Raw genomic sequence first — 144,179 nt, 5'->3', positions numbered from 1 at the left:
GTAACATTTATCTTCATTTTTTTCCCCAAAAATATTAGTCTAGAGAAATGGTAGTGATGAAGGCTTGATAATAATCCTACATCAGCTAGGGATGCTTTTTGCAAAAACAAATGTTTTCAAAATCTTAAAGAGGATTAACCTCGTTAAACTATTAGAAAAACTCCTTAAACAATGTTGAGTCAATGACACATTAATCTTAGAGAAGTTGATGATGTCTCATATGAATATAAATTAGATATATCTTGAGTGAGGCTGAGCCAAAAAAGTGAAATGAAGAGAAGAAATAGAATTTCAATTTGTTTAAAAAAAAATTATTCAAACAAGATATTTTTATTTCACAAAACATTTAAAGTGTTTATAAAACGAGTTACCTTATAAAAGTTTATTAACAAGAATAATATAATCGATTATCTCAGTTCATAATTAATGGTCACAAGTTAGATGACTGGTTATCTTAAAATTTAATATTTTATTATTTGGTTGATCTTCAAAACACTACATACACAAATAATAATTATCGATTACAGTAAATGACTATGTAACTCCGAAGTGTTTTTAGATCCACTCTGAGACAAAATAATCTATTTTTTCTTATAATAATTGATTAACTTTGTTTTTCAAAACTTACAACTGTATTTTCTTTCGATTTTCAAACAACACATTTATAATACAGTCTTCATTATCTTTTTAGCTTCAAAACATACTTTTAAGAGAACATCTTATTAATTAAAGATTACACAACTTCTTAAAATATTTTTCTTTGATATTACTTTTTTATTTTATTTCAATTGCATAAAAGGTTGCATGATTCCATTTCTTTTTCTTATAGAATTTGATGTAACACCTAACTTTTGTGTATATATCTATATTAGAATTTTACATTTGTTATGATATTCTTTTTGTTAAATTTTCAGTTTTTGAGCTAGTTGGATATACATGCGGAATGTATATAAAACTTTGTTTTTCAGTGATAATGTAACAATGTTCTAGTTAAGATTACTTGGATTGAAACTCAATATGGATGGAAGTAAAGTCAATCTAGTGTAAAAACTTTTCATATTCTTTCTGCTTCTTTTACTTCTTATCGCTTCATTGTTTATATATTTTTTACTTATTAAAAGTATTGGAATTGTTTCTTAAAAACGGTTATCTATAAATGAATGAAACAAATAAATTTAACAAAACAGGTAAAATTGATAAAATAATTATTTTAATTTAAAAAAAAATTATTTATTAAAAAATAAAATTAATAAAATAATTATTTTAATTTAAAAAATTTATTTATTAAAAAATAAAATTAAAAATAGAAATGTCAACTCTAAAATAAAGTATCTTTTTATACGTAGTTATAGATAAGGAAACATTCTATTCTCAAGCAAAAATATTAGTTTCGACATGGAAAATAACAAAGTAGTACGTCAAATAAATATAACTTATGTTTAGTTGGTTGGTCCTTGTAAATAAAATGCAAAATTACATTGAAAGAAAACAAAAATTCTTTTTTTTAACACACAGATAAAAACATCTTTAGGGGATGTTTTTAACACTAGTATCAGACAATTGAATTCATTAATTTTTCTTTTAAATTAATATTTTTAAACTAGAATAAATAAATAAATATGTATAATAAAATTTTAAAAAATATTTATATTTATTTTAAAATTAAAAAAAAGGCGCGTATCACTGATAATACTAAAGATGATCATATCGTAAAAAATATTATTTTTAATTAAATTAGCCTATTAAAGGAGCAAGATGTTGGAGGAATATAAAATGTCAATGTCTTTATTTCAGAAAAAAACTAATATTAGTAATCAAATTTTGCTCGAAAACAAAATTAAATTTGAAAAGAGACTATGATTGAAATTATAGATCATGCATGTCCATTTCCATGTCTTGTAGTAACTCATTGAATCTCATTTATCTTTTTATTTTTTCAAGTCACATCTCAAAACAAAGTTAATAATTAACGGACAAAAATTTTAGCAAGCTGTTGAAGTGATTAAACGTTGATTAAGGTAAGCTTTTTTACAACAAACACAACACCTTTACTCGTGTCTTCTATTTCACCGCAAAATCACCATTATTATTAGCTTCACTCATCTTCATCACTGAAAACACCCTTTGTCGCCTTCCATTTTCTCTATAGGTTTTCATTTCAATGCATGCCAAGGGTACCCAGTGTCTCATATTTTTTTGAAAAAAGATTTGTAATTAGTCAAATAAATATTTATTTGTTTGTCATTAATAATGGTTAAAGAGGATGGAAATAAAAAATAAATAAATAAATAAATAATTTTTAGTATAGGTGTTCTTTTTTATTGGTAGAACACAATATGAAATATATAAATGACACGTGATTTGGATCCAAAATCTAAACCCACTTCATTTCCTACGGTGGATTTTGTCTCTCTTAACTTTTTTTTTTTGTTTATCTTATAGTTCTTTGAACCTTTTTATTCTAGCTAATGTGTATTTTTCAATAGACTAGTACCGGAACTAATCATAGTCATTGTCACTAACAATTACCACAGATTTTAATTATGCACCTACACGTTGCTATAGAAATAAAGATGGTACGTGTCTTCAATATAATTAAAGTTCAAGTTTTACATTAATAAAGTTAGAAAAAGTTAGAATATATAAGAAAAAATAGCGCATATTTTATTGATTTATATTTGGGTTAAATATGTTTTTAGTTCTTGAATTTTGATACGAAATTTGAATTTGTATTTGTCTAAAACTTTATATGTTTTGATCCTCAAATTTTAAAAATAAATAGGTATAGTCCTTTTAACTAAATTACATTAATTTTTTTCATGTGTCAAACACGTGTTCCATCTGACATTGAAGCGGAAATACGTCCGTCAAATGGTGTAAACAACTCAAATAATAGCATGAAACACATTGACACATAAAAACAATTAATGTAATTGTGTTAAAAAAATTATATGTTTATTTTTAAAGTTTGGAGACCAAAATGTACCAATGTTTTGGACAAAAACAAATTACAATTTCGCATCAAAGTTCAGTAACTAAAAACATATTTAACTTTTTATATTTTAAATGTAATGTGATTAGACTAATCTTTTATATGAATTTGTTTATAAATAGTTGCACTCAATCTCTTTTATTTATCTTCCAAAACTTTTAGTAAGAGTACCTGGAACAATATTCAATGAAAAAAGAGAAAATAAGTTAAACATTAATGAATTGGGAAAGTTGAAATTAAATATCTCAACTTACTGGTGCAAATTTGGGTTTCTAAATCGTCCTTTAAGCCTCGGTTAAAGAGGAACAAAAGCATATTCAAACGCGGTGAAATTTTGGCAATTTCAGAGAATTTTTATGCCTCGGTTCTAATATAATTAGAGTCTAATGTGTCCCAAAATTTTTAAATTCTTGCTCTTTTGAATTTTTTTTTATTTGAATTCAGAGGATTGGACCTTGATTCCCTCCAAACCGAGGCATAAAAGTTTTTTTGCCTCAGTTATGTAGTACCTGAGGCTGATAAGTTGTTTTAGTTTACAAAATTGACATTTTTTTAATTATTTTATTCAAGATATGGCCTCAGGTGGTTTGGGAACCGAGGCAAAATTGAACTTTATACTTCAGTCTTTCTCATAATCGAGACAAAATTGGATTTTATGCCCCAATTTCACAAATAATCGAGGAAAAAAGCTAGGTTAAAAATCCCCAATTCAATTCACATTGCATTGTTCTTCATCTAGCAGTAACATTCTTTGTTCTTCTTCCTCGCGAGCATTCGTCTAGCAGCAATGTTCACCACCACCTCCGCACTAATTTCGTCGTGGTTGTGCCACCAACGGACTGCCACTTCGTTGCCCTTGTTGTCCATCGTTGAACCCCGCGATGCAATATTCTCTTACCTTTTTCTTCAATTTTGGTTGAATATGCTTGCGCCATCAATTTTTGCTTCATTTTTACGCCATTAGCTCATGCTTAAACATACCCAATTTTGTTTTTGGTGGTAAAATTTTGCTTTGGTTCGATATGTTTTGCTTAGGTGTGTAATTGGTTGAATATGTTATGCTTAGGATTGGGAGATGGAAATTATATTTTGATACAAATTGGGTATGTAATTTTTTTTTTTGCTTTTAAAAATGGGATTGATGATGATGGAACCACTCAATGAGTAGGTACGAATTTTATCTGAGTTTACTTTTAAAATTTGTTCGTGTTTTGATGGTTGCATTTTTTATACCTCTGTGTTCAGGTATTCATTCTCCTCCATTTCTTTCACGATTCATGCTCCTATGTTCTTAATTTTACTATGAGCCTATAATTCTTTTGTATATTGTCTATTTTTTGTATGTTAGATAAATTGTTTTAATTACATGTTAAAATAAATGTATGTTGTTGTATGTTTATTTAATTATATATGCTTGAATAAATTGATTTATTTTTTTTATCTGAGATTGTTGTGTTAAAATCAGATCTGTCTAATTATCTTAACCACAAAGGGATCTGAATTGATTAATAGGCTTTTATCTTGTTTAAGATGAATCTTGAATGAATCTTTAGGTTTTAAAGCTCAATTAATCAATTTCACAGTTCTGAGTTAATGGACTGTTTAAATCAATCAAGAAAGATTATGAGAGAGAAGAAAGAAGCAAGACACACAATTTATACTGGTTCGATTCAGGGCGAATCTACATCCAGTCTTCTCCTAAGTAACACACTTAGGAGGATTCCACTAAACAGATAGGATTCAAGAATTACAAGCACACCTATATAATTCTAACCCCCAAAACCCAAGAACTTGATTCAACAATCAAGAACTCCCCCTGGGAGCAATGCATCCACACAATTGCACCTAGGTCCACACTTCAAACACTGAAGCAACTGTAATCAAAAATACAGAAAACAAAACAAGAAACGAATACACCTAAGTTGTGCAGATTTGACTTGATGCTCCTTGAATCAAGCAAGATCCATCATTGTAGAATCAACCATCAATTCTTCTTGGATCTGTACTTGAGTTATCTTGCAGAATCTTCTGAAACTTTGTGTCTCTCAGATGGCTCTATCTCAGATGAAAACTGCGTGATCTTTCTGATTTTTCCAGACCCAAAACAGATTCCAAAACAGCTTTTATACAAAGGTTTTTGCTGTCACTAATTCGATTAGCAATTTACCTAATCGATTATCGTAAGTATATTTTCACTTACTTTGTACAATACTCACAGCTAATCCATTAGTTAAAGAACTAATCATATGCAGAATTACACAGCAGGCCCGAAATACATTTGATAAAGAGAAGCTAATTGCCTAATGCATATCCTAACTGGACCAAGCTATGTTTTATCCTAGATCAGTAGACATCATCAAAATCACTCTTTATTCATAGGTGAAGTAGCTCCCCCTACCAACATGTTGTAGCATGGAGTTAGCCTTAGTTTCTCGTTTAAGATTAAATATGAAAATTATTTACTGTCTCCAAGGTTTTTTTTTTTAAAGAAGTTATCTTTTTTTAAGGAGACAATATTAATAATTTAAATTTATTCAATCTGAATTATCTAGTTGGACAGTTTAAGAAGATTAATCACTTTTTAGTATTTATTAGTGCATATCTATTTTAATTTACATATCTCAATATTTATGAATATTTGTTAACTGTGTTTTGTATTGATCTTTGGGTTCATATTTGATTGTGGTTGATAATCACTTTCATTTCATGTAACCTGAAAACTAATGTGAAATGCTGACAAAATTTCATGAAATTTTAGATATGTATTTTAAAATTAATATGTACCAATAAACTAAAAAAAGTGAATCTTCTTAAATAGGATAGGATCACACCTTGAATACAAAAGCGAGGTGATAATTCATTTAAAGATTACTGAAATTGTTCACACAATTTCAATATATATATATATATATATATATATATATATATATATGTATGGATCGAGACTGGATGAATTCACCATACATCAGTGTTAAGTATGAGAAAGGAGTAGAATAAATTATACAATTTGCGCAACGTAACGAGGGTAAAAGTGATGATGAAGTGAAGTTTAGATATCTTTGTGTCAACTGTTTGAACGCGAGAAAATTGAATGCAACCGAAATTAGGAAACACCTTATCTATGATGGTTTCCTTCAAAGTTATACAACATGAACATGACATGGTGAATTAATAGACTTCTCAACTGTCTCTCGATTTTTAATATTTTTTTGTTTTAATTTAGTCCCGATTTTTAAAATTTGATGAAATTTGGTTTTTTTCGTTAAATTTTTTGAAACAGATCAAGGATTTTTTATCAAAATTGACAATAGGATTATGTTAATTAAACTAACAAAACAAATTATCCTTATTAACAACTTCAATTTTGATGAAAAATAATTGACGTATTTCAAAAAATTTAAGAAAAAGACCAAATTGCATAATTTTTTAAAAATCGAGACCAAATTGAGAGTAAAGCAATTTGGAGGACCAAATTGATATTTTTGGATGAAAATATGGATAAAAAAGTAATAAACTAAAAATAACTCATTAACATCTTGTCATTATATATTTAAAAAGAACAAGACATCACCTTATCTAAGTTAAAAATGATTAAATTACATTATCGTATTATAGTGATATTCTTTAGTTTTTATAGATAAAAAGTCTATTTACAAATAAAATAAAAACATAATGGATTAGATAGAATGAGTTACGTACGAATTTAACTATAATTATTTCTGATACTAAATTGATATAAAATTTATGACATTTGTATTTTATTCTCATTTATATTTAGTGTTCCGATCCCAAGTTTGTTGATTGTTTTTGTTAGAGTCAATCACCTTATATCTGAGATATTGTCCGCTTTAAAACATGAAGTTTCGTTACAGTTTTATTTTTAAAATGCACCTTGGAAGAAGAAAAAACTATGGTGTCATATATTTCACACCCTTAATAACATGTTAGTTAACACCAAACTAACCCGTGTTAGTCAATTCCTTACCCTTCCCAATTAAGCCACAACCTTTAGGGTGTTTGCTTTGCATAGAGAATTCGAGGAAGACTGAGTGAATGAATATGACGAAATAGAGAATAAAAAGTTGTGTTGTTTATTTTAATGGATAGATGAAGAGATTTGAAGAAAAAGTTTGTAGAAATAGATAAAATTTTGGTTTAATTACTCGGATGATACCCGGTTTGAGTATAGTGTATCAAATTGGTACCCATCTTCGAAAATTGTCAATTTGGTCCCCAAATTAATTTATATGCATCAATTATACAAATACATGACATATATTTTTATAATCTCCGAAATGATGCAATGTCGATAGTTGTTACACATATTTTATATGTCCAACATCACAACTTAACTGCCGAAGAAATGCAAGCTCTCTAGTCAGTGGTCAACCAGCTGACCAATCATACGATACATTTTCTTTCAAGTAAAAACATTTCCAACCATATGGAAATACCCCATGAGTGATCTTAAGTATGCTCAATTAAATTTTCAAACAAAAATATGTTATTATCATCCATAAGTGTTATCGGTTACAAATAGATTAAATTTTGATTAGGCTGATTTATTTTAAAGACCTATTCTAACATTTAGGTATTTCTTAAAAACCTATTTTATCGCACAAAATATAAAAGAAATGATAGAAATTCATAAAATAAATCTATAATTAAAAGAAATCTACTAATGATTGATATTCTTGATATTATTATGGGTAACATATAATACACTGCGAGAAGAAATTACGATATTTTACATCTTTTTATCGTTCATTTTCATACATTTAATAGTGTTTTCTTTTACATTTGGATGAGATGAAATTGATCATTAGCCTTTGTGTCAATTTGGATGAGAGTGATTGATGACTTGTACATTTGCTTAGGAAAAAAAGACAAAATACATGTGAGATTATAAAAGTCTAAACCTTTTTTCTCTTTCCTATAGCTGCACAGTGGAATAATGATGCGACTCCAATTCATAACCAAGCAAATATCTGAAGCTTTTTCACGTGGCCGCTTCATGAATGGCTCTGCTGGAGGTTCCCTACTCCGACATTTTCCACTTGTTCTAATTAACATCCCATATTACACACACATCTTGATAAAAAAATTTAGAACATTAAAGTAATATAGTTTTGTAATCGTTAGAAAATATTACTCAAATAATATTAATAATAATAAAAACATTACAATAATAATTAGAACAATAATAATACTATCATGTATATGAATCAATGAATATTAAACAGGAATATAATATTATTAATAATAATAATAATAATAATAAATAATAGATAAAAATAAATGAGGTAAGGAGTAGAAATATCTTGAGTTGAGACACGCATAGCGCTATCCTTAGAGAGAAAACACTCCTACTGTACAAGGCTAAACAAATACACAATCATATGTGTTTCCAATCATATGTGTTTCTCTCCCAAGATACACCAACTCGTCAGATCGATCGAGTGCAGCGAAGGATCTCCGAACCTTATGAACACCACTGTCTTAAAGATAATATAGGAAAGAAGAACACTTTTGAGAGAACTCTAGTATTTGTTGTCTTTGTGGTTGCTGTTGTTTTCTTCCCCATGCACCTAGGTGATATTTATAGGTAGTAAAAGGAGACAAAGGAGTAAATAATAATAAGAATATAGCCGTTAGCCATAAAAAACAAAAAATATATTATCTTTTTAAACAAAATATTGTAGTTCAGTGTAAGGAACCTTTCGGGTCTAATCCTTACACCTAGTGCTTATAAACTTCCACCCGAGAAAATGCAGAGACTTGATTGTCTTGAATTACATCCCATGTGACCAGGTTTTAGTAAATAACACATACAATATCGGTGTTCATTATAGGTTCTAATCAGTGGGTGCACGTTACGGCCTTGTGCATGTATCTTGTTTCATGAGTGTCACTTAGAGACTTGCCCATGTCTCACAATAGCGGCCCCACCATCACACTCACTAGGTAAACCCTCAAAGGGTGGTTTGTGACTCACACCCTTACAATTAATTGTCATTGGGTTTATTAAGAGGTATTTTATAAAATAATGCACATACCTCAACCATTAGGTTTATTAAGAGGTATTTTATAAAATAAGCATAACAATGTACATACCTCAACCTTATTATTGTCACAATTTATAGTACACCTCGCCATAGGAATGAGACATAAAATTTAATCAAACTATTTGGTGTACTTTAGTCAACAACAACTTCGTTGTTACCCATTGAACTCCATTCAATGGGATCGCCATTCATGTGGAGATGGGTGTCCATTGTTGCAACTAATTTATGGGCTATAATCTCATTCCCCTCGACGACTCAAATATTTGTTGTTGATGCATCAACCCATTGATAAGCAGATCTGCAACATTTCTTTCTAACCTGACAAAGTCAAGAGAGATAATATCATGAGTAATTAAGTTTCTAATATATTTGTCTCTCATTCTCATATGTCAATTTTTCAATTTCATTGATATTTTTACTAAAAACTTTAAATATAATAATTTGATTGTCAGGATGCATCGGAAGAAAGAATAATTTATGCTTGCATAATAGATCATGATAGAACAACAACTTTTTAACATGTTTCCATGATAGGGCATTTTCATCCAAGGTTAAAACATAACCATAACCAATAGGTGATTTTGTGCCACCAAAATCAATATCCAATTTACATTAACCTTCGATCATCTCAAGAAATTGGGCATATTGCCATAACTAGAAGAAATACAAATAATATTACACTTGTAACGTCCCATTTAATTATTAAGCGAAAATAAAGGAAACGTCACACAATAATAGTATTGTAGCGCAGTCCTGGGGTCCTTAACACAACCCCTACAACCTGGGCACACCACGATACCAACAAGAAACCAGATACAAGTCTAACAAAAGGGAATAGAGTAGCAAAGCGTAAAACAATACATGGGCCATAGCCCTAATGAAAACCATGAAAAGAATAAAAAAATCCAACCCCGATGGCTAAGCAGCGGAATCTCCATTTCCTTGCTGACCACGAAAACCTCGCCCATCTGCTCCCATCAATTACATTGATGATCATCGCAAGAAAGAAGAGCCACATACAAGACAACCATACAATAAACAGGGTAAGCTTGAGCCAACAACATTTTCATCATACAGTCAAACATAATTTCACCATCCAATATCCATACAACAACCAAGCATGTTATGACTTTTCAATCAATACACTACGACTCGACTCGACTCATCCGGATACGTATAACTTGGTCGGATTCAGCGGATGCTTGCACTTGTGGTAGATACCTCTGCTCACCCCCGAGCTGCTCAACCCCGAGCTATGTGTTACAAGTAATACAATGAATCAATTTCCCTCACCACAAGGTTAGCCCTTAATGAATTTCAGGCCTCCTGCTACTCTCACCACAGGAGTCAATCCGCTCTAGGTGAGACTAACTGACCCCTTAGAGCGTCAGGATGCAACCTTACCTTGAATCCTTACCTAGTTATACAGATGGGGCACCACCATGGACACCCACTAACAGGGGTCATGGAATTACGTCCCGACCACTGAAGCGCGACCCTGAAAGTCTCACCTAGAGACTCCAAAGAATTATGCACTGACACAGATCAACCATATTCACACAGCCAAAGAATATTCACCATGCATAGATATACATTAATCGTACCAACCTTTAAAGCCAAAGCCTTTCATGTTTCAGGCCCAACCCATTTCAACTCATCATAAACCATCCATGCATAAAGGATTTTCATCTCATCTCATTATCATGTCACTTTAATAATACCCATTTCATTTAGTTCACATGCCAATACTCATACCAAATCCATCATTTATAATTCATGAATCATGCTACGTATGCATCATACTCCATTATATACATGTCCCTCATCATAACATTCATACCCAAACCAAAACCAATAATCCAGGAATGAACAAACATCCAAACACAGCACTGTCTCGCTCAGCACCTCGCTCAGGCTGAAGGGTCTTGCTCAGGCGAGTCCCCCTCCGCCTAGGCGAGGGCTCAAAACAAGAACAGGAAAACAATGCGGGATCTCGCTTAGGCGAGACCCCTCTCGCCTGGGCGAGTTGTTCGCTTGCTCAAAATTAAAGAGTTGGCCGCCTGGGCGACCCTTGGCGAAAAAGGCTTGGGCGAGTCCGACTCGCCTGGGCGAGTTTATCAGTTCTCGTCATAGCCTCACCTGCAACAGATGCATCATTCAATCCAGCCAATCACACAAAGCATCTCACAATCCGAGGACAACGATTATTCCATACAAACGATTCACAAGCTCAAGAACAGGCATAAAACACAACTTAGACTCGAACCCTAACTTCTCATACCTGGAAAAAGGGTTAACAGAACCTTGACAGCACAACCGCGAGCATTGCCGCCCTAGGAACGCACAAATGAGCTGAAAACAGAAGGTACACGGGACAAAGGGACGGATTAACACGAAACCCTAACTGTGAAATACAAAGGAACAACAATGGAACTCATACGATCAAGAAAGGAGCACTTACGTGGAGTAGGAACTGGTTCCGAGCTAGTTCGAGAAGGCTTGGGGAGAAACCCTAGCAGAGCATCCTGTGAGAGCAAGGGGATGACAGCTGGTTTCTAAAAGAGTGAAAGCGTACGCATTAGGGCAGACTAGGATCAGATTTATCCTTTGGGCCAACTCTTAGGCCCATTAGATTTGGGGCAGCCCTATAAGTTAAAGGCAAAAAAGAATAGGGCCTTACAACACTAGATGGCAAAAATAGTTTCCAAGGTATCACAAACAAATTTAGATAATTTATCACTTGAAGGAAACATCTCTAGATATTTATAAATATAAATAACCAAAGATTTTTTTTTATTAAAAGGTATATTAACCTTTACAAGACACCCCCACACTTTGAAATATTTTAAATGTGGTTCTCTTTTCTTTCATAACTCATAACAAGTTTTATTACAATCTTTTGTGTTCAAAATATGGTAAGCAAGATATAAAATTTCACTAATATAATGTTAGGCAAGCTAGAACTTGTAGAATAACATTTACCATATCAAAGCATAAATTAATATAACAACATAAGCATGAGCTATAGACATCAAAAAAAATTATTCAATGAGCATAAATTTTATTTATCCATAATTTCATTTATTGTTACCAATAGGAGTAGAACAATTATACACATAAACTTTTAGGCTTAGTTGAGGATGATTTAATTATAACCATAATAAACACATTAGTTCATAAAACGTGTTTTCAGTCTTGAGCTCTATATTATTTTTAACTATAGAAACGAAAGTAGATGAGTAATAAAAAATATAAATAACAATAGATTTTCTCTCTAAGAATGTTAGAAAATGATTACTCAAATAATATTAATAATAATAAAAACATTATAATAATAATTAGAGCAATAATAATACTGACATGTACATGAATCAATGAATATTAAACAGGAATATAATACTATTAATAATAAAATTATTATAATAATAATAAATAATACATAAAAATAAATGAGGTAAGGAGTAAAAATATCTTGGGTTGAGGCACGCATAGCGCTATCCTTAGAGAGAAAACGTCCCTACTGCACAAGGCTAAATACACAATCATATGTGTTTCCAATCATATGTGTTTCTCTCCCAAGATACACCAACCCGTCAGATCGATCGAGTGCAGCGAAGGATCTCCGCACCTTATGAACACCACTGTCTTAAAGATAATATAGGAAAGAAGAAAACTTTTGAGAGAACTCTAGTATTTGTTGTCTTTGTTGTTGCTGTTGTTTTCTTCCCCATGCACCTAGGTGGTATTTACAGGTAGTAAATGGAGACAAAGGAGTAAATAGTAATAAGAATATAACCGTTAGCCATAAAAACCATTAACCCATAAATTAAAGGTCTATAAAAACTTAAGTAACAGTAAGAATTTCTATTTTAATTATTTTATTTTTTAAATTATATTAAAATATTTCTAACAGTAATCATTACACTATATCATTAATCTATCTTGCTTTTATTTTTACAAATAGTTTCCGTGTTATCATTTTTAACATAATTAATTTATTAATTTATTTTTTATCAATATATTTTTTTAAAATAATATTAAAAAATAATTTATCATAATCTAAATAATAAAGAATTGAAAGATATAATTATTAAAAAAAAATATTATAGTCAAGTCACAATTAAAAATCGTTAAAAATCGGTTATGAAAAAATACATAATATATTATTTTTTCTTATATATTCATACAAATGAATCTTAATACATAATACATTGTTTTTTCTTATATATTCATAAAAAATCAATCTACAAAAGACTCCTTAAGATAAAAAATTATGTTAATAACTATTAAAATAATATTTTATTATCAAGTCAGACAATAGAAAGTTACTTCCCTTTTATCTTGAAGAAAGAAAGAGAACACACGTGAAATGAAAGAAAAATGATGAGTTGGTGTTTAATTTTATTTTTTCTTCAAAAAAAAAAATATATGAGGGTGAGAGACAAGTACAATTTGTGAAAAACTAAAAAGGCAATGAGAAATAAATAAAAAATGTCCTTTTTTAGTATATGTTTTTGTCCAAAAATGTTAAGTTGGTTGTCTAGCTCTTTTTTTTGTCTCAATTTTGGTCATTTTTGTTAAATTTCTTGAAAAATGATCAAAGATTTTTCATTAAAATTGAAATAGTTAGTAAGGATAATTTACTTTATTGGTACAATTAACATAATCCTGATGTCAATTTTGATGATTTTTTTTACCGTTTTAAGAAATTTAACAAAAAGGAACAAATTATATTATTTCTTTCAAAAATCGGAACCAAATTAAGACTAAAAAAACTACCAACTTTATTAACATTTAAGGTTGTATTTTATAAAAGAAATAAAAAGCCACACAATTTAATTTTCATTAATTTCTAAAATATAGTACCCATAATTTAAAAACAATTTAAAATTTTAAAAATATATATAATTTAAAAAAAAATCAAAAATATATACATATAATTTAAAAAAAGTTCAAAAAAAATGGGGGCCATGACCCTCAACATTAACAAAGAGTTCCTCTAATGATTGAAAAATTAGATTATTCTTATTATCATATTTCTTAATATGTAAAGGAGTTGAATATATTCTTTTAAAACATAAATTTATTTTTTTATTTTTCATCAGTATATCTATATTTTTAAGTTTAAGATTAAAAAATAATTTATCATAGTCAAATCAAAAATTAAAAGAAGCAATTACTAAAAAAAAATTTGTAATAATTAAGTCACAACTAAAAACCAGTTATGAAAAAACACAATACATTTTTTATATTCATAAAAAAATGAATATATAAAGATTCATGAGATTAAAAAGATAAATTTAACTAGAGATGACAAATAAAATAAATCCGTCCACGTGGGTATTGTTCGAACTCATCCCCGTTTTGATGGAGAATCTCCACATGAGTATATCTTATAAAAAAAAATTTAAAACAAAATTAATAAAAAATATGAATTTTTTTAGTAGTGTGTATCTCGTAGCTTAATTTTATTAACTCGTAAATAATAATTATCTCTTAATATATAAATGTAGTTTTGGATAATATAATTTTTTTAAATTGAAATAATTAGTTGATATGAAGGTAATCATGACAAGAAGCTCACTTAGTTATATAGATTGGATACCGCCTAATGTAATAAAAATATAAATATAAATGATTTATTGAACGTGATTATTTAATATCTTATTGTTTTTATCTCACTATTTAATATTTTATTGTTTTTACATCATTTAATGCAACTCTAAATCAAAATGAGTACAATGTGTCGTCCTCTAATAGTTGAAAGAATTAATATAATTATTTGGAATTTTCACATATACTCCTGTTTAGTGAACTGGTCTTACTACCCGTGTCAATGCAAGGATAATTAAATATGAACTTCTTTTATTATTGGTTTTAAATATAAAATGAATATATATGATATGATATGAAAAAAACAAAAATAACACAGGTAAATTATAGAGGAATAAAACAGATTTTTGGATGAAGTTGTGAATTAAACAAAGTTTATAATAGTAGTAAGATTCTAAAGTGAGATAAAGAACATGGAGGAAAAAATAATGCAGGTTTATTCATAAACAAAAGCTTTAATTTGCACTTCTCTTCTTTGACTCTCAATTTAGAATAAAAGATTATCTCCTCCTTTGAAGCCATTATCAAAGCAAAACTTTTTCGATCCTTGACCAACCTTTGTGGATTTTTCTGAAGAATTTCTGATTAATACTTTACATTTTTCATTGGTAATCCTTTTTCGATGGTAATCCTTGATCGAATACCAGAATTAAAGATGACAATAAGGCGGATCAGGAACGAGTTTCAGTATCTTATATTTATCTTTATAGAAAAAATTCATTTTTATCCTCATATCCATAGGTAACAAGTATATTCTCATGCATACCCATACCCCGTCGTTTTCTTACTGTTTTAGTATTAATTAATTTTTATAAAATAATAGAAAAATTATGATAAAGGAAACATAATATTATCAAATATTCAATATTAAAACGATGGTTGTTTCTTTAATATCAAATATTTAAAAAGAAATTATAATCGTATAAATTTCAAATTAGAATACCAAATAAAATTTCATGAGAACTAAAATATTTATTAAATTTACAAACATTAATGGAACGTAGTAGATAAAATTTAAAAATATTTTTAAAAAAATAAAAAAAGAAAACAAATATTCAAATTAAAATATATTTTAAATGTCTATTTACTTTAATTTTTTAAATTATAATGAATCTTTTTTTTAATACACTAATAAAAGTTATAATGCATCACTTGATCAAAATAACGCAAAGAACAAATATTAAACAACTAATAATAACATTTTAATGTAGTTCTTGTATCTTGAACTTCAATATATGTTGGATGATAATAAAAAAACATTGATGGCAATTACATTAAATTTTTATATTATAGTAAATAAAAATTATTTATATAATTATAGTCACAAAATTATAGTATGATTTGATTGATAATGAGTTAGAAATAAAAAATAATTATATAAGATATATTAAAATAGTATTATACATGATAAAAATAAAAAACAAATAAAAAAATTAAAAAATTATCAAATGTGTGTCTTAGAAACAATTTGAGAGACTATCAAACGAAATTGCACAAAGGAAAATAAATGTATAAATAAATGTACGATAAGATGAAAAATATCTTAGAAACCTAAGAAAACTTTTTAAATATCAATATTGAGAATTAACGAAAATTGTTTTAGTGAAACAAAAGAGTTCTATAAATGAAACAAAAATTAATAATAATAGAATAAAAAACATAAATTGTTTATATTACCCAGTAAATGAAAGGTTTATGATATTAAACACATATACAATAAATAAAAATATTAAAAAAGAATAGAAATATTCAAAATGTTAGTCAAAAAATATAGGGTTAAATATGTTTTTGGTCCCTCAAGTTTAAGTGAAGTTTGAAATTAGTCCATCTTCAAAACTTTATACCAATTTAGTCCTTCATCTTTAGAAATGCGTGGATTTAGTCCTTCTTACCAAATTTTGTTAACTTTATTTGACATTTTAAACGCATTTTATGATAATATTGAGTTAACATTGAAGTAAAAATGTGTCAAACGGTGTAAAGAATTCAAATACTATCATGAAATGCACTTGAAACGTCAGATAAACTTAACAAAAATTGGTTAAAATGACTAAATTCACTTATTTTTAAAGATGAAGAACTAAATTGGTCAAAAGTTTTGAAAAGAGACTAATTCCAAATTTCAGTGAAACTTAAGGGACCAACAACATATCTAACCCAAAAATATATAATTGACATACATCATCTGAACATAGATGCATAAAAGTTATAATAAGATGAAAAATATATTGCAGATGCTAATGAATTTCATGACAAACCAAACAATTATTAAAAATAAAAAATATAAAGTGTGTAGTAATGTGTGTGTGTGTGTATATATATATATATATATATATATATATATATATATATATAAGTTTACTTAATTGACTAATCATTTAAACAGGGATGGGATATGGTGGGGACGAGTATTTTGGCGGGTTATGGAAACGAGGACGGGGACGAGACTAATATGTACATCCCCATATACCCAGTTGAAAAAGTTAAAAATTTCTTATACCCATACTCATACCCAGTCAATGTGGGGATTCTCTGTTAAAACGGGGACAAACAATACCCATGAAAACGGGTTTATTTGTCATCCCTATATTCTCATACTCATCCCTATACTCAATTATAAAAGTCTGGGATTCTTCATACCTGTATCCATACCCATTCAATATGAAAAATTTTCGTCTAAACGGAGACAGATTCAGACAATATTCACAAAAACAAATTTATTTGTGATCCTTAATCGCAAGGAAGGACTACATTTCTGAAATAATGCCTATGAATATAACTCGCAAAAATCTGATGGCAAGTCCTACATTGCGTTATACATGACAATATAAGCAGAGTATATATGGTAATGAATCAAGAGAGTAGACATAAGTCGCCATATGGCTTCCTCTTGCTTGGTAAGGTGCCAATTTCACTTGAAAAGCTGTAATGGTGGATTAACAAGTAATACGATGATAAAAGAATTTCAAACTTAAGTCTGTGTACCTTCTGAAAATTCTAATATGAAAAAAACAGTCTCCAACATATAGGAAGTTAATATGTTGGTCAACTTGAAGGTTATAGATAGATCTCAGTTTTGACCAATCATTTATCATCTTTGGTTGTCACGTCCATGTTGTATGTAAATCTTGTTAGTGTTACCTTTTAGATTCATCAGATACCATATTGGAGAGAGGTTTTGAAACAAAGAGAGTGACAAAACAACAATCAACATAACCAAAATCCTAGCCAGAATTGAAATTTAAGCATTTGTTGAAATAAATTATTGAAGAACTTGATTATTTAATTTCACAAGTGAAACTTTTGTTTAGAACAAAATAAGTAGTGGTTGAACATAAAATAAAATATATCAAAATAGGAAAGAAATTGATGCATTGAAATGAGAATATAACAGAATTTGAATAAGTATTCGTTCACTTATCATTGAGTCAATGGTTAAAATGCAATTTTTTTTAAAAAATATAATAAAATAGTTATTCATATTACGAAGTAAAATAGAAATAATACAAATTCTTTGTTAAGGGATGCTTAGTTTCATATAACATCAATGTATACTAATCTTGTTGATAAATTGTTTATATATGTTTCTTTGGACGGTAAGATGTTTTTTAAGTTTTTGTTGATTTTTGTGTAAAATAGTTTCGATACCTCTTATATAAGAAGTTCTTTTTTAAATTTCAAAAACAACTTCTTTATGGAAGAAAAATATTATCCTGTTAAATGTGTGACAAATAAAAAAAAAAGTCAACTAAATTTGCTGTAAAGGAATGCTTCTCACTTTTGAAAAATGTTATCTTCTTATTTTCTTTTATACAATTTAAAATTTTATGATTCTAAATAATTAAATCATTACAATAAATTTTATAATTTTATTTTTCTTAAAAAAAAGTTATCCAAGTTAATATTTTGCATAAAATATTTGATTTTTTCTATGAAAATAATTGATTTGATTTTCTTATCCAAATACATTAATATTTATGGGTTAAATATATTTTTGGTCCCTTAAGTTTCAGTTAAATTTGGAATTAGTCATTCTTCAAAACTTATGACCAATTTAGCCATTCATCTTAAAAAAATACGTGGATTTAGTCCTTTTAACCAAAATTTTGTTAAGTTTATCTGACGTTTCAAGCGCATTTCATTATAGTATTTGAATTGTTTACACCGTTTCACACATTTTCACTTCAATGTTAACTCAAATATTATAAAAAAAACACTCTTGAAATGTCAAATAAACTTAATAAAATTGGGTTAGAAGGACTAAATTCACGCATTTGTAAAGATGAAGGACTAAATTGGTCAAAAATTTCGAAGAGGGACTAATTCCAAATTTCACTGAAACTTAAGGGACCAAAAAACATATTTAACCCAATATTTATTAATATTTTAGTCATAAGAGTATAACGTTAACACGGATTAAATGAGAGTGGAACAAAGTCACATTTTAACAATTTCACCAAATATTAAATCTGAAATTAGAATAAAGACCAAAATTACATTACCAAAATGTATACTAGATTCTAATAGTGAATAAGTAGAGGTAACATATTTACTAAATAAGGATATTATGCTATGAAAAAATGTAACTTAAAATTAAGACGTTATTTTTTATTATGAAACAATTAGAAATAAATTACATGACTTTCAAGTAACAGTTATAAGATTTTTTTTTTAATAAATTTTGTTGATTTTTCATTTTACAGTATCAACTTGTTAAAATTAAATATCAAAATATAACTTTCAAAATCATAGTCAACTATCAATATATTTTAACTAAAAAATTTCATTATAAAAATAAACCACCTTATTATACATAATAACTATATATGGTTAGATAAATATAAGCTTTTATGTTGTTAGTAAAATTCTTGAAGTACATGGTCCAGTCAAAATTTAATATTTGAATAAACTTTCATGTGAGAGTTATTTTAAGAATTTTGAACACACAAGGTTAATTTTTCCTTTTAATATTCTTTATTATAATTTTTGTATTTTTAATCTTATTATTTAATTATAAAAATAATCATATAGTATACCTTTATTGATTTTTATGAAAACTATTTTAAAGTTATTAATAGTGTGTATATTTCTTAACAATATAAAAAAAAAATAGATCATTTATGGATGTGTTATATGTTATTTCACCCCAAAAAAAATATATAAAATGTAAATATGGTAAATGTTATATTATATAATATAGTGGTAGAAAAAGAAAGACCCAAAAAAATGTAGTGTAAGAAAGACCCAAAATGAAAGTGTTCATATAAAAGTAGTTGATGCTGTACAGAGGTTGTGATGTTATTGTTTGTATCGCCTGTAGAATCCTAGTGAAGTCGGCGACAGCTGAACCCTACTTCGGATTGCTCCAATTGAATCATGCCATGATTGACGCTTGTTGTAATTGTTTCCTCTTCATATACCAAACACCAACTGGGCATCGCAAAGTTTCTAAATTGAACGCGTAATCAGAATTTGCTTCCACAAATGTCATCTGGGTGACTCTTATTTTGATTCAGGCTACGGAGATTTTGGTTGCCACTGAGGTCAATCTTTCATAAAAGAGGCTAATTTTTGTTTTCTGGGTAAGTCAATGTCACTTGTTTCAACTGTTGACCTTCAAACTACATTCATTAACAGTGGTTTCCATCACATGCCTTGTTTCTTTTTATCCGTGAATGTCATGTTTCTTTAACTTTTAGGACAAATGAAATTAATAATTGTCAATTGCATTGGTGAAACATGTGAGAGTTGATTAAACATTGATATGGAAAGGACTTTGGAATGTTTATGCTTCTTATTAATCACCATATCAAGAATAACAATTTCAGCTATCTATTTAGAATCTAATTATGGTGTGGTGTCAGTGCAGATGGTTTTTGTAGTGCTATTCATTTGCAAGTTATTCACAAATAGTTCAACATGTATGGTCAATTCGTTAACTTTTGTGCTTACCATTTTAAAAAGTGATAACTAGGAGGGATTATGATTAGGGTAAAAATCCTTACATGGATAGAGCATGAAAATTGAACTTGTTTATCTGTTGTTCTCTTTTCAGATGAATATAGTATATTACATGTATAAACATTTGGTCTTGTTTCTAATTATGCAAGGTGTGTGTGATTGAAGTGCTGTTTCAGCATTTCTCCTGATAAGGAGTGCGACTTTCATACTGATGTTAGTGAAAAACCAGAATAGAGGGGATGGATCCAAGTCTCTGGCCGATACACTGGCGAGATGGAAAGAGTACAATGCTTGGGTTGAATCTAGCAATGAGGCTGAGAAACCAGTTAGGAAAGTTCCTGCCAAAGGATCAAAGAAAGGGTGTATGAAAGGTAAAGGAGGGCCTGAGAACACACTCTGTAACTACAGAGGAGTTAGGCAAAGAACTTGGGGAAAATGGGTTGCTGAAATCCGGGAGCCAAACAGAGGGAATAGGCTCTGGTTGGGTACTTTTCCCACTGCCATTAGTGCTGCTCTGGCTTATGATGAAGCAGCTAAGGCAATGTATGGTTCTGTTGCACGTCTTAACTTTCCCAACCTTGAAGTTTCAGCTTTATCTCAGGAATCAAAAAGAAATTCCCAAGCTGATAGTCAATGTGGTTCTGCATTGATGATATCAGAGAGTTCTGAATGTATGATATTTCCAAACAGCTCTGAGGGAGACACAGCTAAGGATGATGACATGGAAGGCCTCTCCTTATCCTTAAGTGTTAAACATGAGGTAGTGTAGGGTGAATCTGGTTCCAGTTCACCCCATCTTTCATTGGTGTTAGTTTTGTACACTCTTACTTGGCCCTTCATAGTAGTGGAGATTAGCTTAGATGAATGAATCTTCACACTATAGTACCTGGAGATTAGCTGTTGTGAAATTAACATGGTGGAAAATTGTTCATTCTGTTAAATGTAAGATGTCATGAATCATTCTTGATGACATTACTTGTTTCTTGGGTGTCCATTTTGCGTTAGATGTTGTCTTGTTTCTTTTCCTGCTAAAATATCAGTCTGCTAAGTGTTCTTTTTTCCCAACGTAAATTTTCTGTTTCCCGTACCTTGAATTTCCCTTGGATGGTTGGGTTATGCCAAGATTGTGCCACAACATCAAGATTTTTGTAGTCTTTGTAACATTTGTGGTAGCATTAGTTGTATTGTTATAAGCAATGCTGCAACAGCAAATAGTGTGCACGACACTGGAAGTAGGCACAAAGTATGATATGAAATATTTGTGATTTTGATCTGTTAGGACTTTTAAGTATGATTCTAAGTTCAATATTTATTAATTCTTTAATTAGTGCCCTTAAAATATTCATTAAGACGCATTTTTTCAATATTTTTTACATTATTGAGTGAAACTTGTGCTAGTTCTATTAAACAGAGAATGAGATTCTAAAAAGAGACTAGGCTGGTTTGAATTGGCAAGATCATTAGCCCAAAATTGCTGTGACTTCCTAATCTAACAAGCGCAACATATGCCAATTATATATGCTATAATTTATAGAGTCCAGTCTAATTTTTTTCTTTCAAATAATTTAATAATCCTTGCGAAAGTCATTATTATTTAGCTAGAGGGAGAGAGAGAGAATGAAACTTCCATAAATAAAGCTATTTTCTCTATTTCCGTTATGTGTAACTAATCTTTGTAATTAGAAAATGAGAAATCTTCATCCTAAAATAAATGTGATTTGATTTGAATTCTATTTCTATCCAAATTCATTTATTATAAGATAATTGTTGTCTCTTATTTTAATGTCCTTTAACGTTGGTCATTTATGATTGATGAAAGGTCTTTTTTAAGGAAGACTTCCTCCCACTTAGGGATGGCAACGGGGCGGGTACGGGTATCATGATCCCATCTCCATCCCCATAATAAAAATTCATCCCCATCCCCAAACCCAACGGGTATACAACTTTTGACCCATCCCCACCGGGTAACGGGTATTTTCTTATACCCATACCCATACCCATTTTTTTATTGTTCCATATATCAATTAAATATTTTTTATAAAAAAAATTTAAAAATCACACCAACGGAATCATGATACTATCAAAATATTCAATATTAAAATAACATACTCTTTTTGATTTTCATGATGTCAAATATTAAGAAAAATATTATAATAGTATAAATCTCAAATTAAAGTATCAAATAACAACTAAATAAAATTCAAATAATTATATAAAAGCTAAAAAATTACACATTACTAAAATTTTATAATAACCAAAATATTTATTAATTTTACAAATGATCAGTGGTTTCATTTGCATTCGATCCACCTACACATAGAAAAAAATGAAAAATTAGATATGATATAATAATTGAAATTGAAAATTTTAATTACTAGAATATAATGTACCTTCTTCATCAGATTCATTTTCAGAACATCTTTTCCTTTTAATTTTTTAACACCTACAAACACCAAATGTAGAATATTATATGAGAATTCACAAAAAATACTAACAAAAAATATTAATAAATTTGAGTAACTTACCTAGATGGTTTGAGTTCCATATCCAACTTCTTGTACACATCAAAGCCTCTATAGTAAATAATTAAACATTATCATGAAACAAAAAATAAATAATAAATAAAATTATCATAAAGGAGTAAAGATAATTAAATGTGTGACCCAAATTTGAGAATATCCATTTGAACATAACATAACGAAAAAAAAAATGTATAATTAAGATTATGATAAAAGGAAAAGTACCTTGAAGATCTGCTTAAACCTTAAAGAACAAGCCAAACAATTAAAAGAGAGTAAAAAAGTGTATAACCAAAGTAACAAAAAGAAGAGCTACAAAATAAGAGTCAAACATTTTCATGAAAATAAATAAATAAATAAAGATAATCAAATGTGTAACCTAAAAATTATTTCATAGAATGAAATTGAGGAACACCTATTTGAACATAACCATGTACAGAGAGTAAAAATTATGTAATAAGAAGAAGAAAAATTACCTTCAAAATTAAATCTTGAAAAACAAACCAGACAATTGAGAGAGTAAACAAAGTGTATAACAAAAAACAAAGAGAATGAGAAATATGTTATATATATATATATATTATATTATATTATATTATATTATATTATATTATATATTATATTACTATGTATATATATATATTATATGTGTGGATATCTTATGTTTATATATATATATATATATAATTATTTATATATATTATATTATTATTACTATGTATATATATTATATGTGTGGATATCTTATGTTTATATATATATATATATATATATATATATATATATATTTTTATAGATATATATTTATTTTAAGTATATATTATATTATATTATATAATAATATAAATATAATAATATATATTATATTATTATGTATATATATTATATGTATATGCGTAGATATTTTATGCTTATTTATATATATATATATATATATATATATATATATATATATATATATATTTCTTTTAAATTTTTATAAATTTGTCATGTTATAAATTTGTTTATAAAAGATCTCACTAGTTAAATGATTAATTTGTTTTATACGTATATATTATATATATTATATTATATTATTATGTATATATATTATATGTATATTATATTATATTATATTATATTATATTACATGTATATGTGTAAATATATATATATATATATATATATATATATATATATATAAAAGTATATTTTATTTATATGTATATATACTATATTATATTATATTATATTATATTATATTTTATGTGTAAATATATTATTTATTTATATATATTTTTTAGATTATTTAATAAATTATAAATAGTTTAGTAATTTAAGCGGGGACGGGTATTTGGGCGGGTATATATATATCCCCATCCCCATCCCCAGTTGAAAATTTCGGGTATTACCCATACCCATACCCATACTCAGTCAAAGCGGGGATTCCCCGTCAAAACGGGGACGGGTTCGGGTGATACCCACGGGCACAAGTTTATTTGCCATCTCTACTCCCACTATAATAAAAATAAAAATATTATCTCCTTTATTAAATGGAAAATATTCACATATAGTCCAAATTCATTCAGTTTAAATCATCATTTATGCCTCAAGTGAAGTTATAAAATGATTTAGTGGTAAAGTTTGAAAAGATATAGGAGAGATTGTGAGTTCAAATGTCTTTAATGATACTTAGGAATTACAAGATTAGTTTGGTGTCTTTGAAAAGAAAAGTAAAAAAAATTGAGTTCAACTTTTTTTCACCAATAAAATACTAATAACTAATATTTACCGATAAAAAAAAAAAATCTATGTCTCAGGTCATAACATTTTTCCTTCTCCATCAAACAACTCCTTAAAGTCTAAATTAGGACAGTGATTAAAATCCATAAACTCATCTCAAAACTGAAACCAGAAGCAACAGAAAAGTTGATTCCATCAACACTATCACTTGCAAGTGTTATCTCTTCAACCACCCATGGGAAAGAAACGAACTTCAAAGTCACACAACATAAAGAGGACACAGTGACAATGCAACAAGACTCCACAACAACCACCCCAAAACCATGCTTTTAAGAACAGCCCAATCTGAAACAGTGAAAGGATACTATGCAGTTGCTTGCTTGGGCTGCTACTGACAGCCAAACATAAGTGGGCCAAGTGTTACGGCCCACATGAACCCAATGGGGCACTAAATGTGGAGCTGGAGTTACAACACCAAAACATGTGGAGCAACCACCATAACACTTGTCAAGGATTCAACCCAATCTAATCCTCATTCACTGAATCTAAGAAACCATCTTTTAGGGTCTTTTCATGATTCCAGGAGTTAAACCATGCCTTCTTGGATGGATGAGAATGCGGGGTGAATTATGCAAATTAGCCTGCATGTTTGCATAAAAAAGTTCGGAACGGACTAAATAATAGGTTTATTTCACATAACCTAACCTGCATCCCATGCTAGTCACCATGCTAGTCAACGACGTACTGATCCACATTGCTTAAATTCTTAGATTTCAGGGACACCAGCACAACTGCGTGTTATTTTTAAGCGATTTGGATTTGTTTATTGGTGTTTTTTCTCTCATCCATTCAAGAGTAATTCGTTCATTTGTATCTAATTTATCCAAAATTAGCTTTTTCATTTATGTTTCTTCTCTTATTTTCAATTCACTAAGTTATATTCATTATTATTTTATACTTAAAAATTATAAAATTATAAATAATACTTATTTTAGAAAATGAACTTATAAACATTATTATTTATATTCATTTACTTAAATAAAAATAAAGTTATTAAAATTCTTGTGCGGGTCATGAGCCAACCCTCAAACCTGTGAGTCAAAAGTTATGCGGAATGAGCCAAAATAATTTGTCAGCATTTCTTATGTGGGGCAGGGCAAGCCGGCTTGCTTTTTACGACCAAATGCAGGGCGGGACAAAACCGAACGAGTAGACTTGCATTGTCATCCTTAATGCCTACAATAGAGGTGTCAATTTGACTCATGGTTTATGAACTAGTCCTAACTCACTTTTAATAAGATTATATTTCATTGGTCGATCAAATGAAAAGCTTCAAACAGTTCCACCTTTAAAAGCCTCTTCTTAAAGTGAGTTAGGATCAACGTCAAAGTGGGTTTGATTATACTATAAGATCTTCAATTAACTTCTAAATATAAGATCTTCAGCCTAGGTCAAAGACCGAGTTGAATCAATCCTTGGTGACAGTTGAATTTAGTCGGCTCGGACTGAAGGTCAAAATGAGTCAGTATGGGCTAAAAGTTGAACTGAGTCATCCTGCATCAAAGGGTCAAGCCTTTGGCCCAAGATGACATAGCTATAGGGATGACAATGAGTCGAGTTGGACACAGATGATGCCTACCCACTAACCGACTTGCAACAAGAAAATTTACTTGTTACCTATCGAACATCTATTTAAAAAATACCCGCGAGTTTTTTAAAACCACGGGTATCCGTTAAAACCCGCAAATATTTTAAAATAGGTTCAAATATCTTTTTGGTCCCAATTTTCGTCAAGTTTTTTTAAACAAGTCCTAATTTTGCTTTTGTGTTCAAATAGGTCCCAATTTTCGTCAATTTTGTTCAATTGGGTCCTTTTTTGCTAACACCGTTTAAATCATTAACGGCCATGAACAGTGATTGCCACGTGTCATTTCGTGGTTTTTTTGAATTTTTTTTATTTTTATTTTTAATTTTTAATTTTTTTTAAAATGTACACGTGTCAACCCAGGAGTGTGCCACGTGTCACTTTGTGGTTTTTTTGAATTTTTTATTTTATTTTTTTTGAATTATTTTTTAAATGTCCACGTGTCAATCTAGTAGTGTGCCACGTGTCAAAGTTAATATTTTATATTCAATTTGGTTCCCATATTTGTTATTTTTGTTCAATTAGGTCCTAATTTTTGTTTAGATTAACCAATTTGGTTCCTATAGAAGATGTGACCAAATTTAATTTTTATATCAAAGTTATAATGATGTGAATTTTAATATATTAAATAAAGATATTTAATAAAAAATATGAATTTTAATATAAAAATTAAATTTGGTTTTAATTTGGAGAGGACCAAATTGGTTAATGTTAACAAAAATTGGGACCTAATTGAACAAAAATAACAAATATAGGGACCAAATTGAATTTAGAACATTGATTTCAACACGTGGCACACTACTGGGTTGACACGTGGACATTTAAAAAAAATTTAAATTTTTTTTTTTAAAATTCAAAAAAACCACGAAGTGACACGTGGCACACTCCTAGGTTGACACGTGTACATTTTTAAAAAAATTAACAAAATTTTAAAAAAAAATTTTAAAAGATAAAAATAAAAATAAAAAAAATTCAAAAAAATCACGAAGTGACACGTGGCAGTCACTGTTCATGACCGTTAATGATTTAAACAGTGTTAGCAAAAAAGGACCCAATTGAACAAAATTGACGAAAATTGGGACCTATTTGAACACAAAAGCAAAATTAGGACTTGTTTGAAAAAATTTGACGAAAATTGGGACCAAAAAGGTATTTTAACCTTTAAAATATATATATTTTATATATTTATAAATTTTTAAAATAAAATCTTAATAAAATTACAAAAAAGATATAAACTAAATATAAATTATTTTTTAATTTTAATTAAATTCAACTTAATAAAATATATATTTTATTTTATTTTTAATTAAATTTAACATAATAAAATATAATTTTAATTAAATTTAACTTAATAAAATATAAATTAAATTTTATTTTTATTTTTTTGCGGGTAACAAATACTTGCAAATATAGGTAGTATTATACCTGCACCTAACCCGTTTATAAACGAGTATTGAAATACCCACTACCCGTGGGTCCCAATTGTTTGCTACGAATTTTATTTGTACATATCCGCGGGCACATGTATTTTTTCCATCCCTATTTGGATCTACTCTTCGATCCAGACCAACTTGGGTTAGCCTTCAAGCCGAGCCAACTTGTCTTAATCTTCAGTCATAATTAGTTTGACACGACCTTTGACACAGGTCAAGTCGCCTAAATCTTTGGTTGTAATCGACTCAACTTGATCTTCAACTTGACCACCTGACCTAGATCGACTCAATTAGATCTTTGACCCAATTAACTTGAGTCAACTTTCGTTTTACCTGACTCACCTCGACTTTCAATCAAGGTCTACCTCACTCGACTTTCAGTCCAGACTGATTTTGCTTGACTTACAATCCATGCTAACTCTACTTGACTCTTGGTTGGTCCTAATTTTGTTCAACCTTTAACCCATATTGATTCTTCTTTACTTTCAACCCATACTAACTTTGTTTGAACTTTAGATAATTTTTCTGAACAATTTAAAAGTAAAATAAAATATACAGAATTAAACCTATTATAATAAATAAGAATAACCTCAACATTTTCTACAATATCGAACGATTTTACATTTTCACATTTTAATACTCTTAAAATTAATAATTTCTTAATAATTATAAAAAATAATACTTTTATTAAAAATTTAAATATAAATCTAATTTAAAATTTAATAATTAAATATCAAATATAGAAATTTAGTATCTTAAAATTTCAAATTAAAAATAATATCACATCTAATGTAAATTTGACTCATTAATAATAACTCTCTAATAACTTTTCTAGAAAGAACCAACATTTTCATCCCTGAATAAATCTACATACTGATTCCTCAATAAATCTCAATAAATATATATATATATATATATATATATATATATATATATATATATATATATATATATATATATATATATTAACTTGGACCAGGATATATGTAAAATTAAAATAAAATACAAAAAGTGAGACATGATCCTGATTCATTGGCCTCTCATGGAAGTCCACATAAAATTTGAATCTTGGGACCATTCCTCACTCATATCAAACAAAGTTCTCTCCTGCCGCCACAATATCCTTCTCCTTCCATTTCGTAACACACATTTCTGGGACAACACAACAACATACATTAATTAATGTACCTAAGACATTACTATTGACGCGTGTCTCCTATTTATCTTATTAATATTTTGTACTTCCTTCAAAATCATTTTTTATATTCACACAAAACCTCAACCATATATAAATTAACATAAGATATTAATATATCATAGCCCATTATTCACTTTACATCATTTCTGCATATCCCAACAACCGGCATCAATTAACCATAGATTGTGTGAGGCATCAATGGTTTTGGTTTTTCGGTTTCTTATCCACCGTCATGGCTTTATCTGTTTTTCATTTCATTTTCTTTATAAAATTAAATTAATTAATCCATGATGATTTTTGGTGAACAAATTATGGTGTTAATAAATTTATTCTTATAAGAAGAAAAAAAATAATTAAATAAATTTTCGTGAAATTTTAAAGTCATATTAGAGTTTCTATAAATTAATTCATAAAATAAGCTAAACTTATTTTATAATGAACTTTTAATTATTTTCAAATATTTATAAATATTTTGTCTATTAATTATTTATATATAATTTATAACTTTCCCGCAATCTCTGAACAAAATAATATTTAAATTTCTGGAAGTGGATTGCACCAGATATTGAGCTGTAAAGCTCAAAACCATGCAAGTCTAAACCCTAGATTCAATTACTGTGTCTCTTCTTTGACTTGTGCTGTTGGGTAGATTTTAGAAATGGGTTATGTAGTTGAGGAGTACAGAGTTCTTGTTTAAATATATAGAAATAACTTATATTTTAATATATTATCTATATTATAACCTTACTATATCGTTTAATATTGATCGTTTTTTAACACTGCCATGTAGCAAATAACCTTACTATATAATATTAAACATTTTTTCAGCGGAAAATAAGTGCTCTATGGTATACTCACTAATTTTTTTCATAAACATAATCCACATTTTAAACTTTGTCAAATGTCATAAATAAATAAAATTTGATTAAAGATTGAACTAAAACCGGTATACGAACCATTCAATCTATTAATCACTTTTGTCCAAATGTTAAGTTTGGAATATTAATCACTAATTAAAAGTACAGTCAAGACATAATATCACTTTCCCTTACCACGGGGATCAAATTAGTGTTTGGCAAAAAAAATTTCCCCAAAAACAGTTAAATGAAGAGTTTCAAAACAACTTAATAGAGTGCCAATGATATCTTAGGTACATTCACAATTATTGTACAACCTAATTCATAAGTCATTTCACTCAATTAGTCATAATAATAATTATATAAAAAAAACTCAAGAAAATTTTGTACCAAACAATATTTTAAAACAATATTTTAATAGCTATAGAACAAACATTTCTATGTAGAAGAAAACTTGAACACCCAACTATTTTGAACATTTCGATTGTTGAATCGAAACATGCAAGATAAATAAAGGTGACTTTTTATCCAGTTATTAACTGAAGTATATGATTTCTTGTTATGCTTTGATTTTAGAATCGAGACATGAAACTATAAATAAATAAAAAATGACGAGAAAAAAGTATTAGGTCTTGATTCTAATAGTAACCGAAGTTTAATACTTTTTTTAATTTAAATTTTTATTTAATTTTAAGGGTATTAGCTTCAGTTTTGATAATAATCGAATTTCAATACTCTTTCTAATTTAAAATTTTATTTAACTTTTAGGTATTAAGTTTCAATTATTTTCAGAAGCAAAGACTCTGTTAGTTAACTGAACTTGCATATATATAAAAAAAAAGGAATTTAAGTTATTTAAATATATGATAATTTTTTGTTAATTTACATATATATTGTATGAAATATTAAAGACATTTTTTTGTCTAATTTAGTTATATTAACCTAGTCTAATTAACATTATTGTTTGTAGTGAAGAAATTTTGCATGGGTAAGGTATGCGAAAAGAACAAGACTAAGGGTGACTGAATTATAATTAATAAGTTGTGGACAGAGCTTAAGAGGCATTGTAATGTAATGTAATGCAGTAATGGGAAATGGATAGAATATTGATTAGAAGGTTTGATGAAAGTGATAGAAAATCAAAGCATGCATGAATGGATACACCTGTCTCGTACCTGCTAATTTCCAGCCATATATGCTACTTGTATATATAGTGTCATGCCAACTACTCCTTTCGTTTTCTTCCCAACTGCACAAAGCCAAATTAGGAACAAACAACTTCCTCTCTGCATAACTATTCATTCTATTTCTCCATCTCCTCATACTTCCATCACTAAATTCTCCACTTAATTAACCTAAACTGCTGTTACTTCTCATTTTTCATAGGGTACCAGTGCTTATGATGTCACAAGGTTTGTAACATTGAATATTTGTTAATGATGAAATCAAAGTTTTATATACAGATTTTAATATCGATTTAGGGTTTGTAACTAATTTTTTTGTAACATTTTAATGAAATTTAGATTTTAGTCTGATTCAACTTCAAAAAACATCTTTAATGAAGCCACTTAGGTCTTTGTCTAAAGTCCTAAAAAGTACTTTTATGTATATCATGATTCATTATCAGTGTTCAAGTCAAAACTCAAATTAATTAAAGTCCAGAAAAGTAATAGTTTATAAATTAATATTGTGATATCTGTATATTAAGTTCTGAAATAGATTCCCAATGTTTTAAAGGATAGTTAAATAAAAATTACTTAATGATATATTATTTAAAGGTTATTTTGTAGAAAATATAGATTCGAACCTTATTTTTAATGATTTTTAATAATAATAATAATAATAATTGATAATATAGGTAAATGATTTTCATTTGGGTAGAGTATGTGAGCTTGATATATGTATATTCTATTGTTGGTTTTCAAGTTACTATTCACGTCTGACGTCAAGTAATACGAAGAAAAAAATTAAAATTATAACAAAAATGAAGAATTAATTTGAGAATTATCACTAAAATTTACTAAGTTTATTTAGCATAAGAGGATTTAGGTAATTGTCTTATTGAAAGATATGCAATTTTTGTCTAAAATATTGCATGAAAAAGTTTATAGAAATTGAATATGTAATTTAGTATATATAATTATAAAAGAAATCGCACACTATAAGAAAAGTCCTAAATAATTATCAATTTTAGTGACTAAAAAATAATTACTTACCATAGTGATTAATTTAGAAACAAAAAATTATTAATAACTAAAATAATTTTTATTATGAATAAAAAGTTATAATTGGTCTTTAAATTGGTAACTAAAATAATTATACGGTTAAATATATTTTTAGTCTCTTAACTTTTAGTGAAAATTAGAATTAGTCTCTCTTCAAAACTTTGACTTAATTTAGTCCTCAAACTTTATAAATGCATAGATTTAGTCCTTTAAACCAAATTTTGTTAAGTTTATTTGACATTTCAAACACATTTTATGATAGTATATGAGATAACATTGAAGCAAAAATGTGTTAAATAGTGTAAACAATTCAAATACTATCATGAAATACGCTTGAAACATCATATAAATTTAACAACATTTAGTTAAAAGAACTAAATCCACACATTTCTAAAGATGAAGGACTAAATTGGTCAAAAGTTTCAAAGATGGACTAATTTCAAATTTCACTTAAACTTAAGAGATCAAAAACATATTTAACCCATAATTACATTATGAATTAATTTCTAAATTGGTCACAATAATTAATGATGGAGAAACTATTAATAAAATTGATTAGATTACAATATCTTTAATATGCTTAATTAAGAAAATCACATTATCAATCAAGAAATTGACAAAGGGATAGAAGAAGTATTTAAGAGGTATCAAATGTCAAAGTATTTTATGACACATCATATCATTTATGTATATGTTGTTGTAGTGGAATTGTCAAGTAGAAATGACACATTAAGATTAGTAATCATTGAGAAGGACTTGCAAATAAAAACATTCAAGGTTATATTCAAGTGAAAAGTATATTAGACAAGACACTAAACTTCTTGATTTCCATTGCCTACTCGCTAATAGTGTTCTTCATCTTTTAAATTCATTTATTTTACTTTCTATATATTTATTTTCACTCACTTTTAATTTATTTACTATTTTTTATCATATATTTTCTATAATTTATATTGGTACTTTGCCTTTATTATTATTATTATGCATAATTAAGGTTTACCTAAAATATTTATACTTATAAAAAAAACCATTTAAGCCAAAATATTTGTAACTAATTATTTAACTCGATTTAAAAAACATTATTTGGAAAGTAGTATACTCCTATATCTCTATCAATGAGTAGTCTAAATTGAATTAGAAGAAGCCAGCTATGAATCTTTAATGCTAAAGCCAAACAAACTGTTACCATCGATCTTTTGAGAGATAACAACATATACAGTGCAATTGCAAAGACCCATTCTCTCTACCCAACCACACGTTCATCCCTACAACAAGATCACATCACAACCATCCATTCCATTTTTCTGATCACAATCATCCATTCCATTTTCCTGAATGATACTGATATTTTGACAGTATTCTATTTTTAATTATTACTTGATACTATCCTTCGTAATTGTTTATTTATTTTTACTTTTTAAACATAAAAATTAATTTTTGTTAAAGCTATTTTATCCTTATATAAATTATCAAATAATCGTCTAACGGTGTCAAACAATTTTTTTTTCTTTTCTCAAACTCCACACCCTCTCTATTTAACCACCATCACCCCATGTCTCATCCGATATCCTATCAGCACTCACCTTTCACTCCATAACCCAAAATCCTACTTTCTCACACCTTCCAATACTAAAAACTTCTTGCACCAACTAACACACAATCTCCATAACCATGAACAACCTTCGTGTGGTTCTTCTGCTACTTTCTCAGATCTTGGCACTTCATGTCATTGCTCATGATGAGTCTCATCAGGGACGCCCACCACTCCCAGTGTTGAACCCTTTTGAGCATAAAACTCAAACACAAGTTCAGCTTCACCATCAGAAAATTGAAAACAAAGTTGAAGTTTCTGGTGTGACACAACATGAACCATCACCAGAAGAGAATAAATCAGCTGAGGCTCCACAGATTCGAAGGCTCGGAAAGCACCATTCCACTGACAAGTCAGTGGCCGGTGGAGGTGTCATCATTGGAGGGCTTGTTACTGCCATTTTTGCTGCTGTTTTCTGCTATATTCGGGTTACTAGGAGAAGGGACACTCGTTACTGATCAAATTCTAATCACTCATATCTTCTTTACTTGTTTCAATCTTTTTGTTCTTTGGATTTTTTTTCTCTTCCTTACGATTAGAGTGGGAAGTGAATTATACTGGAACATAGATATTGCCTAAAATGGTGCTGCTACTGCTGCAACTGATATTCGTGTGATATTGTTCATATGTTTAGAATAAATAACATATATAAAGTTTTAACATTGTCTTGTAATCATAAACCGTTTGATATAGTAAAACTGTTACTTTAAATGTGACACTAAGATTGTTTCTGATTGATTTTCTTCTCTGTGTACTCTTTCTGTTTCCTGTTCTGTTTTTCTTCTGTTTTTTCCCACTTCTCATTTTTCTGAGAGAGCAAAATGGAAGCATTCCCTAGAAAAGGGGCTAACATACTTTTTGACCAAAGTATCTGTTCAACAACCCTGGCTCTTTCTTAATGAAGAATCCATCAAAAACTAACATTGTTTACAGTAACCAATTCAATGTGTTATTGAATTATAAACTATTTTCATTGAAAGTAGCTTTATAATGTTGGGTAAAGGGGGTTTTAATTTTATAATGAACATTTTTGTGTGTATATGTAGTGGTGTTCATATGGTGATGACCTTGTAGAGGAGTCTTATCCAATAGGATTTCATGCTTTAGATAAAGAATGAAGAGAATAGTATCTGATATCAGAAAAAGAAGATCGGTTTGTGTGTTTGATATGTAGAAGCTACTGTGAGATGAAACCTCGTAGAAGGAACTGATGCTATTCCTTATTTGACAATATTTTGAACAAGACTAGAAAAAAGGATAAAAAATGGCACTGTCCTCTACAAAAGGTTATGTGATTCCTTGATTTTGGTGAATTGTTTTAGTTGTCCAAGATGCAGGGTGAAGTATCCATTTATACTTTTTCGCTAAGGTCGGTGCTTCAAAGACTTTGCAATTGCAAATGGAACACTTGTCTAGTTTGGTTTTTCATTTTGGAAAGAAATAGGAAAAAGCTAGCTCGGTTAAGTATATTAAAATAATTCGTAAAAGAAATACGAAAATTAAATTTTAACAACTTTACTATGTAATTTAAAATAATATTTTTTAAATAACTTTTCAAAATACAAATAAATAAAAAATAAAAAATCACTTAAAAAATATCATCTCATATTATAAAAAAATTATCAAAATTTCATTTAAAGTTACAATAAAGATTTCATAGCTTGGTTAATAATTTGGACAAAATTTTATTTTAATCAGGCACAGTCTTCTATGAATATTCTGATTATAAATTACTTTTAGACACTAAATTTCACACTCACTTCGCATTATTTTTTCTTATCTTTTATGTCCTGATACTAAACTTGAATGACTATCTTACCTTTCAAAGTGTTCAAAGTGAGTATCAAGTAGTTGTAATGAATGTCAAAAAAACCATTTCTCAAAATAACAATAATCACTTGTGCAATTTACCAAGAAATAAATTCAAAATAATTATTAAAAAATAACAAATTTATCATATACAATTCAAATTATTTCATATTAAAGAAAACACATTGCATTACACACCTGTTATTTTTTTAAGTAGTAAAATTATTATTATTATAATTATGAAATTAAATATAAATAGTTTTTTTAATTTTATTATATTAATTGGTTAAATTTAAAAAAATAGTCAAACGTTAACGGTTAAATTTAAAAAAATGATAAAATTGATAAAATAATAATTTTAGTTTAGAAAAAAACTTTCATTTAAAAAAAATTAAAAACAAATGTGAACAGAGAAATCTTCATTATTACCGTGTAGCTTGTTTATTTGATCATAACTACAACTTTACTTTTATTACTTTGTTCTACTAAAAAAACCTTACTTCTAAATAACAATCAAAATTTAAATCTGAGTATGACTTAGATGGCAAATACTAACCTAATTTGATTGTAATCTTGGAATTAGCCTCTTCCTATATGGACTCCAGCCCACTGAAATTGCCCCAGGCAAAATAGGCCATTTGAGAGAAAATGATCTTTTAATGGATCTAAACATAAAATGAATGTTAAATAATTTATAAATACATTTTGTTTCTTTATAAATAGATTTTAATTTATCTTAACATGTCCTCTTGATAAAAAAAAATTAATTAGTTTTACAGCACCACCTCTTTAATGTCTCGTTAAAAATGCTTAAATAAATCGACAATTATAAGAGTAATTTTGTTACAAATAGTTTATGTAATTAATAAATTATTTTAAGAATGATGCATTATCATAAAAAGAATATAACTATGATATTTTCGTTTTCTTATATCTCATACCTAAAATCAGTTATATCTTTTAATTATATTTTGTTAAAAATATTTTGTATCAAAAGATGTTTTAACATTAATATGAATTATGAAACTCACGTAAATACTATAAGCTTCAATTTTCAGCTTTATAAGTGTTTTGGGTATGGCTTTTTCGTGGTGTCAATGCCAGTTTACTGGAGGACCCCAAGACCCCTTTCTAATCCCTAATCCCTCTCATTCTGTCTCACTTTGCCGAAAACAGTTTCCTTTGCCCTCTCTTTACTCCAGCAAAGAGCTCTGCTAGGACACAAAGATCCTTCCAACTTCGAGCTAGCTAAGAGCATTCAACCTCTAAGTAAGTCGAACTTTGAAGCTCCTTAGTCCTTTCTCCCCATTTTTACCGTTTGGGTACGTTGGTCTGGTTAGGTTTTAACCTTTTACGTTCGTTTTGTCCTGGTGTTCCTATTTTCAGCTCATTGTTTGATTCTTAAAGTTGTGGTACTCCTTGGTTTTGTACCTGGTTGCGTTTGCTAGCATCTAGCCGATAAGGGAAGCTAGGGTTTCACTTTTTTAAGTTGTTTTGCTGGTTCCTGTTTCGTTTGACTAAGTTTGATTAGTGTTTTGTGAAATATGAGACAAGATTGGGTAAAACGTTAATTTTTTTAGTGTATTTCCAAGTTAGGAGTTCAAATATTCATGAAACTGTGATATTTGACGTTATTTTTCGTATTCTGGAAACGTCGGGTGGTCGCTGGGCGACTATGCCTTTTTTCTAATATGCACAATTTTAGTAAAATTGAATTTTCCGACTCGTTAACCGTTGGATCGAGCTGAAATTTTAACAACTGATCCTTAACACCTAGTTCTTAACTTTGATTGGTCGGATCTTGAACCGAAGCTCTGTAGTGAGAGCAGTTTTTATCGCAAGGTCCCTGTAGTTTGGTTGTTGACAGCATTGACCTTTGTTGCTTGTTTGGTGCATAACTTTCTCTATAGTCATTCAATTAAGTTGGTTCTTGTTGCATTTGGTTCTTGATTCAATCATCTTTAATTTGAATATAAATACAAAATTTTTGGAGCTTTACACAAGCTGCAGTTTTATTTATAAAATCCCAAATTGTTGTTATAATGTGTTGTTATGTAATGAGTCATGCCTTGGTTGGGTTGGACATTGGTATGCATTTATAAAGCATGAGATTGAATGGGATCTTGTTGTGTTGTGTATGAAATGGAAAACATGATTATATGGTTGGTGGTGGTTTGGCATGAGAATTGAATGCTTGATATGGCATGTGGATTTTGTTGGTAAAAGAGTTTCAAGGGAAACTCTTGGTGATGGTGGTTAGTGTATACCTTGATATAGGAGATGTCTAGATAAAGGAAGGTATCATGAACTCTAAAAGTTAATCACGCTCACATAGAGTAGAATAATTTATGTGGTGAGAATGACAGGAGGTCCTAATCTTGGACATATTGGGCCCAAGACATTAGAGGATTAACCATGTGTGTGGTTGGGTGTTAACCCCTTGCGTCTAGACTCTGCAGAGTTTAGAAGCCAGAACAGGCGTATACTTCCTTTAGAATTCTATATCAAGAGTATGATCCGGATATTGAGTCATAGAGTCTTGAAATTGTTTGCTTTCACACAGTGGCGGATCTTGACTACAAAATTTGGAGGGGTCAAAACAATATAATTATTTGACTATTAGATTGGATCATTAGTATAATGCTTTAAAAAATAACTCATCTAACTGAACAATTTGATCATTGGTACAATACTTTAAAATATGTGAAGAAGTAAAATCTATCTTGTTTTCATCTTCACCAACAACTTCTCTTCTATCACTTTTAAAGAATGAATCTATGGTTTTATTCTTCATCAATATACTTTAAAAAAAATTAATATTAAAAAATATTTTATCATAATCTAATGAGAAATTGAGAGTCGTAATTATTAAAAGAAAAACATATTATAATCAAGTCACAAAATCGGTTTGAAAAAACACATAATACATTATTTTTTCTTCTATATTCATAAAAAAATGAATATACAAAGTTCATGAAATAAAAAATAATATTAATAACTATTAAACTAATAGTTCATTATCAAGTGAGACAAGACAATTACTTTTTTTTTTCAAGGAAGGAAGATAACAAATGATAAATGAGAGCAAAAGTAATGAGTTTGTGTCTAACTTCTTTTTTTCTTCAAAAACAAAAAGAAAACATATGAGATTGAAAGATGAGTACAAGTTTGTGAAAACCTAAAAAGACAATGAGAAATAAAATAAAAAATATTTTAATAGATATTTGTTTTAATTACTATTTTGGTTTTTGTTTCCAAAAATGTAAGTTGGTCCTCAAGTTAATTTAGTCTCAATTTGGTTATGATTTTTTAGTCGAAATTTGATATTTTTTTGACAAAAACAAAGACAAAAAAATAATTAAACCTAAATATGTTTACTCTTTATTATATTAAATTTTATATTTTATTATTTATTATACTTTATAAAAAAATAAAAAGACACAATTTAAATTTCTATCAATTTTTAAAATACATTACTTATAATTTAAAAGAAAAAATTTAAAAATATATATATAATTAAAAAAAATCAAAAATATATACATAATTAAAAAAAAATCAAAAATATATTGGGGGGCCAAGGCCCCTCCCTGCTCCATATATAATCTGCCACTGCTTTCACATGATTTGGGTGCCTATTGCTTTGTCGCTGCATAATATGATCTGACTATTGATTTGCTCTATAACATGATTAAAACAATTTTTGCTCTAGCTTACCCTTTCTCTTGGTGTGTGTTTCTTTGCTTGGTTTTCCTTTTTGCAATGATCACCAATACTATTGGTGTGAGCAGATGTGGAAACCCCTGGAGGTTCGTAGGGTGGTGACGACATTGCGGTGTAGGATGGTTCCCATGGTCTAGGTTGTGACTCACTGTCGAGTCCTCTTTGAAGAACTCTGTGTTTAGTTTTAAATTCCTTACTCTATGAGCAATCTTTTGCAAGACAATAATACTTTTTTGTTCTTTATGGCATCGTGGTGTGCCTAAACTTTCTTTCCGAGTATATGATGAATAACTGTGATAGTTTATATGCTTGTTGTGCTCTTTTATATTATAATTATGTGATGTGAAATTTGAGTAGATTACTCTATTAGAAATGAGACGTCACAAATACAAAATATTTCAATAAGTATAACTCAATAAAATATTTTTTTTAAATATGTAAATAAAACTTTAGATAGAGTTCCAACTTAAAATTACAATTATTTTTAAAAACTTTATATAAACACTCGTTGATTAAATAAGAGATATTATAATTATATATACCTATAATCATCATGTAAGTTAGTTTTAACATACATTATATATCATTTATGGTTCAAATATTGAATTTAATCTTCTATGTCAACCACTAGTTTTATGTGTCAAATTAAAATATTTAATTATTTGTTATTTCATTTAATTTTAAGCTTAAATGAAATATTATTTTATTTAAATTTAAATTCTTTATTTTAATTAACTCAATCATAACCTATTATTTAAAATAATTATATAGGTATATAGAATACATTATATTAAAGAAAATATATAAATAATTCAAATATAATCTCATTATAAATCATCAAATATTATTATTTAGATTCATAAAATAAAATACTTATTTATACCATTATATAAGGAGATTTATCTGGTTAGTGTACAAATTTTTTCTTCTAATTTTAACTTTTAATAAGTAATTATTTTTCTAATTAAAATAATTACATTACCAATTTTACTTTTTAAATAACTTTTTTTATTTATTATTTATTTTTAAATTGATCATTAACATCTCTTATGATTCACATATACGATACATGTATCAAATATAATGTCAATACATTTATTTTAAATATAATAAGATACATTACATATATTACATAATATATGAAGATTAAAAGTGTACAATAATCCTTAAAAACATAAAAAATATATGATTATTATTGTGTGCATCCAAATTAAAAGAACATGTATTAAAGTTGTCTACATAAAAATATAAATTATTATTATCACAAAAATATTATTACTTTGTAGATTGGATACTTCATTGATAAATATTGATAAAATATCTTAAAGTATCAGATACTAATACGTATCAGACACAAATATGCAATCCATTTCAATATATCATAGACAATAAAATTATATAAATTATTTATATTTAATTTATAGTTATAATTTTATTATCATAAATTATTAAATAATAATTAGATTTTTATAAACTTAAATTAAAAGAATAAATATATTATAATTTTTAAAAATATGCACAGATTGACCTAATAAATATGGCTATAATGCACAGCAGATGTCTAACAGCCTCCTTATCTACTATAAAATTATTAAATTATAGTATATTTCATTATACATAATAATATAACTATACAGAATATATATATATATATATATATATATATATATATATATATATATATGTATTGTAGATTGAATTATAATAATAGCTATATTGCAGGTGAAACAAATTGTAATAAGATACTAATGACACTCTATGTCTAATATGTTTTCTTAAGTTTTACATAAGAATGTGTTGAAATTTATATGACACAAGAAACATATTAAAATATTACAATTTAAAAAAATATATAAAATTGAGAGAGGATCAACCATAAATATTAATTTAATATTATAAAGATTATAATTATGTCTTAAGTTTACTATATCATATCAATATTAAGAATTGAACTCGGATAGTCTCAGCAGAAACTGAATACATATAGTAGAGACGAACTTCATACCAGCAGTAACGAAACGCATACCAGCAGAAAATAAATAAGTGTTTCAGAATTAAAAGTTTATAAGTTCTTCAAAATCTAATTCTTGATTTTTTTTTTGATTTCTTTGTATTGCAACTAAAAGTAACTTTAAAATTACATTTAGATAAAAAAGAGTCATCTTATATAAAAATGTAAATTTATATCATAATGTTAAATAGTTTATTCATTGAAATTTATAATAATATGTAATAATTCGTTGTTCTAAAGATTTTTTTCATATTTTTATTGGATACATTTTTTTTTGTTGGCAAGTTTTATATCGATGTTAGGTTATTGAGTCAAGTTTTTATTTTTCAGTATTTTATATTCTTTCAAAAATACATTGATTTTGATACGGTTTAATATATTTAAAATTATCAAAATTAATGTGTATTTTAAAAACACAATGTCAAAACAACACGAAAAATCGAACAATCCAATAATTCTGTTATTCGGTTAGAGGGTATATCAAGCTATAAAGTTAACCAAAAAATTTAAGGAATAAAAGACAATGATCATGAACTCCAAACTGACTTCAATTTCAATCTTAATTATATGACTTCATTTTAAATTTCAAAAAAATTATGTTAATCAAAGTTGTGTTCCTATCACAGGATTTTATTACTAACATGAAAACCGTTGTTGATAAACACTACTTCAATTATATAAAGTTGAAGTTGTATCATACAAGAACAACTTATCCATAATAGACATAATTTTTTTTAAAATCATCACATTTTCATAATATCTAGCCAAAATTACATTAATTTCAAGTTATCCATTTAAGCTTTAGATATGGATCTACAAGATATATTTATGAGAAGAATATTTCTAAATTGTGTAAAGAGCTATGTTACCTGATTTTAATCTTTTAAATGAGGCAATGTCTTGGTTACTAAAAGAATGGTGTATTATTAATTAATCTAGTTATCTTTTCTAGGTTCATAAAGAAATGTATTTATTATGGTAAAATGATATTGGAAGATTTGGATTGGTATCCTTTCAAAATAATCTCTGCTGATGGAAAATGAAAGGTGAAACTTTGTTAAACTCAATCTTCTAAACCTGTTTTTACTTCATAACCACCTTCACTAAATAGAAAGTATTGTTTTGTTAATATTTATATGCTGCATATTTTTTACGAGATAATAAATATTCTGACGAGGTAGAAAATTAATATAAAGTTAGAATTAAACAGATATCAGTTATCTGAATTAAACAGGAAAAACTAAATTGTTTCTATCAGAATTTAATTAAACTACTTTTAATTTAAATAAGGGTTAAATATGTTTTTGGTCCCTTAAATTTTAATGAATTTTGGAATTAGTACATTTCAAAATTTTGTGTTAGGAATCAAGTGTGAGTCTAAGTCTCACATTGGGTAGAAATAAGAAAGTAGAACATTATATAAGAATAAAGACCCATAAACCCTTGCCTTAAGATTTTGGGTTGAGAGTGATGTCAATTCCTTATATGGTTGGGCTCAAGTCTCACTGGTGTTTGTTGTCCCCAGTGAAACCCCCTCTATAAACCTAACAAGTGGTATCAGAGTTAGGTTTGTGTGATTATATTATGCTGCTATTGTCATTAGAATAATGTTGTGATAGTGGATAAAGTGTGGTGATGTGAAAGTGCACGTTTAGGAAAGTTCTGGCTAAAAAAGACTTAGTACTTAAGCGTGTCCATTAGTGACCCACCTCTCTTTTTTGGGAATTACCTAGTGCACTGATTCACGATCTGCTTCCATTGTTCCATTAGACAATATTATTCATAGTGAGAAGTGCATAAGTCAGTTTTAAAGCCATGACAACAAGATACGAGATAGAGAAGTTCAATGAGAAAAATTTCTCATTGTGGAAACTGAAGATGAAGACAATTTTGAGAAAGGACAATTGTCTAGCGGCAATTGAAGAAAGACCTACGAACATTACAAATCAAAAGTGGAAGGAAATAGATAACAATGTTATAGCAAATTTGCACTTAGCATTTGCAGATGTGGTTTTATCCAACATTTCGAAGAAGACTACAACAAAGGAGATTTGGGATACTCTCACAAGCCTGTACGAGATTAAGTCACTTCACACAAGAATATTCTTGAAGAGAAAACTCTATACTCTTCGAATGAGTGAGTCTACATCGGTGACAGACCACATCAACAATCTAAATACATTGTTTGCCCAACTTTTAACAACAGATTTTAACATAATTGAAAATGAATGTGTGGAGCTTCTACTACAGAGTTTACCTAATTCGTATGATCAGCTCGTCATCAATATTACAAATTACAACGTTGTTGACCTCCTACACTTTGAGGATGTTGTCGAACCTATTCTTGAAGAAGAATCCAGGCGAAAGAGCAAAGAGGATATGATGAAAAGTGCAAAGCAAGCAAAGGCTTTGACGATGATGAGAGGCATATTAACAGAACGTGGATCTAGTGGAAATCAAATTTGTAGAGATCAAAGTCTCGAAGGAAAAGGCATTTCAAGTGCTACCATTGTGGCAAGAAAAAGCATGTGAAGAAAGATTGTTGGCATTGGAAGAATGGAGGAAAGTTTATTGAAAATTTTTAAATTGTTTAGGACTCGGTAAATCACAAAAATATAATAAGAATATATGGTAAGTTGATTACAAAATATTATATCAGTGCAATTTTGTCCACCTCGTATGCTTATTGAGCTAAGTGTAAGGAACTATTTTTGAGATTAAATAAGGATGAAATAAGTGTGTGATACATAAAAAATGTGGAAATGATAATTAAACTGAATCATATTGTAAGTTTTGTGTGTGAGTGATGTTTAGAGGTTAGTTTTAGATTTAAGGGAAGTGAGATTAGTAAGACCAAGGACTATAAGTGCTAATCTAAAATTTTCCTTCTTATTTCTACAAAATAAAACTTAAATTTAATCTTCTTCAATTGTATTCCCTAGTTCTTCCTCCCCACATATTCAAAATTCCTCTTCCCTTCCTTTGAAAATATTCCATCTAGGCTAGCTATGGGATATAAGAAAACATTTAAAGAGAGATTGTCAAGAAATTATTAGTGTCCAACTTCATCATCCTTATGGAGTCAGGTTTTCTTAGAATACAAATAAAGCTAATCTCGATTTAACTTTCAATGTCGGTATCATATGATTTGTGAAACTTTTAATAGCTATGCATGCATAGAATTTTGAAGCTAATTGAGAAAAAAAGAGTACATGATGCACCAACCAGCCATATGATGTAATTAGTGAGGATGAAATATAAAATAAACAGAAAGCATTAACATTATCTCAATTTTCGATCTAAGTCCAGTTCCCTAATGCCCACAATGCAAGGCTCCAACTAAACAAAAATCAAACAATAGAAACAAGAGCTAAAGAACATCATTCTCGTAACTGTAAAAAAAAAAAATCAATCATAGCTAATACTCATACTCAGTGATCATGAGCAGATATTCATCTACCCTACCTACACCATTAAGAATAACTATTCTTCTTCTTCTAGCAGATACAAAAAATCAGATATTACCAGTCACCCTCGATTCCATTAACGATAAGAACAACAAAAATTTCACCGCCAGTTCAATGATCGTTAATTCACCAATGTTATCAATGGCAGAGGAGGCCAAAATTTTGCCATTTAAACACCCCATTACAGTCCATGAATCTGCCATTTCAGGCCTCTTATCACAAATTGCAGTAAAATATCATCAGATTATAGCACCAAGAAGTCACTATAACGGTTAGTTATCAACATTTTGAACACAGCACTTCCAAGTGAAACAGAAATTGGATTCAGATGATTCAAAAGTGAACATAACCATCACATAAGACAAACATGCTCAATGAAACACTTTAACCAGTGAACAGCAATATATTACTAATAAAAATCATCCCTAACCAAATAAGAAAAGGATAAATTAGGAACGAGTTTAATTTTCATGCTCTGTCAACTATAAGTAAAAGTTAACACATTTAGCATTCATCACAATTTGTTAATAGATGACTCTACTTATTCATGATGAATTGCAATAGATGATAAGGTTTACGACTTTGGTTTCTAATTGTTTAAGGTATAAGAAATTGCACAGAAGAATTACACTAACCAATATACATAAATACATAAACAAATAAAAAATACAAGATTTAGGGGCAATGAATCAAGAAGTATTATCACTAGTTCTCATAAGAATGCTGGTCATTCTCGTTCCAGACAAAGAAACATTACTGGATCTAACAAGCTTCGAATTCCTAAACAAACCTACCACCTCTCTCACCTCATCGTCCCCACATTCCGCCACGAGGACACAGCACGCGCCGCCAGACCTGACCACGCGCTCCATCTCTGCGGCGAAGCGCGCTGGGAAGAGTGCATCGTCGAAGCGCGCGGTGAAGGCGAGGTCGAAGGCGCCGTCGAAGAACGGGAGGTTGTGCGGATCGGCGCGGCCGACGAGCGGCGGCGATTCGAGGATCTCGACGCCGGTGACTTCCTCGACGCCGAGGCGATGAAGCGCCTCGACCTCGTGACCGGCGCCGGCGGAGATGCAGAGGACGTGGGAGTGGTTATGGAGGATTTGGAGGTCGCGGAATAGGACGGAGAAGGAGTGGACCTTGACCTTCCAGAGGCGCGTGGAATGGAGGCGGAGGTTGCGCTTCTCAGTGGGGACGTGGAGGCGCGTGGTGAAGTCGCAGGTGGACTTGGGGAAGTGGAGGTGCGGCTTGGCCAGCGCGCGGCCGGGGACGCAGGTGTTGGGCGTGCGGAGGAATAGGAAGAGGAGCGTGAGGGAGGCTATTGTGATCGCGGCGCACGATAGCCTGTTGAGAAATTTGTCAATTTTATTGTCAATGAGTTTCTCTTCTCCCACGCCTTCATGTTTTCCAGATCTCCTCATCTCCTTCTCTTCCCTTCACTCTCCTAACTCAACTGCATTCTTAATCTAATTATTTCATCCATTCTGTTATCTTTCTACCTTTTATTTTTATATTAAATTATAATCATTTTTTATTTTTTATCAATAAACTATTTCCAAAGATTCACTACATTAATTGTCGATGTTTTATTTGGTAAAAATTTAAAATAAAAAATATTTACATATGAAAAATAGTAAAAATAATAGTCGCGTTTCGATTCAGAAATAAAAAAATAAAATAAAAAAGTGTAAAACGGAAACTTCATATAAATATTCAAGAATAAAATTGAAATAAATATGTAAAAGGCTAGAAGGTATGAGTTAACGTTTAGAACACTGTTTCTTTTAATAACATTTTAAATAATTAACATTTATATGCGAAAAAAAGTACATTTATAAAATCTTATTTTTATGTATAAGGTTAGATTCTATTTGGTTGGTCGTTTAACTTTACTCTACGTTGAGTTTGTTCTGTTCATAAAATAGTTTATTTTGGTCTTTTTCGTATAAAAGTTAATGAAAGGTCTTAGAAGAGTTTGACGGCTTTTAAATACACTTATACTTAGTTTTTCTTTTTAAATATTTAAAAAATCGAATATGATATTTTGACATATTCTGTTGACATTCATTCATTTGATATACTAAATAATTTTTTATGTCTTTGTGTTCCATATGAATTATGAATTGGAACAGTAATAACACGAAAAAATGTAGTGTTTTTGAAATTGAATTCATATTTTGGATCTTCTTTTTGACTCTCTTCTATTTAAACATCAACAAGTTTAAATTTGGATTCTTGTTCTTCATTCCCACTATTTGGATTTGTTGTTTTCGTGACCATTTCGATGATTTTTGTACTCCAATTTTATCATTTATGTGACAATCGCGTTAGGTCCAATCATTTTGAATGTTAAGATAGTATATTGTTGGTATCGGTCTTAATATTGAGATATATAGAGAAAATTATTTATATATTTTAGTTCACATGAAAGTTTGTTAAATATAAGTAAATATGGACAACAATTACATTGTTTAGGATTAAGACATACGTTCGAACTAGTTTCAATATCCTTCCGATGAATACTTGCTTTTGTAATTCGTGTTGTTGAATCTAGTACAATAGTATTTCATCAACAAGCCAACATAATTTTTTTAGTCATGTAAACTTTTCATTTTTTTTCCATTTTAAACCAAAGCTAATCCAAATAATTTTTTATGTCATCAAGTCCATTAGCTTCACACACTTTGACAATGAATAGAAATAACCTCATTACATTTGTTGTTTTCACGGAAGCAAACATTGAGATTTGGTCAAGTTCATATTCCTCCACAAGCATTAAGCATCACTTTCCCTTAATATTCCTTCATAAGCATCTGGACTAGGTGTGCCTTTTACAGCATCATCGACATTGCATTTCACCATACTTGCAATGGGAGGTTTCTAACAAATCCTTATAATTTGTTGTGACTTTTTAGGATGAGCAGTTACATTGAACCTTTTTATGACAATAAAATCTTCGATATGATTGTGAATAGTTCCTCTATAGATGTTGCCTACGATTTACAATTACTACTTAAAATAGAAAAAGCATAAGATAATGCAAATGAGATGTCATAATTGTTCTTCATCTTCCATATTATCCAAAAGATGTAAATGTAGGCCACAATTCTTAGATCATTGAGCTGAGAGCTACTTTGCTTCTCCATTAAATGTAAGACATCATTTGTATTATTGCAAACTGTGTTTGTGTTGAACATTTCAACTAACCACCTCCAAAAGACTTATGTGACATTGTAGTGGAATAATGTATGTTGAAGTCTTTCCTGATCAATTTTGTATAAACCACATCTAAAGCATAAAAAGATGCCATATTATTGCAAATTGGTGTCTAATGGGAGTTTTTTTTTTTACAAGATTCTCCACGCCACCAAGTTCCTTTCTAGTGGAACAGTTGCAACCCACCTAGGACCCTACACAGGTTGTTGCAGAAAAAGTTTTACAACCTTGGTGGACAAAATTCCAGCTGGTTCCATCCCCCGAATAGGTTCGTCTGGGAAGTCCCCAACATAAAGACTTTTCAGCCAACCATGCAAGAGAGGTAACCACTGCGAAATTGTAATAGGCAAACACCATCCGCAATTCCAAGCATCATAAGCCCTTGCTTTTAGATTGAGCATAGGAGGAACCTGTAAACATTCTATTAAAGGTTCATAACAACACCAAGAGTCTTTCTAGAAGTGTATAGTTTTTCCATCCCATAGGATCCATCTTGTATGTTTTGAGATATTAATCAAATGAGGTTTCAAACCTGGCCAAATATAAGATGCTATGTATCATGCAAGTAGAGAACCTGTACTTTTGAAAAATATTTTCCTCATAATATTGGCCCAAATAGATTTTTCAAACTTGAATTCCCATGCAAGTTTTAGCATGACCGCTTGATTGCTCAAATTTAAATTAATGATTCTTAGGCCCCCTTCTTGCTTAGGTCTACACATTTTGTTCCATTTCATTGTCACTAAGCCTTTGTCATTAATGCTTGCAGATCAAATGAAATTTCTAATCAACATCTCCATGTCCTTAATGAAATAATTAGTCCTTTTATAAATTCTGGATGAATAGTTTAACAACCCTCCTACAACAAAGTTTACAAGTTGTATTCTCCTCATCATGCTCAACATTTTTACTTTCCAATTATGTAGTTGTGTCTTCACTTTAGTTGTAAGGTGATTGAAGAAGGGTGGTCGAGGAACCCCCAAATAAAGAAGAGGTAGAGATCCTTTATAAAACCCTGTAAGATGTCTCACAGAATTAGACAAATATGTTGTAGCTTTTCCCCCATATAGAAATTGCTTTTTTCCTTGTTGACACGCTGTCCTAAGGCCAAAGCATACTTATCTAGAATATCGTTTAAGGAAATTAAAGATTCCTTTTATCCATTGCAAAAAATAAAAATGTCATTAGAATATAGGATGTGAGAATGAACGATCTTACTATATGAGCTTGTCATATGTTTTACTTGGTTGCTTTGGAAAGCCTTTTGCAGAGTTGTGCTAAGACCTTCTTCAACTAAACAAAAGAACAAGGGTGACACTTGTAAGACCCGTAGAATTTAATTAATTAAATAATTAATTAATTAATATATATGGGTGGAGAAATAATTATGACATTTAATTATGGTTGGTATGATGTGGAAAAGTGCTAGCTCATGTGGTTGAGAGCACTTTGATTGTGTGTGAGGACTTGCGTTCGAGTCCTATGTATGCCTTTTGTGTTATTTTTCGTTGTTATTTTTAATATGTGATAATCATGTGGTGAAATAGTATGACAATTGAATTATGATTGTTTGCATGAACTATAAATTAGCATGATGGCTTGATATTGATTTGGGAATTGCATGGTTTTGAGTTCAAGTCTTGGAGAACTTACATTAAGCTTTATTTTTTTGGTGTTTTGGATTTGGGTTGAATATGAAAGGGTTGGGAAGGAACCCTAGTAGCTGAGAGGTGGCTGGAAAGGAGCCATAATGGTTGGTAAATGATAATAAACTCCATTCAATAGGTAATTTTCGTTTTAAAGCATTGACATAGTTTTTAGGGCACCTTTAAAAGGCTATAGTGAGGTAGAGAGAAGGGTTTGGCAATCTGAAATTTGACTTACAGAGAGAGCACGAAAATCCTGGAATTTGGTGAAGTTTGGGAGAGATTGAGAGGCTGAAAAGAGGGGAACCAAGGAAGGCTAGTGTGCCAAGGAGAACTATCCAAAGTTTCAAGGATTAAAGCTTAGAAGGAGAACCAGGTTAGGGGAGCTTTCTACGTTAATTTTGTTGTTTGGCCTGAATTGTGTGAAAATACTATGTAATTTAAGCATGTTCTGCGTTTGTATCATGGTTTTGCTGAATTCTGGAATTTTTCCAGAAACCGCCTGGCGGGCTATACTTAGCCGCCAGGCGGCTCATCCATTTGAATGTGTATTGAGGGGTTTCTGGGAGCAGCGCCTGGTGGTGAATCTCTGTACCGCCAGGTGGCTCAAGGTTCGTGAGCATTCTGGATTTGTACTGATAAACTGCCTGGCGGTGATGAATTTCCGCCAGGCGACGCGGGTCTGAGTTTTGGTTTTTATCGTTCTGGGTGTTATAACGTGATTCTGATCGGAGGGAAATCATGGGGTGGTGAGTTAGGGATGATGTAACGTCGTATTTTATTGAGATTTAGTATAATTAGTAGATGATATTTGATGAAACAGTGTGAATATGATTTTAGGGTTATGGTTGATAACTTTTAGATGAATCAGTGTTGATAGCGAATTGGTGTAACCACATTGTGAATTATTAGAGTTAAAGTTAGAGGGCGGTGTTACGATTAAGTATTCGAGGGTGGAGGTAATTCTGGAATACAAAGAGCGGTGCTTGAGAATGAAAGATGGATCGCATAGCTGTTGTGAAATTCTGGGAATTTGCTACATTTTCTTGGACCGCCTGGCGGCACGGGCTTTGCCGCCAGGCGCCATCTCAGAAGTTGGTGTTTTTACATGTCGCGGGTGTTGCTGACTATAATGGGTGGAGGGAGCCATTTTCATACTACTGAAGCAATGGAAAGGGGTAATAGGATGTAAGAAAGAATGATAACAAATCAGAGTTAGTGTTGATAATTAAGTGTGAAGAGAGAAAGAGAATTTTGGTAGTTGAGGGAGGATTCTAACGTGAGTGTGGAACCTGTGTTCTAGACCAGTACAGAGTTAGTGGATGTATACGATGACGAGAGACAAGTTATATTTTATGAATTTCAGGAATTGCCAAATAGTAGAAAGTGTGTGAATCCTAAATAAGGAGGTTGTAAAGTAATGTTGTAAGTAGGGGGAAATCAGGACTTGAAGGGAAGTAAATGATAGAGTTCCTAGAGGTAGTAGTTGCAGGGGCACATTAAGTAATGGGTTAGTTGAACTTGCGTATGCCTAATTCGATAAACCAGTTAATACTTGTACACACGATGTGAGGGGGCTTCATCTGTCTGAGAACGTAATTGCACAATACCTTTATGGTGAACTTGAACTAAAATCACGGAAAAAAACCAGTAAAGGTATATTACTGGTACGGCGCCTGGCGGTGGGGTTGCACCCGCCAGGCGATAGTGAGGAAACAGTGGGATAATGGTGCAGGAGGCGCCTGGCCACACGAAGTCTCTACCAGGCGACAGCGAGAAAATACGTGACATATGAATCAGCGTCCGCCTGGCGGCGAAGGGAGTCCTGCCGGGCGGTGGTGGCAAAATTTGATGGTTCTTGAGGCACTTAGCGCCTGGCGGCACGTGTCCCCCGCCAGGCGATTTATACTACTGCAGCTTTGGGTTTTGATTATGAATTTGTGATCTACAGTGCGTCTAGTGATGCTTTAAGGGTGAGATTGCTGGTGTTCCTTGAGTTGTGGCTCGGAACGTATCCCATGAGTTGTGGCTCGGGATAGGGGTTAAGCACGTGGTATTCCTTGAGTTGTGACTCGGAATAGCATCTCTTGAGTTGTGGCTCGGGATGGCGGATGAACACGAGGAACCCTTGAGTTGTGGCTCGGGTTGGCGAGTGTTGTCGGTGTGAGTGTGCTGGTTGTGGCCAGTACGGATGGGTCCAGAGAGATTGCCCTCCTTAGTTGTTGGCTGACGAGTTTGGTAGTCTTGGGACGATACGAACTATGTTCGTATACGGGAACTCTACTTGGCGTTGCGGTGTATGATTCGTAGCATGTTTTCCCGCACGTGCTCTATCGGTTGTGGCCGATAGGTATGGCAGCAAGTCACCTTGAAGTAATCCTTAGACGTTGTAGAACACGAATAATCTGATTGGGGGTCAGATGGTAGAAATTAAAGAATAGGGCAATGTGAGATGTTTATGTTATGTACGATCTCTTGTGTTTATATGCTTATGTTTATGTAACTTTATATATGTGATTTAATTGTTAAGCTCACCCTATCTGCGTGTGTGTGGCGATGATCATGTACGCGGTACACGGGAGCAGATATTGGTGATGCAGGTGGCTCTGGTGCAGCCTAGTCGCGGAGAGGGGATTGACTTGGGGAAACTCTTACGTTTATCTACTTGTTTTTGAAAACATTTGTAAACCCTGATGGGTGACTTGATAATATTGTGGTTTTGGTTTTGTAATGGACGTTGTAGACTTTATCCGCTCATTTAATAAAGTTTTAAATTTTCCTACGTTTTGGGAAAATGAGGTATTAATCAACGCACTGCTTTATTTATTTCATTTATTTATTTATAACTCAGTAATATCCTGACGGGATGTTACAACACTGTCCTTAAGGACTTATCCACGGTGTATACACGTCTCAGGAAGTGCTCTATTGTTCGTGATTTGTCAGCTTTTACAACAATTTCAACATCCTTCCGATGAACACTTGCTTTTGTAGTCCTTGTTGTTAGATCTTGTACAATAGTATTTTGTCAACAAACCAACATAATTCTTAGTCATGTAAACTTTTCATTTTTTCCCTTTTAAACCAAAGCTAACACAAATAGTTTTTTATGTCATCAAGACGATTAACTTCACACGCTTTGACAATGAATGGAAATAACCTAATTACGTTTGTTGTTTTCACAGAAGCCAACACTGAAATTTGGTCAAGTTCATATTCAACCAATTGGCCTAAAGAGACAAAAATTTAAATAAAGTTTTGTCAATAATTCATTTTGTTTAATGTTATTAAGCGTTATACTTATCATGAAAGGCAATGAATTGTTTAGTCCAACACTAAGCATTACATGTGAAATCACGATTGTGATTTTTTTTTTGCCAAATCATCCATAAACTTTTATATGTTAATAGTTTCATTAAAATTTCGATTCAACATAACCACTTGCTAGAGGGTCTTGGAATGGCATTAGTGTTGGAATTGCACCAACAAACAAAACTTGCAACATCACTGGTGTCAATATCAAGTCCTTCCCTAAGGAAAAATTATCACATCTTCATATGAAAAGTAAGTAGTAACCAATCTAAAAACAATTTATAAATCCACAAATTAAAAAAAAAATCATGAAGTTTAATAGAATATGTGACAATTTAGTATAGCTTGTAAACTGCAAAAGGTGTAAGGTAACAAACAAAATTGATATTAAAAAAGCATGACCAACCAATGAAATGAAAATTATCGAAGTAAAGTGATGAAGAAAACCTTAAACAACATAAACAAGTAAGGAGTTATAAAAGATGCTCCATTTTACACTTTTACATACCCTTATTAGTCATTAATTAAATTTGCTTTACACGGAAGTTTCGCTATGACCTTCATAATAAATGTTCTTTGTAATATGAATTTAGATTTTCTGATGGTTTTTTGTGTGTTGTTTCTTTATTGTGCTTTCATAATACTTTGATATACTACTAATTTCAACGTTTTAAAATATATTAAAAATATTTTTAAAATATCAATACAGTGTATTTTTAATGCCCAACAGAGAACAACACCAAAAAGACCAATAGAAAATCTGGACTCTTGTAATACCACCTTCCTTCTCACATTTTGTCTAGAGCTCACAACTACTTAAAATATTCTTTTCCCTACAAAGTAACAGTGTCAAATCAATGTCAAAACAACAATATGTGTCTAAAGGATCGCTACCTTTAAGAAAAAAAGTTCGAAAAAGTTACCACATAAGAGAACATAATCACATGCATAAACCCAAATCCAACGACTGTTATTTTTAACAAGAAACCTTATTTTTTTCTTAGGAAAAACTTTAACATTGAAACACCTTAGCATTTCTTTATGGTTCCAAAATCTCCTTTTTGTGTTGATAATTGTTCCAACATCTTGTAAATGTATATCTCAATGATAACTGTATGGGTCATTTTAAATGTCACAGACATTACTTATAAATGGAACATAATTTTATTAAAAGAGTCAGACAACAAAAATGAACCTTGATTTGTGAATTGTGAATTTAGATTAGAAAACTCACTTTCAACCCAACCAATCACAATGATTATTCATTTTAAATACACATTGCCAACATGACAATTAATGAACTCAAATATATTGTAGACTTATAGTATAAATATGATTTTTCTAACATCTAGTGCAGTAAGAGCTTTTGGCCCCGGTTATTTTCAATATTCTGCCCTGGTTCCAAAATCGAGGCATATTGGGGCGAAACAAAAAGGGATAGCTTTTGGTCTCAGGTGTCAACCGAAGTAAAAACACCCCCTTTTTGTCTCAGTTCTATTCAACCTGAGGCCATATGAGACCCTTTTCTGCCCCGTTTGTGGTCGAACCAAAGCCATTTACTAAAAAAAAATTAATTAAATAAAAATTTCGAAGACCTTTTGGCCTCAATTATGGTCTAAACCGAGGTCATAGACCCCTTTTTGGCCTTAGTTACGATGAGAACCAAGGCCTAATGTGCAATTTTTTTTAATATGATTTATGTTTTATGATAATCATTTAAACCTGTATATTTTTTTCCAGAAACCAGCACAGACATAACAAAATATTTTATGAAACGTTCACAATCTAAATACATTTAAAAGACAATTAAAAATCATCCACAATTCAAATACTATCCTAATCAATACTATTGTATATCTGAATTATAAATTTTGCAAATGCTATCCTACCAAACTTTATGAATTTCATGAAAAATGGGACATGATTCTTGAATGTCTGTAAAATAAGACATTAACTTAAGTTAATATATAGAAAGAAAGAATGTGAAAGGTTATGAATTCAACTTTCTCCATTACCAAAATACTAAAGACTAACATTTATTTGTTTCAAATCCGAAAATATAATATAAACACAAGACCTAGACTTTGGTTCCAATTATCTGGTTCTTTGATCAGTGTAATTGTTAAGTGTACCCCTAGTCAATTTGATTTTCCAATAAACAAGGGTCATATATGATAAATTGATAATGAACGTGAGACTATGGAACACTAAGTTGTAGTTTTTGGGACGATTATGTTGTTTGAATTTAGTAACAAAATTTAGTAACTGATAATATTTTTAAATTTAGTTTTTATTTATCTTAACCATTAGCAAAATTCAAACTAAATTAACAGAATTGAAATTTTGTTAATTGTTAATATTATTGCCAACGGGAGAGAGTAGTCACAACACATTTCATACCCACATTGCATCATAATTTCATGTATAAATTATATAAGCACTTGCTCACAAAACCCCAGATAAAATAGAGTATCTCTATACAACGCAAAAGTTCTAATTGCTTGGCTTCAATGCAATGCAACTTTAAAGTGATTGATTAAAAATTCAGTGATGGATAATATTTTCCGCATAATATATTATGCCTTACCCATTATGCAAGAATATTCTGCTAATTATAATAATTACAAAAGTTAGAAGTTTATCTCCTACATTAAGATATTCCGTGAGAAAAATAGAGAATATTTTATAGAAGCTCCTTATGGAACTGGTTGGCCATAAAATCTGCTACAAATTCATTTTTATAAGAAAAAATGATAGTCCGTGACTTAACGAAGAAACAATCGGGCTAATGATAACCAACAAAATTCTAATAATTTTTCACTCACCCACACAAAAAATAAATTAAAAATGCAAGACACATATTAGACAATCCTACACTTTTCAGGGTTTGTTACGACATCCTCAAGCTTCACCCAAAATGTTGTATACTGCTATCACCGTAACATTGAATTCAAGGATAGCTGGTATATTTCATCATCAGAAAAAAACAAAACGCAAAGGAAAACTCATTTTTCGAACTCACTGGCAGCGAGAGACGGAGATTCAATCGGCGACAATGGATGGTGAGACAGAGACGACGCCGGCGTCGGACGACTGGTCGACAACAACGTTGGAAGCTGGTGGTGGCAGAGAGAGCGCAACAAGTTTTGAGAAGAATAGTAAAAGGGTTTCGCAATTTGAGCATTTAACCGACTTTATGACTTCAGTTCAATTAATAACTAAGGCCTAAAGTTACTTTATTGCTTCGGTCCCTCAACACCCAAAGCCAAAAATGCTGACAGTGGTGGCATTTTTGAAATTTTGCTTATTGGATTGCCTTATAAGCTTCGGAGACCTATAAGGCGAAGTAAAATTTCAAATATGCACCAGTGATTTTTTGATAGTTTGTTACAAAAAGAATCAAAATTAATTATTTTAAAATTTTAAACAAATAAACTGAACTTTTTAGAATTTAAGGCGAACTTGAAGAACTAAAACAATAATTACTTTATTCTAATTAATATTGTTATTAAATAAATTATACTTACTTTGAAGATATAAATTAAAACATAACTTAAAACTGTGATTTTCCCTTCTCCCACTTGGGTTAAACTTTAACAAATTTAACATATATTATTCAAATAATTAAATAAATTCATACCAAACTATTATCTGATTATATACTTTCTTAACCTTTTCTTTCTTTTAACTTATTCTCTTTTATACTTTTAATTTATAAGTATGATATATTTATATAAATTATAACGAACATAAGTACATATAACAAATTGCAAAAGGAGCTTCCGAATCTATAGACTGTTATAATTTTTGAGATCCGAAACAAACTCTCCTATTTCACTGTGTTGACTTTTGAAAATTTCAAATCTGAGGAACCAGAAAGATGGAACATACAAACCCACAAAAATACAGATATTATTGCATAGCTAAAGAAGCAACCACAGGGAGATGATCCAATGGAAACAAGATCTGCAAAACGCAAGAAAATGGCTCAGATTGTAGCGAACGATGCCAAAGCAGCCACGGATCGGATCAGTGATCTCCCTGATGCAGTTCTTCATCAAATTCTTTTCCTTCTTCCCATAAAATGTGTTGCACAAATGAGCATTCTTTCTAAAAGATGGAGACATTTATGGTGCACTTTCCCTGACCTTGATTTCAGAACCCTTGACCCATTTCAAATCTCTTCCAAAAATGTTAAATTTTTGGAGTTTGAAAAGCCAAGGCAACCTTTGGATTCGTCGCGGATGGATTTCATCACACAAGTTCTCTCCATTCGTGACAAACACTCGGACATTAGGGTTCTTTGTTTTCGTGCACGTTTGAGTTTTTCACGGTTAAATGGTTTGATTCGTAGGGCTATTAGGCATAACGTTAGAGAGCTTGATATCGAAGCGTCAACAGTGTGTACAGATGATTACTTCAACTTTCCTAGATGTATTATTGGGAGTGAATCGCTAAGGGTTTTGAAACTAAGATCAGGTTTTCGTTTGCCTCCATCATCAGTTATGAGGCATGGCTTTCAATCTCTTAAAACCTTGTCTCTTTCCTTCGTTATTCTGAACAACCAACCTTCTCTCACTGATTTGTTCTCTGAATCATCCTTTCCTCTTCTTCAAACTCTCACCCTTGATGCATGTTTCGGGTTGAAATATCTTCGTGTTGGATGTAGGGCCCTTGTAGATTTGAACTTAGAGAAGTGTTATGCGCTTGAGGGTTTGGATATCTCGTGTGCAAAACTTGAGAGAATGAGATTGGTGAAATGTTTTGTTGCCTATAGTGAGAAGAGTTGGGTGAAGATCAATGCACCAATGCTTCAACATTTGTGTTGGCAGCATAATGCAGTCACTGATATGGCTATGTTTGAGCCTTGGAATGTGTTGCATGAGGTCACAGTTGGTTTCTTTATATTGACGAGAGATAATAGTCAGAGTAAGCTTCAAAGTGCTGTTGAATTATTATCTGGACTGTCTCGTGTGCATTCCTTGTGTCTTGAAAGGCAAACTATTGAGGTAAATTTCATTTTCTCTTTAGGAGTAGTGCATGCTTCACACTCAGATATATGAAACTTTTAGAATTCTGCTTTCTTCTGCAAGAGTAATACTTACTCATAATAACACAGTGATTTGAGTTAGGCGAATTTGAATGGTAAGAAAACCGTGAATCAATCAATTATATTAGAACTGTTAAAACATACTCAATCATGAGGTCAATTTACCTTAAGTTTCTAATTCAATTTCGTCTAAATTTGTAATTGATCAATGATGCATATATAGTCCATTGTTCATGATTATAGTCGATTGATGATCATAATCCTAAGCTCATCCCAAAATTTGTCTGCATATACATCACATTCCTGAATCTCTTTCCTGCATTTAACTTGTTGAATGTGAAAAACATAGATTCGTAACCTTCGTTTTCTTTCTTTTGCTGCTTGCAGATTCTGTCAAATAATCACCTCCTTTTTCAGCCATTTTATGATCTTAAACATTTAGAACTGCAAACTGGTTTCAACAAAAGTAATGTTCCGGGATTGACATGTCTATTCAAGAGCTCTCCCACTCTCAACACTTTGATTCTCAAGATCATTCATGAATATAGGATTGAAAGAAAAGTAAGCAATATAACATTATTACTGTTATTTCAAGCTTGTTCATCTGCACAATGCATTACTACAATTAAAAAAAAAATTACACTTGATGAGAGTTTGATTATCGTTTTGATCGAATTCAGGAATGGAATAGAGACTTGTGGGACGTGACTATCACAGAGGGGGAACAGTATTGGGAGTCTCAGATCAGAACTCTGGAGTCTTTTCTACAACACTTGAAAGTGGTAAAAATTCATGGATTTCTTGATTATGAGAATGAAGTTGCACTTGCAAAGTTTCTTCTTAAGCATGGAAAAGCCTTGGAAGAAATGGTATTACACACAGGAAATTGCAATGCAAGAGACACTCTTAGGCGACAAAAGATAAGGTCACAAATGAGGGGATTTTCTTGGGCTTCTTCTAATGCAAAAGTGGCCTTTCAGTAGGTCACGTACCATATTCTCAAGAAAAAACTTTACCTTTACTTGTTCAAAACCAAAACAAAAGAAAAACTTTATTTTTCAATAATAAATATTTATTGGGGATCTGTTGTTTATTCATCTTGTATATTCAAATGAAATTTGTGTCATTTAATATTTATTTAAACAAAGAGGTTAACTTGCTTTTTATATATATATATATATATATATATAAATAAGCTCTTTCTTTTTTGTGATAAAATGTACTACGTATTTCACATTAAGCTAATTTCTCTTCAAAAGGACAAAATCACAGAATAGTAAGATAATTATTGTGAAGTTTTCAACTTTAAGAAATTTAGATTTTCCGCTTCACTGTGACTAGAGTTTTTTTTTTTTTTCATTTCTTTCATTCTATTATTTTCAATATCTTTAGTTAGTGAAAGAACTAAGAAAAAAGTTGAATCATGTTCTATTTATGTAATCAATGGATACAAATTTTACATTTTTTTGAGTGGAAGAATAAATTCCTCTAAAAATGGTGTTTATGTAGGAGAAAGTAATGATTATAGTAAGATTTCTATGGAATATTGTCTAATATTATTTAATTGGAGTATACTAGCTTGCTAATGATGAATTTAGTTCTCTTTCCATGGTTTGATAATACTCCTAATATAAGAATCAAAGTAGATAATAAGAATAAAATCATTCAAGTAAAACAATCACAAATATAATAAAGCATATGATTCATTCATATTTGCACAATAAGCAAAGCGTGTTTATTATAACTAAATATCCAGAGGGACACCAAGGTTGGTTGAAAGAAATTAAGACAAAATCTCATAATAATAATAATAATAATAATAATAATAATAATATAATAAGTTAAGTTGAGTATAAGACTCCATACTAATAATATGAGCTTCTAGAATTTAAAGTAGTGTCACATGTTGTTCTAGAATTTGTTCATGATTGTCTTGCCAATAAATAAGTATACAAATACTAAATCAAAGAAACAAAGATGAAGAACAAGAGAAGTACACGAGGGTGACATTGATACTAATTTTAGATGACACAATGACTCTTCGATAATTCATGCATTAAAATTGATTTATGATAATTATGTTTTACATTAATATGATTGTGATTTGTAATAATCATAGTAAGCGAGAGACAAAATAATTGTCACATTTGAGTGTAGAAAAACACGATAGGGTTTAAACATTTTTATCATAATTAGCTTATTTGTTTATTGAAAATTGATTGTTCTAATTCGATTACTCTATAAATGCAATAAGTTTTACTTGTAGATTACACTAGAAGATATATAAAGGTGGTAGTCTTAGACAGCCTAATGGTCGAACTGTCCGTGTTGACGAAAGAGCTTTTATCAAAGACCAACTCTCCTAATTCTTTTGTTCAACAATCGTAGAGTCTGCACGCCCTATCTATAAAGGTACCTAACTTCTTACTACATTTTCTACAAAGTCCACTATGAATCAACATTCACCGTTATAGGGGGCATTTACACCTAAGTATGAATGTTATTGATTAAAGGCCCTGGTTTTATGCTGAAAAACGATAATGAGTTAAATTTAATTTAATTTTTATTATTCAATGTGTTATTGCTTGAATCTATCATTTTAACAACGTGTTTGAATACAAACTTACACCAACAAATGATCCTTCTAGTGCAATCCTACACATCACCAAGTAACAATTTGATGAACTCAATCCCACTTAGAAGAAGGTTTGAATTGAGCTTTGAGATAAAAGGTTTGGACAATTGATAATGTTGTTTTCTACCTTTTATTGATGTTAAGTTTCGTGAATAAAATCAACTCCTACATAACTTTTATCTTATTTAATCCTCTAGTTTATGTTGTTTTTGCATTATTTCGTATTTTAGTTGTTTTATACTTTTTTACTTCTAATCTCTATTATGAGTGTGTGAAATAAAACAATAGGAAGCAATTCTGGTGGAGGAAAACAAGTTGAAACTCAAGCAAGCATGATTGGACAGGAAAGATTGACTTTTACACAAATAATCATGTCAAGGGGTGTAAGACCCGGGAAAATTAAATAGTTATTTAATTAATTATTTAATTAGGACGGGTAGCGAGAACATTTAAAGCAATAAATGCGAGGAGCTATGACATGGAAGAGTACTAGCTCAAGTGGTCGAGAGTACTTTATTGTGTGTGAGGACTTGGGTTCGAGTCCTATGTGTGCCACTTGGATGTTATTTAAATTATGTGTTTTTGTGTGCTTATATATTGAACTCGTATGGATGATGATAAACTCTTAAAATTGTAGGATTTAGCATGAAACATGTGTTGGTTGAGGGGTTTGGCCTTGGTTTGGTGTATGCATGAGTGTGGGTTCAAACCTTGTTGAGAACTAAATAGTTTTCTTTTTGCTAAATTTCCTTTGAGCATGAATATGAAAGGATTGGAAAACCTAGCAGATACTAGAGAGGTAATGTGGGGGGAAGCTGAAAATTTATGGGTGATAGCCATTGAATGGCCTTAACCATATTTCTTTTAATAAATTTCGTTTTAGTAAAATAGAGAATAATTAGGGTACATTAAGAGTGAGAGAGAAGAGAGAAGGAGAGGAGAAAATCAGTCTGTGAGAGGTGCAAATAACTCTGAGAGTGAGAAAGAACAATTCTGGTGCGTGAAGGAAGGTCGCGAGAGAAGAATCAGAGTGGTTCTTTTAGCAAAGGGGAAAAGGTGTGCAAGGAGAGTGGGAATCTCAATTTGGAGCGCGAATTCCAGGTAAGGGGAGTTGCTTTCGAGTGTTTCTTTTCCATGATCGTCTTGTTATGCCTTGAATGATCATAAGCGTATGAAATTTTGCCTTAACTGTACTGGTTTTTCGCGTTTTCTGGGTTCTGCCCAGAAACCGCCTGGCGGGCATGCATGTGCCGCCAGGCGGTTCAACAGTTTGTGAGTGCATTGGCTTCTGGGTGACTTAAACCGCCTGGCAGGGATGAATATCCGCCAGGCGGCGTGACAGTGCTTGTGTTCTTTGTCTAATTTTTTGATGTTGTTGTGCGAAAGGTCATTGTGATTTCTGAAATCATATTTTGCTGACCTGATTGTATGTGATGCTAACTGGAAATTGGATTAGAATGGCATGATAGCGGGACTTAGACCACTCGTGAGGAGTCGCTCATGATTGAACGCATGAGGGTGGAGGTCACGATTATATTATGATTTGAATTGCACACTAGATTGGAGTCATCATATCTGTAACGTTGTATTTGAGTGCTGGTAGTCATAAGTCTGGATGATGGTAAGAGTTGATAAATATCGCAGGTGCAAAGAAAAATATTGGGGTTCCTGGGACAGCAGGAACCGCCTGGCGGCACGTTGGTTACCGCCAGGCGCCATATCAGTGAAGCGTGGTGTCTGATTCGTGAAAAACGCTGTTTTTCGTACTTTTCGTGGAACAGGAACCGCCCGGCGCTAGTTCATGCCGCCAGGCGCCATCGATTTTTCTGGTCTGCGCAGTTTTCGAAAAACTGCATTTTCCGCTTCGTTAACCGTCCGATTTAGGTGAAATTTTGTAAGGTGTTTCACAACACGTTGTTCTTCACTTTGAACGGTGGAGATTTGAATTGGACGTCTTCAGCTAGAGATATACATCAGTCATGATTTGTTGTTTTAATAACTTAATAATATGATTACTAATGGATGATTAAGTGTTCTCAAGTGCTGGTATGGCCTTGATTGGTGAATGTATATATATAAATATATAGATGTGTGATTGATGAGTATGTTTTTGGTAGTGCTTACTAAGACATGTTGACTATATGAACTTACGTATGTTAGCTTGAATGTATGATGTTATAAGTGTGTGAAAGAAAAAGCCACTATTGATGATATCACTATGACCAAGTGTCGCATGATCGTGACGGGTTTTGAGGGATGTATGGAGAGTCACTGTTGGGACAATGTTCTTATTATTTGGAGGAGTTGGACAAATGGATCTGTCAGATTAGTGTATAAACACTTGATTAACCACGATTGGGGTAGACTAACCACAAGGAGGAGTCCTTATTGGTCCATAAGAGTGAGTATGTAACCAAAAGTCTAGTTGAGGTACATGTATTTGTTTACATACGATAATTGTAGGTTCACCTATGTGAGGGTTGAGATTGGGGTTCTTATGCGATCTATGGAAGGGATTTAAATGGTAAACTGGATTAACTGGAGTGTCATAAACCAGAAAAGTGTTGTTCTGGTGTGGCGCCTGGCGGTCTACTGATAGCCGCCAGGCGATAGCCTTAGCGAGAGAGGACGCTGGCGCCTGGCGGGAAGTGAATACCGCCAGGCGGTCTAGAACAGTTTTGCCTGGCGGCGAGTGGGCCGAGCCAGGCGGAGACGCTGATGTTCTTTGATTCCGGGTGCGTTGTTTTGACTGACGATGATGCTTTGCTTGGATCGGGAGATGTTGTGCCATGAGCGGGTAGGTTCATGGATGGTGTGACATGTGATGATATGAGCGGGGAGGTTCATATCAAGTTACTCTCACGTGGGGATACGAGCGGGGAGGTTCGTATGTTCCGTGCTCACGTTGAGAGATGCCACGTGCGGGGAGGTACGGGGGCTGGTGGATCACATGTGTTGGACTACGGGCGGGTAGGTCCGTAGAGCAGGACTACGAGCGGGGAGGTTCGTAGAGGCAGGACCACGAGCGGGCAGGTTCGTGTGAGCATCAGATTCCCGAGTCCAAGGCTAACCAATTGTATGACTTGAAGACTGTTAAGTCTTGGGGTTAGGGTCTTGGCCAAGGTTTATAGATAACGTATAAGATGGGTAAATGATCTATCTTGTGTTTACATTCTTGTTATTTTATTTTCTCAGCTCACCCTTTCTGTTTGTGTGTGGCGATGATCGTGTAATTCGTTACACGGGAGCAGATGTTGATACAGGTGGTGCTGAGGATGCTCAGTTGGCGGAGTGAGGGCTAGCATGGGAGTAGTGCTAGGGCTTTGATAAATTGTAATTTATGTTTAAATACGAATTTTGGTAACTTGTAATCAGTTATGAATTTAGTTATGAGTTTTGGCGCGCTATCTTAAATAATTGAAATTTTCCCGCGTTGGGATTTTTATCGAGATAGCTATTTAATGCAATTATTTATTTTAATATTTATTTCTAAGTAATATTCCCTAGGGATGTTACAAGGGGCACCGAGATCAAGTCCAGCACTGCAAACATGGAGAAAGGACTCACATATATGTATATACTGCCTTGGACCACCTTTGGAAGGCCAAAAAGCGACCATTGGGCGTCAGGGTCACTCGTTGGGCGATCTGGTGGCTCGCTGGGCGAAAATGACACCAGAACTACAATATTTGAGTTGCTGGGCGCAAAATATGGCTCGCCCAGCGAGTTACATGTCTGAAAATGTCAATTTTAGGCCTCGCTGGACGAGAATGAAGTCGCTGGGCGAGAATATCGACCCCAATATGCGAATATGGTTATTTAATCATGTTTCTACGAGAGTATTAGGGAATTCCTCATTTTGCACGAAGAGAAACACCTTGGGTGCTTGGGAGAGACTTTTGGAGGCTATTAGGGGTGTTGGGAAACTCTCCCTTCTCCTTCTTGGGTTTCCTTCTTCATCTATGGAGGTTTTACCCCTTTTGGGTTGGAGAGGATGATGGGCTACAAAATTGGAGGCAGAGATGTGAATGGGAGGCGCAATTAAATCATGAAGCAGTATTCAAGAACCTTGGGAGAGGGATTGTTTCTACTTTATGGTTCCAATTTCTTCCCTATTCTTCAATTTTGTAAAATCCTAGGTTCTCCACCATAGAGAGCCAATTCTAGTTGTTGAGATTAGATGTAAAACATTGAATTTTTGTGTAAAATTGTGTTGTTAGTTTATATGCTTTTCCAATTCATGTTAGTATTTGATTTCCATACTTAATGCTTGTTGTGGTTTAATCACCCATGGCTTGTTTGTGGTTCTTGAGGTGTTGGGAAACATCTTTAGAATCTAGATTTGAAATTAAATACCAAATGGATGCTTGTATCTAGAAATAGAACTTGGTTCATTAGTAATCTTAGATTCTTGAAACTAATGCATAATTTCACTTGTCGAGGATTCAAGGAATTGAAACTTTATGAGTGATCATAGGATCAAAGGCTCTAGGAATAGGATTTGAGTATTCTTGTGAATTGATTTTAACATGAATATGGAATTGGGATAATTTAGAATGCATGAGAATGAAATGGTTGAAGTCTAATCTTGACAAATTGTAAATACACTATGTTAATTTCTTGTTGCACACCAACTGTATCATAAAATACAAAAAGAGTTTTCATTGTGTTTGTGTAAACTTTGTGTCTAATTGAGTCGTGAATTGCGAGAGTTGTCATGCGTTGCACAAGTCCCTTAGGAGAGAATGATAAAATACTTATTACTTGCTATGTGCGATCGGTGCACTTGCCGTGTTGGTTTTTCACTAACAACAATTTAAGGTAATTTCCATTATAATTACATTTAAAATGTTATTTAATATTTCTACTATTTTTGCATCCTGGCTAATTTTTCATGCATAAAGAGTATAGATGGGATCAAGAACAAGTGCAAGTTATAAGATTCACTTTTTATCCAAAAGGCTCACATATTATGAAAATACAATGAACAAAATTAGGACTAGTCAAAATAAGGGCATTTGAATTCCACTAAATGTTTGAGCAACCTTGGACCTACAAGTAGTGGTGTCATTGTCAAAGTAAATCGAGTTACTGAGAAAGGAGTCTTAGCCTAACTACTATCATGGTTCCATATCTACTGCAACTCACTTTGTGAAAATGGTAATCTTAATATATCTTTATATTTTCTATATATTTAATTTAAATATACAATATACTAGATTTAGGTATTCAATTTTATTTTGTGTTTAAATATATGTGGGCTAGGAACTTGAATGACCACTAACTATTTGGGAGCTTTTAGAGATAACAAAGAAATTAAGTACTAGAGAATGACTCAATGATAAGACACATGACCTTGAGGTATGTTTAAACTTTAAGTTATAATTTAATGGTTGTCATATGTTTTCTTCATAAAAATCACATCAAGAATAAACCCAACATTGCATGCTAGAAGGCTCTTCTTCACAAAATGAAATATACTTTCCTATACTTGCACATTAAAACAATGACCCATTCTACCAGGAGTTGAGGAATCACACTAGGTTTAGAGTCCTTAGGTTCTAGTGTATCAGGGGTGAACCTATATCTACATAAAAAGAGTACTCCTAGGACATTGAATGATTTGCAAAATAAGTAAACAAGATGGTAATGGTGTAATAGAAGAAGATGGGATGAAATCAAGTCATAGTCCCTACTCCACTCAATCCATCTAATAACTACTATCTATTTTTACTTCCATTCACTATCACAAACATAAAACCCAAAAATCAAACTACCAATATACTTGTTAAAACCATGTGGATACGACGCTTGTTGATACTGCTAAGTATCAATACACTTGCTAGGAAATGATTGGTTAGAAACAATCATCAACTACTTTCACATGTGCTTACTTTAGTATCAGTCAAGATCCAATGGTTCATCAAATAGAAGAAATGTGTAAAACTATCCAAAAGTTAAATGTTGTACTTATGGCAAAGGATGACAAGGAGAGAACACTTAAATAAAAGATGGAGCAATTGATGAAAAATCATGAGATACAAAGTGAATGCATTATATATTAATTGGATCATGTAATATGTATACTTCATTTTTATACTTCTCTTTACTATTTTATATATTGGGGTTGACTATCATTTAACCTGATTAAATTTTGATATTTCTATTGTTAAAATATTCAAATTTGTTCTTCAGAAACTAAAAAATATTTATTGTTAAATGTTTCTACTTTTTACCATCAATTTAGCCACCGAAAATGACTTCAAATTCGTTAAAAATCTTACCCATTAGCAACAAAATATTTGCATTACTATATAATTTATATTTGTGATCGAATTAATGATAAAACACTTTTTAAAAATTAATAAAATTTTGACCGATTAGCCATAGAAAAATGAGTTGTTATATGTATGGTCACTATTTTGGTTGCTAAACATGTTCACAACCTGTTAAAACCTTTTAGCTACTGAAAAAAGTGATTGATAAAATATATTTTTTGTGCTGTGTTTGATTTCCTGACCTTATACATCTTCTTAGATTACTTTCAAACAAATCAACATTTTTCTATTTATGTTATTACATATAACATACAAATACGTAAAATGTTAGAGACAAATTCCTTCTCAAAAATAATTTTTTACTTACTGGCAATCCTATAATGTGAAAGGCATTATGGCCATAGGCATTACAAATGTCAAAATGGGTTTCAACCCGTGAGCCAATCCGGCTCACCACGAGTTCGAGCCGGGTTAGATTGAGAAAAAATTAGTTTTTTCAAAAGTGGGTTGAACTCAACCCGACCCACTTAACCTATGAGTTAAACAAGTTCGAGCCAGGTTGAGGGTGGGTTGACCCACTTAACCCACCAACATTTTTTTACAATTTTTTATTTTTTTAATAATTATTTACTATCCCCAATTATATAGGTTCACAATTTCATATTTTTAAATGCTAGAATGTTGCTCAATAATAGTTATATACGCTGATACTTTAATCTTTAACTATACTCTTTATATAAATTACTCAAGCAATTGTCTTATAAACATTTTTTTCTAACTTGGCATGATAAAAATGTATAGTTTTTTTTATTTATATTTTGTTGAATAACATGACAGAAAATGTGTAATATTAACCATATTTTTTTGGACTATGTGGACACTTTCTTGAAAACAATTCATCATATATTGGTGGTGAGCATGATGAAGACATTGTTTCTGAGTTTTACTATGATTGTCATGTCATGGGTTTCTTAAAAAAATATTTAAATATTTGAATACTTAAAAATAAATACATAATATTTTTTTTCTGTGGGTTGGTGAGCCAACCCACTTAACCCACCAACTCGTGGTGGGTTGAGCCAGGTTGTAAAGTTTCTGGCTCACCATAAAGTGAGACGGGTTGGTTTCACTCATTTTCAACCCGACTCATGGTGAGCCAACCTGTGCGAGCCAGGTTGGCTCACTTTCACATGTCTAATAGACATAAACCTCTCATACATGTCATGAGTAGGGGTGGCAAAATGGACCGACCTGCCCTATTTTGGCTAGCCTTGCCCTTAGCTCACCAAAAACAGGCCAGGCTAGCCGCACGGTAAAATAAACTGGAAAATGCAACCCGCCACGCCACAGGATAGGCTAGCGGGTAGGCTGACTTGCCACTTTTTTTTTAATTTGTATTTATAATTTTTTTGTATATATACTTATAAATAAATATTTAAATCACACAAATATTTTTTAAGCTTTTAATTGATCAATTAATATTTTTAATTGGATAAATTAAAATAATTATTACAATTACATGTTAAATTACTCTCGTATAACTAATAAATTGAACTTAGTTTATAAGGGTTAATGATTTTAATTATAATAGTGTTGGATATTTACATCTTTACAAAAGTATAATATAAAAAATTTAATCTTTTTAATTAAAACAAATAGGCATATGTTAGGACTAAATTGAAATCAAGACAATGACAATTGGTAATGACAGTGACATGTGGCAGTACCTTGTCACGTTGTAATGTCAATGTCACATATCACACTAGGGACCTCACACATGGCAAAAAAAATTAAAAAATTAAAAAATTAAAGAAAATAAATAATGAAAAAAAACAAAGATTGATACATGACACACCATTAACGATGTTAATAATTTTGTTATGAAAGGGACCTAATTGAGACATTTTTTTCAAAAATTGGGACGCAATTGATACATTTGTAAAAACGGGACCAAACTGACACATCCACAAAAGTGAGTATCATTCGACTAACTAAGCCATAAATAATAAAAAAACAAAGAGTAAGTGGATCAGGGCAGGCTGGCCCGCAAGTTTGGCAAGCTGGGTGGATCAGGCGAAAACAGACTAGCAAGTTGAAAATGTCAACCGATCCGCCCCTGTTTTGTGGGCTGGCCGTTGATCGTTGCTCACGTTTTCACCCATAGCCATGAGACACTACTAAATAGTGACATCCCGTTATATATGCACATGCATATAATGCAATCAATTTTAGAGAAAAAAAAAAGTCACTATAATAATTAATTTAGATATCAATTTATAAACTAAAAATTATTAGTATCTAAAATAGTCTTTTTTTTTATTAATAAAAAAATTATAATTTATTTGTGAATTAATTTAAATTTATTTGTGTTTGAAACTTAGTAGTTAATTTTAAAGACCAATTAATATTCTAATTCAAAAATCACTAATAATTTTTTATTTATAATAAAGATTATTTTATATACCAATAATTTTTAATTTATAAACTGATATTTAAATTAATTAATATAATAACTAATTATTTTTGTCCTTAATTGTTATTTAATTATTTTCTTATAATTGATTGTTATTTAATTAGTTTTATAATGATTAGAGATCACAAGAGGCAATTAAAAGTTAAACATATTGGTTGTTCGATTATGAATGATATAAGTCCATTTAAACATCATTTATTTATAAGTTATATTAATTAAATAATTGATTTTGCATCAATTCATTATGTTTTCAAGTGTATATTAAGACTATGTGAACGACAGAGAACATATGATATACGGATTTATGAACCATCAACTCATTCATCCATTAAGTAAAAAAAATTCAAACATGCTAAGAGAAAAAAAAAAAAAATATATATATATATATATATATATATATATATATATATATATATATATATATATATTCAACCGTATAAACTTGTTATATCTTTTACATGATTAAACTAGGATGAGTTTGCTTACTAAAAAAAACTCCTCATTTTGTTACATTAAACATATATAAATATTTCCTAACTTGTGCTTTTATTATAAAATAAAAAATTAAATGTTATCATGGCTTAAAGATTCACATATAAAATTTATAATTTTGTTATTGTGAATTAGATTGCAAATTGAATTGATTTGAGAAGTTGTTTTCATTTATATTATTAAGATTTTGAGTGTTTCAATATAAGAAAATTTCTTGAAATCATTTGCTTTTCCAATTAAAATGTACCATCAAGCCAAAAGAACATAGCTGGCAACCATACAAGAGGACAGGAATTGGATGTCAAACCAAATCATTCCCTTTTTTAAGTGAAAGGATAGGTTCGTTGATTAAATGAGGGAAAATAAATTTTTTTAATTGACAACATTCATACTTTTTATTTAATTTTTTTGCAATTGTGAAATATACAAGATGTCTTTTTATCTAATGCATACTACTTTTTAAACGATGTAGATAAGACTTAAGATAATGAGGAGGTGCATTCAGAAAATAGTGTTTTGGATGGAAACAAAATGTGGTGCATGCATGATGGCAGATATTGGGAAAAAAGGTGCAGACAGTGGAATAAAGAATTGACCCTACATGGCAAAACCAAATTGTTGTCCTACTTCATCCATCCACATCTACACTGTTACTGTGGCATGAGTCAATTCCCTGATATTTGGAACTCAATATTCAACATCATTTTCCTTCTTTTCTCTGCATCTCATCATTTTCTTACTGCACTTATTTATAGTTTATTTGGTTGCTTTGTTTAAAGACAACCACAGAAAATATGAAAACACCAGAATAGCGTGAAAATTTTGGCATCAGTTTCCTTCAGTTGTAGCAGAACCAAACCGTCATGCCAAGGGATCAGTAATAGTTTTAAACTGTTTTAAGCATATCTTCGTGTATGGACAACTCCCAACACAGAAATTGCAAGATTTCTTTTACTATAATTTTAATGTCTCTTTTTAATAACTTTCACTATTTTTTATTTTGTTCAAGTTAATTTCTTTATTAATAAAAATATTCAATCAAATCCTTCAATTTTTGAAAACACAATGGTGTGACTATTTCTTATTCAGCATATAATAAAATCGTTTACAAGTAGATAATGAAGATTTCGGTTTATTCATATCAATATATGAAATTATGATTTAATTATTCGGATGGTCTTCACCTTTAGTAGAGGTGTATTAATTTGGTTTCCATTTTTAAAAAGTCTCAATTTTATCTCAATTTTCGAAAAAGTGTCTTGATTGAGTATTAGTAATTCTTGTCTAATTGAGGCACTTTTTTCAAAAGTTGAGATGAAATTAACATTTTTTTTATAGCGAAAACTAGATTGATACACATCTACCAAAGTGAAAACAATCTTAATAATTATACTTTTAAAGGTTGAAAAAATTAATTTACTTTACAAATGTTAAATGTTATAGTGTTACATTCTAAAAATTGATAGAGTTGGTAGACATTTTATTAATAAAAGGACTAAATTGAATAAAATAAATGAATTACTTATAAAAATTAATTAAGTAAAGATTATTTCTTTATATTATATTAATAAATTTGGAAATAGTAATTGAATTCACCAAATTCCATTACAATGAAAAAAAAAATATTCACTTTACGTTGTGTTTTATCCTTATATAGTGTTCTACTTTCTCATTTCTATCAATGTGGTTTAGACTCACACTTGAATTCCTAACACATGTATTATTTTTCCAATCAATTGGTATAACACTACCAGAAAATGTTTCATTAGTAACCAATTTTAGTAAACAAAAGTTGTTAGTCACTGTAATGACCAATTTAGATACCAATTTAAAAAATAAAAAATTATTGGTTACTAAATTAGTCACTATTATAAATAAAATATTTAAATTGGTCACTAAATTCGTCATCAATTAATTAGAAACCAATTTAGAAATTAAGTCATTTTGGTAGTCAAAACCTAGGTAGCTAATGTTTAGTGATCAATTTCCTTTGGTAGCCAAAATTATGGTAACTAATTTTAAAGACAAATCTAGTGACCAATTATAATTTTTTATTCATAATAGTAACTAGTTTAGTAATCAATAATTTTTTACTTATGAATTAACATCTAAATTAGTTATTATAGTGGGTAATAATTTTTAGTCATTAAAATTTGTTACTGTTGAAACATTTTCTAAGTGTTATCAATTGTCTTATGTAATTGACAAAGATAGTTACATATGATATCAGTTATTTTGTGGCGGACCAAATTCGTATGGATTAATTTATTTATTGGATGATTGTGATTTGCATAACTTAAATCTATTCGTAAAATTTATTTTTCTTTTTAATTGTCTTATAGGACAAGCTTATTAAATTTCTAGAAAAGAATGAGTTAACTTTTTATAAGAAGGTAATTAAAATTAATTTATAACCAAATTAAAAATAAAATTAAAATATTACATGACATTTTTATAAATCAACTCATACTTGAACTAATTTTAGTTTATGAAAATGTTGCCTTTAATTTATAAAATAATTAACTTAGATTTTTCTAAAATAATTTATGAAAAAAAATAGTCCAGGCATAATTTAAGTCAGAATTTCTTGTACATAACTCGTAAGAAGAGTGGTGGCATATATAGACGGACTAATAGAGTTGTTATATTGTTATGAACAATTAAAATTTTCTAGAATAAAGCACAATTTACTATAATCTTATTTTGTTCCTCATTAATGTGAGACTTGCTTTCATATTGCTATTTCAGCATAATGATACTAATGATGAGCTCAACTAAAAGATAGGAGAGTAATTTTTGAAACATAAAGATGATTAAATAAAGCTTATCTCTTAATAAAGTTTCATTCGTAAACTGATGATCAAATCCCATTTATAAACTACATAACTATTTTAGTATAATAAATATTATTTAAGTACTGTTATATTTTTCTTTTAATATAATAAAAATTTTATAATCTTATTATTTTAATTTTATTAATGACTAAAATAAATAATCACGTGTTTAAATTTAAAATAATAATTATATAAGTATATTAAAGAAAAAATTAAAATTAATATAACATTTGAGAAAATCTTTTCCTCTTTATTATTTATTTATAAATATAAAATATTTAATAAAAGGTTGTTTATTCAATATATATATATATATATATAGACATTAACTTATTTTTTCAATAATCACATGTAATAATTATTAAAAATTAATTATTTTAACTATAAATAAAATCCAAACAAAATAATATTAATGATAATAACAATACAATTTTCTTTTTCTATACTACCATTGAAATGTACCGAGACTCAACCTACTCTTTAAATGTACGGTGGGTTTGAATAACGGGAAACAATATATATACTTTGTGTACGGTTTGACCCAAATGCTCCACTTAATATTAATATATATATATATATATATATATATATACTTTTATTTTGCCGATAAAAAAACAAAAAACCCCTTAATAGTTAGTGTGTAAATGTATAAGAATTTATTATTAACAATAATTTGAATTAATAATTATGTGGACTTTATTTGCAGTGATAATATTTATTATTTGACATTTCATACTTAATTAATATATACAAAAAGTAATTTTGTGAAGTTGATACGAAGTTCCATGAGAGTCCTTAAATGAAAGATCTTACACTATATTAGATAAAAAAGAAACTTACAACATTAATGGAACAACATGGGTTTTCCACGAGTTAATACAAGAAATAAAAGATAAAAGCAATGTTTCCTTGGCCTATATAAATTACATTATTTGAAGTCAAGGGAACATGCACCATTTCTTGTGACCAGGGACCCACTGTGGACATTTTCTACTGAAGTAACTGGAAACTGTCTTGGAATCCAGAAGTTCAACAATGGGAGCATATTTCACACAACGAGGTGTCTTATACTGATTTATGGACGCACCCTGGCTCAGAGCAAAGTCCATAAGCTTGTCAAAGGTTCCATTCTCCACAATCTTTATTTCCAGTGCTCCAATCGACTCTGACACCCTTCCTTGTCTATAAACACTGTTCAGACACCCTTCTACTGCAAAACAACACTCCTCAAAAACAGAACCAGGAATTGGGGTCTCATCATTGGTGTTAATCTCCCAGTACAGCACATAGTGGCCTGGGATAGTGGACGTGTCAGCACAGCTTGTGTATTCTGTGAGTGATGCACCGAAATCTGCAAGACGCTTCGCTCCATTCTTCACAGCATTTTGCAGCTCAACCTCATCGGTCTTGTCAGAATCAATGCTCAAAACCACATTCTTTCGGCACACGAAGTTGAATTGTGGTGCCTTGTTCTTGAATCCTGCTACACGGAGTATGTCACCAACCCTGTACCTGTAAAGTCCTGTGCATCATTGCATGATCGTTAGAAGAGACAAAGTTTATTCTTTTCCTAAAATCAATTGAAAGTAAAAGTGAACTTTACCCGCATAAGTGGTGACCACAAGCTCATATTCTTGACCCAACTCCACATCCACAAGATCAACCAAACGTTCCTGGTCAGGTTGAGAAATAGAAATATTGGTCTGTCCCTTGGTTTTTTCGAGTGGCAAGAACTCAAAGTAGGCCATGGTGGGAATGAGGGTGTAAGACACCTCATTCGGTTCACACAAAGGGTTCAAGTTGAGGCCAAAGTAACACTCAGACGAAGCATACATGGTGCAGACAAGAGGGAGACCATTGCTGTAGTAATCCAATATCGGAATATACTGAGACATGGTTCCTGTAACAATAACATCAACATACTTGGTGTTTGGCCACACCCTAGTGATGATCCCCTTCCAAGACTCCTTCTTGCACTCACCTTCGATGAAATCCGCAAGCTTGGGGTTTGGTTTGAGGATCTTCATGATGGCCTCTCTCACAGACGAGTCACTGATTTCTGGGTCTACGGTGCCATTTCTTATGTCACGGCACAAACTCACCCAATGCTTTTCTAGGAACTTGATGGCACGGATGAAGCCTGAGGCGAAAACGGCCCCAACACGAAGAACTTGTTCGTTTTGTGAAAGTCCACAAAGCATCTGAGAATACATGCTTTGGTAAGAGTCTAGGCAGAGAATGGATTCAATGGGACTGGTGTAGTTTGTGTAGGGATCGTATCTTTGTTTAGAGTTTTTGAAATGTGAACTCTTGTAGTAACTGGTTAAAACTGGACGAGCTAGGAGCCCCCCTGGGGTTTTGGCTTCTGATTTTACGAAGAGAAAGTACATACCCTTGCCTTTCTCCAAACCTGGAACAAATTGGTCCATCACTGGCATCAAGAGGCTGTACAGTAATGATCTTCTCTCAAGTTCATCTTCTATGGTTGGCATCAGCTTTCTCTCCCCACCAGATGTTCCAGAGCTGAATTTAATCAACACAGTAATAATGTTATTTCACTTTTCGCTGTTTTTTCATCTACTTTTCTTTAATCTTAGTTCACACTTTTTCTTCTTGTGAATGTGTTGCTCATGACATTAAAATGTTTCATTTTTTAAATTAAATTATGATTTTTTTTTATTTTATGAAAGTAACGTAAAATAAATTATATATGAAATGTCATATGTAAAATAGAAACAAAATTTTACAATAAACTATAATACAATTTTTACATATTATTAGTATCTTTTATAGTTTAATTTAGAATCAAAACACAACTTTTTAATAATAAATTAGAAATGAAAAAGATATTTAAATCTAAGAAATAAAAAGAAAAGAAAATTTATGTAGAGAAGAAAAAAAAATTTAAAAAGTATGAATCTGGCCCTACCCTTATATCATGCCTGGGTTATTCTTAATTTCTCAATATACATGTTCCATAGACAACTTATTTCACATCAACTTTTTGCACGTTCCTTTTACACTCCAGATTTTTTTGTTCTTTTATTGTCTCACACTTTCAAGCTACTAAGCTTTTTAGCATATGAAATACTCTATAACCGAAGGAAAAAAAAAGAACTGATGTAAAAATAAACACGTCTATTCCAAAAAAAGGAATGTTAATGGTATTTTCTGCACCATAACTATAATTTTTTATCTTTAATTTAATGTCACTTATTTGATATTTCTCTCCCATCATTATTAATATCTATAATACCCTCTTCTTAAAATGAAAAGTGATATCATTAAAGTAGAGTACACATACCAGATGAGAAAAACTGATATATGATAAAAATGTAGGGGAAATAATGAAAAAAAGTAGGAAGAAAGTGATATGAAAGGAAAGAAAACATATATAACAATAACAAGGAGTGGAAGAACATAGTAACTAAAAACTGACCTAGTGAGGAACTCGGAAATAGGTTTGGAACATAGAATTTGGGAGGTATCACCATTAGCTATACGATCGATATCTGGCTTCAAATCCTCGTACGTGACCACAGGCATGATGTTCTTGAAAGTGTGTCTGTCTGTGCGGCCATCTAAGCCATGGCGTTGAAGGTACTCAGCATGTGCACTGGAGGAAAGGATCTCAGCAAGGACCCTTTTCTGAATTTCATCAGCGTTGCTAGTAACATCCTCAATGTATTTCAGTGCTTCATTATTGTTGTTGCAGAGGTAGTGGCTAGGAGCCTCAGGCATGGCTATAGATAATGAGATATATGTGGTAAGTGTGTGAGGGTGGAACAACAAAAAAAGGTGTCGATGGGAGTGAGAAATGGAGATCTGACTTTGGAATTTGGACTTAACTGGGAGGAGGAGTGGGTTGGAAAAACAGACATAGTGAAAGGACATATTTATAGGAAGAAAAGGAATGTGGTTAGAGCTTGAAAACCACTTGAGTGTAGTTGAGAGACCAATCAATTTTTTTTTTTTGAAACAGTGGAGTTGAAAATGACATGTCTAAGGAAGGTTCGTGTGCAAGTGTTGGGTTAAGATTAATGTTTTGTTAAGTAGTGATGAAACTAATAAAGTAACCCTTTTTACGTGTGATTTATCAAACTATGTAGTCGAGTACATTATTTGTGAACGTGAAAAATATAAAACTAATCGATCTTCATGTGGGGCTAGACTCACTATTACTCTTTCCCAGGCCTTTATATATCATCACGTCACATCACTTGACACTGTATTCCTAACACTTGAGGGATACCATTAAATTTCGTAGCTAGGTAGAGATAGGTAGGGGGAAAGGCTAACTCTATGTTTTGAGTTAGGGTATAGGAAGAAAGAAGGGTAAGAAATAAATAAATATAAAAAGGAATTAAAAAATATAAGTTACAATGTGAATTCAGTCTTTAAATGTATATTGAAAAATTTAGTTTTACAGGCGTACTGGATACACGCCTGCATGTATTCCGCCGCTTGTTCGCTAAACCGCCACCGTCTTCCGTAACTTCCTTCTACTTCTACGCCTACGCCCCAACTTTCTCTATATTTTAATGTAAATAAATATCACATTAAAAAGTATCACTAAATCTCCAAATTTCCTTATTATATTTTTTTTTTTTTGCGGCTTTCATGTATAAAGTTCCTAATCCTAACTTGTATTTTATAAGATTAATTTTTGCATCAAAACTATCTTCCTTTTTAGTATTGGAGACGTGTTATCTTTGACAAAATATACGGGGAAAAAGACTTGTGCAAAGCATTTGCATTGCTACATAGAACTTTCAGTGAAATGCACCATTAAATGGTTTTGTGTGTTGCGTTAATTTCACTCTAACTGCCTAACTATCCCATTCATCCGACACCTGCATGCCCGAAAATGAAAACATTGCAACTTTTAGTTTTATTTTCCAATGAAGATGGCGATCGAAGATGATGATTATCCAAGACAGATAAAAGGGTTGGTCCCCATGTTGCCACTTCAAAGGTTGTACCTTAATTGCTCAATTATGTTCCAGCAGCCATCGTGGATTCATTATCCACGTGCCACACCATGCTCTTCCACTCAGCTAGGGTTTACTTCCGACTCTCTCTCCCCAGCTTTTATTTTTTTACAGAAACTTTTATGCTAAACATGAAGTTATTGAGATAGTTGAAGTAAGTACGTAATAGTTGCATGTAATTATTGAGGGAGTGGAGATTCTTTATTATTGCTTGCACGCTTTTAAAACTTATTTCTTGAGAGAATGAAATGAGATGGAGAAGGTGTTGACTCCAGGAGTGGACTGTGGAGGAAGAAACATTGGTCGACCTACTTCTTCTTCTTCTTCACCAAGTATTTGAAAGTCACTCATAATAATTATTCATGAACAAAGAACGAGGAGGAGACAGCTATATCTATGTGGTCCAGCTATCTCTCGTTCCAACTTTTCTTACCTAAACCTCACTTTAATCATACATATTAGGAAAGATTCATCAAAGTGTATCAGTGGTAATCGTAGGAAGTCATACATTCAATACATATATAAAATCAATTTACAGTATTGCGTAAATCTCTATTACAACTCAATTTTCTAAGATCAAGTTATATTTGATTTCATTCTTTAATTTGATATCAAAATCATAACACCATAAAAATAATATCTTATCAGTAATCAATTTTAGTAACCAAAAGTTGATAGTTACTGATCAATTTAGTTATTAATTTACAAAATAAAAAATTATTGATTACTAAAATAGTCACTATTATGTATGAAAGATTCTAATTGATTTCTAAATTGGTTTTTAAAATTTAACTACCAATATTTTAGTTACCAAAGGGAATTGGTCACTAAACATTAGTTACCTTGGTTTTTGCTATCATAGGAATTGGTTTCTAAATTATTTTCTACTTAAATAATAACCAATTTAACGACCAATTATAATTTTATTCATAATACTGATTATTTTAGTAACCAATAATTTTGTATTTTGCAAATTGGTCACTATAGTTATTGACATTAAAATTGGTTGTTGATGAGACCTTTCTTGTAATGTAAGTTAGAGTCTATTTTAACAAAAATTTTGTTTGTTAGATCTATTATTTTGTTCATTATCAAATTATTTATTAAATTATTTATTAATGTCTAGTCTCACATAAAAGATGTATATGTCACGGTACAAAAGAAGTGGAGTAGAAATCTATATTAATTAAAGATAATATCAATTCACAATGTATAGATATATACTTTGACTTACAAGTTAATTTTGTAAAATTTATTAATATCTATGTCTCGTATAGAAATGTATATGCATGAGCATGAAAGAAATAAGTGTATTAAAAATTCATATAACTCTAATTTATAATGAGTTTGAAAAGAAGAGCTTCCTGAAAATAAGAGTATGCAGAAAAGTTGTGTGGAATTTGAGATAAAGTAGAACAGTGTTGGGAATAGAATAGAGGGCTGAGCACCAACCTTAGCCGCCGGGAAGGGGGGGAACACCGTAACGAGGTGTTGACTTGAGTGGTCCCACGCGGACATATCTCTTCCTGTCTCCTTCGCGCGTGTTATGGTCACTTTCAAACTCCACGTGTTTCTTACCTGTTAAACCCTTTTCCCACTTTTCCAACACTCATCTTTCACATTACTACTTGCTTAAGCACCAACACTTCCCACTTTTATTTTTTCATCACTCCAACTGTGCTTATTCCCAGATCTCTCATTTATTCTTCTTTTTATTTTTTTATACTTCACATGATAATCAAAGTTCTTATAATAACTTACCATTGAATTCAAGGTGGAAAAAAACAACTTCATCCACCTAACTTACCTCTAACTTCACAATTTCACAACATTGTCAAACAAGTGATGTTGTTTTGAAACCAAGTCGTTGTTGCTGTTTTTTTATTAATTTTTCTCTTTTTTCTGGCAATTTTTGACAAATCAAGCTGGCAATCCACCTCTGAATAAGATGATTTGAATTTCTTAACCCACTTTTTGTCGATTTGTCTGCCCAATTAAGGCAATTTGAGAGTGAAATCAAAAGCAGGTTACGTGTTTTGCTTTGATTATTCATGACAAATTTCAATGAATAATTTTCATTTCTTTTCCTCCCATAAAAAAATATCTTCATTGAATATGCACGCACATATAAAAAGATTAAGTTACTACAAAAAAATAATACCAATGAAAGAAGGAGAAATACTTTATGGGGGAAGAAAAATTTAAACGAAAACTTAATCACATAACAATAATTTTGTTTTATAGAAAATATAGAAAATGTAAAATAAAAGCTCAAGCAAATTTATAGATGCCAAATATAGAATTAGAAGGTGAAGGAGAAGCTTATCTTGAAAAACAAATTATCTATATATATATATATATATATATATATATATATATATATATGAAGAAAAATAAAAGTTGAAAAAATATATCAATTGGATAACAATAAGAATTATATTTGAGAGAAGAGATAAAAAACTGAAAAATTGAAAAGGACTGAATTATACATCAAATAACTTGGAATAACAATAGCTTATAATAAATTGAAAGGGACTGATGTTAACACTTCCAGTAAATATTTATTCATCTAATTCAAATGTTTACGAATTTTCATCTAACATTTGGACACACGAATGAAATTTATATATTTATTCTTATAATTTATATATTTATATGCTTATGGAAAATTAGCAAAAAAAAAAATATTTTGATGAAATTATAGGTATTCGTATAAAAATAATTCAGTTGCGGAAACATAAATTTAATGTTAATGAGTGTGCGTGTGTTAAATAATACATTTTAGAAACTCACTGAAAGGAAATCTTGTATGATCAATAAGATTTTCAAAGTTTAATGTATAAATTTATATTCATCCCCTGAATTTATGTTCAGAAGAAAAAAATTGGAATGGCCAAGGAGCACATGCTCTGTGCAAATTGAGTGGCAACTTGGCAAGTGGCTACTTTTGTTCGATGATCTCATTCAAAATATATGCATAATTATAGTTAATTAAGTCATTATAATGGTTTATAGAAATATGTATTGTTAATGAATAATAATCTTTAAATCTAATTAAATTTTACAAAATCGTTTATAAAATTAAATATTAATAGATTATTAGACCAGAATTCCATGACAGTTAAAATTAATAGGTTGAATATAAAATAAAACTCACTATAATATATTTTAGATGATTCTCATACTAATTTGAGAGTTGTATTTTGTTAACTTTACAATTATAAAATATTTCTATTCACTTATATATTATAAATTTATTTTATTTTTAGTATATATATATATATATATATATATATATATATATATATATATATATATATATATATATATATATATATATATAATCTTTTCGATACATATTCGTATGTTTGGATAAACATTTCAAAATCGATTTTACACAAATCTTTGATTCTAATGCGAAACCAAACACACTGTTATCCCTTTCAATTTTGTAAAAAAACGGAGGTTAGTTTAAAATATAAACACTTTTTTGAATGAAAAGTGGAGATAGGATATTAAAAGCTTATGGAGTGATTATTTCTTTTATCTTTCCTACTTTCTTAGGATTTGTATAGATTTTGGTGGATTGATTTTTATGTTTTTTTGAATGAATTTAGATAGTAAAAAGAATAGATTTGGAAATAAATTTTATGAAAGTTAGTGAGCGATTTGATTGATGTGATAAAGAAAATTAATTATAAAAATAAATAGAATTAGGAAGTTACCAAAATACTTTTAATGGAAAAAAAAAGAATGATTTTGTAATTTGATATTATAAAAAAAATTATAATTAATTAATACAAATTAAAAAAATATATTAAAATTGTATGAAATTTTAAAATAAAAATAAATAAATTTTTATGAATGTTGAAAAAGTTTACACAATTAAATTTTAAAAAAATTATACAATTAAATTTTAAACAAGAGTTATATAAATAAAGTTATAAAAAAGTTTAAAAAAAAGTTAAAAAAAAAAAACACACACGACACTAGTATCGTAACCGATGTCAAACCCCTTCATGTCAATGTACCGGTTAGGTAACCGGTGTCATACACACACTTGCACCACGCTAACCGGTGCTTATCGTAATACTATGGACTTCATCACCACCACACACCATCACCTCCTTCCTTCACCTAAGTGCGCCACCACACCCACCCCTCCATCCTCTTCCTCTCCCACCACACCCAAGCACCTCATGTTCTTCCCTCTCCATGATGCACTCAATAATTACACACACACCCATGTTGTGTCGTAGTAACACCATCACTCACCTCTCACAATGATTTACAACTGTCGAACAACATTCACAATAACACACTCCGGTGTAAGAAATCATGGTAAATGTTTTTGTATGGGAAACGTGATAACACAATGGTATTTTAATAATGTCTCTTAGATAATTTGACTATCAGCCCACTTTTACGGGGATGGATTAAACTATTCATCTTCCAAATCTGTTCTCTTAGATCATTTTAAATTGTTCAAAAGAAATCCGAACAACCTAAAAAATCCGCTCTCTCAAATTAGCTCGTACAGTTCCGGCCGCTAAAAGGAATATGCATACGTGTCTATGGAACTTTATCTGCGATTTAAACCAGAATTGATATTAAGGGACACTTGCCACTTGACAAGGCCAGTCTAATAAAAGATGAAAATATCCCATTTATGGCTACGCAACGTTTTAAATCAGTGATTAGTGTGGATGAAAATTAATTGGTATCACATGAAATGACCTAAAGTTAAAAGGAAATTAATGAACAATACCACAGATTTTAAACGTGTTGAGGTTGAGCTCCTTCAGTGGGTGAAATCGTAGTACTGAAGGGGTTTTCAAAAGTGTCACAGTCACATGAGATGATATCTATAGAGACAATGTTCGACAATGTTACAGGTAGATTCAGCTGTACCTAGTTTTTAAATTTATAAAACCTAATTACTAATACTTACTTATAATAATTGTTGTCGAAGTATGACATTTGCCTAATCAACAGAATCATTAAATTTGGATACATATCATAGTTCAGTAAATACCCAATGTTCTGCTATATAATTTCATCTCTTTTTTCTTTTTTCTGCAGAGAACTTTGTGGTAATAAAGTTTCCCCTGGTTCCCTAGCTATAGCTAAAGAAACACTATTTCTCTGCATCATCAAATAATCCACAAATGCACTCCTTTCTATGCATGATGTACGAAAAATGAAGGATCATTCACTTCAGTTGCGTGGTGTGTAATTTCAGAGATTGAAGAACATTGAATATAGACTTACACTCACGTAAATTTACCAAAAGAGAAATAAAAATGAGAAGAGAAGAGTGTTAATAACATACAGTAGTTCTCCATAGTTAAAATTTATTAAAACTGATAAAATTATTAGGGTAACTTTTTTTAATACAATTAAAACAGAATTTCTAATAAAATTTAGTATAATAAAGGAAAAGGGTTTATGATGATCTGAATATTTTTACCAACAACATTTTTCTCTTTCCATCTATCTTACATCTATCACATCATTGTCACACCCCATTTATCACCTCTTCTTTAGCATAAAAATTGTTGTGATAATAATGAATATCTATTCTAAAAATGTCCTTTGAAGCTATATGGCTACGACAAGATGAAGATGGTGAATTGCTTATTATACCACAACACTGTGGTTAACAACACATCTAAAGCTACGCATAGGTACAAAACGTATATCAGTATGTGTCACTGATTCCGCAGAAACTGAAATGGCACAACAACAGCTAACTCTAATCAAAATAACTTCCGCTTATGGCTAGTGGCTAAAACAAGGAAAAAACAAAAAGGCTGAAATCTGTTTTCTAATTATTCAATTTGATTGTTTAATTTTTTTTATTTAATTATGTCTAATATTACTGTCATAACATTCAAATAAAGTTCAAATAAAATTAAATTTATATAAAACCAAATAAAATTAATAAAATAAATACTAAATCACATTTAACACAATAAAATTTTTTTAATCAGTACTTAAATCAACAACTCACTTTGTGTTTTATATATATATATATATATATATATATATATATATATATATATATATATATATATATATATATATATATATATATAAAAGGGTAAATTAGAAGATCAATAGGTACAGTGTAACATCCTATCAAACAAAATAGATAGTAGAAATATCTATTATAGGGTGCTGATACAATCATCCAAAATAACCATTTAAGTCACTGATTTACAAATACAGTCTATACAAGGAAGAGTTAAGTTATACAACTCAAAACTCCAAAGAACCTAGCCAAAAGCCACTGTTGAATTTCCAGGCCAAAGATCAACTCCTATCCAGGAGAGGAGTGTCTTCATTTGGATTATTCTCTGCTCACACCAATTCATAAATGATCATTGCAAAAGAGGACATACACAAGAAGAACAAGCACAGACACAAGGGTAAGCTAACTAAAAGAAGAGAAATTATATAGTTCAATCACAATTATGAGCAAGTATCTTCACATTCATCAGAAATATTTAAACCACCATGACCCAGCACAGATGCATGACTCTAGACTAAATATCCAAATTATGTAAGCGACATTGGATCTCTTGGTGGCATGCACCTGTGAAGGTTCCCAAACTCTGCAGAGTTTGGACATAAGGGGTTATCACCCGACCACTCACAGGGTAAGTCCCATTCGCGTCTAAGACTTGATCAAGTCCAAAGACTAGGACCTCCTACTACTCCTCACGACATAATTCATTCTGCTCTATCTGAGCATGAATGATTATTGGAGTTTTAAGATATCAACCAATATGGAGTCCTCACGCCCTTACATACTAACATACTCATCTGAATTTCCCTTGAAATTCTATTCCAACCACAACTTTTCTTAATTCATATACTTCCAAGTTCACCACACAATATTAGGAACAACATTACAAGCATTTGAAAGGCAAATAGCACAAAGTCACATTTAAACATATAATTCCATCCCTTAAATCAGAACATCAAACACCTCATTGCAGTAAATCTCGCTCAAGCTAGATAATCTAGCCTAGGCGAGAGGTCATCTCGCTTAGACGAGTCAATCTCGCCTGAGCGAGGCTTTAACAGTGGGCAAAAATAAAATCTGGGCGAACTCTCGCTCAGGCTAAGCTGGTTCGCTTAAATGAGAACGTCTCTCGCTCAAGCGACCTCAACTCGCCTAGGCGAGTCTTCGCACAGGAACATGGATGGACTTTCTGGTGTTTTCGCTCATGTGAGGGCTACTCGCCTAGGCGAAAATACCATATTACAAACCTGTTTCCACATGCAGGAGCCCAGATTCCCCACACAATTTCAATCACACCCAATTTTGTAGTTCAAACATCAATTTAGCATTCAAACACACCATCTAGAACCATCAGAACATATATCCATACGAATTTTAAGACAAATGTTAGCTCCCCTTACCTCTAAACAAATGTTGGCTAGCAAAGAAGAAGCTCCTAACAGGGCACCACTATTGCTCCAAACCTAAGGGGGAATTGCAGATTCACCAAGCAAGTGACATTTCGAGATTCTTGCTCAGAAATTTTGAAATTCCAATACTAGAATGTTGAAGCCTAACTTACGAAATTATGGGGAAGACTCAACTTGAGGAGAGGGTTATGTACTCCCAATTCTGTCCACTGCACAAAGAAGAAGGATGAATTTAGATGGTGAACATGAACTTCAATTACTGAGGAGAAAGAGAAGGCAGAGAAAGGAAGGTGGAGAGGGATAAGGTTGATGGTGGAAGTGGATTCTGTTTTCAGATATGGAGAAAATGAAATAGAGAAAGAAAGGGGGTCTCACATAGGGAGATCCATGGATATGAATATTATGATATTTGTACTTACTATATTAACATGTGGGTACAAAAAAATTCATACCCGTTACTCGTAGGTATTTATTTATAATATTCATTTTCTATCATGGATATTGCGGGTACGGAATTGTTTTGACATACCTAATGTCAAGTGTTAATGTATTGTATTCAATTTAGTCTTTATATTTATTTTATTAACCTAATTGGATCCCAAATTTGTTATATTTTATATATCAAATTACTTTACCTAAATGTTGAAATTAATTTATTTTTAATTTCAATTTAAAAAAAAACAATACTAAAAAATACATATTTCCTGCCAATTTTCTTTTAAATTTTTTTTCTTTGGATACATTTGTAAATTTTGTTAAAAATAATGGTTTGTAAGAATTTTGCTACCAATTTTTTTTGTAAAATACTTTGCTCAAAAAGTTTTTCGCAGAAAATTTTGTAAGAAATACTTGTGAATTGTATAATTTTGTAAAAAATTATTATCCTCAAAAGAGTTACCTACCAATTTAAATTCATAATAAAAAATTGCAAAAAAGGATTTTTTTTTCTTGCAAAATTTTATAATAAATTTGCAAAACAATGTCATGAAATATGAAAGATTCTAATAATGACCTATTTCAAACTTATAAATTTTTTAAAATATTAAAAATATAAATGTAAAGTATTTATCGTAATTTTTAAATTTTAATATCTAAAATAATTAAAAAAAATGAAAAATATATTTTTTAATATATATGAAAAATGTTAAAATTAATACGGGATGTAACATTAAGATTGACACGTAATACATCAGAGATATTATACATACAAGAAACTTAAAAAATAAAAATAAAAATATTAAAAAACTCTAAAAATCAACATGTGCCATGGTAAAAAATGATCTTAATCTCACTTATACAAATCAAACAAAAAGAATTGAATTGAATCAATCTAAACAAAATCGAAACTTAATCGAACTAAGAAAATAATAATCAAAACAAAAATAGATATAAAAGAAAAGAAATTTAGGCTAACAAAAATATTCACCAATGTTTTGTATAAATCATCTTATTTGCACAGTGCTGCACTAGTAGTGATTTCCCAAAATGATAACTGTGGGCATGAATGTGTTGATGGTTATTAATAAAATATTGAAGAAGGAAAGGTTGGAAGGATGAAGAAAGGGAAGTATGAGTTTGAGGTTTAGCAATCCAGTATCTAAGAAAAAAAACCTAAAGCAGCTTTCGTAACTCGATTCCAAGCTATGAAATGAAGTTTTATGCCCACACTTTCATGTTAGAAGGTGGACAAACATATGGGACCTTTGCTACAGCCAAAAACACATTTCAAATGTAATGTAGCATTCCACAAGGAAAATGAATATGTGGAGGATAGACATTGTATTAACTTTTATGCAGATATTTTAACCCCGATCAAGGTAAGGTAGATATCATGTCAAAATTTTTATTCAATTTTTTTTTCTCGTATTGTCTTTTCTGTTGTGTCTTTAGAATAAATTAACGTTAATATTTTTAAAAAAAATTATATTTTAAAATAACAAAATTAGTTTCATTATTATATTTTGGTTTAAATACATCATTAGTTTTAATTTTTTGTAAATTTTATTCACTTATTTTTTAAATATTCAAAAAAGTCCTAATTTTTATAAATTATGATCAATTTGGTCGTTTTTAAAATGCCGTTTAAATTGTTAATGTGAGGTGAATTATAACCGCACATGTCATTCGGTGGTTTTTTAAAATTTTTTAAATTTTTCTTAATTTTCAAAAAGTTGTTCATATGTCATGTTCAATTTAATCTCATTTTTTGTTATTTTTTCAATTTAGTCTTAATTTTCTTTCTCGCTAAATCAATCAAATTTAATCTTTATATAAATGTTATCTGAAATTTTTATTTTTATTAAAATTTAAATTTGCATTAAATATTACTTTCATTATTTTTAAACCAACCATAATTATTTTATTGAAAAAAATTATTACATTTATGTTTGATTTTTCTTACAGGTAAGAAATAGGTTTAGAGTTAGTTTTAAAATAGGAAAAATTTTCCTACTAGTTTTAAAAATAATGAAGAATTTTTCTTCTAATTTCAAAAATAATAAAGAACTTTCCTTCTAATTTAAAATAATAAAGAACTTTCTTTCTAATCTTAAAAATAATGAAGAACTTTTCTTCTAATTTTAAAAATAATTAAGAATTTTTCTTATCATTTAAAAAATAATGAAGATTTTTTCTTCTAGTCTTAGAATTTTCCTTCTAATTTTAGAGATAATGAAGAAGTTTTCTTCTGATTTTAAAAATAATTAAGAATTTTTCTTATTATTTAAAAATAATGAAGAATTTTTCTTCTAAAAACAATGAAGAATTTTTCTTATAATTTTAAAAATAATGAAGAATTTTCCTTCTAATTATAAACTAACTTTAACCCTATTTTTTACATGTAGCAAAAATCAAACATAAATCTAATAATTTCCTTCCAAAAAAATAGTTAAGTTTGTATAAAAATAATGAAAGAAATATTTAATATAAGTGTGAATTTTAATAAAAATAAAATTTTCAGTATAATATTTATATTAAAATTGTATTTGGTCAATTTGGAGAAGGAGAAAAGTGGGACGGAATTGCATAAAAATAACGAAAATTTGGACTAACAAGTTGGGACGGAATAACAATAATAACTTGACACATAAACATTTTTTTAAAATTAAAAAAGTTAAAAATATATTAAAAGACTATAAAGTGATATATAACAGTTACTCTTTACTTTCATTAATCATTTAAATGACATCTATAAAAAAAATAAAATTAACTATAATTTATAAAATTATGACCTTTTTAAAAGTTGGGACCTATAATATATTTAAGTTGTAGAGGGAAACTAAACCTAACCTAAAATCCAAATTTCGCTAGAATCATTGTGTGATGTTAGTGATGCTCCTTTTGTCCCACACCTAGATCTCTGTTCCATGACATATGGTGGGTCCAAAGTTGAAATATTATGGGCCGTCAGGCCCAATACCCATCAAACATAAACGAGCCATCATTTCATCTTATTGGACCAAGGATTACGTTGAATGAAAGGCACCTTACTCACCTTTTAGGCAAATTCTCCCTGCATGTATTGTGTTTTTTGTTCTGCATCCCATGAATAAAATAATTTCCATTTTGTCATTTTCGGATGTAGAAATCTGACTGTGTTATCTAATAGTCGTTTTTTTAGGCTTTGTTCAGAATGGATATAAGGGAGAGTGTGAAGATGAATTTGTGTAGATTTTGGTGGATGAATTTTTGTGTTTTTTTAGGTGATTTAAAGAGTAAAGTGAGTGGATTTGGAGATAAGTTTTATGAAAGTTAGTGAGAGATTTGATATGTAATAGATAAAATTAATTGTTAAAATAAATATAATTATTAAATTACCATAATACCCTTGTGTAAAAAGAAATGGATTCTTTTAATTGATGTTCTTAAATTAAATTAAAATGATTAATTTTTATTAATGTAAAAAAATACTAGAATAAAATGTTAATTTTTTTCTTAGTTTTATTGTTAAGAAGTTTAATATATATTGACATGAACAAATAATTTAATCACTAATGTACGATGTATGATTAAAAACGATCTCCTGACACTGCAAATTGTAAGGGTAATTGTCTAATGTTCATGGTTGTTGTTTCTTGAATTTCGTTTACCTTCCTATTCTCGCGCTTTCAGTTTCAATGCCGCTGCCTTCTTACTTCTTTGTTTCGTTTGAGTTCTCCTATTTTGGTTTCCGCTCCCCTGATCGTCACTACTTAGCAGGCTTTCGTTTTTTTATAGTTTGCCTTTTTCTTTCTCCAAGGATTTTACAATAGGGTTTGTACTTATTTTTGTGGTGAACGTGTGTTGGAGTGTTGTGTTGTTTTTAGTTGGAGAGTTTAGTTGTGTGTTTCCTGCTTGCACTACAACAGTCTTCAAAATTTCATTCGTTAAACAAGTGTAGGAAATAACAAAAGAACTATTTTTTCTGCAATTGGTATCTTTGAACAAATTTTTTGAAGAATTGTTATGATGCAAAATGAATAAATCACTACAACCACCTTCACCAGCAGTGGAGACAGACAGTTCCTCTGGCAACTCCGACGACTCCTGCGTCTGCAAGCAACTCCTTCACCTGCAAAAAAAAACAAAACAAAACGTCAAAAAATAAATAAATACCCAACGACACCAATGTCGTAACCGATGTCATTCCCTTTATAAATAAGGCACCGGTTACGTAACTGGTCCATCCACTCAACACACTACAACACTGGTTAGCTAACTGGTGCATATCACCACCCCACCACGTCCAACCACAACCACCACCTAGCCACCACCTCGTGCAACCACAGCCACCCCTTCATCCTCTTCCTCGCCCACCTCATCTTCTTCTCCCTCCATTGGACTCAAGAATCACACACACACACACACACACCATAACTCACCTCTCAAAACACCACCGAGCCGGACCACCATTCACAATCACACTGCTGCTTCCATTTTAAACTGATCTTCCACAAATAAACAATGCAAGACGGAATCTTGCTCAGTTGACCAGGAAATATTGGTCAGAAATCTCAGTAGAAGAAGGAATCTGGCAGATGCAAGGCATGTGCTTTACTTGCATGGAAACGAGAGCAAAGGGGTAGTTTCGTCATTTGCCCAAACCATATGCACTATCTTCGCAGTTTTGAGGGGATGGATTAATCCATCCATCCCCCAAATACTCTCTCGCATATCTCTTGAAATTATCGAAAACAAACGCTCGGAATCATCAAATTCGCTCTCTCAAATTTGGTTCAACAGTGCAAATCGCTCATACGAACACTGTGTTAGGGTTTCACGCACTCCTCTGCCAAAACCATTAACAAAAAAAAAATAATTTAGTTTTGATAATCACAATGTTTAAATATGCTAATCATCTCTCGTTTTGGTCCTTTAGTGAATTAGTACTTAGAAATCAGATTTAGATTTTGTTACAGGGATGGTTGATAAATTTAGGTGTTGTAATTTTAAAACTAAAATTAATTATTTAGTTATATTTTTTCTTTTCAACGTTTTGAAATATTTAGTGTTCAAATTTTAATGTTAAGTCACGTTAATTGTAATATCCAAAAATAAAATAAAACAATATATATATATATATATATATATATATATATATATATATATATATATATATATATATATAATTTAAAAAATTATTATTATTATTATTAAAAATAACAATATATCTATAATAATAATTTGTAAGCATATAAATAAGGAAATTATAAATATAGAGGACTAATTAATTAATAATAACTTTACACTACATGTTTGGTTATATAGGCGTTAATTATTTTAACTATAAAAGTAATTTAAATGCTAACATCTGTATAACATTGTCACTGTTATCAAATAATTCAGTAACGTAAACTAATAACATTGTATATATACTATAAATTTATTTTAACATAATTATTAGTTTATACAATTAATAAAAAAAAGAGTGATAAGGTTGCCACTAGTGTAAGGAAGGGTTTCTGCCGCGGTTATTTTGGCTATTTGGCACCGGTTTAACACCCGAAGCAAATATAAACGAGGTAAAAAAAGATGTTCTTTATGCCTCGGTTCAAAACCGTCAAAACCGAGGCATATTTAAGCTTTATTGCTTCGGTTCTTTAGACACCCGAAACATAAGTCAGAGCTTTACTGCCTCTGGTGTGCCACAACTGAGGCATATCAGGCATTAAAACAAAGTGCCTCCACACATTTTACGTTGAGTTCGAGGAGGAAGTTCAAGGGAATGGAGGATTGAGTCTGAGAGAAAGCGTGTTGGATGTAGGATGTAAGATCCGCGAAATTTAATTAATTAAATAAATAAATAATTAATAAATGCGGGTAGGTAGCTTATTTATGACATTAAATTCTAATGGGTATGACGTGGAAAAGTACTAGCTTAAGTGGTTAAGAGTATTTTAATTGTGTGAAAGGACTTGGGTTTGAGTCTTATGAGTGTTATTGGTGTGTTGGTTGACTTATTTTATTTTAAAATTATGCATGGTCGTGTTGGGTGAAAACATGATGGTAAATGTGTGTGAATTGACATGAAACATTAATTGGCTTGGTGGTTTAGCTTTGATTTGGCTTTGGTAAGGTCAAGGGTTTGAACCTTGGTGAGTCAAATTTAACCCTTTTTGCTTAAAAGAAAACAATTATTAATGGACTTGAATAGCAATTAACTCCATCATGAAACCCAATTTCGTTTTTATTTTTTGCATTAACCTAGCATTAGGGCCTTTAAAAGGTAAAATTTGAGAGAGGAAAAGGGTTTTGAGAGGCTGTTTTCAGATAGCTCTGTGAGGTGCACGAATCCAAGGTAAAATAGAGAATTTTGAGAGAATTAGATAGGGGTAATTGAAGTGGTGATAAGGCAAGCTCTTGGTGATAAAAGGAATTTCCTAATTTCAGAAGTTAAGCAAGGGATTTTTTAGGTTAGGGGAGCTGAACCCAAAATTCTATCTTAGCTGCATTGTCTTGATTGATTTTGATGAAGTTGTGCCTGAATTTCGTGCTGCACATGAGGGAAATTGGGGTTGTGGGTTTTGGGTACTATTTCATTGGAATTTGACCTAAATGTATGTATATATTGGGGTTGGGTTCTGTATATTCTGTGATTATGCAAGGTTGGGTGGTTGTGGCATATTTTCGTGTCCAAATGTACTCATATGTCTAATGAAAGGGTGCTGAATGAATTGGTATGTTTTGATTCATGTTTTGAGTCTCTGGTGCAGTGTGTGTGTGCGTGAATCAGTGCCAAAACCTGCAATTCTCGCTCAGGCAAGCTAGGCTCGCCTAGGCGAGACATGCAGGAACTCATAAACCTCTCTCTACTCGAGCAGTTCGCTCAGGCGGTCTTGGGCGACAGACCATCTCGCTTAGGCGAGTGTGACTCGCCCAAGCGAGAATCCGTGTATGCCTCGAGTGTTTGGTTGTGCATCTCGTGCAAGTGGGGTTTGTTGTTTAGGCGAAAATGCGTCTCGCTCAGGCGAGAGTCTCTTGCCTAAGCGAGAGTTCGAAGAGCATTCTGATGGGGGTTTAACTCGCAGCCCAAGCGAGAGATGAGAGTTTTGGGCGAAACGTGATCTCACCCAGGCGAGTGTGACTCGCCTAAGTGAGGGTTCGTGGTTGGTTTTGTGTATAGTGCTCGCTCAGGCGAGGTAACCTAGCCTAAGCGAGATGAACTGGAATGCTTAGGCGAGAGATGGAAGTTTAAGTACAGGGGGGATGGATGATAGGTTTAGAAGAAAAAAATTTGTAGTATTGGATTGATTGAAGTTTGAATGGTGATGTGCGATCTATAAGGCTTCTAAGATATCTCGATGGTGAGCTTGCTGGTGTTCCATGGGTTGTGGCCCGGAACGTATCCTTGAGTTGTGGCTCAGGATAGGGGTTAAGCACGTGGCATTATATGGGTTGGGGCTCGGAAGACTTCCTTTGAGTTGTGGCTCGGGATAGCGGATGAACACGAGGAACCTTGAGTTGTGGCTTGGGTTGACGAGTGTGCCGGTGTGAGTGTGCTGGTTGTGGCCAGTACGGATGGGTCCGGATGGATTGCCCTCCTCAGTGATTCACTGACGAGTTTGGTAGTCCTGGGACGTTACGGACTATGACCGTATTTGGGAACTCCACCTAGCGTTACGGTGTGTGATCCGTAGCATGGTTTTCGCACGTGCTCTATCGGTTGTGACCGATAGGTATGGCAACAAGGCGCCTTGAGATACTTAATAGAAGATGTAGAACTATGCTAACATGGTTGTGGCCATGTGGAAGGAAGGTAACGAGTCTTCCACGAGGTGCATCGGTATACATGGTAGTGGCCATGTGATGGAAATCGAGTAAGTTATGTGGGAAATGAAAGGATATTATATATGGTCGTGGCCATGCGGTATAAGGAAAGAGTTTGTGTTATTGTTGTATTATTTTATCGATTATACATGTATATATGTGCTTGGTATATTTTTGTGTGTTTCATCTTTTAGCTCACCCTATCTGCTTGTGTTTGGCGATGATCGTGTATGCGGTACACGTGAGCAGGTGATAATGCAGGTGGAGCTGGTGAGGCTTAGCTGCAGGGAGGGGATGATCATGGGATCTTTTTCTTTATGTTTTCTTTATGTTATTTGAAATGGGTTGTAAAGGCTCATGGAATATTTTGACTATACTTGCAGTTTTGTAATTATGGACTTATTAATGAATTAATAAAGTTTTAAATTTCCCGTGTTTTGAGAAATGAGGTATTATTAAATGTAATGTAATTAATTACTTTATTTTATTTTATTAAATTAGTAATATCCTGATGGGATGTTACATAGGATAAGGTGAAGTGTGGGTAGTTGGAAGGGTGTGGGGAATTGAAAGTTGTGTGGATGATGGTGATAGAAAAACCCTCTGAGTAAAGGATTTGTGCCAGTTCAAGCATTGGGTTTATGTGGCCTTGTAACGGCAAAGGAATAAGCAACAATCTCCGACCTTTCTTTCAACCATTGATTCCTCTCTTTTTCTTAGCTTCTTCTTCCTTACTTCACACAGACACTCAATATGTCGCTGCGAGATTGCGGGGTGCTAAATATGTCAGTTGTTTACGTGCATAGAAAATCAGCAGAAGCACCACTGAAACTTACTATTCCGGTTGTGACCACTGATTGTGTTGGTGGTGTGGTAGCAAAGATGGTGAAAATTGCGGTGGTTCTGAAGGACGGAACTCAGATTGGTGCTTGCATCTTTGAAACCATCAAACTTCTCCCCTGTAAACAAACACAAAAATTTATTTTCTTCAATGTAATTTGTATACAAAGAAGCAAACTAAAACTTCATGAAAACATTATTTTGTTTGAGATTCTATGTGTTTTTGGTACAATCTATTGGCTTGAAAGAGACCGGTTTTGCTTCTAGATCGAACCCAATCAAATAATTTGACTGGACAAAGTTACCATAAATCCCCACATCGCTACTGGTGTTGGTGAACGCCAAGAAAAAAACACCATCTTTTGGTGGAATGAAGGTCTGAATTGGTTCCAGTTTCACATCTGCACCTTCAAAATGTGCAGTTGGCACAGAACTACCAAGATTATTCTTCGTTCATCCACAACAGGTTTCATCTTGAGTCATGTTGAACAATATCTAATGAAAGTAGAACACACAATAAATATTGGGGGAATCTGATGCAAACCCTAACAAAGGAGTGGGATTGAATGGAGGCAATGGCAACGGCGGTGGAACACCTTCTTCGATGGTGCAGCGGCAGCACATCGTTGGTGCAGGCGGAACGAATGATTGGCAGGCGCAGTGGTTGTGGAACGTCGTTGCGAGATTCAACGGAAGCAATGACGCCGAAAAGGCCTCTTCGACGGTGCAATGATGGTGCGGTGGCATATGCAAGCAGAATGGATGGTGCGTAGTGGTTGGGTTCTAGAAGAAGAAGAAGAAGGGACAACACTGCAATGAAATGGTTTAGGGTTTTTTAACCTTACGAAGCCCTACTGCCTCGGTTATTTAGAACCGAGGCATATTCAGTCAGGTAAATGAAAAAAAAAATACTGCAACTTAATTGCATCGAGTGAAAAGTAACTGAAGCAGAAATCGTATTATGCCACGGTTAAACAGTAAGCGAGGCATAAAGTTACGTTATAATATTCAAATTCAAAAACATCGAGAATTGTAACATTTTTTGAAGCTATATGCCTCGGTTAAAATCACAACCGAGGCATAAAAGTTGACTTTAATTGCAAAAATGCCACCGCATGTTTATATGCTTCGGTTGCTCAAGAACTGAGGCATATACTGCGATGTAAAAAGTCTGAAATGCACTAGTGTGCACATGGTAAGTGCAATTCTTATCTATTCTGATGATCATTAATGCAAAAGAAAAAATATCTGGAACCAAATGTTAAAAGCAAACCTAAGGGAATAGTGTTTATAAAATATAGTTAAATTTAAACTACATGTAATGATTACGTTAATACATATAAATAGGGATGAGAGATGAATGGAGTGAAAGTGTGAAAAGTGGTAGAATGTGACAAAGGAAAAAAAAAACAAAGAGAGTTTAGTGATGTAAATCAAGTTCATCCGGTATTAAGAAATAGGTGGTGTGAGTGCAACAAAAAAAAGAAGGAAATATATCATTAAAGTCTCAATACAACTTTGGTATATCTTTCACGTAAATAAGGCAAGGGGAGGAGACATCTATCATTTTATTTTTTTTACTTTGAATATTTTTATTTGTTCATAATTATTTTTATCTCTATAAGTGAGGTGTCCCTAACCTCATTCTAATTTATATTTAGTTTTCGTTCCTATTTATTTATTTATATTCATCTCCAATTATGCACTAGTCATATTTATTCAATTTATATTTACTCTCATCTATTTATTTATATTTATCTCTAGTTATGTACTGGTCCTTTTTATTTATTTTAATTATTCATTGATCCTATCTATTTATTTATATAATTATATGGTTTAATATTGAAATAAAATTTATGATAAATAAAGATTTGATTATTGAAGTTGGAGGCATGACCTTGGAGATTTAAACGAGTTAGTATTACTCAAGATGAGATGTTCTTGAGTTACTTTGTTGGCCATGATCTCATTTATCCTGACTAGTCACTACAAAATTAATTAATATCTTTATAAAGTATAATAAAATCCAGTTTTATGGATTTGGGAGAATTTTCATTTTATTTGATCTTATTATGATATGTTGTATTTTTTTATGTGATATTTGTCTCACTTCCTTGTTTTATGATTGTGTGTGAAAAATCAATTTTTATAACCTTATCATAGATGGTTGCTCCCAACATGCATGATCCCGCCGACATTGTGGCTATTTTTCCGGGAAATGCATGGTAAACCAATGCAGTGAATAATTCAGTAACATTTCAGGGAATAGAAAACTCTACCATTACTTTTCTCTCTGCTCCAAACGCGCCGATTGTCATCGAAGGACAAATCGGAGTTACCTTCTATTTACCCCCAACCGTCCAAGTGAACTCTATCCATAACATTTTCCTTCCACCTATTTGAAAGCTAGTATATGAGGGGAAAACAATAAATAAATAACATTCCTCCATCTTCTAGTGTAGAAAATATAAAATGTACTAAACGGTATTGATATAAGATGCATGTAGTATTGTAAATATATACATACATATATATATATATATATATATATATATATATATATATATTAAGTATAATTAGATATCATTGTATAATTTTTACTCTAAATTTTATAAGTATATTGTAGAAAATAATAATAATAAATAAATGAATAAAAATTTCTTTTCTCTTCACATTAATCACTTTATAATTATTAACTTAACAAGGCATTGAGAAGGGAGTATATGGATATTGAAGGAAAGAAAGTACGATACTGAGAAAAGAAGAGAATATTGGAAAATGCATTGGTTGAAAAAAAAAAGAGTAAAATGAAAATAAGAAAGAAAAAAAAACTTGGTAATAAGGTTCCCATATTTAATTATATATCTATTTATTACTTAATATGAATTCATTTTATACAATCAATTATGCATTCTTGAGATGGCAAAGGCAATGTTTTCGGCACTTGAGAATATTATTTTTTTGACTGTGAGTCCACGCGTATACTTTAAAAATTTCTTTGACTTTTCTTTGAAAATTTCATTTCCTTCTCCAAACTATGGAAACTAGGAAAACACAAGAGGGAGGTAACACTGACCACTTTAATAGACTTGCGGTATAAAAATGGAATTAGAAATACGACATGATAATAGTTATAACTATGAGAAGCATAATTGCAAATAATTGTTATCGTAATGAAAGAGTAATAATGGTGGTTAAATTATAACTTAAATTATGTAGTGTAGATATTGTAGTTATGTCCATGATTGTAAGAAAAGAGATTAACTATTATAATAAAGTGGTGATGAAATAAAAAAGTGAAAAAATAGCTTTTTTTCTTTTAAACCAAAACTATAATTGAGTTATAAATGTTTTGAAATGAAATAAAAAACTAATTTAAATTTATTTTTGAAAAAAAAAATGATGGGGTTTTTTTTTATCAGTTATTTAGGAAGTTAAAATAATATATTTAAATTAAACTTAGACTTAATATATAATTTTTCATATAAATCCATTAGAGTTTTTTTTTTACACATTACAAGATAATACGAGTGAGTTTTCCTTATTTCTATATACTTCCCTACATAATCTCATGTTACATGTAAATATAGCTGTCAAAATTGGTTGAAACCCGCGAGCCAACTCGGTTCGCCACGGGTTCGGACCGAATTGGGTTAGAATTTTTTTACAAATTTTAATACGAATTGATTTTTGACTCGGCTCACCTAGATCCCAGCTCATTCAGGTTGAACCCGTGGTGAGTTGGAGTGGTTCACCAGCCCGTAAATAAAGGACCACACAAGTATTTTTTATTAAGTTGGGTTTTGCATTTGAATCATGTTAGGTTATTTTTTTAGTTAACAAATAAATAATTTGTATTTTTGTGATTTTGGTTTGTATTTTGATTATATTAAAATTTATTTAAATTTTAATTAGAATTATAATTTAGTTTTGACTAAAAAAATTAAAAAATTGTATTTTTTAAAATTAAATGAATCTGTGAACCAACCCATTTAATCCACCAACCCGTGGTAGATCGAGTCATGTTCGAATTTTTTTTGCTTACTAATAAATGAACCGGATTAGATTGACTCAATTAAGTGATCAATCCGTGATGGATGAAGTCGAATCAGATTAAATTACCCGTTTTGACAATTCTACATATAAAAAAAATGAAATAACCGTACCCATATTAATCATCCACATCAGATACCCCTATTTTTATGTTTTGAGAAAAAAAAATATTAAAAATTGTAAATCCAGAAACGGGTTCAGAGGTTAAGTTATGGCTACCCACTCCTCTCAAGATCTACTAAAAATACATCCAATCACTTAAAAAAAAAAAAAAAAAACTAAAGTTAGTCTCGTTTATAATACAAAGAGATATGAAAAATACACTTTTTAAATCTATTATAACAGCTGGTCATTGACAAGTTTTCAAGTTAATTTAGAATAATTTGGTGTCACGAAGAAAAAAAAGGCCATGCTCGTATGAAAGAAAACTTTGTCTGAATTCAAGATAAGAACTCACTTTTAAATTTTGTTAAACTCAATCTTTCGGTCTGTGCATTAAGAAAACCAATTTAAACAGATTATTAGTTTTTTTTTCTTCATTTTTATTGGTAGAAAATTATTTGAAATTTCTTGTTTTCTCAATTTAAAAATCAAATTACTAAATATCTTTTTGGTATCATTTTTCTGGTTACTTTATAAACTAGGTCTTTAATTAGAACTACTAGGGTGCTTCATTAATGAATCAAAAGTGAATTTAGCATTAAAATTATTATCCAAACACCCAAATCGAGTTTTCAAATAATGCATTTAAATGTAATTTACGATAAAAAAAATCCTATTAATTTCATTAAAGCATCTTACAAACACTCTTCTTCATAATGAATCGATATTCTCTTCCCAAAAAAGATGCAGCTTACGTTGTTAGCAAGTTAGTGCATCGTTAGGCAAGGTAACCATAATACCTTCAACATGACTCGAACAACATAAAGATAATTCAACATAATAATATAATATTAAGAATCTAACTATACTTTTTTTTTTGTTTTTTTTTTTTGCATTTTGGAGTTTCTTCATATCTTCCTTAGCGATCTTGTGAGTTGTCCTTGTATTAATAGTTAAAGAAACGAGTTTCCTGATGCAATAAAAAATGGGACAAATGAGCTGAATTTGTCTTATCAACAAACACTGAAACACCCCCAAAAAAAAATATAGATAACAGTGTACGAAAGTTTCTTCTTGCTTAAGAGAACAACCACAAATGTGAGATTCGTTAATCATGTTCGTTTCTTAAATACATAACATAGTTGGATATTACATTAGAACATGAACGAGCAAAACACTTTTCTTGTTTGAAATTGTTCCAATAACGCCGACCACTTTGAATGTTTTATATTTGTGACAGATCTGGTTGGTACAAAACACAGAACAAAATAAAAATTGGTAGGAATTGGATATGAAGATGGGAATCTGAAGTGAAGTTAAAGAATCAGAAATTGTATGCAAATTGACATGTTCCAACGGCTACGTGTGTGCAACTTGTGTAAGTAATGAATTTGAGACAGGATTCTACGAAAGTTCCATGCACTTGAAACCGCAGACTCGTGAATTATTCCACCATTTACATCTTTCCCGTGACTACAGTATTATAATAACTCAAAATCAGGGTTTGCTTTAAAAGATTGTCGCAGAGATGGTCTTGTCTAACTTTCCAACCTTCATGTAATTATGTCAACAAATTCATCTTTTTCAACTGCTGTCATTAGGTTAACACATTAATTAACTTAAAAAGGAATTCTCTACACCTTTAGTAGATAAATAATTGATATGTTGAGAAACAAATCAACTGGGTCTAACAGAAGACAAGTTAGTATAAGAAAATCTGATGAATTCAAAATTCAAATTTCCATTAACCACGGAGAAAAAAAAACACATTTTCCTCCAAACCATAATTAACTAAAAAATTGTAAATACGTCACTGGCTATTGATCATAGACGATTTGATCTAGATTTAGTTTTTAAACAAAACAAAAGTTATCTGATTCACTAGTTGGTGATTCTGACTCGCCTCAATTTTCCAGTTTAATCACCCAATATGGTAATTCACAGTAACGAATTTACACAAACAGTTCGATTGCAAAACATTGAACACTCTTCATATTTAGAAAATATGAGTTCACTAACGCCACCACGAATCAGCAAAAACCACAACCACTCTGTAACGTAAAAGAAGACAGAAAGAAAACAGGGTATGAAAAAATTGTGTATTATTTTGAATATAAGCCCTCGAGAAGAGAAAAGTCAGAATTAACAGCAATAAGAACAGAGGAAGCCCCTGTGATGAATTATTGTTCCTAATGAAGTAAGTAAGAACTAAATGGAAGAGTTGTTATTGGTGGTTTGGTTGAGTTGTTCATGTTGGAGAGCGTCTTCAAGCCAAAACCAGGATTCCTCCATCAACTCAGGGCTCAACCTGAACATCAAAACGCAAAACTCCATCTGAGTGAGTGCCCCATCTCCATCAAGATCCCCTTCCCTCATCATGCTCACAAGTTCATCTTCCTTCAAGTCCTGCAACCCCAAAAGTGCAGCTTTTTCCCTCAAACTCTCCAACGTGATCACCCCTTTTTCTTTGTCCACCAGAAGCTCAAACCCGTTGCAGAGCTCCTTCATAAGGCCCTCCCCACCAAGCTTGGTGGCCATCACAGGAAGCAGATCCTCGAAGCCGATTCCAGCCATTGTAAAGAAGAAGAGAATAATGGGTTGAATTGAGTTGAAGTGGAAGAATGTGATGTGAATTGTTGAAGAGAATAATGGGTTATTTATATATGTGTGTATTGAGACAGGGGAATGAGAAAAAAAAAAAGTGAAAAAGATGGGTTGAAGGAAGAAGAGGAAGAGATTTAAGCAATGATCCCTGTTTGGATGACAGCCTAGGAACAGAGAATTATTCGTTCATCGGCTTTGATTCTGCTCAAGGAACCGCGCTTCCTTCCCTGTTTCCTAGAACCTTAATTTTGGCTATTTCCGTCATTTCACTTTTCTTACCTTATCTTCTTTTCTAACTCCTCTCTTAATAATATAACCTTTCACATTTAATGCCATTGGATTTTTTAATTTCTAATCCCTCTTTATTACATTTGAGGTTCAAGATTTGGTTACATCAACTTAATAAAAATATTAAATTTTATCATTTTTTATAAATTTCTTACCTTTTTTTTCATCAATACTCTCTCGTCTTGACATCTTTTTACGTAGAGAATCTACTGCATTTTTTTTATATGATAAAGTGTCAAGTTTTTTTTTTCTTTTTTGTAATAATTTTTCCTTTATATAATAAAGTATCAATCTTTTCTCCGTCAAATACAACATGTGAAATTGAATATTTGAAATATCTTTGTTTTCTCGTTTTGATAAAAATGTTTAATCTTAAATATTTTATCACTTGATGTATTATGTGAAGATTTTTGTTTTCTGTCAAAATATTTAATATTTTTTATAATTTTACTCTATATAGGTTGAATTTTAATTTTTTAAAAATCACTATTTTATACACTTGATTATTATAAGATAGATTTTCACTACCAAATATGCCGCTGAAATTGCTAAAATCAAATTACTCTCAGTCTCAAAGTTATTTTAGATTTTTCAGTTATTTTAGAATCCTCAGAATTATTCTGAAGTGAATTTTCATTTCGTTTAAACGGGAGTCACATCTTAACGAGAATTGCATTGGAGAAATGTTTTACATTTTCAAAGAAATGACTATTTTAACTTTTTTTGAATTTTTCAAAATTGACAAAAATAAAAATAAAACTTGAATAAAAGGCCGCCATAAAAAAAAGAAAAAAGAAGAAATAGTTTATTTTTTTTATCGCATCAATCTCATTCGATAACAATTTTTTTTGTTAGTTTATCATATAGAAGATTTTATACTGAAAAATATATAGAAATATTTGTTCATTTGGAGTGAGAAGAATTTGAATTTATTTTATCTCACTTTTGTTAATTCTGTAAACAAAAAAGAGATATCGGGGTTAGATGCATATTCAGAAAAAAATAATATAATTTTCTAATTTTCAATTATCAGATGAATTAACCATTGAACTTCTTTTTTTTTATATTTGTAAGATAATAACTGCATCATTTTGTACAGAGTATTGTATTTGTAAGGTACGAGGAGGATCGGTAGAAAAATATAATATATTATTTATGGATGTAAAATCAATCCGTACCTAGTATTTGCAGATAAAATTTCTCACACAAAATGAATATTATAAATAGATACCTCTGGATAACGGATACAGATATTTTTAATGTTTGCATGTTAATAGGACGGATAGAAGTATCATAGTATCCGTATTCATGAATACTCGTACCCGCTATATTCTAATTTAAATAAATAAAATATAAAAAAGAATATGAAGTTATTTTTTTATCAATTCGTTTAAAAGAATTATTTTTTTGTACTTTATTTGAATTTATGATTAAAATATGTTGTTAAATATTTATTTTAATTTTTTTAAATACTTGCAAATATCTGTAAATATTAAATAATTATACGGATATTTACATAACAAATATCCGATAAAAATAAATATGAATACAAGACAAATATTTATCCGAAAAGTAAGGGGCGCCTCACTTACATTCCAATTTCTACATGAATAATTTATTTAGAATAAGAATAAAAGAAAATTGGTGGTTTTGAAGAGGAATTGGTTAGTTGGGGAATTTAATAGCTGGAGAGGGAAATAACGCAGGAATTAACGTGAAGAATTTGAGGAAGTTGTAGTTTAGCATTTGTTGCAGAGTTGACGTTGAGATTGTGAGATTGTGGTGAAAACAAAAGGCATAAGAGAGGGCTAAACCTAAAGAAAGAAGTTTGGGTCAAAATACAGAGGCTATGGTCACAAGTTTATGCAAGTGTCGAGAAATTGTGGTGTTTGGTTGGTTCCTGAGGACAGGGTCGGTGGATTCTATAACTGGAATTTGGAAAGCACCGTTAAGTTTCCCAACACTGCTTTTTCAACAAACCAACAAATAAACTGATGCTTTCAAAATTGGAACCTTCTTTCTAACTCTAAACTTCTCACTTCCAATTTACTTCTACTTCGCAACCTTCTAATATTATTTAACTTTAACCAACTTCTAATTATTTATAAATTGGCTTACTTTTAATTAAATTTTTATTTACAATACTTGTTTTAGAGTTTTTTAAATTAATTTTTACGGTGTGTTTAGGTAACAGAGTGAATTTAAGAGTAAAAAAAGGAAGAGAAATGAAGAGTACAAGTGGAAGAAAGTTTGAAAAGTTTTAAATTGAAGAAAAATATTGTAGAAAGCGTAGAGAAATAATAAAAATTATAAAAAAATTTCGGTGATTTGATTGTTATAATAAATTTTCAAAAATATATTTAATGAATTGATCAAATTATCTTTGTTGATAAAATCATTTGAATATTAATTTTATTTAATTTATTCTTTTAATATTTTTATTTTACTTTTTTATCTTATTATAGTATAAAACATACTGATTAATAAAATATTTAAATATCTATTTTATTTATTATTTTAATTATTTATTTATATAATATAAACCTATTCTAATAAAATAGTAAATTAATTCACTTCATCTACTTATTTTAATATGATTATATCAATAATATAAATAGCAAAAAGTTATCACATTTAAAATATTTAAACATATATTACTGTCATAGACGGTTAAATTTTCTGTGTAATTGATTCATCTCATATTCTCTTCGTAAATAGTTTCACTTTGTCGTGAAAAATAAATTATTTAATGTTTGATATTTCATTTGTTTTACTTTTTATTTTTATATGTCGCAATAAATAACGGAACCGTATAAATAAATAGAGAATTATTGTTAATCAATCTTATTTATTTTTTTATCATTTTTATACTTCTATAACCTTTCTTCTTCCTTTTTTTTTTTGCTACACAACACTGTTTTTATATTTTTTTAATTATTTTGTTTGTTTTATATTTATGAAAGGCACTCACATCTTCGATATAATTTTTTTATTATAATATTTATCTAATTTTTAAATAGTGTATTATTAATTACAATCAATCAAATAGTTTTATATTCTCACATGTGTATATTTATATTCTTTTTTAATATTTTTTTCCAAAAAAATTAATTAACTTTCAATTTTAAATGTTTAATTGATAGACCTTTTCATTTTGTATTTAATATAATATATTATTATTTTTTATTTTCTTTTATCCTTAATTTTTGTTTCATACGAAAATTTTTATTTTACTAAAACAATTTCATTATCTCTTAATAATTTGACTAAATTAATATTTTAAAAACATTCTTAGAATTTTAAGATAATTTTCATCTTATAACATCCTTAATTATGTATATGTTTGTGTGATTTGATTAAATGGTATATCAAATTGTTTTTATGATATACATTTAATTAATTTTACTCGTTTTTAATAATTTTATGGGTTAAATATATTTTTAGTCCTTCAATTTTTAGTGAAGATTAGAATTAGTCCTCTTGGAAAACTTAAACAAATTTAATCTTTCAACTCTGAAAATACGTGAATTTAGTCCTTTTAACAAAATCTTATAAGTTTATTTGACATTTCAAACACATTTCATTGTAGTTTTTAGTTTATTTACACCTTCTAACACATGTTCGTTTCAATGTTAGCGAAGAAACGTGTTTGAAATGTCAAATAAACTTAAAAAAATTAGGTTTAAAAGACTAAATTCATGCATTTTAAAGATAATTGACTAAATTGGTTTAAAGTGTTTTTATCATATAAAATGCTATTTTGTTAATTTTTTATATAATTGTTTTTAATTTCTAACTCATTTCATGAGTGTTACTTTATCATCACAATTACATAAAGACATCTTATTTACTATAATGCAATAACTTAATGTTTTTGTCTAAATCTTGTTTATCACCATTTAATATTGATTGAAGTTCAAAAGATGAAAAAATTATGCTAAAGTTCAATTATTATTAGTTTAATATCTATTTTATATGCGATTTCGTTAGGGATGACAACGGGGCGGTGACGAGTTTCGCTATCTCATACTCATCCTCGTTTCTGTAGAAAAAATTCATCTTCATTTCCATACCAAAAAATCCAATGGGTAGGGATGCAGTGGCGAAACTTGGACAAAAAATTTAGGGGCGCCAAATTAAATTTGTTACATATAATTTTTTTTAGTTTAGAATTTTTTTTTCATTTTTTTTCATTTCTTCCGCTTAAAACAAGCACACATAATAGTAGAATTCAAAAAAAATATGACTATCATTCGTTATTATATCATGCTATTATATTGTGATATAAACCATGAATACCATTTTGATAAGCCCTTCGTACCTCATCAATTTGATTTGGTGGGCATTGTCAAATTTGAGGACGTTTTTCCTGGAGTTCTAATGAATTGTTAAATTCATTATATGTAACCCTAGGAAATTTAGAGATTTGTTTTTCATTATCTTGAATTATTGGTTCTCATGAAATTTCTTAAGTTTAGTTAATGTAGATGCTTTTTTTTTTCATTTTTATCACAAACCTTCCTCTTTCCAAAAAAAACCAATTCTTTTACTCTTTATCATAGTCTTTCTAATCTAAATTTATCACCTCTCACCTATTTAGAAAAAGAAAATTTGTATTCACAAATCACAATTATCACAATGCAAAACATAACAAAATTCATATAACTTTAATTAAATAAGCAACACTATATAAATTCAAAATTTTAAAAAAATTTATCATAGGCAGTAGAAAACATAAAATCCCTAAATTTCATAATTAAGGGTTATAATAATTTGGGAAAAATTATAATTAAGGTTCATACAAATTTCATAAAACAATCTCTAAAATCAAAATTAGGGTTTATACTCATTTGGAATAAACTTAATTTGGGAGAAACATCCTAAAAAGAATTGTAAATTTAACATATATAAATTATAATAAGATACTAACCTTGATATGTGAGAAATCATCGGAGAATTTATACTTCAATCTCAATCAATGTGTTCCCCAATCTCTATTTTCTAATCTATTTCTTTGTATTTATTTCTTTTCACACATTTTTATGATAATTTACATTATAGAAAGTTCTTATAGATAGAAAAAGAAATTCTAATCTCTTTTATAAATCAATATCTCCATTAAACTTTTTATTTTATCTTTTATTATAATTTTTCATAATATAAACTTAATATAAATAATAATATATAAATATAATTTTAAAAAATAAAAAAAAATATATAAAAAAAATAAATTTCAAAACTTTTTGGGGAGTCGTGGCTCCCCCCTAACATCGAGTAGGTCCGCCGTTGTAGGGATGTCAACGGGGTGGGTAGGGTACGAATAGTAACTCCCTCGTACCCTACCCGCTGGATAAATATTCGCCCCGTACCCGTACCCATATCCGTCGAGTATTCGTCATGCGAGTACCCGCCTATTTTTTCATATTCGCGGGTATCCACGGGTATCCGCAGGTATTTACAAAAATATTGAAAAAAACAAATATTTAATCATAACTAGTGCTCAGATCAACAAACCCACTTTCTTTGGTTGATTCCTGAAAAACAAACAAATAAAAAATCGCTAACAATTTATATTGTAATTTATTTTTGAATGAAATATTAAAAAAATTACTAACTTCATCCATGTCCACATCTTGCAACATTGTATAAAGTTTCATGTTGTCCAAATTTAATCTAGAAGAGCCTGAAAACGTAAGAAGTTCATTAAAAATTTATAACAATCACTTAATTAAAATATCTAAATAAAAATGTTAATTTCATTACCTTCCATGTTGGTCCATAACTAGTCTTGGAAACACATCAATGCCTCCCCAGTATCTAGAAGCAACTCCGATGTGGAGTAAGAATCCGACCACCATTACTGAATGAAGACTTATAATGTTTTTTACTAATATATATATATATATATATATATATATATATATATATAGGAGGATATTTTTGTGAATTAAAGTTTAGCGGGTACGGGTATCCACGGGTACGGATACTATGATATCAGTACCCGCGCCGTTAACATGTGGGTATCAAAAATACCCGTACCTGCGGGTAGCGGGTATCCATTTTTAATATTCGTTTTCTACGCGTTGCGGGTTTTATCCGCGGATATCCGCGTGTACGAATTTTTTTGACATCCCTACCAATGGGTATCAAACTTTTGTCTCAACCCATCCCCATCCCCACCGAGTAACAAGTATAATCTCGTACTCATACCCGTACCCGTTTTATTACTACTTCAATATTAATTTTAATTAATTTTTATAAAATAGAAAAAAAATTACGGTAAAGGAACCATAATATTATCTAATATTAAATATTAGGAAGATGGTTGTTTCTTCAATATAAAATACTTTGAAATAAATTATAATTGTTTACATTTTATATTAGAATACCAAATAAAGTTTCATGATAAACAAAACATTTATTAAATTTGCAAACATGAATGAAACCTAGTTAATAAAATTTAAAAATGTTTTTAAAAAGGTATAAAAGGAAAACAAATATTCAAATTAAAATATATTTTAAATGTTTGTTTACTTCAATTTTTTAAATTCAAAAGAATCTATTTTTTATACACTAATAAAATTTATAATACATCACTTGATCAAAATGACACAAAGAACAAATAATAAAAGTTAAATATAGATTTTGTATCTTTTGAACTCCAATATATGTTGGATGGTGATAAAAAATATTCATGGAAATTACATTAAATTTTTATATTGTAATAAATAAAATTTATTTATACAATTATAGTGAAAAAATTACATTATGATTGATAATGAGTTAGAGAATATAAAATAATTAGATAAAATATATCGAAATATTATTCTACATGATGAAAATAAACAACAAATAAAAATATTAAAAAATTAATGTGTGTCTTATAAACAATTTGAGAGAATATTGAAAGAAATCGCACAAAGAAAAATAAATATATAATTAAAGGTATGATAAGATGAAAAATATATTGAAGATCTAAGAAAACTTTTCAAATATCAACATATATACTCAATTGTTGAGAAATAACAAAAAATGATTTAACGAAACAAAAAAGTTCTTCAAATAAAACAAAAAGTAATAATAATAAGTAATTTTTTTTATATTACCTAGTAAATGAGAGGTTTATGTTATTAAACACTTAAATTGAGAGTATTAAACATTCTCATGTATGAAAATATACAATAAATAAAAATATTCAAATGTGAGATATAAAAAAAATTTAATTGACGTACATCATTTTAACATAATTACTTAAAGTTTATGATAAAATGAAAAATATATTGGAGATGCGAATGAATTTAATGACAAACCAAATAATTAGAATATATATATATATATATACACGTTACTTAATTAATTATGAATATTTTAATAATTTAAACGGTAACAGAGATATGGCGGGATATATACATTCTCATACCCAATTGAAAAAGTCATGATTCTCCATACCCATACCTAGTCAATATGGAAATTTTTCGTCAAAACGGGAATGAGTTCAGACAATACGTACCAGGATAAATTTATTTGTCATCTCTAAATTTCGTTCAAGTAGTGTATTATGATTTTTATTAGTGTATAAAAAAAATATTTAGTTAGAATTTAGAGAAAAAAAATAGAAGGACATTTAAATATTTTATAACTTAGATACTCGTTTTTTTTTTATATAATTGTTTAAAACTATATTTTAATTTTATCAGTTTTATTTTATTAATATTTGTAATCTTAATAAATATTTTGAGTTTTACAAAATAAAAGATATATACGATTACAATTTATTTATAAATATTTACATTAAAAAATAAAAATATATTAAATATTTGATGATACACTTTTTCTTTATCATATTTTTTATTTTTTAAAAAAATAATTAATTAATATTAAAATCGTTCATCCATATCTATCTCCCATACTAATTTGAACTACGATAAATAAATTTATCTTTTATGAAACTTGCAATATGGAAATCGATTTGTATCAAATCTTAATAAGGTTTAAATCATGTTATTATGTATAAAAATTCTTTTTATTTTTAAATACTTTTTAGAATATTCTTTCAATAAAACAAGCATGCCTGTTTTTTTTTCTTGAATGCACGCATGGATCAATCACCATCCTAGTAGTCTTATTTATTTAAGAATTCATCAAATTGCATCTTACAGCATACCATAATTATTCTATCAATAATAACTTTCAATTAAAAAAAATTACTTAAAACTTCATATTAGATGAAAATTTACTTTTTACCAAGATCGTGTTTACAAAAGTTTATATTAATTTAAATTATTTTATAGTTTATTCATATAGATAAAATTTTATGAAATGTCTATTTTTAAAAATATTCTAAAATGTGATTTACTTATTACTTTCTTATCGTTATTATTTTTTATAAATTTGAAACACATTCTATGTATATATTTTGTATAAAGTTAGTAACTGATACAATTAAGTAAAGTTAATTGATACATCTAATATAATTAAGAGATATTTTGTGAAGATCTTTTCTATTTGCGAATTCGGCCCTTTCTAATTTTTCAAAAGACTAGAATAATACATTAAGATTTAAGAGGAAGATAAAAAATAATTTTACAAATGTCCCCATGAACAAAAGGAGGGGCATCAACAAATTTCCTGCACACATTCATGCTTAAAATATTCACAAACTAATTTTACTATGAAGTTTACAGCTTTATCTTTGCAACAAATATTTTCACATTGCATATGTGCTATGGTGTATTCTGATAAAAGAATTGTCTAAGAGAAAACTCATCAATAAAAATAACATAATTCTCAAATAATTTTTTCGATAAAAAAAAAGATGAATATTAGACTTTGCTCAAATATAATAAAGTTGCATTATAATATAAGCAATGCATATTACAAATAAATAAGAAATAAAATCATTAGGAGAATATATTTGAAAGATTAAAATATTAAATATTATGTTAAATATTTTAATATCAAGAATGAGATTAATGCATTAATACAAAGTGCTTTTCCCAATTTATTTTTTAAAATAACGTAAAATTCTTCTTTTTAATTTGCAGTAGAATGACTTGTCTGAGAGTATTTTCTCAAATAGTAAAATATATTTTTTGACTAAATACTAACGAACAGACACAACCCTTGTTTTTAATTATTGCAAGTGACATTTTTTTCCATCAACAACTCCAAATAATATAAAAGAAAAAAAAAAAGACAACTTTTTATATACAATATAAAAATGATCATAACTAGACTACAATGACAACAAAATTGTTCATCTTTAGTTTTATTTTTATTTCAGTATCCCATGAACTTGGTGGAATAGTTGCCCTTTGTTGAATAGTTGCCCCATCTCAAAAAGGGGTTGACCATTAACCTAGTCTTGTTTGTCTTCGAGCTTTCTTTCTGGTACTAAGCAATGAATGCAAAAGAAACAAACTTGTTTAGGCCCTTTTTTCAATTCCACACAATCCATCCAAATATGAAATTCATGAGAAGTTTCCTAATTGACCATTTCAAGTAACCCCACTTAGAGGAGGAATGGATCATGAGAAAGTGGCAAGCAATAACTGAGAAATTACATGTTCTAGATATTTTGGCCAAGGATAATTTTCTACCTCCCATGTTCTATAGTGACCGTCAATTCATTACGTGAAAACGTTTCAAGTTTACTCGAAGTAGATGCTCTACTTGAAGGGCATCTTCTGATAACAAAGGCTGGTTCCTTAGGACTTGGAAGAGTGTTAGATTCACTACCAAGCATGAACACCACATTTGACATTGTAGGACGTTCATTTGGATCTTCTTGTAAGCACAAAAGCCCCACATTCACACATTTCAAACATTCATCTGCATTGCATGTTTCACTTAGTGTTTGATCCATGAATTCCAGTTCCCTTCCTTCTTTCCACAAAAGCCATGCCTGAAAATGAATCAAAGAGTGGAATGTATCAGTAGCTAACAGCTATGTGCTGGAACATATAGTGTTTGTTTATTGCATATACCAGAAACACACATTCACATTACTTACATATCCCAGAAGACTCAGTTTATGTTCTGCTTGATAAAATCCTGTGTTCCTTTTCCCACTGATAATCTCAAGTACCACCACACCAAAGCTAAAGACGTCAGATTTGACTGAAAAATGTCCATCAAGAGCATACTCTGGAGACATATATCCACTGCATTACAAAATTTGTGAAATGTAGACCAAATAAGAATCTGGGTGGAAATCATTTGGTAGAGTGTCAGAAAAATATGTTTCTGATTCTTGTATTTATGAAATATGGTGTAGTTTTGTTTCTGATCTGTGCTATTGAAATATCTATCCGATAACCAAGAACCATATCTATCCAATACAAGGACCAGAAATAGATTACTGTTTTTGAAATGTGAGTAAAAGATATCACATTTACCAAATAGTAATAATATTGTTCTTATGCTTAAAAACACTGAATCATGCTGTGACATGAAACTTACTGAGTTTTTAGCTACTTACTATGTTCCAACCACTCTTTCTGTGTTAGCTACTGTCTCTTTTCCTCCAAATATTCTGGCCAAGCCAAAGTCTGAGATTTTAGGATTCTTCTCTTCATCTAGAAGAATGTTACTTGTTTTCAAGTCCCTATGAATAATCCTCAACCTAGAATCTTCATGCAAGTAAAGGAGCCCTCGAGCAATTCCCAAAATAATCTTGAAGCGCACATCCCAGTCTAATAGAACACACAGCTTCTCGTCTTGTAGTGCATTAGGGGCATGAAATATGGTATTATTAGTCTTCTTCAAGATATAATTTTGACCTAATAAAGTGTACTTCAAATGCAAAAAAAGAGTCTTACCAAAAATGAAAGCATCCAAGCTTCTATTTGGCATATATTCATATACCAGCATCTTTTCATCTCCTTCCACACAGTACCCCAGAAGTCTCACCAGGTTTCTGTGTTGAAGCTTTGCAATCAACACAACTTCGTTTTTAAATTCTTCCGAACCTTGTCCAGAACAACTTGAGAGTCTCTTCACTGCTATTTCTTGTCCTCCAGGAAATTTTCCCTGACAGTATACAAAAAAGTTAACCATTCCTACTATCATCATGATATTGGAAAAGAAAATGGTAAATGTCAAGAAGTTCTTGATTACCTTGTAGACAGGACCAAACCCTCCTTGTCCAAGCTTGTTGGCATTTGCAAAATTGTTAGTGGCCCCTAGTATGCTTTCTAAATGGAAAAATGGAATATCTATGGCCTGTGCATCATCTTCTTTGAACCTACCAGATTCAATCAATTCTCTGACATATCTGTCACTGTCATACAAGTTAATCCCTGAGTTTTTCTGAACATATCCCCTGCTATCTGAAGTCAAACAGATTAACTGAGTCTGAGTTGCAGGCTACTGCTGATGAAGTATCACCTTATATTGGGATTTTTTTTTTTCATGAATAAGCGCAAAAAATTAAGTTACCTTGTGATTTGCTCTGTCTTCTTTTCCTCAAGTAAACACATGTAACAGTAGTTGACAGAAGAATTAAACCAATCGCAGTTGTAAAAGTAATTACAATGATCTTTGGTAAGGACAGTGTCCTTTCTGATTGATAGATATTATTGCCTTCTGCATAAAAAAATGACATTTATGCATAAACAAAGCTCACACAACATTTCATGAAAGTGTTGATCAATAATGAATTTATAGTTGAAAAAGTTGCAGGTAATGCTCGGTTGAAACAAAGGTATAGGTAGTTTTAGAAAGCAAAACAAAGGTATTAGTTGTTCTGTATAATAAGTATGCATGATATGTAGAGGGATAAATATTACACACTACAAAACAAGCATATCTATGAACATGAAGAGGGAATGAAGATATGTAGATTACCTTGAGTGCAGTTTAATTTCAATCCATCCCAAATAAAGTTTGTGTTGCAAAGACATCTCTTCTTGCCATCTCTGGTAGTGTTGCAAGTTGAATTTGGCCATTCCTTGCAGTCCAATAACGAAGAGCACATAGGCTCAATTGGGGGCTCCCAACTGAATTCTATTTCTACTCCTTGTTTCATGGAAGCATTAGAACTAAAAATGCTTGGATCAGCATGACAATAGCCAGTAAGGTGAAATGGAAATGACTGGTTGAGAGACAGAAACTTATCCCTTGAACCCTGATCACAGTTAAGTACATCTTTTCTGTGGATCAAGAACTTTCGTGTGTCTGGGTTTATGCTAATCACTTCATAGGTTCCCCCAGGAGTTTTAAAATCAAGCTCACCAGAAGAGTTGTTGCATTGAAAACTGAAGTACATGGGGTCACCACAACTTGGTCCTGTGCTTAAGGGATATGGAATGAAATTTGTACCACAAGTTCCACAGCTGTTCCCAGTGGATTCTGCAGAAGAACAATCTCTGCCACTTCATAAACAATAATTTGTAACACAATATTTGATGAGTGTATTCACATATTTAGTTGCCTAATCCCAAACTGTTTTGTAATATATCTTTGATTTACTTACTAAGCACTACTTCTTGTTTTACATGTAACAAATTGAACTTAATTACAAAGTCCATTGCATAGATTTTACCTTGTGCGAGTGCTTCAAAATCAGGTTTATAACCAATGCATTTGAGTGCTATTGGTTATTTAAAAAACATATGGATATTAAGGGTGATTGGAACAGAATTTGTAAGGTTAGATTCATGTAAAAAATTTATGGGTATATAGGTGGTGATTTTATTATATTTATATACATATATACACTTCAGTGAAGAGATTGCATGGATTTAAGATGGTCATGAAAAGGAATACCAATATCAGAAAATGCCATGCGAACATGCAGGTCACACCCATTCTCGTACTGTTCTTCAAGATTGTTCAAGTCCTCATACCAAATCCAGCAAACAGTATCCTTTTCAGTGCTTTCATACGAATATGCATAGCACTGGCAATTATTGAGGCACTCTGATTCGCATTCCTCTTCATTCTTGGCATTAAATTGAGCATCCGGGTTCCCTACTTTCATCATTTTCAAACTCAAAAATGTAGCTTTCTTAGCATCACCACTGCAGACATTTGTTTTTCTGCTGCATCCACCTGAAAAGTCTCCAGCATTCCAACTCTCAATAGAATTAGGCTTGTACCCAGGCAAACACTTGCACATGGAATCATACTTGCTATTACAGCTTCCAAAGTTTCCACAGGCATTGAACACACTGCATCTATCTCTTGGCTCCACCCAAACCAACAACCACACTTTCTCTGAATCCATCTTCATGTACTTAAGTTGACCCCAGTGAGTCATGACCAACCTTGTGTCACGATATAGTGCTGGAGTCAGAAAGGGAACAGTGTCGTTTGGGGATACTCTCAGGGTGAAATTTGACAGCAAGTAAGATATTGCTGGAGACATCTCATCACTTCCTGAAAACCTACTTGTAACACTGCTTTTCCAATACTTGATGGACCTCTTCCATATCACGAACTGGTTCTCCCCTTGACAGTGCACAAAAGTGAAGTTCCCTGGTGCAGGGTCTTCATAACTTCTCCATGATGTCAGTGCTAAATTGCCTTCCATTTTCATTCCAGGAAGGAATGTGTCTGTAGGATTAGCAAAACTCTGCCACAGAATCTTCACCAGATGATCCCCTTGGCCTTCAACTTCATCACTAACAATAAGGTTCCCACTGTCCATTATCTTCACTGTTCTGTGTTGTGAAGATGATCCTTCAAGTTTTGTGCCCCAGTAGGCTTTCCCCCTTCTGTCCAAAATCTTTAGATTCCCATCTTCTCCAATGCCAAAAGCACCCCAAGAATCTAGAAGTGGGTTGTCTCGGTTAGCAACCCACACAACTATTAAAGGAGTCACCTTGTAGTACCATATTCCCACATATCTTCTCCCACTAGAGCTGCCATTAGGAGTGAAAAATCCCAGCTCAAATTTTCCTCCTTTTGAAATTAGAGTATCCCCTTCCCCATCTTGCAAGAAGTTGTTAATGGTTATAGCATCTTTGGCTGAGCAATGCTTAAAACTAAAAGTGAAAAGCAATGAGCAGAAGAGGAAGATAGACAGCATGAAACTGGAGGACCAGTTAAGGATAACTATCCTTCTGGTCTTTCTCTTGGTGTTCACCATTTGACAGAACTCAAACGTTTGATATTTTCTTTTCTTAAAATAGAGTTCACATTATGCCAGTCACCCAATTTTTCCATGGATTTCTCCCTCTAGTTGAATTCAAACACCACCGAATGTAAAGTTTGTCGATAGCACTTTCTGCTTTTGATGTCTATTGGTGGAGCAATTGACTCTTATTTCGGTAGGATTTAATTTAATTATGCCTTATGCATTGTGACATTATAGCCCCTTCAGAAAAAGGTGTAATGATACTATCTATCTCATAGTCTAAATATGTTTACGATTTCTGCAGTCAAGTTTCAAGAGCTTTGCATGCTACTGATATGCTTTGGAATTTTGGTGTTAGGATCGTTCTAGGCCAAAAGCCCAGGCATTGAAGCATCCTGTAAATTATAATGAACCACTAGAATAATGGTTTGCAATATGATTGATATATAATTTATTATTTTCGATCTTGAATAATAATAAATAATATGGCCAAATTCGTTCATTTTTGTCAACGTTATCTTTTTCATCTGGGTCCCTTGCTTACTTTTTTTTCAACATCCACTGGCAAGTGCCATTCATTTGAAGATATTTATATAGCATGTACATTTTATTATTTTTTGACAATTTTTTTTTATAATTTAAAATCTGAAATAATATTTTTTAAAATAAAAAAATTATCAAAATTTAATTGTCAAAATATTATTTTCATAATCTCTAAGTTTTTTCCCTGTGATGAAAAACTTGAGTTATCTGTAGCTGGTTGGGAATAACATGTTATGTCAAGCAAGATTCATAGAAGAGAGAATTATATATGCTTTTATCATTCAGCTGTTATTGATTCGGTATTTTACGAAATTTCTTATCCAAAACCCTTTTTTCTTCAGAGGCATCAGCTTCTAGATGATGTTTTGAAAGGTGGCCACGCCAAGACAAAAAACATTTGCTGTAAAAAACCCAATTTATGAGCATAATAAGAAAAAAGGAAGAGAATAAAATTAGCGAAAAATAACAAAAGACAATTATATCTATAGCATTCTAGAAGTATATCTAAGAAAGATCTTTTGATCTTTGACACCCAACGAATTAACTTCAATTCTTACTTCAGTTCTAATCAATCAAGAAAAATTTATTCAAGAAGATGGTTACCAAAATCAAGATTGAAAAATTTACGAGAAAGAAATATCAAAAACGTGTTTTACTGAAAAGAACATGGAAATCAAGAGAAGAAAACTCATTCTCTAATCTTTTTGTCTTTCTGAGTTGAATTTCTTTATAATTGTGAATGAAGAACTATGATGCTCCGATACTCTGACACGTATCGGACACCGACACTCGTACGATACTTGTTGAACACATTATGTCAATTTTGAAAAATATTTTTTTATCTTTAATATGATTTTGATGATTAAAATAAGAAACAAGTCTTATATTATCACTACTTTTCAAATATTGAATATTAGATAGATAAATTAGATTTATTTTTGTATTAAATGATAATGTGTTAGTTGACAATTTTAAACTTAACATGTATATAATGTCGTGTTCCGTATTCTATATTTTTTCAATTTAACCGTATTTTTGTATCTGTGTGTCTGTATTGTATTCGTATCCGTATCCGTATTTGGGTAACATAGACAAAGAATTTGTTTTAACGAAGAATTTGTTTTAAGTGGTGTGGATGAAATTGAAGCAGCACTTATGACTAATTTGTCTATAGTGGTTAATTAGGTTTTAAAATAGAAAATATGAATTTATTAATATGTCCAAAAAAACCATGAATGATAGAATAAACCGAAAAGTTATATCTAGATTGGCCCACTAAAAGATAATATGTTGTATTTGGACGGAAAGATTATATGATTAGTGATTCTTTTGTGTTGGCTCAATGTGATATGTACTCTACAAAAGCACCCAAGTAGGTTTCAAAATCAAAATCAAAATCATGTTCAGGTGCTAAGGATTTTTATTTTTATTTTTTATGTATGGTGCAATTTTCACGAGATGAATCGTATTGAACAGAGTCAACCAGTCCAGTTCAAATCTCGAGCAAAGACTTTAGGGGGCTTCTCCCTGTACCCCAAAGCATTTATCCTGTACCTCCAAAACTTTCTTTATTCCCACTTTTACCCTTAAATGAAGAAAGAGAAAAAATAGTAAAAAAAAATCAACTGCATTGCACTACTGCACCCAGTCGCTTTTGTTGTAGGCCTCTACACCCCCAAAGAATATCAATTCCATGTGTGCCAAAACGGATGACAGAATCCGTTTCAAAATTTTAAGAAACGGATTTCACAATTCGTTTTGCTTTTTTTTTTTTTTCGTTTTGTAAGAAACGGATTTCACAATCCGTTTTATATAAATTAAATTAAATTAAAAAATACTTAAACTTTAAATTGAAAATTGATTCATTGTATTATAACTTTTTCTAATTTATTTAAAGTATATGATTTTTAAATTTTAAATATATTTTTTAATTTTTGTTTTGTTTATTTATTATGTTTTCATATATTTTAATATATCTAAAAATAAAGTAATATATATATATATATATAATTTTTGAAAAATAAATATAATTATAAAAATAAATAAAACTAAATGATAATTAAACTTTAAATTAGATAAAAGAACGAAAATTTTAATTTTATTTTAAATATAATGCCTTTTGAATTTTAATTATTTTTTTAGTTTATTATTTTTTATTTTAATCATATTTACATATTTAATGTATATTTTAAAAATAAAATAATATATTAATATTTTTTAGCAAATATTTTAAAATAAATATATGAAACGGAAGTTGAAATTCGTTTCAAAAATTTAGAAATTTATAAAACGGATCTTAATATCCGTTTTAATTTTCTTTTAGATGACCATATGTGAATATTTCTGCATTGAAGGTTACACCAAATTCAACAGAACCATTAGGAGTGAAGGTGTTGAAGTCAAGAGGGATATTCCCTGAAGCATACTGGTATTGGATTGGTGTTGAAGTCAAGAAACCAAGCTTGAATCAATCTACATGAACTTGCTAGTGCAGTTGCAGTTTATTAACATAGGAAAACAAAACATTGAAGCTAGAACAGTGCTTACTTGCCACATCTTGAAAATATAGACAAACGAATTCCTTTTCATAAGTAGCGGGCAAGCTTGGATGGGTTGTGGTGGTGGAGGTTCAGGGAGGATGTGGAGAGTTTGGTGGTAATGGTGGAGGCGAAGAATTGTGCCCTCTGTCATCTTCATAAATTGCCATTGTTGGAGAGGTTGAGGAGGCGGAGGGCAGAGAGGGACGAGAGCGCCGGAGGGATGGGGCCGGAGAATTTATTGTTGGCGAGCGAGAGATTGGAGAGGAATGGAAGGTGAGCTATGTCGGCAGAGAGTCCCAAAGAGGCTGAGTCTGGTGAGGTTGAGAATGACGACGTGGAACTTGATAAAATGGATTTCAAATTCCGTTTCATACCTTTACGAGACGGATTACGTAAGCTGTTTCAAGAAAAAAATTAAAATATTTGGGAAACGGAAAACGAATTCCGTTTTATAAAATTGTGAAACGGATTCTATAATCCGTTTCAAAAAAAAAATTCGAATTTTTTTGAAACGGATTACAGAATCCGTTTCATTATTTTATGAAACAGAATTCGTATTCCGTTTCCCAAAAAAGTTAAGCTAATATTAAGGGTATAATAGTAAATTTTGGAGATGCAGAAGAGGTCTTGGAGGTGCAGGGAGAAGCACCCAGACTTTATAGTTGGTGTTGCCTTTTAACAAGTGATACAATACAAACTAATTTAATCACAAAAATAACTGTAACTAAAGACCCTAAAGAACATGTTGGAGAAATAAAAATAACATTATATAAACTTACAAATTTATCATACACATTATTCAGTTTCACATGCTTGTGGATGGGTTTGTGATTCGGGTTCCCAAAACTTAAGAATAAGGAGTTTATATTTTTTTTTTCAAAATTTATTAAAATTTAGTTTTTTATTAAATAATTTTGTTCAACTGACACTCAAAATATTTTTTTTTTTAGTTTTCGCAGTATTTTATTTTTAAATTTTTGTTATTAATAGAATGATATTATTAAAATATGTCTTATGTTCTTCTGTTTAAATTTGTAGTTCAACTCACTTATTTCTTTTCTTAAAATAAGGTTATTGAGGAGTCAAAGTAAATTAGGGAAGGAAATATAACTTAATCAACATGCTAGAGATTAGAAGACAGAAATAATAATGACGTTATAATGGTAAATTATATAAAAAATAAAGTAAAAATAAAAATACTTTCAGTATTCCACAAAATGATTTTTTTATAAGTAAAGATGACTTATAGTAAATACACAAAATTAAATTAAATCTTTTAAATTCTCGTTAAACTCGCGAAATTTTTAATTCGTTACTAATCCGCAAACAACATTCTAGACTGAAGAGTGATTTAAATACAACCAAATGAAAATTAAATTTCTTTTTAATTTGATGGATTAATAAAAAGCATTAGTTGATTATAAAATTTTCAATTTCTTCACAATGTAATGTCGCAATTATAATCAACATATGCTATAAAGCCTTAATTTACTGTCTTAGTATTTATTTCAAGACCTTCAATTTAAAGAAGAAAAAAATAAAACTACTAACATTTAATTGATGTTCACTATAACTTAAATTTATTTGAAGATTAAAGTAATCTTTTTAACTGATTTCCTTTCCAGATTTTCTATTATTGCAATTAAAAAAAATGTTCAATGTCATTCCTAATCTTAAAATCCTCTAAAAGCTAGTTATAAATTAAATAAGATAAATTGAGTTGGTATTACGTAAAATAATCAAAACTAAAATAATTATTTTTGTATAAGAACATTAAAAAAAAAAAACATTAATTTCTAACTAAATGTGTGACTCGTATAGTTGAACTCTCATAAGCATATTACATATTTATAATAGAATTTAGTTTAAACTTTCATATATATATATATATATATATATATATATATATATATATTAATAATAAAATTTAGTTTAAACTTCCACATATTTTCGTGAAGGAAATAATTATAAAAATAAATTGTTAAATTTGGGTGTGAAAAAAATAGTCATACAGGTATGTTAGTTTGATTTATTTCTTTTTCTTTTTCGGTCATTTATCTATATATTTAATGAAGTGTATGTCTTTTTATAATAGGTATCTAATCAATTTATAACTAATTTAGACATGAAATTTTTTGGTAGTTAAAATATTGGTGGCTAATGTTAGATCCCAATTCACAAACAAATTATAATATTTTATTTATAATAAAAATTATTTTAAATATTAATAATTTTTAATTTATAAATTGATATTTAAATTTGTTGTTATAGTGACTAATTATTTTTGGTCTTTAAAATTGGTTACTATTTAAGCATTTTCTTATAGTGTTTGATAATGTACAATTTTGATTTAATTTTTTTTTTTGTAATTTTATTATATCAGTTTTTAGTTACTCATCATTTTAGTTTTTTAAATTTATTTTGGTGTAATTGGATTTTAATTTTAATTACATATATTTTTTTATTTCTAATTTAATTGTATGTTTTTTTAATCATGAGTGTTTTATAAATAAAACATGAGTCAAACTCTGAGGAGAAATTAATACCATCATCAGTCCAAACGAGGATCCATTGGAGGGCAAGTTTGGTGCCAGCAATCGCAATAATTCCAGCTCTAATAGTGTATATTTAAGTTGTTGCAGTTAAAAAGCTCGTAGTTGGACCTTGGTCTACTCATCCCTTCTGTCGGCAATGCACTCCTGACCTTAACTGGTCGGGTCGTGCTAACACATGGCCAAGTTTAGCGGTGTGGCACGACTTAGCTAGATGGCTTGGTGGGAAGTTTTGTAAAGAATTGAAATTCATGATTTTTGAGATGTGAAGGTTGGAATGGCCTACAAATGTCTTCAAATGAATACCATAAAATTCTTGATGCACGAAAGTTTTGAGTTCGGTGGATTTTGCACATGGCCAAGTTTGGCGATGTGGCACGGCATAGCTAGATTGCTTGGTGGGGAGTTTTGTGAAAAAATAAAATTTGTGGTTTTTGAGATGTGAAGGTTGGAATGACCTCCAAATGCCCCCAAATGAATATCATGAAAGTCTTGGTGCATAAAAGTTTTGAGTTCGGTGGGTTTTGCACATGGCCAAGTTTGGCGGTGTGGCACGGCATAGCTAGATGACTTGGTGGGGAGTTTTGTGAAAAAAATGAAATTGGTAGTTTTTGAGATATGAGGGTTGGAATGGCATCCAAATGTCTCCAAATGAATACCATGAAAATCTTAAGAAGATGGGATAATTAAGTTTTTTTTTTTTTTCTTGTAAGATACTTTCTCAACCATCATTGAGCATTCTAACCATTTTGTTACAGTGATTCAATATATATTTAAAACAGAAAATTGAATAAAGTTGTAAGTAATTAAAAAATAAAGAATCAAAATCGCATAAGAGAATAAATTTAGGGACGAAATCTACAGATAATAACAAATTAAAGAACTAAGATTTGAGAAATAAATTTAGAGGCCTAAATTGCAGATATATAAAATATAAAGACAAAAATCAATTAAGTCAAATTATTACCATGGTCATTTAAAATGTTACAATTTTTTTTTTTTGATATAAACAAACATAAATACTATGACATTTTTTATAATTAGCATGTTAAATTTGATTACTTTAGAATGAATGTGACCAAAAATAAAATGAACTATTTTTTAAAATTTGAAAGATAAAATGAATTAAAATATAGAAGACTAACACAGACATTTTCCAAAGGACTTAATAAATTTAGAACTTTTATAGAGTTGAGAGGGTTGACAGTATATAGGTGATCTGGGACACCGAAAGCATTTAACAAATTTTAATATCATTACAAGGTCATAATTATATAATTAAACTTTATCTCTATTTTAGAACAGAGTCCAAGTTTCTTAACATTAAAAATGCACTTTTTAATATATTTTATAATTTCAAAGATATTGCGAAACATTAAAATTTTAGCTTTGCTTAGTATATTCACAAACCACATGAATATGAGAAAGACATTCAGAACAAGTTAGAATAAAAATACAGTAATTGGCCAGAATTAAAGAAGTTAACAACAACTAGACTTGAAATTGAAATCAATGGAAAATACAAAAGATGTAGAGGAGAAATGCAAAGCATCCCAGTTGAGATTAATTCCAAGGTGGAAAATCACTACTTTAATTTCAAAATTTTCAAAATAAAACTTAAAAAAGAAAACGATCACTTTACAAATACTTCAGAATTCTTATTCAATTTGAAGTCGTTTACACAGAAAAGATAGTTATATATATATAATCCTCACCTAGAATTACTATACTATTTCAGGCTTTGATTGATCATTCAATTTAAGTCTGATTTCAGAGTCAAGAAGCAATTATATATAATCCGAAACAACCTCAATTAAAAAAGTTAAACAAGTTCTAAAGTTGACGAGTCCATGATAAAAAAAAACAATGATGTTGTTTTCTCCATTAATGAGTTGATGAGTAAAAGAAATGCGAGTTGGGAGCTTAAGAGAAACATGGCCCTGAGGAAAACTCCTTGCTGGAGGATGACAGTGACGAGAATGAGAATAAGGATGATGAAGTATTTGTAATCCGGGAAGTAGCAGGAAAACCATTACAGTTGAGAACCAAGTCCATGGATTCTTTATTCTTTGATGATTTGGGGACACTACTTTCTTCTTTCGCCAGTGTTTCTTCTCGAGACCTTTTCTTGAGACTGGCGTGCCAATGGTTTTTTACTTCCGAATCTGCTCTTCCTAGTAACTCAGCCGCAATAGCCGACCACCTGCGACCAATGGAATCATAAGATTAACATTCAAGTGTTTCAATATTCACGCCATTGAAGGGTAGATATAAGGAAATGATGATATATACCTGTTACCAAGTTTCTTGTGCATTCTGATGATGCATTCTTCTTCTTTTGGAGTGAAGTTCCCTCTTTTGAGATTAGGCCTTAGATAATTCATCCATCTCGATCTACAACTTTTCCCACTTCTTGCCAGACCTGAAATGCATCAGATATAAGTTATTACTTTTTTCTCCTATGTCTATAAATCCTGAGTAATTATTTAGCTTAATTCTCAAAAGTGTTTTTTCAAACATATACCTGCAAACTTGGGAAGTTGTCGCCAATTACAGCATCCATACCTAGTAACATAAGAAAGCAACTTCGTATCTTCTTCTGGAGTCCAAGTACCCTTCCTTAATCCACTTTTCTCATAAGACGGGGTTCTCACCATCTTTGTAAGAACTTCGAGTGAGTGAGTGAGAGATGGTGTTTGTGTTTCACTGCAAGATGATAGTAGGGTTGTTGAAAGCAAGGGTGTGGTGTGGTTTCTGTGTCTGACCAGTAATTTATTTTACATTTCATGTCCTAATTTTTATTTATAATGAATTCAAAGATTGGTGTGAGTTCAGAATAATGGTCCTTCTTAGCAGTTTCTACTCCCTCTAGAAGGTCAAAAATTGTGTTTCTAGTCTTGCTTTCACATTATAATATAATATGGGGAGATAGTGACATTAGGTATCTGTGTGTCATGGTAGCAACTAAATGGCAATATCCAGGAACATGGTCTCATCAACTTTGCGCTTTCGGTGCTTAAAAGATGTTAAACTGTTTATGATTCATGTATGTGATCAAATTCACAGCAAGACATCTCAGTGATTAAGCTAAATAAAAAAGACATAATTACTCTGATGCTACTCCTTTGTTTTGTTCAGAATATAACTATAATGGCCCTTAATGAAGAGGGAAACGTACTCAGAAATCACATACTAAAAATAATTTCTTCGATCGGAAGCACACCCATAAATAAGAGTAGAAAAATATAAATAAAAACACAGGAAATTTAATGTGATTCGGCACCTCAAGACTTACATCCACAAACACTCAACAAAAAGCATTATCACTCAAAGTGTAATTTTTTGTGGACCAAAATTGCAAACCTTTCATTGTGCAATTTTTCTGGCAAAAACTACAAACCTTCTAATGACACACAACTACCCAAGCCCCTCATACACCCAAGAGACCTACTGTGTTGTGGTGACAACTTCAAAACCAACTCTTTACTTTTATAATACTTTTCTACTGCTCTCTTCTTCACATTACTCAATGTGAAACTTTAGTGAATACTCAGTTGAGAACCAACATATCCTCCCTTCACCAAAAGTCTCACATGCTATGGAACAAACATTTGACACACCACCAACATATATGCTTGAACCACTCTTGCTACTAGTGATCCAACATATCTGCCTAGACCACTCTTATCATTGGTGATCTACACGAACTCGCAGACGATGACAATCTTTCCCATCATTGACCCTCACCGCCTTCCGCCTTGCACATCAGACTCGTTGTCGGTAACTTTCACATCATTGTCACTAACAATTCACTGATGCTCAAGGGGAATCCATCATAAGGACACCTTGGTCAAGCCACAACACAACACCCATTGTTGATGAAGCATCACGTGAGCCATGCAAAACACCACCATTGGAGATCTCGAGTTCCACCCTCACCATGCAGATCCAACGTTACCAAACATCGCAGTCCACCAGACACAACAACCAGACCAGATATGTAAGTCATAGAGCACTTCCTCCATTCACATACCGCAAACCGCGACTCACACAGATCACATCTCAATCGTACATCACTCACGGGACATGCGAGCACCAACTGCGACCTCCTCCGCAAATCCAAGAACATCTCTCCACACACAAACTCTACTCTCTCCAAAGGCATGAGACACAAAGTTGATTATGGTCAGTATGCCAAACTTCTCCTCTTCCTCCCTTGATAAGAAACCCTTGGTCAGAACCTCAGCTCTGATACCATTGTTGGGAAATCACGTACTAAAAGTAATCTCTTCAAGCAGAAGCACACCCACAAATAAGAACAGAAAAATATAAATAAAAACACGCAGGAAATTTAACGTGGTTTGGCACCTTAAGGCCTACATCCACAAACACTCAACAAAAAGCATTATCACTCAAAGTGCAATTTTTTGTGGACCAAAATTTCAAACCCTTCATAGTGCAATTTTTCTGGCAAAAACTGCAAACCTTCTAATAACACACAACTACCAGAGCCTCTCATACACCCAAGAGACCTATTGTGTTGTGGTTACAACTCCAAAACCAACTATTTACTTTTCACTAGTGTAGATTTGACATTTAACTTCGCCTTATAGGCCTCGGTTATAACGAAACCGAAGCTTATAAGGAGGCGGTGACATTTTTGTAATTTCGTCCAACTATATTGCGTTCTCCTCTTCCTCCCTTGATAAGAAACCCTTGGTCAGAACCTCAGCTCTGATACCATTGTTGGGAAATCACATACTAAAAATAATCTCTTCAAGCAGAAGCACACCCACAAATAAGAACAGAAAAATATAAATAAAAACACGCAGGAAATTTAACGTGGTTCGGCACCTGAAGGCCTACATCCACAAACACTCAACAAAAAGCATTATCACTCAAAGTGCAATTTTTTGTGGACCAAAATTTCAAACCCTTCATAGTGCAATTTTTCTGACAAAAACTGCAAACCTTCTAATGACACACAACTACCCAAGCCTCTCATACACCCAAGAGACCTAATGTGTTGTGGTTACAACTCCAAAACAAACTATTTACTTTTCACTAGTGTAGATTTGACATTTAACTTCGCCTTATAGGCCTCGGTTATAGCAAAACCGAAAAACCGGTGCAATAAGAGGTTTTAGGCCTCGGTTGCAAAAGAACCGAAGCCTATAAGGCAGCCCAGTAAACAAAATTTCAAAAATGCCATCAACGCAGCACTTTTGGCTTCAGGTATTTTTGGATCGAGGAAATATGAAGAGGTTTTAGGCCTCCATTAAAAAAGAACAGAGCCTATAAGCCAGCCCAGTAACCCTAACTAACCCTAATTTCAAAAATGCCACCAGCGCCGTCACATTTGGCTTCAGGTCTTTATTGACCGAGGCCATAAAGGGACTTTAGGCCTCGATTATTAATTGAACCGAGGCCATATTCCCTATTTAGGTTCCCAAATTCGTGACTTCGCATTGTTCACTTTCGTCCCTACGCGAACACTGCGCGTGGTGGAGGCATTCTCATCTTCGTTTTCGTCTTCGTTTTCTCGTGCGGTGGTGTTTGGTTCGTCCTTGGCGGAGGAGGCGTGCTCGCGGCAAAGGCGTGATTTGGTGGTCACTCTCTTACTTTGTCTGCGATGGTGATGGCGACATCCAGGCTCAACTGTGGACGTTGTATGCATCATAGTGGTGGGGTTGCCTGCGATGATGGATTGCAGTTCTACTTCGAACGGTGGTAAAGGTGTTGGATCTCTGGATCTCTTGGCTCTACTGGTTCATGGTTTGTCATTGTCGCATCCAGATCGTGCAGTGGTAGCACACCATGGGTCTGAGCGTCATGGTGGGTTGCTTGTTCAATGCTGGTGAAGGTCTGGTCGTGGCAGCGTTTGCCGATGATCTCGGTGGCGAGGACGAGCATGGAAGTGCTAATGGTGGTGCAAGCGAAGTACCCCTATGGCTTCGGGTCGTTAGAGAACCGAGGCAAAAAAAGTACGCTATGACTTCGATTGACACCCGAGGCCAAAAGTCACCATTTTTTGCCTCGCTCCAATATGCCTAGGTTCTAGAATCGGGACAAAATATCAAAAACAATCGGGGTCAAAAATCCTTACTGCACTAGTGTTTATAATACTTTTCTACTGCTCTCTTCTTCACATTATTTAATGTGAAACTTTAGTAAATACTCACTTGAGAACCAATAAAACGTATATTAGAAAGCAGCACAGATGAATACATTTTTGTTTGGAGTCGAAAATTTGTCTCTTTTAGCATCATGATTCGGAAGTTTGTAGCTAAAATCCAAACAAGCTTTTAGATTTAATGGTTCCCAAGACCTAACTTTTTATGTTAATCCACATTTTGATGACTGGCAAAACGATTAGAGGTGATCATGGATCCGATTGAACATAGGAACCCTACTAACTTGATCCAAATAAATATTGGTTTGTGAAAACGAATTCTCTCGTCTACTGAATAACCAACAAGTATATAATATAATCCTTTTAGTGACCAAATTCCACCCACATCACTTTCAGACTTTTCTTCCACCACCCCATAAATTTGAAAATGAACATTTTATTCTTTGTAAAAGTGACTTGCAGAGTACTTATTCTAGAAATTTGTAAGAACAAGTTTTTTTAAATATGATTTCGTAAATATTAGAGTAGGATTTTTATAGCTTGTCTTGTGGACAGGACAAATTCACATTTTTATTTCTGAAGATCGGCAATTGGTTAAAGATTCAATTCAACCTAGGAACGCTACTGATTTAATCCAAATAAACATTAGTTTATGAAATGAATTATAATTATATATTAAACAACTATTTTTTAATAAAAACATTACAAGATCAAATTCTTAGGTAACCAATGGTAATGTCCAATATAAAAATCAATTATATTCTTTTAAAATTATTATAATGTGTTTGTTTCTATGTTAAAAGTGGATTTTTATCCTATCTTAATTTCATAAACTCTAACTTGTCAGATAAAATTTATCTATTCACAACATTATCTTATCTCTAATTTATACGAAACTTGCAACAGATTAAATATTTACGAAAAGATTACATATAATAGAAAATTAAGGAACTAAAATTGTTAAAAGAAACTAGAGACTAGAATTGCGGATATTACAAAATATAGAAACCAAAATTACAATGATAGTTTAAAATGTTTCAACATTTAAGTTATTTTTTGCATGATAATATAGTTAATTTAAACACTATAAAATTTTTATAGTTAGCATGTTATATGTAGTTATTTTGAAACATACAAAATTAATTAATGGTATTAATATGAAAGTGGCGAAAAATAAAATGAAGTACTATTTTAAAATTTGGAAAACGAAAGGAAGTAAAATATAAAAGTTTGAAACAGACATTTTCCGAAACACAATGGGACTTCATATATTTAACATTGAAAGCGTTTAACAAGTTTTAATATCATTACAAGATCATAACTATATGCAAAATTCATCTTTATTTCAGAAAATGAATGGATAATGTTTAAGCTTTGCTTAACATATTCAGAAGGTACATGAATATAAGAAAGAACTTGAAATATTGTAATCAGAGAAAAATACAAAAAGATGCAAATGAGAAATGATAGACATCCCAATTCAGATTAATTCTAAGGTGGAGAATCACTGATTTCAAAGAATTTCAAAACTTAAAAAAGAAAAGAAGCCCTTTACAAATATTTTAGAATTCTTAGTCAATGTGAAGTCTTTTACATAGAAAAGATAGTTATATATAATTAATGATCTTGCTTAAAATTGATATGAAATTAAAGATAGAAATTCAAAAGTAAATTTAAGTTTTGGATGGAGATGTTATCTTTCTAAGTTAAGATTCCTTTTACATTGATACATTGTTCTTGTTGAAAACATCTTCAATCATGAATATTTTAATGATGATCTTCTTATTACTACCAGAAAATCTTTTATTAATGACTAATTTGAAAGATAAAATCAATTTATAAAATAAAAAAATTATTGATAATTAAAATAGTTTATAAATTTGTCATTATAGTAACCAAAGTTTAAAGTATAAAAAAAATTATTCAAAAAATTTTACTTTTAAATTTGTTCCATTAGTGATCAATTTAGATACAAATTTAGAGATCAAATTTTTTTATACCTTATGTTATTCATCAATTTAGAGACCAATTTACTATAGTGACAAATTTAGATATCAATTTCAAAATTATTTTAGTTACAAAAAATTTTAAGTTTATAAATTAATATTTAAATTAGTCACAATATTGATAAATTATTTTTAGTTATTAAAATTAGTCAATAATAAACGATTTTCCCGTCATTTATCACGTATACTTCTCTTGATGTATGTGTCTCGTAAGGGGATCTAGTGGGGAGAAAATACCAAAAAATCTGAATCAAACTCACTTAAAGGAAATTATATTATCTCTTACCTAAAAACTTAAAGATAATATGAATGTTGATATTCTATTATAAGCGGCTCCACTTTCTGAGTTTTCCATACTTTATTTGTCACTCCTTATTTTTATACTTCTACTCTTAGAATTATTATACTATTTTAGGTTTTGATTTATTATTCAATTTAAGCCTAAAATTTCAAACTAAGCCTACAATTAGAGGAAGGACAATGATACTTTTCCGATTAAGACAACCTTTGACACCCAAATAATTTTTATATCCATTTGACTATCTTGTTCATTATTATTCAGTCTCTTTTTCTTTACAAATTTAGAAATTCACTTCTGTTATGGGGTTGTCAAATGGTAGCTATGAGTGAAACAATAGCTGAATAAGACAAATGCTTATTCACCTAAGGAAAACAGGGTCCCGAGGAATACTCGTGGCTGGAGGATGAAAGTGACGAGAATGATGTGTCTGAAGAATGATTTGAACTCTGGGAAGAAGCAGGAAAAGGAACAGTAACACCACTAATCTTAGAAACCGAGCCTGTGGATTCTTTATTCTTTGAAGATTTGAAAGCTTTAGTTTTTTATTGAGACCTTTTCTTGAGAGTGGTGTGCCAATGGTTTTTTACTTCCAAATCTGTTCTTCCCGGTAACTCAGCCGCAATAGCAGACCATCTGCAAGTCATGGAATCACAAGAACTTGTAACACCATTTTGAATGATATAGAGGGTAGATTTCATTGTATTGAAGCATATACCTGTTACCAAGTTTTGTGTGCATTCTGATGATGTATTCTTCTTCTTCTGAACTGAAGTTGGCTCTTTTGATTTTAGGCCTCAGATGATTCATCCATCTTAGTCTACAACTTTTTCCACATCTTGCTAAACCTAAAAATCAATGCAAAATATTTTACCATAAATTCTCACTAAAAGTTTTGAGAAGTGTTGAAATATGTACCTGCAAACCTGGGAAGTTGTCTCCAATTCCAGAAACCATATCTGGTGACATATGCAATTAATTTTCTATCTTCCTCCGGAGTCCAAGTACCCTTCCCCGCTCCACTTTTTTCACAAGATGGGGTTTTCACCATATTTGTGAGAAACAGGTGCACTTGAACTTTGAGTGAGTGTTTGAGTTTCACTGCAAGGGTGTGTAGTGGTTTCTGTGTCTGACCAGTATTTATTTTACATGGTGGAGGCGTTCATACCCAAAAAGTATTTCATTTCCTATTCTTTATTTGCAATGAATTCAAAGATTGGTGTGAGTTCAGTATAAGGGACCTTCTTAGCAGGTTCTAATCATTCTCTAAAAGGTCAAAAAGTGTGTTTCTAAGTTTTCTTTCAGGTTATTATTATATAATATGGGAGATAGTGACATCATTTTACCTGTTTCATGGTAGCAAGTAAATGGCAATAGCATCTTCCGGGAACATAGTCTTAGGGAACAAAGGTTAAGAGTTGCGTCGGTTGGCGTCATGATTTGGAGGTTTTAGCTAAAATCCAAACAACCTTTTAAATTTAATGGTTTGAAGACCAAACTTGTTATATGTTAATCAACATTTCTGAAGATGACAAACGGGTTAAAGATGATTATAGATCAATTCAACCTAAGAACCTACTCACCTAATCCAAATAATAATACATTATAAACGAAGTCTCGTTGATTGAATAAGCAAAATAGTATTTTTTTTTTTTTAAAGAAGAACATTTGGGTCTAATATCATCTGTTTATTTTTATTGAAGAAATTCCACCCAAATCACACTCATTGCTGTCCAATGTTATGGGATTGGGCTACCCATGAAAAAAGTCTGAAGAAAAACCCTATATTCTCATAAGGCTCTAAACCTCAATCAGATAAATTGCTTCCTGCACTGCCATCAATTGCTACCATAACCCTCAGTTTTTTAAATTCTAATTTTACCCTTGTGAGTTTTATTTTCGGATTCATGTTTTCTGAAGAGTAATTTTTTAATTTTGAAAACTCATTCCGAAAGCATTGAAAATAGTATTTCAGAACATGTAATTCAAAATTCGTGATGATTTTTTTCCGAAAAGTGTACTTCGAGTCTATGTTCAGAAATGTTCACTCTAGGAACACATTTTGGAAAGGTGGCTCTAAATTGTTATTCCCCTCCTGGAAGCAATTGCCCTCAATCAGTATCTTTTAAATTCGTACTGAGCAGGAGAGTATTCTTTTTTCTTCAAGTTAAAAGTGATAATTTATATTTTTATATTGAATTCCTATCATTTAATTTTTCTTGTTAATTAGACTATGTGATGTTTATTTTATTTAGTCATCATAATTATTTAATTTTATATTAAAAAATACAATGAGATATTAATATAAAATAATACTATTTTTATCCTTTTCGGTGAAAATTGTTTGAATAATATAAACAATTTTATTAATGGTAGTGACGGGACAATCCTTTGACTCTTGTAGGCCATGAAATAATGAAAGCTATCGAGAAGCATGACAATATATTTATCCAAACACCTTTTTAATAAAAATAATATTATTTATATATTAATCTCATAAACTTACATTTAGTAGAAACATGTAAACAGAATGATAAGTCAATATAACATCCACGTCATCCGATTAATAAAAAAATACCTAAATTTTTTAGAACTTGAAACACACCTAAACCTTAATAGTTTAGAAAACAAAAATGACATGAATTTCTATTTCTCGTGTTTCTCTCATTTCCTGCACTGATATCTTATCTCTTTCTTCTCTCTTTTTCTTGAATACAAAATATAATATAAAATATATTGATGAAAAATCAACTATGTGTTGACAAATTTAAGTTTCTAATTAGGTGTATAGTGTTTATAAATTTGAACCAATAAATTCTTAAAAAAGTATTTATTTTGCAAATTAATATAAAATAAAATGTTAATAAAATTATGTAATTATGTTGAGAATTTAAAGTACATTAAATATGAGATCAATTTAAAATATACGACCAATTAACAAATAGGGTTTATAAGAATGAATTAGACTTAAATTCATTTATATTACTATACGACCAATTAACAAATAGGGTTCATAAGAATGAATTAGACTTAAATTCACTTATATTACTATAGTATCAAAGTTTATTCTTACAAAATTTAGAATCATCATTTGATGTACTATCAAATTGTATATAAATATCTAATTTTATGTGTATTGAAAATCACAATTCAATTATAGATATAATCATCTTATATGTCCAAATAAAAACAATTCTTATCATAAAAATAAATTAGATATAAGTTACCTCCCTAAATTAATACTTATAAAAAATAATTAAAATACAACTTACATTCAAATATTTATATAACAAGAATTTATGTTTTTACTGTAAAGATTTATATGAAAGAGTGGAGAACTCCAATTTAAAACTCGTATCCAACTGATTAACTTATCGAGTAGATCAAATTTGGGTAAATATGAACGAGTTTTGGATCTACATAATAATATAATTTACTAAATAAATTGTGAAAAACAAAAACAAATTGTTGAAATTCCTATTGAAGCTGACGGAGTAAGTGGAAGGTTCGGAGAGAAGCAAGATGACAACGAAAACATAGCAAGATTCATTGGAGCATAAACAATGAGTGGTTATCCGAGGAATGACGAGAATAATAGTTAAAAATTATAACCATAAAAAAACTTTTAAGGTTAATATCTCATACCACGTGGAGAAGCGCGTGAGAGATAGCTGGAGAGGCAAGGAAAATCAAAATCACGCGAATCCCACATCACGGAGTGTCCACGTAAGCAAACGGAATCTCCAGAGTGCATTTGCGCCACCTGGCAATGCATCACACCCACACCACACCCGAAAATATTCCAAACCAACCATTCATTTATTTTTTAATTTTTTAATCAATTGAAAAAGGGAATGCTTTAATTACTACTAGTGTAAACACAGGCGCTATCGCGCCTGCGTGTACGCATTTTTCGAATTATATTTATAATTGATGATATTGTAATGTTATTAAGTTAATGAACAAAATAAAAGTATATTTATAAAAATTAAAGTAAAATATATGGAGAAAATATGAAAAAAATAATTGTTGATGAATAGTATGAGAAAAAAGAAAAAGGAGATAAATAAATAGTTTTATAAAAACTTGTAAAATTAACCATTAATTTTTAAAAATTTAATAAATAATTAAATTGTAAAGGGTAAAATTGGAATTATGAAATGTGGACACAAAAAAGGGAATCCCCTTTATATATAGTTATAGATTATTATCATTAATAATTAATAGTAATCGTTAAAGTGTGAATTTACAACAGAGGCCACAGAAAAAAAAGGGTTGGTGTTCCCTATGGAGGATACACCTGGCGATGCCTGACACCACAAAACCATACACTCCCCATTCCTTCTCCCATGCTTTCATTCCACACTACTTAGCTCTTCCTTTCACCATTATTATCACCCTTCTCCTTTACTCCAATCTCCAATTTTCTCTTAATTATAAATTATTTTTTATCCCAAACTTAAAATTAACTTCAACAAAATATTATATAAAATCAATTTTTATTTTTAAATACTTAACATCATCATACATATTTACTACTTGAATAAAATTCTTAGTTAAATTAAAACAATCTTATTCTAGTTCATTTATTCGCAGATTATGCTCAGCGTGTATTATTTTATCCTGTTCTAACAATATTATTTTATTATACAGAAAATACATTCTTAAGTTTCGGAAAAAACTAAAAAAAAAAAAAAAACATGTGCTTGTTTTTGTCATATGACCAATCAAAGTCATGTAACAAGAAATTGGGGCGAGAATCATATAAGACAATACCTCTTCTCATGTCTAGTCAGCGTATTTTCAGCGTTCATTATGTTATTATTTGGTTTCTATCTATTAATTATGATGCTACAAAGAAATCCAGAATTTACTTAAATAGGTTGGTAAGATATAAAAAGAAAAAAGTTTTTTTTAACTCGTGACACGTAAATTATCAACGTAAATCACGACTTCACCTATTTTGTTTTGTTTTTATTAAAAACATCAATGATTTTCTAAAACTGTTTGAATTTGTTTTTAAAATTTTGTGGAAATGATCTCTCTCAAAGATAGAAGAAAACCATGCTCATTAAATACGTGAAAGCTATCATTAGTCAGTTATTTAAAGAAATTACTGCATTGTCATGTTTCAAGGCTAAAAAAACTAACCTATTCTCTTTCTAATCAAATGTACCTGAAATTGTATTGTTATAATAAAAGCTTATTAATTATAGTTGCATGGTTAGTCAAGAAATTTACATGCTGCCAAAACCTACTCTAAACACATTAAGAACACAAAATTCTACTCATAAATTAATTATTTAAAGGAAAAAAGTGGATAAGGATTGTTACAAGAACAACAACTCCCTTGCTAAAAATTAACACAAATTAATTATGCGTTCAAATATTGATAATACGAATTAGTACAAAATCAGTAACTTATATAATTGAAATTTTAAACATATATAATGTGATATTTTCCACATTTTAATTTCTCTTACATTTTTCAGAGAATCATAAAAATATATTAAAAACAAAAATAGACTTATTATAATAAAAACATTTAAAAAATAAACATGATGTTGCACCGTTAACCTTGTGTGTAGATAAAAAAAGCCAAATAGTATGAGGAAAGAAAGAGAATTAAATATACATAAAATAAGAGAGAGAGGGGGAGAGTGAGAATTAATAGAAAAAAAAAAGTTTAAATTAAATTGTTTTGATTGAAAAATATATAAATATAAAATAAGAGAATAGTATAATTACCTTTTTACCTTAAAATATTTAAATTAAATTGTTTTAATCGATGTTTTTCTCAACTTAATATAATATATCTACATTTTGGTTCCTTACTTTAATGGTCAAGCTTTTATTTTGCAACTTAATACAATTTTTCATCTACTTGTTTAAATATGTGAAGTGTTATTAGAACCATTTTTGTCCCTTATTCAAATATCCGAAGTTGTTTTTGCCAATTATTCAAATACATACTAATCGGAACATGTCTGCCTTTTATTCAAATTTCTCTTCCATTATTCGAATAATAATGCAAGTTATTTGAAATTTTGAGTTGTTTATTTGAATGAAACTTTGAGTTGTTTATTTGAATTTTTTTTTTTATTCAAATATCTTATACTTCAAAATTGGGTGAATTGTGCAATTCAAACATTTTATTAATGGCTTAATTATTGATTTATATTATTTTTATAACAAAAAGGAATTTTGGTTTTGAAATAATATATATATATATATATATATATATATATATATATATATATATATATATATATATATATATATATATATATATATATACACGAAACGGCAGAGTACAGAACTTGCAGAGGTAGGAATTTCCTTTATAAATTCGCCGACAATCAGAGCCTCTTCCTTCCCTTTCTTTTTCCTTTACTTTCAACCAAGGGAGAGAGAAAATAAAATAGAAAAAGAAAATCGCACAAAATAATCAGAGAGAAAAAGAAAAGAATAAAAAGAAAAAACACAAACTTTCGAAACGATCGTGTTTCGTGTGAGAGGAAGATGAAGAAGTGCGAACTGTGTAAGCTTCCGGCAAGGATTTTCTGCGAGTCAGACCAGGCCAGCTTATGCTGGGACTGCGACGCAAAGGTTCACGGCGCAAACTTCTTGGTCGCCAGACACTCGCGAACCCTCCTCTGCCGCACGTGCCACTCTCCCACGCCGTGGAAGGCCGCCGGAGCCAGACTCGCTAACGCCGCCTCCATCTGCCACCGCTGCGCCGCCTCGGCCGCGGAAGAACCAGACGAGACCGAATCCGGCAATGACGAGGAACCAGACACCGAGGACGACGAGGTCTCCGGCGAGGAAGACGGCGAGAACCAGGTGGTGCCGTGGTCCTCCACACCGCCTCCGCCGGCGAGCTCCTCCAGCAGCGAGTGCTCGTCCTTCAGCGGGTGCAAAAACGAGGACGACGAAGGTGCTTCTGTTTCCGTATGTGAACCGGAAACGACAACATCCTCGTTGAAACGACAACGCGAGAACAACAACGACGACGAAGACGGCGTATCCGGCCGTGATCCGCAGGTTTGCTTTATTTAATTTTTGTTTCCGACGAGTAATAATAATCGCTTATTTTTATTTATTAATTAAATTATTTCCGTTGGTTTATTGCGTGAAAGCAGCGGTTTGGAAGGGTTGCGCATCTCAACGGAGGTGGCGTGTGACGGAGGATGATCGTTGAAGGAGATTTCAATTTTCAACCACTCGCTACGACGACGTTTGGTGTTGGGGAAAGTAAGAGTCTCTGAACCGTACGATGGGCGAAGATATTTTAGGTCTTTCATCATTAACTTCTAATCTAACCGCTTACAATAGAGTAGTGGTTTTTTACTGTAGGATGATTATGATGTTGTGTGTTTAACAACAAGTTTTCCTTTATTGGTTTCTAATCTAAGACAAACGTTACCATATGATCTCGATTGTAACCCTTTTATATTTCTATCTAAATAACATCTCCGATTAATTTTTGAGTTTTTGATTATGAGAATAGGATTAGAAAGAGATGATTAAGAAAGTGGGAGTGGTTAGCATTTAGCGGTGGTTAGAGACGTTGGTGAAGTTGTGGCTGTGTGAAAGTGAAGATTTTTTTCTCTTTCCTTAAAAGGGTGTGATGGAGGGGATGTGCGTGTCATGTTGTAGGACCTCACAGCACAACCACAACCAAGTGTAGTGTGTGAACAAAATGAAGAATAATGAAAGGTGCAATGCATCACTAGCTACTACACATTTATGTTTACGTGTACGAATAGGTAGGGCTCAAATTAGAGATAAGTGTAAAGTGAAGAAACCCCAATTTCTATTTGAATCAATGATGCAATCTATAAATAGAAGGGGAGTTGAATGCGATATAGCGCACTACTTCCTTGTCGCCTGGTGCCTGCATCTCTCAACATAAAGTCACCAATTAACTAATCAAATGGTTTCATTGCAATCGGCATTGTTCTAAATTCAAGATCCTGAGAAGGTTGGTGTGGCCAGAAACTATACCATAATATGGTATTTTTTAAATTGAGGTTATCTTGCATGCGCAATTGCCATCATTTCTTAATTTGGGGTGTAATTATGCACCCTGAGTTGAGGTATCTTAAATGTGTATTGATATGTCAAGTAAATTAGGTTGATTTTCTCTATCATGCATGGCTTCACAATTTATTATATATTTATCCCAATCCATGGGTTCATGGAATCTGACTTCAAATGTTTCTGTTTTTTTCTTTAAACTAAATAAAATAATAGATTTGTTTCAGCTAATCTTACACATCATCGCAACTCTATGATCATCAATAAAATAGTTAACAAATAGGATTTATATTCTAAAATCGCTCGTGATGATAAATTATGTTCGTTATTGTAAATAATTTTGGATTATATAACTTAAGCATCGCCTACAGTTTGCATTTTTAAGGGAAATTATAATAGAAATATCTTTTAGTTCTTCAGTTTGTCAAGTAGTGCCAAATTGGTCTTCTAGCTTTTCTTTGTCTTAATTTAGTTCTTGATTTATTTTAAATGATTCAATTTGGTTATTGGTTATTGTCGTCAATTTTGACCAAACGATATTAAAATCAACATCACGTGTCAATTTTTTTTTTTAATTTTTAATTTTATTTTTTACACATGTTACTTCATAGTTGTATCACGTGTTAAAATATTCAATTTGGTCTCTACTAGTTTTAATTTAGTCCTAATTTTTGTAAAAAAATGAAATAATATTATCTCTTCTTAAATTGAAACTCAATTTATTTTTTTATAAATTTTATGATGATATTCTTACTAAAATTGACATTTTTATTAAATATTTGTAAAAATATTTTTAAACAAATTTTTTGTTTTTAGTTTTATTATTAAATAAAGTTAAACCTCAAACCTAATTTCAATAATTAACCATTTTGTCATCGTGTGTAAAGGCATCAAATGTACCATATTATACAAACTTAGTGAAGATTAAGAATTAAATAGCTTGTCACAAATCGGTTTAAGAACTAAATTTCAAGTTCAAAACAAAATCAAAGTTTAAAATTTTATATAGAATTTAAAGTTAATTTAAAAATATTTTTAGAAATATTTAATAAAAACTTAATTTTAGTAAGAATATCACCATAAGATTTATATAAAAAATAAATTGAGTCTCAATTTAAGGAGAGACAATATTATTCCATTTTTACAAAAAATGGGACTAAATTGAAAATAAAAATAAATATAGAAACCAAATTGAATCATTTTAACACAATTGTGAAATGACAGTGTAAAAAAATTCAAAAAAATTCAAAAAAAAACCAGAAATTGAATCATTTAAAAAAAAAAGGATCATATTGAGACCGAACAAAACTTGAAGACCAAATTGACACTACCTGACAAATACAAAGACAAAAAAAATAATTTAACTAATTATAAATAACAAAATATTAGTTTTATTTGTTTATATTTCATAAGTAAAATAATTGATAGTGAGTAATGCATATCGGATATAATAGTGATTGTAAATAGCAATATTGTCAAATGTTTGGAATTCACCATGGCTCAATCACATGTTATGTATGATATTCTGCTTGACACATAAAATTGGAAATGTCAAACATTTCTTCATTTAAAAAAAAAAATCAGATAATGATGTTGAAACATTTTTTCGGTAACTATTTAAATATAGTTAATAAAAATATTATTACTTAATACTATTAATTTTGGTAATTTTCAAATGTCAATTACAATTTATTTATTTATGTTATATGATTTATAAGCTGGTGGGATTCATTTAAAAAGACCAAAAAAATGTAAAATAATTACATTGACGAAACATTTAAAACATACTTTGTATTTTTTTTTTGCTTTGGTTGATGGATCGTTTAAAAAGGTTGTTTTACTTTAATTTTTATGAAAATAAATTGTGTGGATTGATTTAAATTTCTAAATAAATAAATTCTTATTATTATTCTTTTACTCAGGGTAGGAATATCATAAACATTTCTGTTTGAATATGTTGAACTTTTATAAATATTGAACAATAATTTCATTCATGATTGTAAATGTAAAAGTTAAAATGCATGTTGTAAAACTTGAAAAGTGAATAAAGAATAAAATAATAAAATGTTAACATGATGAAATAAAGAAGCAAGTAAATCAATTTGAACAAAGAGAAATGACGTAAAATGAATAACTCTAAAGGCAATGAAAATAAATGACAAGAAATGCAAATGAAAGAAATTATCAAAAGAGAAAATACAAATGATAAAAGAAACTATAAATTCTTAATTAAGATATTATTTCTAAGTTTTTAATGTCATTTTTCTTGAAGATACAGGATTTTTCACTGTAAAGAAATTTTTTCTTGGAGACATGCATTCCTAATTTTTATTATATTAAAAAAATATAATAAAAATTGAAAATGCATAAATCAATAGAAAAATAATAACTTTGATATACTTTATAAACTTTTCAATTTTTCTTCTTCTCCATTAATCTTTGTTGTTAATTATCTTTTTTCTACTTTTTTTTTATTTATTTCTACCTTATTCCCTAAGATTTTTTTTCCTAAGAGAGGTAAGAATAAAGTGTGTTTATGTGAGTGATAATGAGAAAGAAAGGAAGAGAGAAGTGTATAAATTATTTTTTTTCTCGGTTCCTTTTCGTATAACAGATTGTGTATTCATATCACACATCCCATTATAATGTAATAATAACCTTAATTATGATGAACACGATAAGGAAGAAATTGACCAAGATAATATCACCTTACGTAATCAAATCACATCAAATTAGAGCATAATATCAATACAATCTCAATCATCATCACTTGTATTGACTTTAATCATTAGAAAAGATATTGCTTCTAATTATTAGAATCATATCACTATTTTCTCTTATGAGGAACAAAGGCTAGAAAAGCAAAGAGTCGGGATAAAAATACATTTGGTTGTTGGGCTCATGAGGAGGGGTGCGATAATTAAAAACAAATGAGATTCTTCCTTATTTTTTTTGTTTCCTTTTTTTCTCTTTTTTTCATCTCTTTTTTCTTTTTCTTTTTTGCTAAAATTAAAGTTTGAAAATTTTAGAAGAAAATTTTATTTCACCTTTTTTTTATTTACCATTAACTAAAAATATTAATTTTATTTTATATTTTTTTCAAAAATAAATTTATTTACGCAGACGAAATTGAGTATTGACCATGACGATTACATTAAATTACTAAATTATAATAAATAAAATTTATTTAGACAATTATAGTGTTATAGTTACATGTATGATAATGAGTCAGAAAATAAAAATTATTATACAAAAAATATCAAAACAGTATTCTACATGATAAAAATAAACAACAAATAAAAATATTAAAAAAATGGTCATACGAAAATAATTTAATAGATCGTTGAAAAAAATCGCACAAAGGAGAAAACAAATATAAGGTTAAGGGTATGGTAATATGAAAAAGACCTTGGAGATCCAGTAAAAATTTTCAAATATTAACCTAGTTGAATGGTTGAGAAATAACAAAAATTGTCTTAGAAAAAAAAAGGAATTTCTTCAAATGAACAAAAGTTAATAATAATAGAATAAATAAGATAAGTTTTTTATATTACCTAGTAAATGAAGTGTTTAGGCTATTGAACAATTAAATTGACATTGTTAAACTATACAATAAATAAAGATATTAAAAAAAAGTAGAAATATTCAATTGTGATAAATAAAAAATATTTATTTGACATACAATATTTGAACATAATTGCACAAAGGTTGCGATAACAGAAAAAATAACTTGGAGATATGAATGAATTTGATGACAAACCAAACAATTAAAAGAAATAAAAAAAATATAAAATGTGTAATAAATATATATTGTGACATCCCATTTAATAGAAATTTATAATAAATAAAACATCACATTAATAGTAAAATAGAAACTAATGGCAAAAAAAGCCCAAAGAGCAAGTTGAAAGCATAACAATACAAAGTTTTTCAAAAGAAAATAAAGAGTGAGGAATAACTAAGGCAATCTACTCTAGACTGTATGTAGCATCTTCATCTACCTACTCCACCTTAACATGCACTTCTTCTTCTGCTCCCATAAATATTGATGATCATCACACAGAGAAAAGTCAAACAAGAAACAAACACAAAGAGTAGGGTAAGATAGTGAAAACAATTTAACAAATAATTGAGCAATTATGAACACAACAACATGTGATAAAAAGAATACCAGACCCTTTAACTCAAGTATCCAGATACATGTAATGAAATCGGACCCATTGGAAACATGCCCTTGTGGTGGCCTCTACTGCTTTGCAGAGCCATTATCAATGAGTTTCACCCTACCACACACAAGGTGAATCCATAATCATCTAAGGTCATTATCATGCCTTAGACTAGAACCTCTTGTTACTTTCACCACATGAACTAGTTCACTTTATATGAGTTTGACTAATCCATTAGTGTCAGGATGTAACCTTACTTGATTCCTTATTTCATTACACACACTACAATAACACCACCATTAAATCTTCCTATGAGACTCATGAAATTACGTCAAGCACATATTATGTATATATTCTCACACATTCATTGTCATCACATACCAAGTACAACAATTTCAGTCTCATTACATCACACAAGACATACATGGAAGCATGATTTAAGGGGTAAATCAATGAATCATGGAAGCAATCAAGTAATTAAAACAATTATGCTATCAATCTCGCTTAATCTAAAGAGCTCTCGCTCAAGCAACAAGAGTCTCTCGCTCAAGCTAGAAACTTTCGTCTAGGCAAGATTGCAAACAAAGAGTACTAGAACATCTACGAGTTCTCGCTTTAGCTAGACCATCTTGCTCAAGCGAGATTACTCTCGCTCAAGCGACAACTCGAGACAAAGAGCAGGGACAAGTTTCAGCTATTCCCGCTTAGGCGAGAGCTTCTTGCTTATGTGAGAACAACATATCCACACGCTCACACATGCAAAGCCAAAAACCAGAGCATAAACACTACACAGTTCAATGCAAACATCAATCCAGCAACAGAAAACACATACAAGGGCTAAAACTAACAAACCATTTCAAAAACTTATAAACCCTAGTTTCCCTTACCTTGACAGATGCTAACCCAGCAAAACCGAGCCCCAACAAAAGAGTACCACAACACAATTGCAGCTTAAGAAGCTAACAAACAAGAACAAAGGGAGAAGATAATGAGGTTCATGACCACAAATCTGAATCAGACCAAGAACTTCATAACTGAAAAGAAAAGGAAAAGAAATAGAGGTTTTAAGTTCAACTTACACGGAGGGAAAGAACATTTGGTTAGCTCGAATGAGGATTTCGCAAAGGCCTTAGTTCAACTTCATTTTCAAAGGAGAGAAAGAATGAGTTGTTTGGGTTGAGAAGACAAAAAGATAAGTAAAGTGGAAAACTGAAAAGGTTCCTGAAAAAAATAAATGGGTTGGCTGGGCCTTTGTAATTTAAATGGCCCATACATATGAAATAAAAGTGGACCTTATATATATATATATATATGAGTGTTTTTAAATTTTGAACACATTAAATATTTTCATATATCAATACCCTATCAGTGTGTTATTTCCATTTGTATAGTGTAATGCAAAAGATTCTAAAAAAATAATATATAATTATTATTTTATTAATATTGCAAAACTCTCTTAAGTCCTCTATCTGCATGAAATCGGTTGCTCTTGTTCTTATCTCGTCAAGAGTTTCTACAGGTTTTTTGCATGCCAATGTTCTTACAAGTCCAAAATCACCCTGTGAGGACCCTTCAAACTTTTAGCAAAGACTCCTTACTTTTCAGACTGAGAGGTGTGGTGTTCTTCAAACTTTGTGCCTTGAAGTTGAGATGTCTTAGGTCCACGTCTGTTCTAGACCGAGAGATGGTGTGCCTAGTTAGGCTTGAACCTACGAATATTTATCTTAGTTAACCTTGATGAATGACATGTGTAATCTTCCTTAACCCTAAGTCATAATTCCAATTAAAAGAAATTATCAGAGCCATCTTAGATTGAGAAAATCTAAGCCATCATAGGTTGAGATCTTCTAGGTTGTCATAGGTCTAGATGTACCTGACCATCATAAGTTGAGATGTGTGTTAAGCCAACATAGGCTAAGATGCACCAGGTCAACATAGGCTGAGATGTATCAGGCCAACATAGGCTGAGATGTATTAGGCCAACATAGGTTGAGATGTGTGTCAGACCAACATAGGTTGAATGTATAAAGCTAACATAGGTAGACCAACATAGGTTGAGATGTATGATGCCAACATAAGCTGAGATGTATCAGGCCAACATAGGCCGAGATGTACCTAACAAACATATAGGTTGAGATGTGTGTTAGGCCAACATAGACTGAGCTATATCAAGACATAAGTTGAGACGTACCAAGCCAACATAGTGATGATAGTAGAATTAAGATACCTTCTATTTGGATATCAGTCACCTTTATATACCTGGTCTTCATTAATTACCTTTAGAGACATTTAAAACCCTTTATAAATACTAATGAATACTCTATTGTAACTATCACAACATTAAAAAAGCAAATTATTGCCTTGTCTGATATTAGCATGTCCTTGTTTGATATGTTTTCATCTTAATATATGACCGAGATGTATGCAACCCTTCATCTCAAACTTACCAAATTATCTGATCAAGATATATCAAACCCATATTAGTCTAAACCCAT

The 144,179-nt window shown here is 30.5% G+C and overlaps 7 protein-coding genes, 1 long non-coding RNA gene and 2 pseudogenes across 10 annotated transcripts; 3 read left to right on the top strand and 7 right to left on the bottom strand.

Annotated features, from left to right (window-relative positions):
- The first annotated feature begins 19,906 nt into the window (after window positions 1-19,906).
- On the top strand, window positions 19,907-21,702 carry LOC114168453 (putative dehydration-responsive element-binding protein 2H pseudogene; annotated as a pseudogene). The gene is made up of 2 exons (XR_014986278.1): window positions 19,907-20,252; window positions 20,781-21,702. The product of XR_014986278.1 is annotated as a putative dehydration-responsive element-binding protein 2H pseudogene (transcript).
- Window positions 21,703-45,398: 23,696 nt separating this feature from the next.
- LOC114170366 (S-adenosyl-L-methionine-dependent methyltransferases superfamily protein) lies at window positions 45,399-46,310 on the bottom strand. Its single transcript, XM_028055840.2, has one exon. The coding sequence runs from the start codon at window positions 46,247-46,249 to the stop codon at window positions 45,518-45,520; it is 732 nt and encodes a 243-aa protein (XP_027911641.1). The 5' UTR covers window positions 46,250-46,310; the 3' UTR covers window positions 45,399-45,517.
- A 10,571-nt stretch (window positions 46,311-56,881) lies between these two features.
- LOC114168138 (Protein with RNI-like/FBD-like domain) lies at window positions 56,882-59,161 on the top strand. Its single transcript, XM_028052871.2, has 3 exons — window positions 56,882-58,011; window positions 58,440-58,613; window positions 58,733-59,161. The coding sequence occupies exons 1-3, from the start codon at window positions 56,956-56,958 to the stop codon at window positions 59,033-59,035; spliced, it is 1,533 nt and encodes a 510-aa protein (XP_027908672.1). The 5' UTR covers window positions 56,882-56,955; the 3' UTR covers window positions 59,036-59,161.
- Window positions 59,162-73,559: 14,398 nt separating this feature from the next.
- LOC114170753 (indole-3-acetic acid-amido synthetase GH3.6-like) lies at window positions 73,560-76,640 on the bottom strand. Its single transcript, XM_028056306.2, has 3 exons — window positions 76,204-76,640; window positions 74,368-75,287; window positions 73,560-74,286 (listed from the first exon to the last, which is right to left on the bottom strand). The coding sequence occupies exons 1-3, from the start codon at window positions 76,503-76,505 to the stop codon at window positions 73,703-73,705; spliced, it is 1,806 nt and encodes a 601-aa protein (XP_027912107.1). The 5' UTR covers window positions 76,506-76,640; the 3' UTR covers window positions 73,560-73,702.
- Window positions 76,641-83,863: 7,223 nt separating this feature from the next.
- LOC146881880 (uncharacterized) lies at window positions 83,864-85,499 on the bottom strand. Its single transcript, XR_014986224.1, has 2 exons — window positions 85,187-85,499; window positions 83,864-84,114 (listed from the first exon to the last, which is right to left on the bottom strand). It is a non-coding gene; the product is annotated as an uncharacterized LOC146881880 (long non-coding RNA).
- A 15,020-nt stretch (window positions 85,500-100,519) lies between these two features.
- Window positions 100,520-101,293, bottom strand: LOC114168861 (calcium-binding protein KRP1 pseudogene; annotated as a pseudogene).
- A 9,274-nt stretch (window positions 101,294-110,567) lies between these two features.
- Window positions 110,568-115,737, bottom strand: LOC114169988 (G-type lectin S-receptor-like Serine/Threonine-kinase). 2 transcript variants are annotated; one of them, XM_028055416.2, is made up of 8 exons: window positions 114,095-115,730; window positions 113,174-113,677; window positions 112,766-112,912; window positions 112,445-112,656; window positions 112,147-112,357; window positions 111,807-112,044; window positions 111,339-111,489; window positions 110,730-111,230 (listed from the first exon to the last, which is right to left on the bottom strand). In XM_028055416.2, exons 1-8 carry the CDS (start codon window positions 115,416-115,418, stop codon window positions 110,922-110,924), a joined length of 3,096 nt encoding a protein of 1,031 aa, XP_027911217.1. In that variant the 5' UTR covers window positions 115,419-115,730; the 3' UTR covers window positions 110,730-110,921. The 2 variants fall into 2 exon arrangements, with proteins under 2 accessions (XP_085525547.1, XP_027911217.1); XM_085669421.1 differs by having other exon boundaries at window positions 110,568-111,230; window positions 111,807-112,357; window positions 114,095-115,737.
- Window positions 115,738-122,895: 7,158 nt separating this feature from the next.
- On the bottom strand, window positions 122,896-123,824 carry LOC114169018 (transcription factor MYB15-like). The gene is made up of 3 exons (XM_028054028.2): window positions 123,566-123,824; window positions 123,334-123,463; window positions 122,896-123,244 (listed from the first exon to the last, which is right to left on the bottom strand). The coding sequence occupies exons 1-3, from the start codon at window positions 123,696-123,698 to the stop codon at window positions 122,965-122,967; spliced, it is 543 nt and encodes a 180-aa protein (XP_027909829.1). The 5' UTR covers window positions 123,699-123,824; the 3' UTR covers window positions 122,896-122,964.
- A 5,462-nt stretch (window positions 123,825-129,286) lies between these two features.
- Window positions 129,287-130,658, bottom strand: LOC114168966 (transcription factor MYB4-like). The gene is made up of 3 exons (XM_028053971.2): window positions 130,397-130,658; window positions 130,197-130,326; window positions 129,287-130,114 (listed from the first exon to the last, which is right to left on the bottom strand). The coding sequence occupies exons 1-3, from the start codon at window positions 130,527-130,529 to the stop codon at window positions 130,024-130,026; spliced, it is 354 nt and encodes a 117-aa protein (XP_027909772.1). The 5' UTR covers window positions 130,530-130,658; the 3' UTR covers window positions 129,287-130,023.
- Window positions 130,659-135,795: 5,137 nt separating this feature from the next.
- Window positions 135,796-136,968, top strand: LOC114168631 (uncharacterized). The gene is made up of 2 exons (XM_028053519.2): window positions 135,796-136,522; window positions 136,621-136,968. Exons 1-2 carry the CDS (start codon window positions 136,001-136,003, stop codon window positions 136,660-136,662), a joined length of 564 nt encoding a protein of 187 aa, XP_027909320.1. The 5' UTR covers window positions 135,796-136,000; the 3' UTR covers window positions 136,663-136,968.
- Window positions 136,969-144,179: the final 7,211 nt, after the last annotated feature.

This window comes from Vigna unguiculata, chromosome 11 (assembly GCF_037176805.1).
Source record: "Vigna unguiculata cultivar grain cowpea cultivar isolate G323 ecotype 2 chromosome 11, ASM3717680v1, whole genome shotgun sequence".
Lineage (NCBI taxonomy): Eukaryota > Viridiplantae > Streptophyta > Magnoliopsida > Fabales > Fabaceae > Vigna > Vigna unguiculata.
This window is presented reverse-complemented; position numbering and strand designations above follow the sequence as displayed.

Coding starts and splice junctions, on each gene's coding strand:
- LOC114170366 (XM_028055840.2), bottom strand. CDS start 46,249: ATGAGGAGATCTGGAAAACATGAAGGCGTGGGAGAAGAGAAACTCATT.
- LOC114168138 (XM_028052871.2), top strand. CDS start 56,956: ATGGAAACAAGATCTGCAAAACGCAAGAAAATGGCTCAGATTGTAGCG. Junction 58,012..58,439: donor TTGAAAGGCAAACTATTGAG/GTAAATTTCATT, acceptor TGCTGCTTGCAG/ATTCTGTCAAATAATCACCT. Junction 58,614..58,732: donor AATATAGGATTGAAAGAAAA/GTAAGCAATATA, acceptor GATCGAATTCAG/GAATGGAATAGAGACTTGTG.
- LOC114170753 (XM_028056306.2), bottom strand. CDS start 76,505: ATGCCTGAGGCTCCTAGCCACTACCTCTGCAACAACAATAATGAAGCA. Junction 75,288..76,203: donor ATTTCCGAGTTCCTCACTAG/GTCAGTTTTTAG, acceptor GATTAAATTCAG/CTCTGGAACATCTGGTGGGG. Junction 74,287..74,367: donor TGTGGTCACCACTTATGCGG/GTAAAGTTCACT, acceptor AATGATGCACAG/GACTTTACAGGTACAGGGTT.
- LOC114169988 (XM_085669421.1), bottom strand. CDS start 115,418: ATGGTGAACACCAAGAGAAAGACCAGAAGGATAGTTATCCTTAACTGG. Junction 112,358..112,444: donor GGTTTGGTCCTGTCTACAAG/GTAATCAAGAAC, acceptor GTATACTGTCAG/GGAAAATTTCCTGGAGGACA. Junction 111,231..111,338: donor AACTGAGTCTTCTGGGATAT/GTAAGTAATGTG, acceptor ATTCATTTTCAG/GCATGGCTTTTGTGGAAAGA.
- LOC114169018 (XM_028054028.2), bottom strand. CDS start 123,698: ATGGTGAGAACCCCGTCTTATGAGAAAAGTGGATTAAGGAAGGGTACT. Junction 123,464..123,565: donor ACAACTTCCCAAGTTTGCAG/GTATATGTTTGA, acceptor GATGCATTTCAG/GTCTGGCAAGAAGTGGGAAA. Junction 123,245..123,333: donor CACAAGAAACTTGGTAACAG/GTATATATCATC, acceptor CATTGGTCGCAG/GTGGTCGGCTATTGCGGCTG.
- LOC114168966 (XM_028053971.2), bottom strand. CDS start 130,529: ATGGTGAAAACCCCATCTTGTGAAAAAAGTGGAGCGGGGAAGGGTACT. Junction 130,327..130,396: donor ACAACTTCCCAGGTTTGCAG/GTACATATTTCA, acceptor ATTGATTTTTAG/GTTTAGCAAGATGTGGAAAA. Junction 130,115..130,196: donor CACACAAAACTTGGTAACAG/GTATATGCTTCA, acceptor CATGACTTGCAG/ATGGTCTGCTATTGCGGCTG.
- LOC114168631 (XM_028053519.2), top strand. CDS start 136,001: ATGAAGAAGTGCGAACTGTGTAAGCTTCCGGCAAGGATTTTCTGCGAG. Junction 136,523..136,620: donor TATCCGGCCGTGATCCGCAG/GTTTGCTTTATT, acceptor GCGTGAAAGCAG/CGGTTTGGAAGGGTTGCGCA.